The sequence below is a fragment of the Ceratotherium simum genome, chromosome 9, assembly GCF_057802395.1.
Source record: "Ceratotherium simum simum isolate JZ-2026a chromosome 9, ASM5780239v1, whole genome shotgun sequence".
NCBI lineage: Eukaryota > Metazoa > Chordata > Mammalia > Perissodactyla > Rhinocerotidae > Ceratotherium > Ceratotherium simum.
The window spans coordinates 34,826,216-34,970,394 of NC_141908.1; the positions used below are offsets into that span (position 1 = coordinate 34,826,216).

General features: G+C 37.1%; 2 long non-coding RNA genes across 3 annotated transcripts; one reads left to right on the forward strand and one right to left on the reverse strand.

The window, feature by feature from the left end:
* Positions 1 to 10,602: 10,602 nt before the first annotated feature.
* On the forward strand, positions 10,603 to 76,020 carry LOC147916265 (uncharacterized). Of its 2 annotated transcripts, XR_015553198.1 has the most exons (7): positions 10,603 to 10,966; positions 12,213 to 12,399; positions 31,719 to 31,888; positions 38,363 to 38,460; positions 44,492 to 44,563; positions 47,197 to 47,502; positions 75,454 to 76,020. It is a non-coding gene; the product is annotated as an uncharacterized LOC147916265 (long non-coding RNA). The 2 variants fall into 2 exon arrangements; XR_015553199.1 differs by lacking the exon at positions 44,492 to 44,563.
* LOC147916266 (uncharacterized) lies at positions 64,019 to 72,284 on the reverse strand. Its single transcript, XR_015553101.1, has 4 exons — positions 72,183 to 72,284; positions 67,056 to 67,193; positions 65,826 to 65,936; positions 64,019 to 64,378 (listed from the first exon to the last, which is right to left on the reverse strand). It is a non-coding gene; the product is annotated as an uncharacterized LOC147916266 (long non-coding RNA).
* Positions 76,021 to 144,179: the final 68,159 nt, after the last annotated feature.

Consider the following 144,179-nt stretch of genomic DNA (forward strand, 5'->3'; position numbering starts at 1 on the left):
GGAAAAGTGCAGGGTCTGGAGTGGGTGGCAGGAATGTGTGTCTGACTCCGCCTCTGGATAGCTTTGTGACTCTGGGTAATCTAAGCAACATTTCTAAGCCTCGCAGTTTCTCCAAGATATGAAATGGAAGTGAAAGAATTATAGAATCTTCCTTATCAGGTGATTGTAGAGGATTAAATGATGATCTTCGTGAAGCATAGTGTCTGTCATGTGGCTGAGGGTATCCTCAAAGTCTGAATTCCTGGCAGCCGCTGGATCTGCCCCATAAAGACTGTAGTTGCCAGGTACTGGGGAGCAGTTGGCAGGTTGATCATAGCTACCGTGCTTGTAGCCTTTGCCCTGCAGAGATAGCAAATTAGTGGCCATGGTTGCCAAGCAGTATGCAAACTTTTTCCCCAAGACCAGCTTGTCCCCACTTCAGGGAACTGAGTGCCAGAGTTCTGTCTCAGGTAGCCAGGGTGACTAAATGGTTTCTTGTCCACGGTCTCCCCTGGACCTTGCCAGTGGGGAGAATTTGGAGGTGTTCTTAAGAGCTTCTAGGCAGTCCAAGTGTTTCTAGTATAAATAGCCCCAATAACTTATTCAGCCTCTGTGACTAATTGTTCTGGATTATAATTACATTCCTTTCTACATTGCTCTTTCTAATAAATCTCTCTAATCAGGTAATCATTTTTATGCCATAGACCCCTTTGGTAGTCTGGAGAAGGCCAGAGACTTTTCAGAATGGTGCTATAAAATGCATAAAGTAAAATATCTAAGGTTATAAAGGAAACCAATTATATTGAAATACAGTTATCAAAAGATTGCAATTTCTGATTTTCTTTTTTTATTAACACATTGAATAGCAAGATGTAGCAGAAAATGTAATAACTACTCTAATTTTGAAGTAGCAGTAAATATAAACAATGTTCTGGGTATCTGTAATAACTATAATATACTATGAAAATACCCATGATTTCTATTCTTGACAAAGTCACAAGTATTCTTGTGACTTAATTCTAATTCTTAATTCTACTGTGGTTTGTGGCCTACACTCATAATGGAAGTACATGCTAAATAATCAATCAGATATTTGTGCAAATAAAGATGTAATTTTTTCCTTCATCCAAGTACATGGACCTCTGAATTCTTAAGGGGTTAAAGACGTTTACTCTGCTCAAAGTACATATGCAGAGTTCTTTTCTTCTTCTTATGAATACGTGATCAAAACTCAGACAAACTTTAGAAGTCTAGATATTGCCTCAGTTCCAAATGTCTGTCAGGCATTTTAAATAAAAGGAGGTATTTGTACAAGGGCACTGGGTGTTAAAATGGATATTAGATACACAGTGAGTAATTGAGTGTGTCTAAGTATCAGATGTGTCATGGGGAGTGTTCGGTGCCTACAGAAATTTTCTCCTTCCGCTTCCTCCCCCTCCCCCTTCCTTCTTCTAATGGAAATGCCTAAAGTATGAGAAACCAAGTCTTCTAATAATTTGGTCACAGGCTTTCCCTCCACTGTGCCTTGTAAGATATGCAGCCCACAAGCGGCTTCAGTCAGCTTATTGTTGGGTTGTATGTGAGAGTTGTGAAGATGAAACTCAGGCCCTGATATCTGTGCACTGGTAAAGGGGTAAGGTTAGTAGCTTCTCCTAATTGATTGAGAGTAGTGGCTTTCATTTTTTTTTTTTTTACCAAGACCTAGAGTAATAAATACATTTTGCCTCATTACCCAATATACACACACAACTATACTCACAAATTACATACATACATGCGTACTTATAACCGAAACAATGATCCAAGATGATACCTTATTAAAGTGTGATGCATTCTGATATTTTTATTCTATTTTATTCTATCCTGTTCTATTCTATTATTTAATTAAAATATACTAAATTGATTTCATGATCCACTAATAGATTGGCATCTTCAGTTTGAAAAGCATAGATTCTGAAGACCTAAAATTAAATGTATTACATTGCAAAAACACTATAATCCTCTTTCACACAATGAAAATTATTGGTCCTATGTGGGAAAAGGGAGCTGAATGGAGACGCCAGTATTTCGCCTTTCCCATTGAACTGGGGCTGTTTTCTTTACAATCTGTCTGTCTTAACTACGCATTTAGAAGGCTATCATGACTTCCTCCACAAAGAGTCCGTGCTTTTTCTAACACTGCGTTTTGATTGAATAACTAGGTCTTCCATGCGTCTTGGTAGAGAGTGGCTCTTCAGATGTTTGTATTTGTTTTGGCATGACTGTGGACTCCTTAAGCCTTTTGTCCTCTTGCTGTTGTATGCCAGTCTGCCCATCTCACAGCTCCCAGAATGGAAGAACTATTTGTCTTAGGATGCCATGACTTATACCTTGTGGATTGGGGTACTACTCCTTTTCAGTCACTCACTTCCCTAGACGTAGTCATGTCACGTCATCCTCATGGAAATACTCACCTCTCTGCTGCTGCGTGACTGTGTGTTGCAGGAGAGCCGCATTGGGCAGGCAGCTGCTACCATTTGGATTGTGCCTGAAAAGGAGGCTGTCTGTCTTGGAGATGAATGGATAATGGAAGATCTCAAATGAAGGCGCAGTGATGACAATGTCAAGGGCACTGTGCCCATTCATGTCAATGAGTTAATTGCCATTGCAGTGTCCCTAGCTGGGCACCGAGGCTGTCTGCCCCTGCAAGTTGTGGAGAAAAGCTGTTTCCTGTTTCTAACTCATAAAATACTTAACATTGTGGTTAACCTTATGAGGTTCTCCAAAAACGTACCAGTGTCAGCTCAGAGGTTCCTGGACATGCAAAGCTGATATTAGTACCATTCCACAGAGCACAAAACAGGAAAGGGACCTGAGAATGCACAATGGTTTTTTCACAAGTAATTTGGTCTCTTTTTCTTCTCTTTTTATTTCTTCTGTGAGATTCATTTGTTGGGACTCTTGTGATTCATTCAGATTTGTTCTCAACTCAATGACAAGAAAACAGCCATAATATGCCATGTAACCAATTTATCTGTAAAGTCATCACCCATATAATTTGATTTTAATTAAAAAATGCTCGCTGCACTTTCCTTTCCCTATTTAGCTTAACACCCACTGAAACATATTTTAAAATCTAATCGTATCCTTGAATGAAGAAACCTATGTTTTTTATGCTATTTTTATATCTTAGGGGATTCATTAATAGGGCTTCAAGTCTCTTCCTCCTAGGTCATTGGACTGAACCTGGCAGAAATATGTACTGAATGTATATTGCACTCATTCAATGACTGGGCAGTAATTTGCTTCCCAGCCCAGTATAGCTAGCTAGGCATAGGAAAAGTGCAGCCACAGTGTAATAGCCTGGTGCCTACGGCATTATTAATGGGTAGGATCCACTAGAAAGCCAAGGATTAGTTGCTGTAATTATTATTATCAATTCTCTATTGTTTATTTAGAGAGTTTTGAAGCCAGGCTCTCAGCTCTGTTAGCTATAAAGCCATGAGGGCGCCTGTGGGGATTGTAACCTGGAGACGGACATTGTGCATAAAACAAACGTTTTCATTTTGATTGTGGCAGCTGGGAAGGAAGATAAATAGCAGCAAGGCAAAGGTCCCTTATTTCTCTGTCGTAGAAGGAAAGTTTTGATTAGAGTCCCCACATGGCAGGATCCTTGGAGCCTGCTCAGACTTCATCTCTGGAGTCCTTGCTACATTGAATGATTCTTAGGTCCTGTCCACACAGATCTGCGGGAGTGTGTAGATGCTCTGAGAGGTACATGCTGCTTCTGGGCTGGCTGCTAACAACAGGTCACAACTATTCAGAGACTCCTTGAAGAATTTGGGGAGGAAGGAAGCTGAGGAAAGTTGGAATCTTAGTGGTGTTACAGGTTGCATTCTTAGCTAGTGTTGCAAGGTTGGTTCTCCTGAAGCAGATGCTGAGATGGAATTTGGTGAGCAGGGTATTTATTAAGGATTAACACCCGTGGAAGGGAGGGGTGGGGGCAGCAGCATTGGGCAGAGGGGGAAGTTGAAATGTGATACAGACGCGTCCAAGCTGTGGCCAACAACAGGGGGAGCTCTGGAGCACATTCTCCCCGGCAGAGTATCTCATGTTGGGCTGAAATTGCTGCGCTGTTACAGTCAGTCAGTCACAGATGCTGGCTGCCTTTCCGGGGTGTTCTTGAGTAAGACGAGTCCCTGCAGCTGAGGCAAACCCTGAAGGAGCTGACAGCTGGGACAAGACGTCACCCCTTCAAGGGGATCTGAGTGGCGCATCTCATGTCTACCACAGCAAGTAGGTGACAGAGTTGAAATTGAGCTCGGGTTCTACAGATCCCAAAGCTGATGATATTCTTTTCTTCTTTCATTCAATTAATAAATACTTATTGAAGACTTTCTTAGTGCCAGGCACTGTTTTAGGTGTTGAGGATTCAGCATTGAGGGGAAAAGAAAAAGGAAGGAAAAAATCTCTGCCCTCAGGGAATTACTTTGTAGTTGGAGGGATAAGCTGTAAACAAAGAAGTAAAATACATAGTATATCGGATAATGAGAAGCACTATGGTGAAAATAACACATGAAAAGTGGTGAGGACTGTGTGTACATAGGAGGGAGGAACAGGATAGAGGGTACTGCTGTTAAAAACACAAGAGTCAGAGAAGCACTCACAAAGAAGAGGACACTTGAGGAGAGGAGGCGTGTCTTGTGGATGTGTGAGAAATCATTCTAAGCGGAGGAAACAGCCAGTGCAAAGGTCTGAGGTGGGAGCATGCCCAATGTATTCTTGTCATCGCATTCCCCTGCAAGTGTTTGTGCATAATATAAAGTCTAGCACAAGCTTTGCACAGGATACAGTGGTTCAAACTTCACTCACTTGTGTAACACTGTGATGTTTTGTAATATTCATATACCATCTGTACTATTATTTGATTAGGTTTTTATTTAATTAAATTTCCTATTCACATTTAAGTACATTTATTTTAGAAGACTTTTGTTTTGTGGAAATAAATGAAGACCACCCAAATGAGAACAAGCAACGGCGATTTATTCAGAGCTTGTAGCAAGGGAGTCAGCCACCATGACTTGTGTTTGACAGAGACTCAAAGGCAGGCAGGGGAGTGAGAAAGTGGAAAAAAGGAAGGCGTCAGGTATGTCCTGATTGGAGGCTGTTGGCCTGGGGAGGTTAGAGACAAGTTAACTAGAAACAGGGCATCCTGTGTGATTGATTAGAGGTGCATATTTAGCTTTCTCTGGTCGGTCCTAAGTTGGAAGTGGGGGCAAAAATTAGGGAAGCTGTCAGTTATTAATCAAGTCCTGGCCATTTAGGGCCCATTGTTTACAGGGGTTATTGTTTGGCTTCCTGGACTGGGTGATAGAGATAGTGGTCTTACCTGTAGAGAGTAAGTTGGCTTCCTGGACTGGTTACTGTAGATAATGGGTTGGCTTCCTGGGCTGGTTGCTACAGATTGTGGGTCAGAGTTTTATTTTTATATATAGTCCAGCCATTATCCATTTGTGTATTCAGTCTCTCAGTTTTATTTCCCTACAATACAAAGCTAGTATCATTTGGTATTTATTTTCAACATAGTTACAAATAAGTAACTCCGCGAGCACATACACATATACACATACACATAGCTATTAAAATAAAGATGTTTTCCATGTGATACTTGAAATAATTTTATGCACCATCAGGGTACATCAAGAGGGATGTATCACACTTTGGGAAAAACCAAATTGTAGGTATTCAATATATATTTTATATTTAAAATATTAAAACATTTATATTTTATTTTTAAACTATCAGCATGTAGGGTAACCAATATTTCCTAAATCTTGAATGTATTTCCATTGATTTTTAAATTTTTTTCTGCTTAAATACTCCCTCCTCTCCTGGGAAGATTAACATGCCACATCACTAATTTATTCCTGGGTGAGAATTGATCTAAGAAGATTCGTTCTAATTGGTTGATGTTAGTTTCCCTAAATTCATGGGAATTTTGATGCAATAGAGAAATGGAATGGATTAATGCTTTGGGAAGCCAGAGAGATTACCTCAGGACATTGGTATTGGGTGTGAAGGAGAAAAAGGTGACAATGACGATGGATGGGTAACAAAGACAGATTTTTCACAAGTTATGGGAACAAAAAGCCACATTCCTTGGGCTATATTCTTCAAACTAGAGAAGAAATTATCACTTTTTCCAGCCCTATTTTGCCTGATCTTCACAAACACATCCTTTATATTTGTACATCTAATGTGCTTATTCATTTAGTTTAATGCCATTTTGTGTTTATCTTCCCCAATTGACTGTGAAATCATTGAGGGTAGCTAGAATTAGTCTTCCACATGCTTGAGCTCCCACCTATTAGTCCTGAATTTGCCAAATAGCAGCTGCTCAATAAATGTCAATTGAATAAATTAGCAAACATGTCTTCAAGGGCCTATGCATATTGTGATTGTCTTCTTGAGCCTAGTGAAAGCAATGACCAGTAGGGTCAGCGTCATTGCCCCTGTGGAATTTCACAAGCAAATAGGTTCCTATCAAGTGCTTGATGATCAGTTGAAAAGAGAGCACAGAGGAGGACCAGCTGTCTGACTCCTTGGCGACCAAGCTCATGATTTAACATTATGCTTTGTAGACATTTGGCCACATGAAACACATTCTGTGCTCTCTGCCTGATGAATAACCCCAGTCTTCAATTGTGGAGGTTTGCTTTTGTAAAGATAAGAAATGAGGTGTTTGATGGAGAATTTTAGGGAAGACTGCCAGTACCCTCCGTAGGATAGCTTGGCACTTCTTCATCTATCTCATTTTCGAATTCAGGAACAAAAAGGACACTCCCATATCTTCTTCTTTTCTGTAGAAATTCATATTTCGGATGGTTGAGGGTTGTCATACTAACTGTATGTTTTGACTAACCTAAATATATATATTTTCCTAAAAATGTGAAATGGATCTAATATAATAAATAATTTTTCAGTGGTTTATACATTCCCATGTAAAAGTTGTTACTTTAAGGGATTCTCTCAAAGAGTGAAAATTTAAATTTTCACAAACTTTAAAAATGGTGTAAGAAAAATTCCACCAAAATGACAATCTGAACTTGTTCAGAGGGAAAGAATTGTGTTGTTCTTGCTTATCTCAGCATATAAAGATGCGTATAAAGCATATAAAGAAGTAGGAATTTTCTTCTTTTTCAAGAAATAATTAGATGTAGACAGGCTTAACCAAACATGCTGGGTTTCTGGTTAGTAATGGATTTCACAACCTGAAAGACACCAAAAGCTCTGCAGTATCTTAGGGTAAACTTGGTTTCCCTTTTTGATATTTGGTTGCAGTGCTTGCTATGATGTCTACAATTTACTCCAAAATACTTCAGCATAGCAATGTGGTTTTGGGGTCATGTTAGTTTAGGCTATGTTCTGTGGGTAGGCGGTGAGTTAGCATTTAATCAGAACAGCCACTCTCGGGCCGGCCCCGTGGCTTAGCGGTTAAGTGCGTGCGCTCCGCTGCTGGCTGCCCAGGTTCGGATCCCAGGCGCGCACCGATGCACCGCTTCTCCAGCCATGCGGAGGCCGTGTCCCACATACAGCAACTAGAAGGATGTGCAGCTATGACATACAACTATCTACTGGGGCTTTGGGGGAAAAAAATAAATAAATAAAATTATACATAAAAAAAAAAGAATGGCCACTCTCCATGGGTGGCTACTCTCCATAGGTGCAACTACCTCTGGTCAACCCTAGACATTTTACTAAACAGTATTGTAAATGTTAGAAAGCAGTTTTCATAGATGAAATTAGTATTTAGTTAATCAGCATAATGAATTTAACAATTAACCCCTCATTAGTGAAATTAGTGGTATTTACGATTATGTGACTTGGCTAAAATATTTTAGAGACAGTTGCCACTATTGCATGAAGAAGGTATAAGAAAACTACCTGACACTACAACTTTGGGCCTGGTACCTGAGGCTGATCCAAAAGCATAGTACCTGAGGCATGGTACTTGAGGCTGATCCATAAGCAGTCCTGCTCTTATGGCCTTCAACTGATTGGATCAGGCCCATTCAAATTATCTGGGATAATATCCTTTGTTTAAAGTCAACTAATTATGGACCTTAATCACATCTACAAAATACCTTCACAGCCATACCTAGAGTAGTATTTGATTGAAAAACGAGACTGTAGCCTAGCCAAGTTGACACATCACGTCCCTTCTTGGTTTTACATGTAGCCAAAGGCAGGCTTGGTGCCAATCATTCTTATCCAGGCCTCCTGCATGGTCTAATTATAAAAGATCACTCATTGTGCTTAGTATCAAGGGATACTTTCTCTTGTCTGGTCTCTTTCGTCATTCTTTTTTGGGTTTTTTTTTGGTGAGGAAGATTGGCCCTGAGCTAACATCTGTGCCCATCTTCCTCTATTTTGTATATGGGATGCTGCCACAGCATGGCTTGATAAGCAATGCATAGGTCTGCGCCCAGGATCCAAACCTGCAAACCCTGGGCCGCTGAAGTGGAGCGCGCAAACTTAACCACTACACCACCAAGCCAGCCCTCTTTTATCATTCTTTTGTTCATATTCATGATAATAAAAAGTAATGTTTCTAAAGAGATTATGTTAAATAGCTTAGCTTAACTTAGTACTTTTTCCTTCTTGAAAATCTGTTTGGACTTTCAAAATGGGCTTCTCTAGCCCAATTCTCTGATGGAAAGAGGCTTTTCTCTCTAAACACATTTTGCTGGGCAAGTGCTATATTCTTCTGTATTTTATTCAGAGCAGTGGTGGCATCCAGAGTGAAGGGCAGTGGGACAGGTATGGGATTTAGAGTCTCATGGAGTCCTAGAGCATTCCCTGGAGTCCAAGCTCCAAGTCTTTTCTTATGAGCTCTGGAACCACAGACAAATTACTTAATCTATTTGAATCTTTGATTTCCTCATCTATAACGCAGAGGCAATGAAAATACTTCCCTTCCAGAGTTGTTATGAAGATCAGAAACGGCATTGGGAAAGTGACTAGAACGTGATAGACTCTTAATGGATGACTATAATCATCATGTAACCAACAACTGAACCATCTGCTATACTAAATGCTCTAATCAATACCCCAACCCCCCCAAAAAATTCAAACCACGAGAGCACTAAGAGGAAGGAAAGCCTGGTGTTAATACCGGCAAAATAAATGTTATCCATATAAAAATATCAAAGTTATAATATTTTTTTAAAATAATTTTATTTATTTATGTTTTTCCCCCAAAGCCCCAGTAGATAGTTGTATGTCATAGCTGCACATCCCTCTAGTTGCTGTATGTGGGACACGGCCTCAGCATGGCCGGAGAAGCGGTGCATCGGTGAGCTCCCGGGATCCGAACCCGGGCTGCCAGCAGCGGAGCGCGCGCACTTAACCGCTAAGCCATGGGGCCGGCCCTCAAAGTTATAATATTGATGAAGGCCAAAGGATATTTATTATCCAATCGGTAGTAATAAGTCCTTCATGACATTGAATATTCTGTCCACCTTCTTTTGAGTTGAGGAATGTGTACTTGTGACATTTTCTGGCCTTTATTATTGGTCTCAAAAATATCAGAATTAAAAAATGTCTCGGATTTCACTATAGCAAGCTGCTTTTATCACACTGTTATAAGTTTGTTGTCTTTTATTTACTCAGTATAACCAGATTTCTGCTAATATTATCTACATTTTGTCTTAATATTAAACATTACAAATGGGAGAGAGTAAAATAATCCAGGCCTTTCATAATTGGCCCAATATAATTCCTCTTACCTGTTCTGGTTCTACAGAGGGTGTAAGCATTTTTAATTTCTGATTTTCTTTAAATCTAATGTATTTTGTGCTTCAGGTCCTAAGAAATATGTACTGTCATGTATCGCTTAACAACGGGGAATGCATTCTTCTGAGAAATGCATTGTTAGGCAATTTTGTTGTCGTGCGAACGTCATATAGTGTACTTTCACAAACCTAGATGGTACAGCCTCTTACACACCTAGGGGGTATGGTATTAATCCTATGGGACCACCATCGTATACGTGGTCTGTTGTTGACCAAAATGTTGTTATGCGGTGCATGACTGTACTTGAGTTCTTTGGTTAGTAGCAGTAAGATAAAACCAATTTACAAGACAAAATATCACACTCTTCGCAACAGGCATGATTTTATCTCTCAAAATATTTTGACTTCAAAAGAAACACACAAAACAATAAATTTAATGATTTCAGAAATGTTGTCATACTATTTGGTTTGGAGATGCATCTTCTGGACAGGGACAAGGTGAGATAAAGTTGTATATGAGAATTTGCCTTGCTTCCCTTTGCCTTCCCTGATTTTCTGTCTCCCTAATCATTGTTGTTATCACATAGTTCTCAGGTTAGTTATGTCAGATAATGTTCCAGGCCTCCCAACTTTTTTGCCTACCCCTGCCTCAAAGATCAAAATGCATTCACTGCATGAATATTCCTATAGGTTCCTCTTCTCAACCAAATTAAGAGTCATTCCTCCCTTTTTTCCTCCCTCTCCCTCTCCTTCCCTCTCTTCCTTCCTTCTTATTTTGGACAAATATTGATTTCTTTAGGCTCTGAGCACCAGACACTATACTATGTCCTGGGGACATAGAGATGAAAAGGCATAGTCCCTGCCTTTAGCAAGCTCACAAAGCAGTGGGGAAGTAGACAGTGAAAACACAATATAACAGTTTCTATAGTGGACATCACGTAAGGTGCAAAAAGCCCTGAGTTCTCAGGATATTGGTGAATCCCAAGGAGGCATTGCTTAAGCTAATTCTTGAAGGAGGGTGTCAGTTTGGGCTGCTATAACAAAGTACCATAGTACCATAGACTGGGTGCCTTATAAACAACAGACATTTATTTCTCACAGTTCTGGAGGCTGGAAGTCTGAGATCAGGGTGCCAGCATGGTTGACTTCTGGTGAGGGCCCTCTTCTGGGTTGTAGACTGCCAACTTCTGCTTGACAGAGAGCAGAGAGAGGAGGTAAGCTTTCTTGTCACTCTTACAAGGGCACTAATCCCATTCATAAGGGCTCAACTCTCATGACCTCATCTGATCCTAATTATCTCCCAAAGGCCCCACCTCCTAATACCATCACATTGGGGTGGGAGGTAGAGTTTCACCATAAGAATTTTGAGGGGACACAAACATTCAGTTCATAACAGAGGGATAGGAGTTTGCCAGGCAAATAAGGTGAGGGAGGAGTGTGTGTGTGTGTGGAGGGAAACTAGGGTCATCCTAGTGGAGGAAATTGCATACACAAAAGCTCAAAGGTTTGTATTAGAGAAGTTGCCAATAGCTAAAATTTCCATAATTATTCAGCAGAGGAGCGAAGGGTAGATTGTATGGTGTGGGATAGAGAGGGAAGAGATAAAACTCTGAAGATAGATAAAGGACGGGAAACTTTGCACTTTATCCTTTTGATGGAGGGCTATTGAAAATTTCAAAGTAATAGGGTCAAATTAATCATGTTGGCTGTGGAAGCTCAGTTAGAGGTGGTCAAGTATAGAGGTGAAAAGGCCATTTTAGAGGTTTTGGCAGTAATTCAGGTGCAGGATAAAGAAGAGAGGTGGGTGTTAATTAACAAATTCATTCATCTGTCAATAGCAAATACTTATTGAGTATTCACAGTGTGCCAGGCATGGGGGCTACAGAAGTGAATATGAATTATCCTTTCACTCATATTTCTTCCAGGCCAGTGGGAAATTAGACATGTGAACAGACACTTTTAGTGTCATATTGTGTTTCAGATTTTCTCCTTTAGGGATATAATGTGTTGTACATGAAAGATTCTTTGGATCACACTGTCCAGGATTCAAATTCTGCCTCTGCATCTTTCTACTTGAAAGACGTTGGGCAAGTTACTTGTCCTTATCAGTAGTATGGTGAGCTTCTGTGAAGATGAGAGGAGAAAATGTATGCAAGAGACTGAGAACAATGCTGGTACACTTCTCAGCTCCCAGTTCAGAGCTAAAGCAAGAAAGAGAAGACCAGGCAGGTGATATGGGGCATCATGTAGTATACGTAGGATTTACAACTTGCTAGGGACGCCAACGCAAAAACAGTGTTGCATTAAGAAGGATTCTGTCCTTTCCTCTTTATTTCTTTCTAGCTCCCAAAATAGTATCAGTCTGGGAGGAAGGGTCAAGTATGTCCAACACAGAAGTTGCTATAATTTGTCTGCCATGACATTGATTGCTCCCTCTTCTTGATTTCTCCACTCCCATAGTCGGTGACCTTTGACTTCAGCTGTATCCGATCCTCCCTGCTGTATACAGTCGTGCTAATGCAGGAGCCAATGCACTATACTCCAATTCAGGTCAGAGAGTGAGTTCATGGAGAGCAGAGTCGAGTATTAAGAAAACATAAAGTGGAAAAAAGAAAACAGAAAAGACCAACGCAGAGAAGAGGAAATGGTAAGAGAATAATATCCATTTAGGGAGAGGGCTTTGGCTGCTCACTCTTTCTCAGCATTTTACATATTAAAAGCTCAGTAATTGATGATTGTCAAAATTCTTGATTCTGAGGCAGTAGAATGGTCCTGGCATTAGCAGAATGAGAAGAAACTGGGCAAAAAATAGTCTGCAGGTAAATAGTACCCATCTATCTGACAAATGCCTCTGGTCTGGGGACAATCCATAATCGTTGTCCTTCAAATATGGGTCTCACCTTAAGGGAAGAAATTCTATATAAAACAATATCAGGCCTCTCACCTGAGGATGGGTAAGATCTGAAAGAGAGTTTTTTTCGCAGATTGCAGTCCAGGAAGTCAAGAATGGCTCTTCCCGAGTTGCCACGGCAACATCTCCCTCTTATGACACAAAGGAAGATAGGGGTCATGTTGGTGGGCTGTTTAAATGTTGCTCTGATCATGTCTTTTATTTCCGTGGGGGAAAAGAGAAAAAGGCAATAGATAGGAAGTAAAAAATAAGAATAGAAAATAAAATAAAAGAGATAAAGGGATTCCTATGAGCGATTTTCCAAATTGATTTTGTTATTGAAGGATTCATATTAATGCAATTGGATTTAAAGTCTAATAAGAGAATCCAAAATGAAATCTCTGACACTTTGAGGTATAATGTGTTCAAGTACAAGATGATGCAATGGCCTCTTTTGTATTGTGGAGAGGGACTTTAAACTAGATTGTGAGGAAGAGAGGAAGCTGCAAAAGTAATCACTTAAGATTTAGACCAAGTGAAAAAACAGGTTTTCTTTAAGTTAATACAGCTTCCCTTGGTGGTTTCTACTCGTTTTTTAAACCCACACTTTAGAATTATATAAAACCTCTGTTAAATTAGAGAAGGGGGTGATATAATCCAGCCAGGAAAGTAGAAAGACAAAGCTAGTTTAACAGAATTCAATGTAGGGAACTAGTTATAGGGATATTGGAAAAGCTAAAGAATAAAGGAGACATTATGTCTTGTATATCTTACCGCATACACACAAAGTAAAGGGGACAGAGGCAACCCAGAGATTAGCAAAATAAAGGAGCTGCATCCTGGTCACCCTACTGCTGGAGGGACAAAGGGAGAAGGTGGTAGTACAGGACTCTAGGGGGTGGGCAGCTGGTGAGAGCAGTAACTGTAGTAAGGGCAGACTGGCAGGACCCGGGACCACAGAAGAGACAAGTTGCTGCTGGGAATACCATCCAACTCAGGGGGTGGTGGGGGAGAGGGAGATAGAGAGAGAGAGAGAGATAAAGAGAGAAAGGCAGAGAAGGAGAAAGCAAGAGAGAGAGACCTTGTTCTCTCCTTTCCTTCCACCATCCTTTGTTTTCCAACCTCCCACCAGCACTCCCATTGGCCAAATCTAACAAGAAATTGTCAAGGGAGCCTGGGAAGTGCAGTGCATGGATCAGCCTCCAGTGACGCAGAGCAGAGGAAGGGTGCCGAACGGATCTTTGAGACAGGCAAATATATCAGCAAAGGGAGTGTGGGAATGTAAGAGAAGGCTAGCATTATGGACTAGTGAAAAGTCTGAATTATAGAATACTTGAAAAGAAATGCTAATTAATTATTTCAAAATGTATATCATATTAGACATTTTGTTTAGGGGTCTGAGATTGTCCTAAAAAGGCCAGGACCTTGGATTTGAAGTCCAGACACCCTGGGTGCTGCTTTCTGCAGTATGTAATTTGTGGCATCAAAGACAGCATCATTCAAGTTCGGGCAACTCTTTTTAGTATCAGAATGAGATTCATCAGGATAATACGCTTGGAGAATAGAATAAATTTCTTCCATGAATAACTAATTGTACTTTTAAATTATTGCAAGTAAATATACACAATCTCCAATTCAATTTTAAGAACTGATCAGAGAAGTGATTCAAGTGGAGCTACAAGAAAAACTAGCAGAAGGTTGATGTCAGCTCTATGCTGGTATCTCAGAATGTGAGTGTCAGGAGCTCAGCTTCGAGTGTGGAGCAGCATCTTTGGACAACCTGTATGATTATCACTTTTTCCCACCCTCTCCTTGAACTGTTCTAGAGGTGGATGTGTTCCTGAGGCAACTCATGCCATTTGAAGACTGTTCTGTGTCAAAGAAAACACAGCTGGACAGACGTTAAAAGTGGTGAAGGAAAATATTATTCAGGAACTGTTGCAACAGGGGAAGAGAGACCTCCGTATAGAATGGGGCTCCATTCCAAATACAACAAGGAAAAGTGGGTATTATGGCCAAGGGGCAGGGTGAGGGTCAGTGAATGGAAAATTACCAAGAAGAAACATCAAGGATAAGGCAGATTCCAGCTAAACTGACTTGATAGGATGCTTGCTGAAGGCAGGCCAGGGTGATAAGCTATTGAGGGTGACGGATCAGGAATTTGATCAGATATCAAGAGTGGAGGATTTTCACTAAACTGACCCAGTTGCTAAAACTGGACTAAACAAGCCAAGGTTGGGCCTAGTCAAAAAAAGATCTCAGAGGAGCCTGACCAAAGTTTGGTCAAAGAGAAAATCTTGTCATCTGTTAGCAAGAATTTCTTTATGTGGAATCAAATCTGCCTTCTGGAGTTTCTTCCATTGGTCTGAGTTCTGCTATCTAGGGGCACACAGAACAAGATTAATCTTTTTCAGACTAAACATCTCTAGGTTCTTCACAAATTCCTTTGATTAGCATTCCATTGACTATTCTGGTTGGTTTTTCTGCCTTACCTATTAGTGTCTTATACTTAATACAAACCTGAAGCTCACTTATTCTGAGACTTTATCACATTCCCCAAGGATTTAGAGGTTCAATCCCTGATCTCTCAGGGTAATTTGTAACTCTGTTACATCAACCAGCCTGGTTATATGTTTGTTAGTCTTCTCTATTAGACTGTACGTGACCAGCAGGGATCATGTCTTGACCATTTATTTTACCTTACTTCCACAATGCTTAGGATAATGTGCATATATAGCATAGTGGTATGTAGCATACAGAAGGAACACAAAAAGTAACCTACTGGAGATCATGATTCAATGCTCTACCACAACTCTTGTGCCCTTCCACAGCTCTAAGTCTTTTCCTCATGCTGTTCCCCTTTGCTTTGAACGGTCTTTTTCTTTTATCTTTAAGGAGAACTCCTCCTTTAAGATTCAGCTCAAATATCACTTATCCTCCCTAGCTGTCACTGGCCTTCCCTACCCTGGAAGTCTGCCCTCCAAAAGCAGAATATATTTCTCTCTTATTCATATTTCCATGGAATATAATTCATCCTCTGTTACACAGAAAGAAGCTTTGGTGTGGGAGTCAGGCAGATTTATGTTTGAATCCAGTTCAATGATCACTTGTGGTCTTGCAAATCTGCTCAGTCTTTTTAGGGCTCTGTTTCTTTTTTTTCTTAATGTGTAATTTAGGATGGTAATTATTTATTTCATTGAGTTTTGAAGGGTTAAATAAGATAATAAAACTTGAGAACTGTGCCCAAAACCTGGCACAGAGTGGGCACTCAATTTTTGTCTATCATTATGACATTTATATCTTTGTATTTTAGTTTTGTGGGCATCTGTGTACCTGCTAGATTTTAATTGAATCTTACTTTTGTATCCCCAGAATAAAGTAATAAAAAAGGTCTATTGAATTAAGTTGTTTTCTTTTTTATTATACAACTACTTGTATGATGCTGAATACTTTATATATGCACTATCCAATATGGTAGCCACTAGCCACATGTGGCTATTTATAGTTAAACTAATTAAAATTAGATTCAATTAAAATTCAGATCCTTAGTCAAACAGAATCCACATGTTGCTGGTGGTTACTGTATTGGACAGTGAAGATTTAGAACATTTCCATCATCGCAGAAGGTTCTTTTGGACTGTGCTGCTCTAGATTGTAATTGTACTGCTCTGAACTTAATATTACCAGCTTGGTCAGCTATCTCTTCCCTCATTCTGGATCCTATATTTCTAGCAATCCAACTATGGTTCAATTTCACTTTGGGGCAGTCAAATCATACAGCTAATTCATGTAGAATCTATAATCAATTAAATTCCCAAGTGTTTTAATTTTTTTCTCTAGTTGCTTTCATAATATTTTGAAAGTATTGACTATACCAAGGGATGGCAACCTTTTTCTGTAAAGGGCCAGATAGTAAATATTTTAGGCTTTGCAGTCCATACAATCTCTGTTGCAAGTACTCAATGCTGCTATTGTTGCATGAAAGCAGCCACAGACGCCACGTAATGGAATAGACATGGTTGCTTTTATTTACAAACCAAGCTGTAGGCAGTAGTTTCCAACCCCTGGTCTATTTTCACAAACTTCACTCCTTCTGTAGTGACATAGCCAGTTCTAACACTCCTCTCCCCCTTACTTTTATTAGATAAAAATAAGTCTATCTCTAAGAGCTCTCTTTTGCCAGATTGGAGAGAATCCAATCTCAGTTGGCACTAAAGGACCCTGTTCTCAAAGATTTCTTCCGTATTCTGAAGGTTTCCATAGTCCCCAGAAAATAAAGAAATATTAAGAAGTGCTAACACAGTATGCTTATTGTGTGCCAGGTGTTGTTTAAACCTTATACTAATTAACTCATTTAAACCTCACAACAACCTGCTTTACTGATGAGGAAACTGAGATACAGAGAAGTTAAGTAACTTGCCCAAGGTCACACCTCTCCTATGTGGCAGAGTTGTGAATCAGACCTAGACAGTCTCACATTAATAGTCCCCGCACCACAAGCTAGCCTCTGGGCAGCACCTGTGTCCTCACTCCCAACCTTTGGCCTCCAAACTCTTTTTAAATCTGAAACCCTCTCTTCTCTTGTTGCTCCTAAAGGCTCTTACCCACAACCACCCACCAAACCCAGGAAATCAGCATCAACTCTTCAATGATTTACAAAAGACAGAGAGAGCAGTTGTCTTATAGTGGCTTCTTCTATGCTGCAAAAATTCTTTTTGGTAAGCCCGCTGGACACTTCAGTCCTCTTGTCCTTGTCCTTTCAGCAGCATTTGATGTGGTGATCACTCCTTCTCTCTTGAAATCTTTCCTCCTGACCCCTGTGATGCTCACACCTAGCTTTCCTCCCACCTCTCAGGCCAGTCTTTCTCTTTTTTCTCTTTTCGACCTGTAAAGACTGTTCTTCTCCCACACCTACTTTTCTCTTTACTCTGCATGATTTCTCCGGCTGCTCTCATAAGCCCTAGTGCTTTAACTACTCTTTGCATGAAGATGGTTCCTACATCTTTGTCTGCAGAACTTCCCAAGCTTACCAACCGCTTAAGCAACTTGTCCACCTGGGTGTCTAATGAGCACGTACAGCTCAGCATTTCTCAAACAGAGATAATTTTTTTCCCTCTTGAGCCTGCTGTTTCTCTTATATTGCCTTCCTCTTTGAATAGATTTCCAAGTTGGAAATCTGCATGTCATCTCATTCCTCCTCTAACAGCCCTACCAATGACCAAGTTCTAGAAATTTCTAATTACTTTGGGAGTCACTTTTAAATCCACCCACTTCTTGCTCTTGTAACTGCCACTTGCCTGCTCGCCTGTTTTTCCTGCGACTATCTCATTATTGGCCTTCCTTCTATCAGCCTGGAACTCCTTCCAGAGACTAGTCCTCATGATACAGCCTGAGTGATCTCCTAGTATACAAATGGAACCATGTTATTTTCCTGCATGAAATCTTCAGTGGTTCCCTGCTCCTCTTAGAATTGTGTGAATTTTTTTAGTTATCCAACAAGACCCTTTATGATCCTGTCCCCTCTTACCTCTCTAGCACGTCACTGTGTGTTCCTCTCACTCTGTACTCTGGTCAGACTGACCTACCCACCATGGCCCTGGAGTCTTTGCACATGCTTTCCTCAGCTTGGAACACATTTTCCCCACCTTTTGGCCTCCTGGCTAACTCCTGCCCATTCCACAGGTTTCTTTGAAGATTCAGACCTGTGGTTAGATGTTGCTTCCTCTTCAAAGCCTTCTGTGCCTTCTGGGAATCCTTCCATAGTCCCCCAAGCCAGGGTTAGGTGCCTTGTCTACTCTTACAGCATCCTGTACCTAGTCCTATTCAGTATCTATTATACTAGATTGCAACTGCAATAGATTGTATGTCTCTCCCATAGACTAAGCTCTGTGAAGGTGGAGAAGGTTGGTCTTTTCTGCTATTATAGCCCTAGTGCCTTGCACAGTGCCTAGTAGAACCTTTATAAATATTTATTGATTAAAAAGAATGATCAGGAAAAGGAAGTTAGGATTATGGTCTTTGGAGTAAAAAAATCTTGGGTTTAAATCCCACTTTTGCTATTACTAGTATATGACCAATGCCACTTACTAGCTATATGACCTATGTTGACATCTCGAAGACTTAGTTTTCTCATCTGTAATGTGGGAATAATGGTGAACACAAATTCGCTGGGTTGTTTATAGTCTTTGATGTAATAAACAGTACAAAGTAATTAGCCCAGTGATCAAAACATGCTAAATGCTCAATAAGTGTCACTAGTAGTACTGCCCTCGCAAGGCACACTGTTTAGAACCAGACTGCCTGGATTAAAGTCATGGATTTACCTCCTACCAGCCACAGGACCTTGGGAAAATCATTTAACCAATTTGCGTCTCAGTTTTCACATCTTTAAAATGGGAAAGTAATAGAATATGATTTAAGGGATCATTGTGAGGGTTCAGTGAGTTAATGTATATGAAGTGCTTAGAAGAGTGCCTATGACAAAGATTCTCTCCTTGACCAAACTTTGTTCGGACTCTTCTGAGCCCTCTGCTCGACTAAACCTGACCCTTGGGCTTCCGTCTTCATCCTTTTAGAGACTAGTTTTAGCAAGAATCCTGTCAAATCAGTTTAGCCAGAATTCCCCACCCTTGATATATGATCACTCTTGATATCTGTTCAAATTCTGCAGCCCCCACCATCTCCCGGGTAATGTCTGATCACCCTGGCCTGCCTTAAACAAGAATCCTGTTAGTAACCTCTCCACTCTTCTCCTTGGCTATAAATCCCCACTTTTTCCTTGTTGTATTTGAAATGAAGCCCAGTTGTACATTGAGATCTCTTTCCTCCTCTTGCAATATTCCTGAATAAAATCTGTTTTTACTGCTTTACCTACCGTCTGGCTCTGGTTTTTTTTTGACGCGTGGCACACGGTCGAGGTGGTGGGAACAGTAACCATTATTATTGCCTTGTATAAAAAGGAAACTTCCCTTGCCTAAAGGGGAGAGTAAGGCTTGATTTTCATTCTTAGCCTCCTTCTGGAAGGGTAAGAAAGATATCAGGAGGTGACAGTGTTATTTCAGATGAAAAGTACAACACTGGCACTCTTTTAGACATTGGGCCCATTCAGTGCTTGGGAGCAGATGATCATAAAAATCCAGATGTTTTTCACAAAGCAGATTAAATATGGATTTGTGACTAAACCTTCACTTTTTTAGGGATTTTCTGGTTATTATATGGAAAAAAAATGCTGTGCTTTGCAAGCTATGATGTCACACGGGTAAAATTATTTACAGTAAGTTTAGTTTCTGTGGAATTATTTTTAATGTTTTATATGATCAAAGAACATGCTGATAGGTTGCTTTTAATATGTGATTTTCAAATATATAATACTGCTTTCTCTTCTGAATTTTGACCATCTCTAGTCCTTCACTGCAAGAAGAAACACATACAACTCAGTTCTATCCTTTATCTTAACGCTCAGCGAAACAGAATTTCCGTGTCGGTTTTGGAAGTTTCCAAGAAATGTGTTTCTTCTGAGAGGCTCAGTGCAGGTCAAGATAGTTTAATACACAAATGACCAGATAGCAGAAAGGAGTCATATAACAATGCCAGAATTTTGTAAGCAGCAAATAAGTTTTCTACAGTTAGAAGCAGCATGCTTTATGATGATAGTCACTGAATAAATAAACAGGGAGCCTGAGGAATGCTCAGCCTTACAGGTGAGGTTGAGTGTGGGAGCCAAGGAGGAAAAATCTCTGGGAAGCTAGATAAACCCGAAGTGCTAACATACTAGCCTAGAGGAAAAGCAATCCCTAGGAGAAGGAATTGTCACTGAAATGAGGTTAAACTTGTGTAAATATGGTGACTCTATTTTTCTCTCCATGCATTAATTGAAACCCGTTTTTTCTCTGATAATATTTCCTTTCCACCTTTTTTCCGGTGAAAGAAGATACTTGTTAGGAGATAATTCTCCATAGGTCTCTTGCATTTCTGTATATCTTGTGAGCAGAAGCACTGGCTGCCTTTGTTCTAGACTATCTTTTCAAAGATATTTGAATAGCAAACAGCCTTGGAAGCTAGAGAGACTTCCTCCCTTCAGAGCAAAAAGCAGGCATGTTTACTGCCCTTCATAAAAGCTCCAGGTTCCTAAAGCTCAGAGTTCCTCTCCTGTAATTCAATCCACTCCTCGAGCAGGTGTTACCCTTTTCATATTTCCCTGAGGGAACTGGGTCTCCTGCATGATAACACTCTGGCTACTGCTCTATATAGCTCTATATTGCCATAGAGGAGTCTCTTGTCTTCTGCCAGCACCCGTGAAGCTGTGGCAGGCTAACTTTCTACTTGCAAATCGGGTAAAATCTTAGAACCCTTCAAAATTCTTGACAATACTTTTCTCACATTCTATTCCCAAAGACAGAGTTTTATACATTCTGTGTTCTCCACTAGCAATTTCTTATTTTCAAATTCTTTTATACTATTTTTCTCTTGTTCCTTGTCTCAGATCTATAAACAACAGATAGACGTTGTCTGACCATTCTTGATGATTTCATGCATCACCTCTCTGCCTCTTTGTCTTTCCCATTACCCAGTCTGAGGCCCCTCTCTTGGGACTATTTTTATACTCTTTTTCCAGATTCTCAGATGCCTTAGTTCCAGTGGCCTCCAGTTTTAAAAATTACTTAATTACCTGGTTTGACCTTACACTTCATCAGTCAAAATGGCTTTGCCTGCAAGATCTCAAATTCTGAATATTTTTTTTCTGACCACAAACTCTTATGTTTTTCTTCTCCTCCGTCATTAATCCTTAACTAGCTCTTGTCCTCATCTTTTCTTTCAGTCCTTTGATACACTTCTCTCAATTCTCTCGTTACTTAACGTTGGTTGTGTATTGAGGCCTTGGGAATGTGCTAAGTACTGTGCTATGAAAACATTTATTTCTCACAGCTTATGGCGATAGGCACTATTATTATCTTGTTTTTTTTTAATAGATGCTTTTAATTTTGTTGAGGTCATATTGTTTATAACATTGCATAATTTCAGGTGTACATTATTATATATCAGTTCTGTGTAGACTGCATTGTGCTCACCACCAATAGTTTAGTTTTTATCCATCACCATACATATGTGTCCCTTTACCCCTTTTGCCCACCCTCCACCCCCTTCCCTTCTGGTAACCACTAATCTGTTCTCTTTATCCATGTCTTTGTTTATCTTCCATATATGAGTGAAATCATACAGTGTTTGTCTTTCTCTGTCCGGCTCATTTCGCTTAACGTAATAGTATCAAGGTCCATCCATGTTGTTGCAAATGGGATGATTTTGTCTTTTTTTAATGGCTGAAAAAGTATATATATACCACATCTTTATCCATTGTATGTATATACCACATCTTTTTCCATTCATCAGTTGATGAGCACTTGGCTTGCTTCCACATCTTGCCTATTGTGAATAATGCTGCAATGAACATAGGGGTGCATTATTCTCTTTGTATTATTGATTTCATGTTCTTTGGATAAATACCCAGTAGTGGGATAGCTGGATTGTATGGTAATTCTATTTTTATTTTTTTGAGAAATTTCCATAAATTTTTCCATAGTGGCTGCACCAGTTTGCATTCCCACCAGCGGCAAATGAGGGTTCTCTTTTCTCTACATCCTCTCCAACATTTGTTATTTTTTGTCTTGGTAATTATAGTCATTCTGACAGGTGTAAGGTAATATTTCATTGTAGTTTTGATTTGAATTTCCCTAATAATTAGTGATGTTGAACGTCTTTTCATGTGCCTATTGGCTATCTGTATATCTTCTTTGGAAAAGTGTCTGTTCGTATTCTCTGACCATTTTTTGATAGAGTTGTTTTTTTTTTTTTTTGTGGTTGAGTTGTATGACTTCTTTATATATTTTAGAAATTAACCTCTTGTCAGATATATGATTTACAAATATTTTCTCCCAGTTGGTGGATTGTCTTTGTGTTTAGTTCATGGTTTCTTTTGTCTTGCAGAAGTTTTTAGTCTGACGTAGTCCCATTTGTTTATTTTTTCTTTTGTTTCCCTTGCCTGAGCAGACATAGTATTGGAAAAGATGCTGCTAAGACTGATGTCAAGGATTGTACTGCTTATATTTTCTTCTAGGAGGTTTATGGTTTCAGGTCTTACATTCAAGTCATTTTGGGTTAATTTTTGTGTATGGCATAAGATAATGGTCTATTTCGTTCTTTTGCACGTGGCTATCTAGTTTTTCCAACACCATTTGTTGAAGAGACTTTCCTTTCTCCATTGTATGTTCTTGGCTCCTTTGTTGGAAATTAGCTGTCCATAGATGTGTGGTTTTATTTCTGGGCTTTCAATACTGTTCCTTTGATCTGTGTGTCTGTTTTGTGCCAGTGCCATGCTGTTTTGATTACTATAGCTTTGTAGTATATTTTGAAGTCAGGGATTGTGATGCCTCCCGCTTTGTTCTTTTTCCTCAGGATTGCTTTGGCTATTCGGGGTCTTTTGTTGTTCCATGTAAATTTTAGGATTCTTTTTTCTATTTCCATGAAGAATGTCATTGGGCTTCTGATTGGGATTGCATTGAATCTGTAGATTGCTTTAGGTAATATGGCCATTTTGACTATGTTTTTTCTTCCAATCCATGAGCACGGATTATCTTTCCATTTCTTTATGTCTTCTTCAATTTCTTTCAATAATGTCTTATAGTTTTCAGTGTACAGGTCTTTCACCTCCTTGGGTAAGTTTATTCCTACATATTTTATTCTTTTTGTTGTAGTTATAAATGGGATTGTATTCTCAACTTCTCTTTCTGCTAGTTCGTTAGTAGAGTAGAGAAATGCAATTGATTTAGTTGATTTTTGTACCCTGCAACTTTGCTGTAGTTGTTGATTATTTCTATTAGTTTTCTGGTGGATTCTTTGGGGTTTTCTATGTATAGAATCATGTTGTCCACAAACAGCAAGAGTTTTACTTCTTCCTTTCCAATTTGGATACCTTTTATTTCTTTTTCTTGCTTAATTGCTCTGGCCAAAACCTCCAGTACTATGTTGAATAGGAGTGGTGAGAGTGGGCACCCTTGTCTTGTTCCTGTTCTCAGAGGGATGGCTTTCAGTTTTTCACCATAAAGTGTGATGTTGGCTGTAGGTTTGTCATATATAGCCTTTATTATGCTGAGGTACTTTCCTTCTACACCCATTTTATTGAGAGTTTTTATCATAAATGGATGTTGGATCTTGTCAAATGCTTTCTCTGCATCTATTGAGGTGATCATGTGATTTTTATTCCTCATTTTGTTAATGTGGTGTTTCATGTTGATTGATTTGAAGATGTTGAACCATCCTTGTGTCCCTGGTATAAATCCCACTTGATCATGGTATATGATCCTTTCAGTGTATTGCTGTATTCTATTTGCCAATGCTTTGTTGAGGATTTTTGCATCTATGTTCATCAGCAATATTGGCCTGTAATTTTCCTTCTTGGTGTTGTCCTTGTCTGGTTTTGGTATCAGGGTAATGTTGGCCTCATAGAATGAGTTAGGAAGTGTTCTGTCTTCTTCAATTTTTTGGAATAGTTCAGGAAGGATGGATATTGAATCTTCTTTGAATGTTTGGTAGCGTTCTCTAGAGATGCCACCTGTCCTGGACTTTTTTTTTTTTTTTTTTTTTTAAAGATTTTATTTATTTTATTTTTTCCCCCCAAAGCCCCAGTGGATAGTTGTATGTCGTAGCTGCACATCCTTGTAGTTGCTGTATGTGGGACTCGGCCTCAGGATGAACGGAGAAGTGGTGCCTCGATGCGCACCCGGGATCCGAACCCGGGCCACCAGCATCGCAGCGCGCACACTTAACCACCAAGCCACAGGGCCGGCCCATGGACTTTTTTTTTTTTTGGGAGGTTTTGGATTACTGTTTCAATCTCTTTACTTGTGATTGGTCTATTCAGATTCTCCATTTCTTCTTGATTTAGTTTTGGGAGGTTGTGTGAGTCTAAGAAGTTATCCATTTCCTCTAGGTTATCCACTTTGTTGGCATAGTTTTTCATAGTGTTCTCTTATAATCCTTTGTATTTCTGTGGTATCTGTTCTAATTTCTCCTCTTTCATTTCTAATTTTATTTGAGCCTTCTCTCTTTTTTTCTTAGTGAGTCTGGATAAGAGTTTGTCAATTTTGTTTATCTTCTCAAAGAACTAGCTCTTAGTTTCATTGATTCTTTCTATAGCTTTTTTAGTCTGTATTTCATTTATTTCTGCTCTGATTTTTATTATTTCCCTCCTTCTGCTGGCTTTGGGCTTTGTTTGTTCTTCTTTTTCTATTCTGTTAGGTGTAGTTTAAGATTACTTATTTGAGATTTTTCTTGTTTTTTTTTCAGGTAGGCCTGTATTGCTATAAATTTCCCTTTTAGTACTACTTTTGCTGCACCCCATAAGAGTTGGTATGTTGTGTTTTCATTTTCAATTGTCCCCAGATATTTTTTGGTTTCTCCTTTGATTTCTTCAATGGTCCCATGGTTGTTCAGTAGCATGTTGTTTAGTCTCCACATATTTGTGACTTTCTCACCCTTTTTCTGGTAGTTGATTTCTAAATTCATAGCATTGTGGTTGGAAAAGATGCTTGATGTGATTTCAATCTTCTTAAATTTATTGAAGCTTGCCTTGTTTCCCAACATATGGTTTATCTTTGAGACTGTTCCATTTACACTTGAGAAGAATATGTATTCTGCTATTTTTGGATGGAATATTCTATATATATCTATTAAGTCCATCTGGTCTAGTATTTCATTTAAGGCCACTGTTTCCTTGTTGACTTTCTCTCTGGATGATCTATCCATTGATGTAAGTGGGGTGTTAAGGTCCCCTACTATTATTGTGTTGCTGTCAATTTCTCCCTTTAGGTCTGTTAATAGTTCCTTTATATACTTTGGTGCTCCTGTGTTAGGTGCATATATATTCATAAGTGTTATGTTCTCCTGGTGGAATGTCCATTTTATTGTTATATACTGCCCCTCTTTGTCTCTCATTGTCTTTTTTATCTTGAAGTCTGCTTTGTCTGATATAAGCATGGCAATGCTTTCTTTCTTTTGCTTGCTATTTGCTTGGAGTATCATCTTCCATCCCTTCACTCTGAGCTTATGTATGTCTTTAGAGCTGAGATGTGTTTCCTGGAGGCAGCATATTTTTAGGTCTTGTTTTTTAATCCATCCAGCCACTCTGTGTCTTTTGATTGAATAATTCAATCCATTTACATTTAGAGTGATTATTGATATATGAGGGCTTGATACTGCCATTTTATCTCTTGTTTTCCAGTTGTTCTATATTTCCATTGTTTCTTTTCCCTTGTATTTCTGTTATTTCAGTTTTGTGGTTTTCTGTGATGGTTTTCTCATTTTTCTCTTTATTTATGATTTGTGGCTCTGCTCTGATTTTTTATTTAGTGGTTACCATGAGGTTTGTAAAAGATCTCATAGATGAGAAAGTCCATTTTCTGATAGTCTTTCATCCCCGTTAGCCTAAGCAGATTCCATCCCTTTCCTCTTCCCCTTCTGAGTTATTATTGTCACAAATTATTCTTTTTTTTTTTGTGAGGAAGATCAGTCCTGAGCTAACATCCATGCCAATCCTCCTCTTTTTGCTGAGGAAGACCAGCCCTGAGCTAACATCTATTGCCAATCCTCCTCCTTTTTTTTTTTTTTTTCCTTTTTCTCCCTAAAGCCCCAGTAGATAGTTGTATATCATAGTTGCACATCCTTCTAGTTGCTGTATGTGGGATGCTGCCTCAGCATGGCTAGACAAGTGGTGTGTCGGTGCATGCCCGGGATCTGAACACAGGCTGCCAGTAGCGGAGTGTGCTCACTTAACCACTAAACCATGGGGCAGGCCCCACAAATTATTCTTTTTTATGTCGTCAGTTTGTGACTAAATTGAAGTGTTTATAGTTGTTTTTGATGCTTTCCTTCCCTTTATCTTTTATGTTATAATTAAGCATTTACTAATCTTTCTTATATAGAGCTGTGATTTTCTGATTCTATCTGTCTATTTATCTCCTTGCTCAAGGTTTTGTAGACCTTTGTTTTTTAGTTTCAGGTGTGAGGTCTCCTTTCAATGTTTCTTGTAAGGCAGGCCTAGTGGTGATGAACTCCCTCAGCTTTTGTTTATCTGGGAAAGCTTTTATTTTTCTATTGCATCTGAAGGATAGTTTTGCTGGATAATGTATTCTTGGCTGAAAGTTTTTGTCTTTCAGTATTTTGAGTATATTGTTCCATTCTCTCCTAGCCTGTGAAGTTTCTGCTGAGAAATCCACTGAAAGCCTGATAGGGGTTCCTTTGTAGGTTACTTTCTTCTGCCTTGCTGCCCTTAATATTTTTTCTTTCTCATTGACTTTTGCCAGTTTTAATCTTATATCCCTTGGAGGTCTTTTTGCATTGATGTAATTAGGAGTTCTATTGGCTTCATGTACTTGTAAATCCCATTCCTTTTCCAGGTTTGGGAAGTTCTCAGCTATTATTTCTTTGAACAAGCTCTCTGCTCCTTTCTCCCTCTAGCACACCGATAGTCCTTATGTTGCATTTCCTAATTGAGTCAGATATTTCTTGAAGAATTTCTTCATTTTTTAAAAATCTTAGTTCTCTCTCCCCCTCCACTTGAAGTATTTTTATATTTCTATCCTCTAAATCACTAATTCTGTCTTCCATAGTGTAAGCTCTGTTTTTTATGGTTTCTAGATTATTTTTTATCTCCTTAATTGTATTCTTCATCTCCAGAATTTCTGTTTGGGTTTTTTTTTTTAGAGTTTCAATCTCTTTAGCGAAGTATTCCTTCTGCTCATTAATTTTATTCCTGAGCTCATTGAACTGTCTTTATGAGACTTCTTGTAACTCATTGAGTTTCTTTATTACAACTATTTTGAATTCTCTGTCACTTAGATTGTACATTTTTGTGACTTCAGGATTGGTTTCTGGAGACTTGTCATTTTCACTCTGCTCTGAAGTGTTACTGTAGTTCTTCATGGTGTTTGATGAATTGATCCTTTGCTGGTGCATTTGTGGTAGTATCAGGCCGCCGATTCCACCTGCCACTGCTGGGGGGGAGCAGGGGCTGTGTTTCCTGATCCTGCCCCATCTGCTGGAATTTGTGCAGGTAGGGCTTCTCTGTGTTTGTGCAGGCTGGCAGCAGCTGCTCTGCAGGTTGCGCTGATGTGGGCATTGCCTCTGTGCTGGGTGGATGGGGCACTCACTGTAGGTGCAGCCTCTGTGCTCCATGGGCTGGTTGTTCTCACATGGTTGGGGCTGCTGTGCTTGGCAGGGGACAAGATGAGCTGCTGCACTAGGCAGGAAGGGCGCCTATGTGGGGGTTGAGCTACCACTCCATGGGTCCTGTGGGCTGCTGTGCTCTGCAGGCAGGGCACCTTCTGAGGGGGTGAGGTGCCTTCTTGCCTGCACTATGCTCAGTAGGCGGACGCCTTCTTGTGGCCTGAACCACCACTTGGTGGGTCCTGCAGGCTGCTGTGCTCCTCAGGTGGGGCACCTTCCGAGTGGGCAGGACACCTTCCTGCCTGTGTTGGGGTTTGGCAGGCAGGCACCTTCATGGGAGCTAAGCAGCCACTTGGTGGGGAACGTTCCCACATTGAGGCTGCCGTGGCATGGTGAGCTTTCCCATGGGCCAGGCTACCACTCCTAAAGTGTTTGGCAGGCTGGGCTACCCCTGCCTCCTGTTACAGTTGCACCAGATGCTGTGTGAGGATCTGTAACCTGGCTCACTGCCACCAGGGAGGGGGAGGAGTGCACTCACCTAGTTCCACTGTCTCCTGGGGATCCAGTCCACCCACCTTCAGATGCATGGCTGCATGAATCTCTCAGAAGTCCTGTTGTGCTGTGCAGGGAATCCTCTGCTGGTTAACAGATATCCATTTAGTTGTAACTTAGAGGGGAGAGACAAAGGGAACAACTCACTCTGTGGTGATGCTGACATATCACTCCGTTATTTTTATCTTGATTTTACAGATTAAAAATTTGAGGCTTAGAGATAAATAAAATTCCCAAGACTACAGAAGTAGCAGGGACAGAACCAGGGCTTTATTTAAGGCTTGATAAGCTTCATATTCCTACCTGATTTTTGTCTTCACAACCCATTGCTGTAATGATGAACTTTTTAACTCCTATAGGCTACTCTCTATAATATTAGACTATTGCATATTGCCAAATAAAGCTAAAAATCTGGATAAGTGTACCTATAAAATCCACGTTCTTTTCTTAATCAAACTCATTCTACCACTCAGCAACTTTTTCATCACATGTTGTTGACTTTCTATCATATTTCTCACAGTGGTTATTCAAAATCTTCTCTACATTCCTCAACACCTCAACCCTATACTAGCCAGTCTTGGTTCAAACCACTCACTAGAAGCTTTCTCAATTCATTCCACCAATGTTCTCTCTCTCTTTTTCTTTTTACTTCTTTCTCTCAGGATGCAATGTCTTTTAAACCAAGGCCTTCCATGTATGGTCATGGTCCCATCTCTTCCAGGTCATCACTCCATTAATTGTGCCCCCTTTCTTACTTCTTCAATCATAAATAAACCTCTCTTTAATGCCACATTAAAAAAAATTACTCTCACTCCTCTAACTGCCAAGGCTTTATCTGCATTTTAATTCTTACATTTGGCTTTTACTCCCTTCACTCACTGAAATGCTCTTCTAAAAAATCAGTAGATATTTTATAAACACTTGATCTAATCCTCTTCTGTTAGTTATCACCTTCACTACATCATTGTAGCATTTGACACTTTGCTCTTTCTTTCCAAGTAAAAGCAAATGGCCAGAACTCTGAACAAGGTCTCTGAATTCAGAACTGGCTTTGAACTTAGACTTTTCAACTAAACTAGCTATGAAATCTTAAATCTTAACCTCTTTGAGCCTCAGTTTCCGCATCTCCAATGAGGACTTTTGTATATACCTTTAGACTACTTACAAGGATAAAATGAAATTACTACTACAAAAATTTTAGTATGTTTCTGATGTATAATGAATCTTCAGTAAATGGCAACTGTCTCCGTGTCACAATGTCTGACACATAGTAATTTGTTTCTGTCTCCTTCCACGAACTTTTCTTTTATTTTATGTGATGTTGCATATTATTGGTTTTCCATTTACCTTTTGGACAGATATTTTCCTCTTTCCTTGGTCTTGTCTCCTTCCCATTCTCTAAGAATATGTTTTTAGGCTTAATCCTTAGACTATCAATTTTGTCTTTTTATATTTGTGTCTTTGTCCATCTGTATCCTCTTATGCATCTTCTACTATCATTTTTATACCAATCTATGTTTCTAGTGCCCAATATTTGAAATCAAAACTTTTAAAATTACATAATACTTGAGAAGATGATCATTATAAAAATTCTAATAATATAAATATATAAAGAGTAAAACATTCAAGTTCCTCTCCTCACCAACATCTAATCTTACAACATCTGCTATTTCTCTTGGGAATAGGGGTGTGGAGCATGTGTTACTATTATTATTTTTTCCAATCTGCAGGTGTTTTATTGCTTTTCCTTGCCTTATTACATGAACTAGGACTTCCATTACAATTTGAATTGCAGTGATGAGAGTGGACATCCTTGCCTTATTCTTCTTATTTTTTTTTAAATTTTTTGTTTATTTGCAGTAACATTGGTTTATAACATTGTATAAATTTCAGGTGTACATCATTATACTTCTATTTCTGTATAGATTACATCATGTTCACCACCCAAATACTAATTACAACTCATCACCACACACATGTGCCAAATTATCCCTTATTCCCTCCTCCCTACCCCCTTCCCCTCTGGTAACCACCAATCTAATCTCTGTCTCTATGTGTTTGTTTGTTGTTGTTATTATCTACTACTTAGTGAATGAGATCATATGGTATTTGATCTTCTCCCTCTGACTTATTTCACTTGAGCATGTGTTATTATACAACTTTTTTTATGCATTTGTATCCAACCAATAAGCAACAACACATAGGATTTGATTTTTTAAAATAATCTGCATTTCCATTTTCCTGTTATAAACCTTCATCTGGGTATCCCAGTGGAAAGTTAAGGTGTAACTTGTACAAAACAACACTCATGTCCCTTCCCAAATAGCACTACTCTTGACTTCTCTGCCTACCACAGACACTGCCATTATCCCAGTCCTCGTGGAGCCACATTGACTTCTCCCTCTCCTTCATCCCCCACCACATCAAACTGTTTGTCAAGTTGTATAAATTCCAACTCTACAGTGTCTCTTTTGTCCTTTCTCTTAAATTATCTGCCTGAGGTTTTTTGGATAGCACTGATGGTGTGATTCCGACTAGCAATATATATATATGAATTACTTTGTAGTTTAGTGTTTTAGGAAAGATTTTTTTTCCTTCCTAGACTAGTGCCAAGTTTTAGATTCTTGCTTGTTCTTCCATTTTGTGTTTCCCCATCACACTTCATGTTAATTCTTTATCACACTCTGCTTTCACTACTACAGTAGAAGCTCCTCAAGGACAGAGATCATGTTGCCCACTTTCAGTCTCTTAATAGATTCTCCATCTTGGAGATATATTTTTCCTTTCCCATTCTAAATCAAACAATGGTGTTTCTTACCATTGAGTTTTGAACTTGATTTGACCAAGTATGGGAATTTTTCCCACCTCTAGTGTCTTCCTGCCTTAATCTGTTCTACACACCATTGAGGAAAAAAATCTTCCTAAAACTCAGCTCCAATCATGTCACTTTTTTACTCAAACTATTTATTGGCTCCCCATTGACTACTGAATATATATACATTTCTTCCCTTGGTATCAAGGTCCTGCATGGTATGACTCCAAAATATCTTTCTGGCTTATCTACTCCCAGTGTCATTCCCCAAGCTCTAGACAAACTAGACTACTCACATTCCTCACACTCTTTGCTAGTCAAGTTTTCATAGTCCTCATTTTCTAGCTTTGCTGTCTTCCTAAGACTCTGTCTACTTTCAGGACACCTACCTCCATCTCTACTTATTGAAATTGTATGTGTTTTCAAAGCTTCATTTCAAATTACACTACCCCATAATCCTGGTGGAATTAATCATATTTTATTCTTTTTTTTTCAGATAAATTGGGACTTGGTCCCATTGCCTACTGGATCATAAGCTCCTTGACAGCAGGGACTCTATCCTGGTCATCTGTGTGCCTCTTGCAGTGTCTTACACAGGGCATGGATATTTAGAAAATCAAGTATTAGGAATTGCTGATGGAGGCAATCAAATGACTTTTGAGGAAGGTAACCTGCATCTGGAGGGAAAAAATAAGGAGCAATAGCAATTGTCGTAAACATTAATGAGTTTTTAATTCATCCAATACATATTTATTGGATAGGTACTCTGTGTTGTGCACTGTGCTAGGCAATGAAATGTGATGGAAAATGGGCAACATTACCTCTGTCCTCAGGAGTTTAAAATGAAGCAGAGAAAGCAGTATAATGAACAATTAAAGAGTGACAGAGGAAGTACAAGTTGCAGGGAGACACATAGCTGAGTAGTCTGACCTGTCTGCTGGAGACAGAGGAAGAGACAATCTGAAGGACTTGTAGGATCTAGCCAGGAGGCATTGGGGTGGGTGTGGCAAATTGTTTCATCCAGAGAAAAGACCACAAGATGGTCTTGTGATTAGAATGCAAGTAGCACATGAAATAATTTCGAAACACCTGGTCTATAGGGTAAGCAAAGCAGCAAGAGACATACTGAAGAGATCTGATCACAGAAGGTTTGTAAACCATAGTAAGGAGTTTGAACTTTTTCCCTAAGGACAATAAGAAACCATTAAAAAATTTTAAAACAGGGAATGACTTGACCAGATTTATGCTTTGAGAGTTTCCTTTTGGTGTGGAAAACGGAGACAGAATGAATTTAAGAAGATATATTAAAAGTCCGTTTTAGGAATCCAGGTGAAGTGGAGAGACAGAGAGAGAGAGAAAGAATATGAATGAATGATGATAATGACTTAACCTAGGAATGTGGCTCTGCAGATGTGAAAATTGTTTAAGAGCCTATACAACACAATAGTTAAGAACTCTGGCTCTCTGAATCCTGGCTTCACATTTTCTAGCTGAACAACTTGGCAGGTTACCTAACATCTCTAAGCCTTAGGTTCCTCATCTCTAAAAATGAGAATAATAATAAGCCTTACCTTAAAGGATTAAATTAGATAATTCATGTAAAAGCTCTTTGTACAGCACTTCGTACATAGTAAGCACTCAATAAACAATTACTTATTATTTTTAGAATCAACATAATTTGAGTGACTGGGAAGGAGGAGACAATGAGGTTGTCCAAATTATGGTTTACTTACCCAGTGGATAGTGGTGCCATTCATTGAAATTTGGAAGCACATGTTGAGGAGGGAGTGGAAGACAATGACTTTGAGTGAAGATGTAGGAATTTGCTTTATAGGTCTGGAATTAAGGAGAGAGATCTGAAAGTTATCTGCATAAGGGTATTTCTTGAAAAGATTGGCAGGATCCTATTTTCTCACATCCCTATTACCTCGCAATCCATGTTGCATTTGTGTCTACTACTCTATGGAAAGTGGAGTGCTCTAGTTGCTAATTGAGTTCATGTGAGTGGATGAGAATATTTGGGATTAGGTCTGGTGTGAGTACAGAAGAAGGTGCAGGGAACCCTGGGAACACCAACTTCTAAGGGGCAGGCAGAGGAACAGTAGGCTGTAAAGGAGAAAGGAGTGTGTAATCAGAAGGAAAACCAAGAGACAGTGGTGCCACGAAGCCAGATGGACAAAGTACTTCAGGAAGGAGGGAATGGTCAATGGTTCCATTGAGAGTAAAGTAGTGTCAGGTCTAAAAATTGTTAATTGGATTTAGCAACAAGGATGTTAATGGTGAACATTGCTATAGAGTGGAACTTTCCATAGAGTGGTGGGAACAGAAGGAAGGTGTGAGTGGATTGAGTGCTGATTAGGGTGTGAGAAAATAGAATCCTGGCAACTCTTTCAAGAAATTTGGCTGTGGAAGGGTAAGATAGAACAGGGGTTGAAGAGGGAGATGAGTGTAAAGATTTTGTTTTGAAAAATGGGGTTTACATGAGCATATTTATATGAAAAATGGGGTTTATATTAGTATATTTAAATAAATATAAGAAGGTGCTGGTAGAAAGGAGGAAGTGTTAGAGGCCTGGATAACTAGAGAGAAGCATGTGAAAATAGAAGAGACACCCGTGATGGAGTTGAAATTTGAACAATTAGGGATTCCAGCATGATGAGCCAAAATAAGCCCATCATGGCATTTTGGTACACAACATTTAAGAAGATAAAAGGGCTTTGGACTAAAGAAAAACAATTTCTGTGACTACATTTTATAGGAGGTGCTTTCACACAGTTCTTGGGATTAGGCTCACACTTAGGAGAGAAGATGGAAAGAGTAAGCTGTTAGAGAGGCTGCATTTGTACTTATAGAAGCAAAGAGTTTCTTCAGAAATGGCAGTAGAGAATGAAGAGATATCAAAAATCTGAAGAACTATCTTGCTTGATTATCTAGGAGAGTGGTCTTGGACACCTTTTTATGAGAAAAAAAAGTTGCATATGAAAGAACGTCTACATGTAAGCAACACTCAGTCTTTGAGGACGTAGGGTCATAAAGAAACTTCCTGCGAAAAATAATAGGTAGTTGAAGCTGAATAAGATTAATATATATATTTTCTGTATATGACATATGCCAGAAGAAAGCAAATTATTTTGCAAGAATTTTAGAGAAATGCACTGTTTACTCAAATTAAGGTGAGGAGGCATGGATATTTCTGTGTTAATTTCAGGGAATGTTTTATCTGCCACTTCCTCAAAACCTTCTATCTCCTAACCGTGTCCATTATATATTTCTGACAAATAGGCATTTGTGCACAAACTTCGTAACCAAATTAGTTCAAGAATAAATTGCTGAAAGTGGAGCTTTCTTATATTAGCCCTTGTGACAGCTAATGAAGACGGATGGGATAAGGCAGGAACTGCTCTTTGCGAAGGAGGAGCTCTCATTCCCCACTGTGTTGGCAATAAAGGCAAATTTGTTTGCAGAGAAAAAAAATAGAATCACCTAATTGCTTAATTCTTGCTGAAAGCCATTGTCAACCAGCATGCTCAAATATACAGACTTTTGTTGAAGAAGCAAGTGTAAAACGCTTGCACACACAGAAACTTCAATTTTTTTCTCCACTGGACGTTTGCTATTATCAGAAAATACTTATATTTGATCTGAAGGAAAAAAGAATTTTTTTGCATTTCTTTGATGTTCAGATTAACTATCTGAACAAACATTTCTGGTTGCTTTAATTTTGAGAAATAAAGATTGTAACTGGATTTGGGAAATGACTAGATATTTGGAGGTCACAGGAAATTTGAGAAAGTTTCTTGCCCTCAGCTAGTTTTAGAATCAATACACCAGTCAAGTGTGTGAAGCAATTGGAATTCTCATATACTGCTGGTGGGGGTCAAATTGGTACAATTACTTTGGAAAACTGTTTGGCAGTTACTAAACGCAGGTATATACCTACACCATGGCTTAGCAATATCACTCCTGGGCATTACCCAACAGAAATTATTTGTACGAGAATGTTCATATTGCCATCAGTTATAATAGCCCCAAACTAGAAACAACTTAAATATCCGTCTATAGAATAGAATACCTGTATAACAATAAAAAAGAATGAACTATTGATCCAAGCAAGAATATGGATGAGTCTTAAAAATGATGTTGAGTAAAAGAAGCCAGATACAAAAGAATACGTACTGTATCTATATGGTTCCATTTTTTAAAAGTTCAAAGACAGGTAAAATGGATCCATGAAAATACAGGTTAAAATAGTAGTTATCCTTGGTGGGCGTATTGACCTGGAGAGGACACAAGGGAACCTTCTGTGGTGTTGGAAATATCCTAGTCTTCAGCATGATTATATAGGTAGTGATTAAAAGGGGGTTATACATATGTAAAGATTCATTGAGCTGTGTATTTCAGATTTGTACACTTTATGTTATACTTCAATTAAAAAAATAGGCCATTTCCCCACATCAGCAATTTTTTTTAAGGCTTTTTATCTATAGAGAGGGCAGAAGGAGGCAATTTTTAGGACTTGCCTCCTTGACCATGACTTTGCTGGCCCTGCATATTTCCAGGTAGATCAGACTAAATGACAAAACCTCACTAAACTATGTAATTGATTTTCGGTTAGGAGGTAACCACTGTAACAATTGAATATTTATTGGATTTAAAGTAGTTATTAAAGATAAATTTTATTTACAGAGCCACAGAGGCTTTGAGAGAATTCTGTAAATAATTCTTTTTGAATTTATTATATCCATGAATCTGTAGTCACAAGCCTATGACCTTGACTACTTCTGTGTTCCTTGGTTTGCTCTCTTGGAGTTTATGGCCTTATCTAATCCTTATCTAGGCCTTCCTAGAGGTCCTTACATAGTCTCTGTCAATGGCCATATTTCACCTTCCTTACAGTTTGACCCATGAACTTTGGAAATACACAAGGAGACAAGGCTGCACTTTAGAAAGCACGACAAAATTAAAATGTCTAGAATGTTAGAAAATACTGAGGGAGGAACTAATTTTCACCACAGCAGTCCATTATTTCAATAGATGATGAAGCCTGGACGGAGCAGGACAATGGCTCTCTGTTTCTGATGTGGTTGAAGAAATTGGACTTGATTATAGCAAAACAAACTCAGGATGAAAGTCAGGAAGAAGTGAAGAACTGGAAAGGATCTTAGAGATCATCTTAATCTCATGTTTCCAAAAGCATGAATAACATCCAATTGCATAATGATATTGGTTTTAGATCTCTTTATTTTTTGTACCTGTTCATATTTAATCCATTGAGAAGAAGAAAGCACATGTATTGATATCTCTAGAAGGAAACTGATACTTTTCACCCCTATTAGATTTTAAAGTTTATCTGTACCATGCAGTTGTATATTATGATAGTGAGGAAGACAGACTCCGGAGTTGGATCAGGGAGTTCAGGTTTGCTGTTTACTGGTTATATGATCCCTGACAAATTACTTAGCTTCTCTAAGTGCCACCTTCTTTATCTCTAAAGTGGAGCTTAAAGTAATCTTATCCATAAAGTTGACATGGATAGCACTTAGCACTTAGTAGAGCAAAGCCCGATACATCTTAGTAGCTCAATGAGTGTTACCTATCATCATCATCAAATAATACTATTAACTTAATAATAATAGCAACAAGTGTTATTTATTAGCTTATATTTGTGCAGTGGATCTGGAGAAAACTTCTCTATGTGGGACTGTCACTGTGTGTTAATGCCCAGCTCTCCCTATCCTTTTTTATCCCTTAGCCTGCCAACTGTGTTTATCCTTCATGCAGAATTGAAGCAATTTATATAATGGTTTTAGAAGTGAGATAAATAGAATGAGATTCATTAGTGTTGCACTGATTTGTGCCTTGCAACTCCATGGGAAATTTCTTGACAGCTAAGCCACCTAGCCCCCATGGTACCAGTTAATAGAAAATGCTTCATCTTCAGTGAATTCATTTGTTATTGTAGTGGGAACATTCAATTTCCTAGTCTTTTTTATTTGCAGCTGCATTAGGCTCAGAGTTTTCCAATATTTTTGTTTTAAAGGCATTGTTTACATTTGAAATTACTGTTTGGAGAAGCAAAGGCTCTTCCCAGTTGTGAGGCAGTGTACAGGGTAACGACGTAGTAGCCCCATTAGAATGTGACAACGACACAGCTGTGGGAGCTGGTGGGGCTTAAAGATCCTAAGGAGTTAAAACAAGTGCCATGTACCTGAACTTTTGTGTGTTAATTAAATAGAAATATTCATCTGTATTAAATCTGAGCATTGTAATCATGACTCAAATTGTTCAATGATGTTAGGTGATGAACAAAAGTACCAGCTATAACCAGTGCCCATATCTATCACTGTGATTGTAGCTGTATGACACCAACCTAAATATTCGATTTAATTAAAAAATTAAAATATATATTCATATCGTATGGTTTTTTTTTAAATTTTTTGTTTATTTCAGTAACATTGGTTTATAACATTGTATAAATTTCAGGTGTACATCATTATACTTCTATTTCTGCATGGATTACATCATGTTCACCACCCAAATACTGGTTACAACCCATCACCACACACATGTGCCGAATTATCCCTTTTGCCCTCCTCCCTCCCCCCTTCCCCTCTGGTAACCACCAATCCAATCTCTGTCTCTATGTCTTTGTTTATTGTTGTTATTATCTACTACTTAACATATGGTTCTTTATACACTAAAATACCTATTTGTCTGGTTCAAATTTTTATGACTTAATTAGTAATTTTGTTATTATAGAAAAACAATCTAAATGTGAATTCCAACTAAAGCATAGTTTTGATTTTATGGATCTAGGGAAGAGATAATTCTCTCCCCTAGAGAATCATTCTTTGAAATTGCAGCTTAATTAGGAAAAAGGAAAATAATATGAATTTTATGGTATATTTAAAAGAATAATCCTAGAGACTAAAATTAACTTGCACTTATTTCATGCCAATAAAAGACATAAGACTCTACGGGCATGAAACCACTCTGATTATGCATATTAAGATCATTCGATGTTATCTATTATCTAATCTAAAACCAGTGTTTCCACTAGAACATACTCTACTCAAATTGTTTAAGTCATTAAGGCATCCATTGACTCAACTCTACTTGGTTTTATTCCATTGTCTTTAGATGATACAGATTTTTAAAAAACATGAAAGCTACCAGGGAAAACAGCTGAAGAATGCTTCATAAGAAGACACGGGAAACAAAAAGAGCTGGAAACTATGGTAGGTCTGTTCATCTGTCTGCGTTGAGAGCCAATCAAACAGTGAGCGCAAAAGCACAGGAGAAAACAAAACAAATGGGAGTCAACTATTTAAGGGTTAAGTGGCCAGAGAAAAATCTCCAGATTTGTCAATTAGTATTTTTTCTTTTATTATGTCATGCAATCAAGACATATTTTTTGTAGTGCTTCCCAGAAGCCAATGTTTTCTAGACACCGGGGATTTATGAATGAACTAGTAGGCGTAGAGTGTGGGCTGAGACCAAGCTAGGAGACTGGTTGTTCCTCCTAAATTTTCATTAATTGCTTGAGTTGTGATGAGAGGCTGTTAGGGAAAGCAGTGTGAAACGAGACTAGAAACATAGGTATGTGGACTGTGGACCGTAGGTGGTGGGGCATTTTCACCCTGCCCATCCCTCTGGCGGAGGTCTCTGGCCTCATCTCTTTGGTTAAAAAGGCAGATGTGCTGCAGGCTTTCATGGGTCTGACAAACCACAAACAAAAATCAGGAAATGTTAAGTGTTAGCAAGGCAATGAAAGAGAGGAATGTGATAGAGCAGAAGTTTGGGGGAGTACAGCCTTAGGTAAGGTGGTCAGGAAAGACTTCTCTGCGAGGGTGATATTTGAACTGAGACTTGAATCACAAGAGAGAGAATATCGGCAAAGACCCTCAGAGGGGCATGATGTTTCTAAAATTGGGAAAAAAGGCCAGGTAAGCGCAAAGGGAAGGGTTAGGAGGATATTGAAATCGTTCAAGCCACAACACAGCTAACTGATGAACTCCTGACTCATCTCCTCCCCCAACATCCTTGGGGTTACAGAAACAGCCTAACAACAACCTGTACCATCAAAACACTAGTCATTCGTTCTTCTAAGAGAGTAATTTATAACTGCAGGAGTTTTTGATAGAACGTGAAATTTATGTTCCTGGAAATCCTCCTATTCTGAAAAATTGTGTACTAAAAATAACAAGGCTTTTGGGAAAATAGAACTGGGGCAGACTGCTTAAAACCTATGCAACTTTGTAACCAGAGCTTTAACAAAAACAGTAATGGTGTCTGAAGGCAAAACAGCTGGGGGCTGCCTCAAGGGATATTAAAAATGCATGAACAAAATAGAACGGAAATGCTGATTTGCTAACGTGGAGGCAGAGCAACTGCAATTGGAGCTCTGAGCAAAGGAGGGAGAGCATTTCAAGGCTGGAGTGCACCTCTTTGCAGAAGGGATCCTGGGTGCAGGCACTCATTTGAAATAATATAGAACTGACAGGGCTCCTGTCTGCAGCTACCAAGCTGAGACCATTCTCCTTTCCTGCTGAAGGTTATACTTTTCCTCCACTATTCCGGCTCTCCTTGTCTGGAAAAAATTGAGTATCAGTCAACACGACTTTTGCCTTCTACACTGATAGAATTCCTCTATTTACGAATTGCTTAAGAACTCATTGGTTTATAGAGACACATTTTGTTGGCCGAAGACGGTAGCTCATTTGCCTTTAGATTTTGTCCGGATAAGAATACTGTGTTTCATTTCAATTAAATTAAATTCAAGTAGAATTTTTTGAGAGCCTACTTTGTGAGAGTTACTTTAATAAATGTTTTTAATAGAAGACTTAGTCAGGTAATATATTATTTATATCTGAAGTCTTCCTTTTTCATGGTCATATTATGCTTGTATAGGAAGAATTATTATGACATCAAATGGTTTCAAGAAGACCACTTCAATTACTATTTTTCTGAAAGAATTGCATGTAAGTTAACTAATCAAAACAAATTTAAAATTTATTACTTCATCTTAAAGGTATAAGGGAAGCTTTAAAAAGACATAATTCTATAGTGATTGCTCATGAAAATTGAATAATAATTCCATCATTTATCTGTTTTATAAAGTAAGAATTTCTGCTTAAAATGGGAGACACACTTTCAAGAATAGCCTCTATGGTTTTTTCTGGTGCAGCATTTTCTATGATGTGTTCTGAAAAAGAGTCACTCTAATAAGCATTAAGTAAAATGGGTTCTGTAGGGGAGGCAAAAACTTTACTACTACCTTCTTAGGGTCTCCATCTGGGCTTGAGAATTAAATTGATATAAGACAGATTAACAGGAGAAAAGCATAAAAATTTATTTAGTGTAAGTTTTATGTGACAGAGGAGCTTTCATAAGGAAATGAAGACCCAAAGAAGTGGTAAAACCTAGATGTTTTTATACTAGGTTGAACAAAGTGAGGCAATTGTGGAAAACTAACTAAAATAAACGAGACTAAAGGGAGATAAGAATTATTTTAACAAAGCCTGTTTGTATAGAATTCTCTCGGCCTCAACTCCCATCTCTGGTGATAAGAATGTTCTCTTCCTCCTGGCATAAGGAGAAGAGCTCTCATATGGGAGTTTTATCTTCTCTCTTCAGGTAGAAAAGGGAGAAGTTAGAGCACCTGTCTTGTACCTGCTGTTCTTCAAGTGCCTTTAGCTCAAAATAATCCTTCTGCCCAAGTGGCATATTTTGGGACAGCATGTTCTGCCACCCTTCAATTCCATAATCAAGTAAGTTTGGGAATGTTGGCTAAATGGAGTGAAACATATATTTTTACTATTAGATTTCCAAGAGTTTTCCAATATTTTAATGTGCCTTGTGAATCTCCAAGAAGGAGATATGCTGTATGTCATTTACCCAAAAGTTGCTTGTCCATGGAACTCTTCATGGAATATCTCACGAGACTAATATCCTAAAAACATGTTTCGGGAAATCCTAATCTATTTTGCATGACTTGGAAGTAAATAAACCATCCCTATCTTCCTTCTTTCCTTCCTTGACCATAAGAACAAGCAGAAACAAGGCCACATACCGACATCCTAACTTCAACATTGTTGCCATCTAAATAGTCATGAAACCAACCACGTCTGTGGGAAATTTCATGATGTGCACAGCAAGTAGTATCAGCCAATTGCTATTAAAAAAAATAGTGTGGACATGACTAAATTTGGGGTGTGCTGTACAGATATTTAGGGGGCAGTGATGCCACAACATAGGTGAAATGTAGCAGTTTTGTATTCAATATTATAGCGTTTGGGAAATGGTTGCTTGAATGTAATTTTCTACTTTTCCATTTCTGTCAATGGTAAGTTAATATTTGTATTCGTGCCAAACTCCTTTTAACTTACTTACTTACTAGTTTCGATTTTATGTGTAAATGTTTTAACCAGTGGCACACTCAGTGATGAGAATTTTGGGGGCTAAAATGTCACATTTTATTCATTTTCCAGTCAGATTATATGGGATACTTGAATCCCAATCTAAGCATGCAATCACCTATTTTAAAAGATCTAAGAATGAGCTTATCTTAAACTTAAATTAAAACAGTTCTTTTAATCTTGTTAGGTTCTGCTCTACTGTCACATCCTGTGGGAAAATACCTAAAACAAAGTTAGTAGAGGACCAAGAGAACACCATGTGAGGTCAGCAAAGAACTTTCGCTGGTTCTTTTGTGTGGTTAAAAGAACCCTTGAAAATACTATAGCTTCCCTACAAAATACAATATACATAATTTTGTGTCTTCCTATAACAGGGTTATAATAACCCTGTATGCTAATTCTTATATTTCCCAAAGATTGAAAGCCACAGAGCTGTATTAACGGAAAAAGATATCAGGACAATCTAAATGTAGACATGTGGGTATTAAAACCATTTGTTTTCAAGATAATGTCTAGCAGGGGAACAGAAGCTAGGTGGAGAATGCTAAAGCACTGATTTATCTTTAGTTTTTTTCTTTTCATATTACTATTAAGCTTCTGTAAATGTTGTACAAATTATCACATTCATTTGTTGTAGTAATACCTCATCTTCTCAGATGGTAGTTTATGTAGTTCAGTAAATAAATTAAAATTCCTAGTCTGATAACTCCAACATTATTGCCATATCTGATTCTAATTCTGATGCTTGTTCAGTCTCATCAAACTGTGTTTTGCCTTTTAGTATGCCTTGTAATTTTTTTGTTGAAAAGTGGACATGTTGTACCGGGTAAAAGCAATTGTGTTAAGTAGGTCTTTATTAATGTAGTGGGAAAGTGTGGGGAGAGGGGAAGTGTTCTATAGTCCTATTATTAGGTCTCAGTGTTTTGGTGAGCCTTTGCCTCTAGACTGTAAACTTTACTAGTGCTCCTCAGTCCTCCTCCAATCCCTTAATCGGGGCAAGATGGCTAGAGGCGGCTGGAGATGGCTATTTCCATTCCCACATGTGGAAGACTAGAGCCTGCTAAAGTTGGATATTTCCCTTCTTCCAGGTAGATTAGGCTCTGATAAAACCCCAGCAGGTTAAAATTGTAAATTTTTTTCATTTTTTCTGGTAAAATTGTTTCTCCAGAGGACAGACCTTATTAACTAAAACAGAATACTCTGGTATATTTCAAAATGCTTCCTGTTTCCCTCTCCCTGCTGGAAGCATGATAGAATTTTTCTCTGATAGTCACTCTGAGCTCCTGGAGGCAAAACTCACAAAAGTGTTGGGTACCCCCTTGATTGAGTCTCCCTGGGGTTTTAACTCTCTAATTGGTCCACACTGAGCCTCCAGCAATTCGTCAATTACAGTTCAGATTTTCCTATCCTGGCACTGATTGCCATGGCGATTTCTGTTTGTGGATTTCTGCTACAGTAAGTTGTGATTCTCTGTATTCCCCATCAGTCTTTCCAATTTTCAGAGCAGTGGTTTGCCCTGTGACCTCACTTCTCTGAGAGATCTAAGAAGAGTTGTTGATTTTTCAATTTGTTCAGCTTTTTACTTGTTAGGATGGAGTTGTTACTTGTTAGGATAGCAACTTCTAAGTTCCTTACGTGCCAAACCAGAACTGTTTTTGTTGTTATTGTTGTTGTTGTTATTGTTTATTTTTTAAGGCACATGTAATCTCTGGTTTCAACTCCTCTTAAGGTCCTCATTGCTGCCACAGAATAATTGTTAAGCAGTTGTGAATGAATTCATACATGTGTCTTGCAATTCACAGCTTTTCCTGTAGTTTATTTCTGTATTTTTCACAATGTTAAGCCTAACTGATACAATTTTAGGTGACTTGGGATTCCTTTATAATAGATATTATCTGCCTGTGATGAAGAGGAGAGCAGATGGCTCACAAACTTCAAATCTGAACTTTTAAAGCCAAATTCAGAAAATGAACTGACCAGAATATTTTCCATTGCTACTTGTATTTTCCAAAGTCCAAAACTCAGATTTCTTCCTAATGTCTTTTTTTCCAGAAACTCAAGAAATCACATTTTTCTCTAAATTTGAAAGGTAGCTGGATTGCCTCTAATAAAGTCAATCTTTTGACAAAGCACATTTCTTACCTCCTTAAAACAAGGTAACCTTGTAAAGAAAGGAGCGCATATCAAAGGATGTAGAGGTGGTCAGGTTTCTGTGAGCACGTTATGGTTTCTGTCTTAGCTTGGACTAGGAAGTTGAGCACGGAATTATGGACAAAAATTCTCCTCATAAAAGTTCTTTAGGAAAAGAATTCTGCAAAATAACTTTATAGCCATACTGTTATGGAATACTTAGACATTTCTGTTTTCGTGGGCTCTATGACCACATATCCAAGCTTTCTAGAACAGTTCTATTCTTGCATTTTGTCCTTTCTCAATTAAAGTGTTGTATTAAGTGTAAATAAAAATGATCTAATATATATCTTTGCATGTGTTAAATATAAGTGAATTAATGTCAGGATAAAGTATATTGGTAGCCTGATTTTTTCCTTTAGAAAGTAAAAGTGGTAAAGTTTTTACATGGGACTTGAGGAATATTGAGTCTATTATTTTTCCTTTATTTTCCTTCCTTTTGCTTCCTCCTTCTCTTCCTCCCTCTCTCCCTGTTTCCCTCCTTCCCTTCCTCCCTCTCTCCCTGTTTCCCTCCTTCCCTTCCTCCCTCTCTGCCTCCTTTCCTTCTTCCTTCCTTTCATTTTTCCCATCAACAGCTATCTATTAAATACATATGCAAGACACCTACAAAGTGTGGGTCTTGTTCTTTTATTTTTAAGATTGGTTTTTGTTGTATATCAAGGAGAATTGAGGAGGATTAAGATGCAGAGGCAATGAAGAACAAAGAAGGCTGTAAAGTCACTCAGTAAACCTGGTAAGGAGACCATCTCTGATTGCTTTTCTCCACACCTTCCTCAAGGAGTAGAATCTGAACTCTTTGTGACTCCAACACGAATTTCCACCCCCACGCAGGGATCTTTCTGGTGCTCTCTGGGAAGACTTTGAACCATGGGCCATTCTGAAGGCTCTATTAATCTTTAGTGAGTTAAAACCTGGGTTCTATGATTAGCCCTAGCAAACATCTGATCTAGTTCTGGTTAGAATTCCTGTTCTTTAATTTTTCTTTTCATAGAATCTCCATTTCTAATTGCAATAAAATATAGTATATATCAGCCACCAAATATTTGTTGCATGATTCTTGCTTGTTAGGTCTTCCAGGTGAATTCTGACAAGGCACTGTAGATGAGACATTAAATAACTAAGTAACTCCGTAGTGCATTACGTTTTATTAGAACGTTGTCAAGTAGAGAATGAGAGCTCTAGGAAGCTGTTTCTAGCTTACTTTGGTATGTTGGAGGGAGAAGAAAGTAAGTGGGTCTCTGATTTCTGCTCCTTATTTGCCATATTTTCTTCAAAAGGATAACGTGCCGTTTAGGTAAGAGCTTCTTTAGTTTGTTTTTTTGACTTGAATATGCTTGGAGCAGGAGTTGTGCCTCTGTGTTCTGCACAGTGTCTGGCTGCCCAGACTATGCTGAAGTTCCTTTTACCACCGCTCCTTATTTAGTGCTGTGCGGCTGGCTTTTCCACTCAAGCCCTATGACTCATGGGTGAGCTATAGCCCTGTGCTTTCCGTGGTGTATTTGATCCATTTTATTCAAGTTATGTAGGATGTTCTAAAGTCTCCTTGTCCTTTGAGTCTGAGCCTTAATTTTTCTCGCTTGATGAGCCTTTAGACCAAAACGTTCAAAGGCATGTGCTGATTCAGCTGCATTGAGGAAATTAGTGATGTCCACTTTGGTGCTTTGTTCTACATGTAGCTACTTCAAAAGTTGGGCAAAGAGAGTGTGATACAGAGATACAGAGATAAAGTTGATAATCTGGGCTGAGGCTATGAACCCAAATAGAAGAAAAATGTACTGCAGTCTAAAAATAATAAAAAAGTGGGCAAAATAGTGTTAAGAAAAAGGCCTTATCTGGGCAAAATGCAATCTGGCACTTCTGATGGTAAATCAACGATACCTCATATAGTCGATAGATGAGATACCTTAGAAAGCAATCAGAGCTGTTAAGTGTTTTATGGCACGATAAGGGAATAAATCTGGGAAGACATTATATCAAAATATCTTAACTCCAAGGGACACCTTTCATGCATAGCTGGGGAGCTATTTTGCCATATGTCAGTGCTTAGCAGAGATCCTGGCTTGGGTCTAAGTTGGTGGTGAGAAATGTCTGGGAAAGTTTAGTCACCTGGTAAGAGAACTGAGAGTGGATCTGTTTGAATAAACTTGCTTCAAGGGTTTTGCTTGATGAAGGAAGGAGCAAGTTTTCCTTAAGGGCTTAGGGTAGGAGGGGAGGAAAGTGTGGTATTTGCCTCAGCTGTGGTCCTGCTAGCTTTAACGACTTGAGTTTGAACCCTGTGGAGAGAGGGGCTAAAGGTGGAAGCTGGATGGCTGTTTTCCAGAGGGACCTGAGATGCTCCCATCATGCATTAGTGGGGAGAGGGGTGTGCAAGACTCCAGGGACATTCTGGGTCTTTGCTGCAGATTTGGGAAATCCAACAGACAGTTTCCTTGGACCTGACAGTTGGAGTATCACAGCCAATACCCATAGGCCAATGAGATCCGGGAACCTTGCCTTAAACTGTTTGCCTTTCTTGGTGCATAGAAAGACATTAGGGACAGAAGTCAAGATGTGACAAGGATTGTATAGAATGAAAAGGAAGCAAGCCCGTCTAGTGACTTCACTACGAGAACGCAAAGATCCCAGGAATTCACAGTACAGTTGGCTCTCCCTATCCACGGGTTCTGCATCTGCAGATTCAACCAACCTCGGATTGAAATGCATACGATGGTTGAGCCTGTGCTGAACATGTGCAGCTATTTTTTTTTTTGGTCATTATTCCCTAAACAATGCAGTATAACAACTATCTATGTAGCTTTTACATTATATTAGGTATTATAAGTAATCTAGAGATGATCTAAAGTAAACAGTATGATGTGTGTAGGTTATATGCAAATACTAGGCCATTTTATATACAAGACTTGAGAATCCACAGATTTTGGTAGTGGAGGAGGGCCTGGGACCCATCACCCACAGATACTGAGGGATGACTGTAGTCCTGGGGCAGATATTGGGCTTTGTACAATTCGAGGCTTGGAGCTTAGAGTCTACTTTTTTTAGATTTTAAGGCGATACTTTGGTCCCTGCCTTCTGCCCTTCCTCCGTCCATCCCTTTTTCCCTCTCTCCTTTCCCCTTTTTCCTTCCATGCTATTAAAAATAAGGCAGACTATAGTTATTTTCCCTTTAGTACATCTTCAATTTATTTTTTGCTACATTATTGTGTTATTGAATGGGCCTCGGGGATTGACTAGGCATTGCCTGAGAACTCAGTGTTGGCTGCATCCTTAAATCATCTATCCTGGTACTGGGCATATATTGATTTTTTTTGCTTATGTATCCGTTCCCTGATTTTATTTTGTACACTTACACACTTTCATCACTCTCAGCCCAAGTGGTATGCAGGAGGCTGACCATGACCCTGGATCCTCATATGGCTCAGGATTTGGCCATGGGGGACACATTGCCCTGTACTTTTCTTGGCGCTATTGGGAAAGAAGTGTGCACTCTTCTGCTGGGACTCCTAACCTGGCAGTACGGAGCTGGAGCTGCTGGTGGCCAATTTTGCCACCATACTGGAAGGACCTGCCCGAGAATGAAGCCAAGAAGAGGAGAACAGATCTAAGAGGAGCAGAGCCAGATTCCTGACTACACTGTTGAACCTTTGGATATGGTCATGCCAGATGCATTTTCAGGTTTGTGAGTCAAAATGGACTTTTTCTGCCTAAGCAGTTTGGACTGGGTTTCTGCCGCCTGAAGTTACCAGAGTCTGGCCAAACATAGCATGTAAGCCATACCTGCTGGTGCTTTGTTGGGAAGATGATTTGTTGAAAAGAGATGATGCTATGGAACTAATGTCTCTAAAATAGGCATCTTAAAAGGAAGCTGAGGCCTAAAGTAATCTGGCTTTATTAGGGGTTCAGGGGATGCCAGGGAGTTCCAGGGCTCCTCTGGTCATTAGAACCCCGCCACTCTTGCATAAAGTCCTCTCGCTTTCTCTCAAGTCTACATATAGGCTCAGGACAGGATCTGGGAGTTTAACACTTTGAGCTTGGGAGAGGGCCATTTTGAGATGTTTTGGCACACCTTGACTATCTGGTTGCTCGTTAGCAGGCCCTGTGCTAACAAACACCCTTGCCTGAGTTATACTTTGGCTTATCCAGATTGTCATATTGTCTGTATGCTGGCTGACTAGTAGAAGGGGGCGGGACAGTAGCTCTCGTGATTGGAAAATGAAAGCCTTTCCACGTTTTTCTGCCTCTTCCAAGAGACTTATTTTTAGAAGTGTGAAATTGGCAGGTATGTGCTGTCTTCCATTCTGTGTACCTGACTGCTTTAAGGATATGGGCAAAACTGGAAAGTGTTTAGAGAAGAAAAGTGCAAATCTATGCCTCAAAAAATTAATCACACAGAGGAGAGATTTGGAGACTCAGATGTGTGACTCTTGACTCATTAAAGATAAAGTGGCCTCTCAGAGGTTCAGGAAGGAACTCCTGGCCACAGTTGGAGAAAATGAAGTAAGAATTTTGCGTAAGGAGGCTGGCTGATTCTCCACCCAGTAACCACTGCCAAGTATTTGAAATTCACACTTGAAATTTAACCAATTTGAATTCTTGGCCTAATTCAACCTCATTCACTGACTTAGATTTTTCCATGTCTAGGACAACCCCCCTTGCATGGTCACATTGTTTTCTTTAAATATGGTAATAGTATCTTTAAAATTATCAGCATGTTCTTTCTTTAGTGCTTCAGTCTAGGGGACAAAATTTTAAAGGTAATGTTGCAGATATGCAATTGAAGTCATTAAACTATCTTGGAGACTGGGTACGTCTCACTGTGGCTCCTGTGGAACACCTACAGGTAGAATGGCAAGGTGTTAATTCAAAGTGAGTGTGTGTATATATATGTAAACATATATAAAGTGTATGTATATATATAAAGTATATGTGTGTGTGTATATATATATATATATATATATATATATATATATATATATGTATTTCCTTCAAGTGCCTAGAATTGGATTAATTGTAATTCTTGGTTTATGACACATTCTCATTATTAGTCTGTGAATAGACTATTTTTATTCATTTACTTGGCCGTTTGGGCATATGGTTGGACTGAACTTTCCCATACCCTCTGAAATTTGGCATGGTCATGTGACTTGCTTTGGTCAACAAAATGTGTCCGGAAGTGACGTGTATCATTTCTAAGTAGAAGCATTAAAAGCAAGTGTATGAGCCACACACCCTTCCCACTGCTCTGGCGATTGTGGAAACTTCCATAAGCCTGAGTCATTGAGTGGCTCTGATGAATAGAGCTGCCCTGCTGACCTGCACTGGACATGGAGAATGGGAAGGAAATACATCTTTATTGTGTTAGAGATTTTAGGTTGTCGGAACAGCGTAATATAGCCTTCCTATCCGTGCCAGTTAATGACCTATTATTTCTCAGTGCCAAAACCCCTCTTCTCTACTCCGTATTTCTGGGGCTGAGATTTTGCTAACCATATTCTTCTTGACCAGCTGGCTCCTTGTTATGTTTCATCAATAGGCTGCAGAGAGAGACCAGAAGGCAGGAGGAGGGCGAAGGGACTTCTCTTTCCTGTTTTGCTCCTTGTTTCTGTTAGTATCACTTCAACAATGGCCTCTCACTCTGACAACGTCGGTTGATTCCAGTTTCCAGCTGCTTCTAGCATTTTCAGGACTAGCTTTATTGAGCCTCCTCATAGCGACTAGCACAATTTGGGTAGGGCTCCCTCCTCACACTCCACGGGGCCCCTCCTCTGAGCTTCTGGGTTCTGATAATCCTGACCTCTTCTTTTTGTCCTTGCAGCCCTACGGATAGTAGCTCAATCCTGCAGTTACTGTATCTATGCTACTTTCATGTTCTCTTTTTGCTTTTAATTCCTCCAATACTTATTTAATCAATTCTCTATATTATATTGTCTCTGTTAAAATAATTGGTGTGGTTACTGTTTTCCTGAATGAGTCCTGGCTGATAACAGACTGATATAGTTATTTTTAATAATGTAATAAGCACCCATGATTTTGCTACCCAAAGCAAAAGTTAAGTCCTTGATAATAACCTTTATGTCTATAGTCTAATATAACCATGTCTATCTTCTCCATCCCATCTTCCAGCCTCTTCCCACAAATGGTAATCAGTGGCTTTGATCCTGTGGCCATCACTCTCTTTCTGTCCCTTTTATGTAGTTTTATTACATCTGTATGTATACTTAACCCTAAAAATTGTAAATTGTAATTATACTTGTTTAAGCTTTACAAAAAGTGGTAATATGTGGTATGTAATCTTTTGGGATTTACTGTTTAACTTATTATATTGCCAGGATTTACCCATATTGTTGCTTATTGCTTTGTTTGTTTTTTATTCCTGTATAACGTGCATTTGGGTGAATAGCCAGAAGTATATAATTTAAATTAGGAAAAGCAAAGTCTACGTTTTGTGTGATTTGGAAATGAAGATTTAATATTGAAAAATGACCTAACTGGTCTCTTTGATGTAGTTTCTGGTCATGCACTCTGCGCTTATAGATCAGGTAGCGAGTAAAGAAAGACTATAGATCTCACTAAACATTTACGCTGGCTAAACATTCAGAGTTCAGTCTCAGGAGTCTTTGGGTGAAATGTGGAATGGGTCTTTTGTCTTTACACAGTTTAACTTTTTAATTTAATTAACAGCTAATCCCAGGGTGGAAAGAGAGTCAACATAAAAACAAGATTACATGGACCAGATAATCAGATGCCTTACTTTTTAAAGTTGTCTCTGAATAAATGTTCTTAAAAAAGAAAAGCCAGGGCCGGCCCCGTGGCTTAGCGGTTAAGTGCGTGTGCTCCGCTTCTGGTGGCCGGGGTTCGGATCCCAGGAGCGCACCAACGCACCGCTTCTCCGGCCATGCTGAGGCCGCGTCCCACGTACAGCAACTAGAAGGATGTGCAACTATGACGTACAACTATCTACTGGGGCTTTGGGGGAAAAAAAAGGAGGAGGATTGGCAATAGATGTCAGCTCAGAGCTGGTCTTCCTCAGCAAAAAGAGGAGGATTAGCATGGGTGTTAGCTCAGGGCTGATCTTCCTTACAAAAAAAAAAAAAAATAATAATAAAAAAAAGAAAAGCCATTTTCAGTGAATTATGATAGCAGGTATTTCCTATGGGCTATAAATAGGTGGAGATACAAGGAACTGATAAACTGTGAAGTTCTGTAAGAAACTGTAATTATTACTGTAATTACTGTAATTAATTATTGCAATTACAAAAACAATTAACAAAAGAATTGAAAGGTGGTCATTCTCAGAAAAATTCTAAAGGTTTCTCAGTTTGTCTGGAGGCATTTTTGCGACAGAGCTTCCTTGCCCAGTACCAGGCAATGAATTCCAGTGAATTCCAGAATTCCACCCAAGAGATACCTACAAATATTGGGTAATGAAAATAATAGAAGCTAACATTTATTGAAAACCTACTGGGAACTTGGGCCTGCTAAATGATTTGTATGCATCACTTCATTTCATCCACACAAGAAGGAGGTATTATCATTGTCTCTATTTTTACGGATAAGAAAATCAATGTCTGGAGAGAATAAGCCACTTGTTCAACATTACACAGCTGTTAAATGGTGGAACTGGAATCTGAACTCAGGTTTGTCTCTCTCTGCAACCTGAGGTCCTAGCCTCACTGTTCTTCACAACTTCAGCCAAAAGCAGCCTCTCTATTCACGTTGTATTTGATCTTTCTTTTGTAGTCAAGTCAACTTCAAATTGTCTCTCTTAAACACTAGAGAGGCAGGGAGTAGAGCTTATATAGACAGGACTACAAAAAGCAAAGCTGCCTGAATTTTAACCTTATTTCTATATTCAGTCATTTATTCATTCACAAAATTTTCCATTAAACATTTAATGATGTGCCAGAAGATGTAGAGCTCCAACGATAAGAAAGATGCTCTCTGCCCTTAAGGAACAAATAGTGGAGCTATACCTTTTCTCACTCTTAGGATATCTTTCCTCATTTGAACATGTGCTTAACTTCACTTTATTTTGAGTTAATGGAGAGACATTGAAGAAAGCTAATGTTACATTTTTACTCATCTAGAGATAGTTTCTCTAGCAGCTGTCTAGAGGACAAAAAGTTTGTAAAAGTCACCAACTGAAGGCAAGAGATCACTAGAGAGGTATTAAAATTAAAGGGTCCAATAAAAGATGATGAGGGCTCACATTAGGATGGAGCAATGAGGATAGAGTTCAAAAATACTCTTAGGAGGTGGTGGAGACAGCGTAGTCAAGGATGGCTCTCAGGTTCCTGACTTGGGTAAATGGATAAATAGTATTGTGAATTACTGAGACAGAGAATATACAGCAAAAGAGCAGATTATAGGGGGAGAGAGAAGTTAATGAGCTTCTTTTGGGATGCGTTGAGTTTGAGGTGTTTGCAGTCCGTCCAGGTGAATGTGTCCATTAGGCAACTGGCCATATTATCTCATATATCTCTATATTATCTCTCTCTATATTATGAGGTAGAGGTCTTTTCTGGAGATAAAAAACTTGGAACTCATCAGCAGAACTTTAAAAGGTTTTGAAGAAGATGTGGTTGCAAAGGAAAGCATGTGTGAGATAATAGAAAAAAATATATATATATTGATCTCTGCCCCCAGTTCCTGGCACAGAGCTCCTAAAAGCCTTGTAAGTTCCTACGTGATAAGAGCACTGGGAGCATCTTTTGTTCTAATGAGGTGACTCTTGGTGGGCTCCTGGATGGGGACTGGTCACCAGAAAGACCAAATCATGATTAGAAGCTTGGAATTTTCAGCCCCACCCCCCACTCTTCAGAGAGGGGAGAGGGGCTGGAAATGGAGTTAATAATTGATCATGCCTATGTGAGGAAGCCTCCAAAAAATCCCAATAGTGTGGGGTTTGGAGAACTTCCAGGTGGGTGAGCATATTCACATACCAGGAGGGTGACACACCCCAACTCTATGGGGACAGAAGCTTTCAGCCTTCCCAGACCTCACCCTATGTATCTCTTCATCTGACTGTTCATCTGTATCCTTTATCATATCCTCTAATAAACTGGTAAACATAAGTAAATGTTCCCCTGAGTTCTGTGAGCTGTTCTAGCAAATAATTGAATCCAATGGTGAGGAGGTCATGGGAACCTCTGATTTGTAGCCAAGTTGAACAGAAATTGTGGGTAACCTGGGGACCTACTACTTGCAATTGGCATTTGAAGTGGGGGGCAGTCTCGTGGGACTGAGCCCTTAACTTTTGGGGTCTGATGTTATCTCCAAGTAGATTGTATCAGAACTGAGTTAAATTGCAGGACATCCAGCTGGTATCACAGAGTTGCTGGGTGTGGGAAAGACTTCCACACATCTTGTGTCAGAAGTGGTGCGAGTGTGGTAGTCGTGTGAGAGTAGAGGAGAAACACAGGAAGAAAAGACTGAGGTTTTTCCTATACAGCATGTAAAATGAGAAGGCCAGAAGTCTAAGGAAGAAATCTTGGAGAGAACCAAGATTCAAGGGTGAATTCCTCAGTAGTAGTTCAAGAACTAATTCTTTAACTGTATCCAGCCTAAAGTTTTCTAAATTCTTTCCTTGATATTTTTTCATTTCTAGCATTTATAATTGACTTTTTATCACATCAACAATTTGGTTCATATCTACCTGTTTTAGTTCCATAATCTTCTATTTTTTTGTAATTGAAGGATTTTTCTTCTTTTATCAGTTTGAGGATATTAAAATGCTTGTTTAAAAAACCTTTCATATTGCTTTATTGTTTCCATTTCCTTGGGATTCAATTTTTCCTTTTGTTGAATTTGTGAGCTTTCATTTAATGGGTTAGCTTTCTTTGTCAGGTTTTAAATTTTGACTTTCAAGCTCATCTTAAGTGAGAGATTTACTTCTCTTTCCTAACACAACCCTTGTACTCGGTGATTTGGCAGTTGCTTCCTTTCGGATTCTCCGAGTTCTCTGTTCAAAACGATGTCTTATATTGGTTTGCGGATATTGTACATCCAGTCCTGGAAGTCTTTGTTATTTCTTGTGATCCAGGGCTAATGGCTTTTCATTTTAGCCTCTGTTCACAGAGAGGAATAACTTTGCCCCAGCACGTTTTCACCAGTGCACCTGAATGTAGGCTCTGACAAGCACGGAGCGTTGTCGTCCTTTTCTCCTGCAGCAGTGGACCTCTCAGAGACCAACACTTGTTTTTTATCCTGGAGCATAGCATGCTTAGAGCTGCAGCCAGCTTTCATTATTATGGATTTCTTTCCATAGCTGAACTACGAAGATATTTATATTATTTTTTTATTGTAGCTGTCTTTTTTTTTTTTTTTTTTGGTGAGGAAGATCAGCCCTGAGCTAACATCTGTTGCCAATCCTCCTCTTTTTGCTGAGGAAGATTGGCCCTGGGCTGACATCTGTGTCCATCTTCCTCTGCTTTATATGTGGGATGCCTGCTATAGCATGGCTTGATAAGCAGTACAGGGGTCTGTGCCCGGGATCCGAACCTGCGAACCCTGGGCCACAGAAGCAGAGTGGGTGAACTTAAGCACTCCACCACCGGGCTGGCCCCTGTATCTATGTCTTTTAAAGACATTAAAAAAAATTAAGCTAAGATTGTTAACTGTTTGGAGTGAAGGAGGGATGGGGGTTTTCAAGGGAACTCACTCTACAGGCTTAATTAGTTTGTTTTTCAGGGTAGTGTAAGAGAGAATTGAGCATAATTATATGTACACAGTTAATCTGACCAAAGAAAGTCAGGTATGTAAGAGTATAGACACATTTGCTTTCAAGATATGAGGATGAAGTAATTTTAATAGAAAAGAATGTAAACTTTTCTTGCATGTATTTGCTATCTAATCAGTTTTCTAAAAACTTGGTTAATGAAAACCGTCTTGGTAAGAAGGACCATTTTGAGTGGAGGTGACCAAGAAATCTTATGCATTCTTAAAACTTTTGTTTTCCCACTTCTCAAAGAGTGACTATTTTGGGGAAATTGAGGCAACATAACAGTGATGATAATTGCTGACATAGTTGTTGTGGGGAGGGTAGGATTGGAGAGAAAACAGGGAAAAGAGGATTGATCATTGCTATAAATCCATGCCCTTCTTATGTGTAGTGAATTTGTTTTGTTTCTTCTTTGGGCATGATTTTCTCCCAATAGAAAAATTACTTTGATGCTTTTATTTCCAGTATCATAAAGTTATTTCCTCTGAATTTAAAAAAATCTTTCTCTGCACTCCGTTTTGTAGTTTTGTGATATCCTAATCTAAATGCAATCTTCTGTTATACTTCCATTAATCTTTAGAGAAACATCCTAGTCCTCTTGACTGTAACGGAATGCCTTTTCCATGCAGCCTAAAACAGTAGTATTCTTTTTGTGAATGCTAAATTACGTTGTAGGCCTATTCTTAATGTCTTTTGCTAATAAGAGTCAAATTTTCTGTAATGTCAGACTTCATGTAGTCACGTTCATCTTTTATTTATTTATTTTTTGTGAGGAAGATTAGCCCTGAGCTAACATTTGTCCCTAATCCTCCTCTTCTTGCTGAGGAAGACTGGCCCTGGGCTAACATTTGTGCCGATCTTCCTCCATGTTATATGGGATGCTGCCACAGCATGGCTTGACAAGTGGTGCGTAGGTCCTCACCCAGGATCCTAACCCCGGGCCGCCGCAGGGGAGCACATGCATTTAACTGCTACGCTACTGGGCTAGCCCCCTATCTTTTATTTTATAAACTATTTATTGAAGTATAACACACATGTGGAAAAGTGCATAAATCCCAAGCTTGTTAATTTTTCATGAAGTGAACACACTTGTGTAACTACTATTCAGATCAAGAAATAGAAAATTACTAGCACCTCAGAGACCCCTTTTGTGCTGTCTCTCAGTCACTATCCCTCTATCCCAAAGGTGAGTAATATCCTGACTTCCATAACCATCTATAAGTTCTATCTGTTTTGAACTTCTTACAAAAGGAATCATAAAATATGTACTCCCTTTTGTTTGGCTTCTTTCAATCAACATTATGTTTGTAAAACTTCCATGTTGTTGTTGTGGTAGTAATTTATTCCTTTTCATTGCTGTTTAATATTCCGTTGTATGAATATAACACAATTAATTTGTCTTATTTGTTTATTTATTATGGACATATGGGTTGTTTCCAGTTTTTGGCTATAACAAATAGTGTTGTTATGAACATTCATGGATGTTCATATAAGACATTCTAGTATGTCTTTTGTTGAATATATATATACACACACATGTATATACGTAGGGTTGGAATTGCCAAGTTATAGGGAATGCATATGTTCAGTTGTTGTAGATATCACTGAATGGTTTTCCAAAATGGTTGTACCAATTTACTCCATTACCATCAGTGTATGAGAGTTCCGGTTGCTTCCCATCCTTGCCAACACTTGTTATTGTTAGCCATTCTGGGGTCATATAATGAAATCTCATTGAGATTTTAATTTATATTACCCTGAAGACTAATGAAGTCAAACAACTTTTTGTGTGCTTATTGGCCATTTACAGAACCTCTTCTGTGCAGTGTCAATTATCCTAATAGATTGTTTTTCCTTATTCATTTGTAGTTCTTTGTAAATTCTGCATATGTGTTGTTTGATAAATACATAATTGTAAATTTCTCCTCTCATTTGTTGCATGATTTTCTATTCTCATAACAGTATTTTTGGATATGTAGAATTTTACTGTTTTAATGTAGTCTAATTTATTAATCTTTTACTTTATGTTTAGTGATTTTTATGTCCTATTTAAGAAATCTTTGCTTACAACAAGGTCATAAGAATGTTTTATTTATTCATCTTCTGGAAGTTTTATTGATTGATGTTTCACATTTAGATCTACAATCTATCTAGAATTGATATTTGTGTCAATGGATGTAGATGGAGTCAAAAAATTTATGTAATTTTTATGGCAGGTATCTAGTTAACAGAGCACTATTTATTGAAAAAACATTTCTTCTCCCTTACAAAAATGTCTCCTTCATCATAAAGAGTTGATCTCTTTCTGGACTTTCTTCTGTTCTATTGGTCTATCTATGTTCCAAATACAGTATCTTAATTACTGAAGCTTTATATCTCGAGTCTTGATAACAGTGGAGTAAGTTTTTCAGCTCTATTTTTCTTCAATACTCATGAAGAAAGGACTTTACTTGGTCCTTTGAATTTCCATACAAATTTTTATTTTATTTTATTATTTTTTTAATTTATTTTATTTTATTTTATTTTTTTTCCCCCATAGCCCCAGTAGATAGTTGTATGTCATAGTTGCACAGCCTTCTAGTTGCTGTATGTGGGACGTGGCCTCAGCATGACTGGAGAAGTGGTGCGTCGGTGCGCGCCCGGGATCCCAACCGGGGCCGCCAGCAGCAGAGCGTGTGCACTTAACCGCTAAGCCACGGGGCCGGCCCTCCATACAAATTTTTAGAATCAGCTTGATCTCCTCTCCTCCTTAAAACCTTCTGGGATTTTGACTGAGGTTGCATTTAATGTATGTATCAATATTTGGAAAACTGTGATTTTAACAATATTGAGTCTTCAAATGTGAGAGCATGGTATTTATTATGTAGATCTTTTAAAACATCTGTTCATATTTTTTGATTAAGTCTTGAATATATATTATTGGATATATATCTAGGTATTAGATGCTTTAGGAAATGGTGTCTTTAAAAAATTTATTTTTTAATAGCTTGTTGGTAGTATATAGAGGTACATTTGTTTTTGCATACTTATACAGATTCCTTGTTAAATTCTTATATTAATTCTAATAGATGTCCGAACATTCTTTTGAATTTTCTGTATAGTCATCTGTGAATAATTACAATTTTTCTTTCTTTTTCAATATTTATAACTTTTATATATACTATATATTATTATTGAATATATAGGTATGTACATATGTAAATGTGCATATATATACATATATATTCTAATTTTTAAATTGCAAGATTCACAATGTTGAATAGAAGTGGTTATAGAAAGTGTCTTTTTCTTATTCCTGATCGCCAGAGTGGTGATGGGGTGGTGATGGGGGAAACTCCTTCAAATTTCAGCATGATGTTTCCAGTAGGTTTCTTGTAAATATCCTTTATTGGATTAAGGAAGTTCCCATTTACTCCTGGTTTGCCAAGCATATTTTTTTTTAATCAAAATGAGTGTTGAATTTTATCAAATACTTTTTCTTGTATATATTTGTATGGTAATATGGGTTTTTTCCTTTACTTTTTTTGTTTTGTTTGGTGAGGAAGATTGGCCCTGAGCTAACATCTGTTACCAATCTTCCTCTTTTTGCTTGAGGAAGATTATTCCTGAGCTAACATCTGTGTCAATCTTCCTCTACTTTTTGTATGTGGGATGCTGCCACAATATGGCTTGATGAGTGGTGTGTAGGTCTGCGCCCAGGATCCGAACCCACAAACCCCAGGCTGCCAAAGCAGAGAGTGCGAATTTAATCACTATGCCATTGGGCCAGGCCCTTCCTTTACTTTATAAAGGTGGTAAATACTCTGATTAAATTTGGATTGTTAAATCAACCTAGTATTCCTTGAATCCCCAACTTTGTTATGATTTTTTTTTATGTACTACTGGATTTGATTTACTAACATTTTGTTTAGGATTTTTATGTCTATATTCATGAGACAAATTAGCCTATAAATTTCCTTCTTGAATTGCATTTGTCAGTTTTGGAGTAAATATTGTGCTAGCTTTATAAAACGAGTTGAGAAGTGTTTCCTCTTTTTCTATTCTCTGGTAGAGTTGATGGGTATCATATCTATCTTAAGTGTGAGGCATTAACCGCTGAAGCCATGTGGATCTGGAGATTGTTTTGTGGTGATGAGGTTTTTGATTACAGATTCCATTTCTTTTCTAGTATAGTAATATTCTAATTTTCAATTTCTTCCTGTGTTAATTTTTGTAAGTTGTATTTACTTAGGAATTTATTTATTTTACATACATTTCAAATTTATTGGCAAACAGTTATTTATAATATCTTCTAATTTTCTTTTTAATGTCTATAGTATCTGTAGTGATGTCCCCTTTTGTAGCCCTGATATTGGTCATTTGTACCTTCCCTCTTTTTCCTTGATCTCTCTTGGTAGGAGTTTATAATTTTATTAGTTTTTTTAAAGAATCAAATATGGACTTTGTTGATTTTCTATACTGTGCATATTTTCTACTTCATTTATTTATACTCTTTATAATTTTTTTATTCTACTTTTATTTGGATTTAATTTGCTATTATTTTTATAGCTTTCTGAGATAGATATTTAGATCATTACATTTCAGTGTTTCTTCTTTCTTAAAATATTCATCTTAGGCTAAAATTTCCCCTATAATTACAATTTTAGCTGAATTCCACAAGATTGAATATATTGTGTTTTAATTATCATTAATTTAAAAATATTTTCTAATTTCCATTGTAATTATTTCTTTGACTCATAAGTTGCTTAGTTTCCAAATATTTGGAGATTTTCTAATTATCTTTCTGTTACTGGTTTCTAGGTTAATTATCTTGAATGATTTCAGTCCTTTGAAATTAGTTGTGACTTGCTTTATGATGGGTCAATTTTGATAAATGTTTCATTGCACTTGAAAAAAGTTTATTCTGCTGTTCCTGGTTTAAATATTCATGAAAATAAGGTAGACCCAGTTAATTATATTGTTCAGATTTATTATTGCTTAGTCTGTCAACTTCTGGGAGAGATGTCTTAAAATTTTCCACTGTGATGGTGGATATATCCACATTTTCCTTTTTAGTTCTGTTAAATTTTGCTTTATATATTTTAAAGCTATACTATTAGGAGGATACAAGTTTAAAGTTGTTATATCCTCCTTTTTATCCTTATGAGAATCTTTCTTTACCTCTTGTAATGTTTCTTGCCTTAAAGTCTATTTTTACGATATTAATATGACCATATCAGTTTTTAAAAAAATTAGTTCTTTCATATTATATAAATTTTCCATCCTTTTACTTTCCAAGCATTCTGTGTCTTTATATTTAGTTATGCTTCTTATAAATGGCATACAATTTTTCTAAGATTCAGTCTATCAATCTTTGACTTCCAATTGGAATATTTAGTCCATGCATACTCAATGCAATTACTAATATATTTAATAATATATTAAGGTGTTTAAATCTACCATCTTACTATGTGTTTTCTACTTATCCTTTCTGTTCTAAATTCATTTTCCTCTTTTCATCTCTTTTTGATTCATGAAGTATTTACAAAAAATGATTCCATTTTCTCTATCTATGAGCTTATTTGCCATGTATTCTTTTACTGTTCTTTTAAGTGATTATCCTGGAGGCTATGCATCCATGACTTCTGAGATCCTAAAAAATCAGTACTTTGTCACTTCTCAAGTGAGGCCAGGACCTTAGAACACTTTAACTCTTGTTAATTCTCCTCACCTAGTCCTAGCTTTTGTGTTATTGATGTCATGTATTTTTTTTTTTTCCTGAGGAAGATCAGCCCTGAGCTAACATCCATGCTAATCCTCCTCTTTTTGCTGAGGAAGACTGGCTCTGAGCTAACATCTATTCCCGATCCTCCTCCTTTTTTTTTTTTTTCCCCTCAAAGCCCCAGTAGATAGTTGTATGTCGTAGTTGCACATCCTTCTAGTTGCTGTATGTGGGACGTGGCCTCAGCATGGCCGGGGAGAGGTGCGTCGGTGCGCGCCCAGGTTCCGAACCTGGGCTGCCAGTAGCAGAGCGCGCGCACTTAACCGCTAAGCCATGGGGCCGGCCCGTCACGTATATTTATTTCCACATATATTTTAAACCCCAAAAGATGTTATAGTTGTTTCACACAGTCAATGTTCACTTTCATTTACCCACTTATTTACTTTTATCTTTGCTCTTCAATACTTCTTACATTGCCAGGAGTCTATTTGGGATTATTGTTCTTCTGCCTAAAGAACTCCCTTTAGTATTTCTTTTAGTGTGGACCTTTTTTTTTTTTTTTTTAATAATTTTATTTGTTTATTTATTTTTTCCCCCAAGGCCCCAGTAGATAGTTGTATGTCATAGCTGCACATCCTTCTAGTTGCTGTATGTGAGACGCGGCCTCAGCATGGCCAGAGAAGTGGTGTGTTGGTGCACGCCCGGGATCCGAACCCAGGCCGCCAGCACCAGAGCGCGCGCACTTAACCACTAAGCCACGGGGTGGGCCCTAGTGTGGACCTTTTAATGACAAAATTTCTCAGTTTTTGCTTGTCTGAAAAGTTAACTATTTAGCTTTTTTTTTATCTTTTATTTTCTCAAAACTTTTGATTTTGAAATAATTTCACACTAACAAAAAAAGTTGCCATAATAATGTAAAAAGTATCTGTACATCCTTTATTCAGATTCCCTAAATGTTAACATTTTACCACATTTTATCTATACTTCCTCTCTCTCTGATTATGTATAATTCTATTGAACTGTTTCAGAGTTAACAGAAGATGTGATTTTCTTTACCCCTTACTCATTGCATATTTCCTAAAAATTAGGTACTATGCCTTTATCTTTAAAAGTTATTTTCTCTGGATATATAATTCTAGATTGTATTTAAAAAAAAAATCTTCCAGCAGCTATTCTATTGCCTTCTGGCTTCCATCATTTCTATTAAAACTTAGCTATCAATTTGGTAGCTCCTTTGAAGCTAATGTATTCTGTTCCTCTAGCTGATTTTTAAGATTTTTCCCCTTATCATGATTTTTTTCAGGAGATTTGGTTATAATGTGCTTAGATGTGTTTTTCTTTCCATTTAGTCTCTTTGGGCTTCTTAGAACTTTATGACTCTGTAGATTGATGTTTTTCATAAGTGTCAAAACTGTCTCAATCATGTTTCTTCAAATGTAGCTTTGGCCTGGTTCCTTCACCCCTCCCAGCCCAGGCTTCCAATTATATGAATGTTAGACTTTTTCTCCATGTCTGTCTCTTATACTCTTTTTGTATCATTTTTATTCCTGTTCTCAAGTCTGGATATTTTGTAATAGCCTAACTTTTTGTTAATGAATTGTCTATCTGTACCCAATTTGTTGTTGAAACAATGATTGCATTTTAATGTCAATTATTTTACTTTTCAGTTCTACAATTTATAATTGATTATTTTTATATATTTTAATTCTCAGGCGAAATTCTCCATCTTATCTATTTTCTTAAACATCATTTATACATAATTTAAAGTTTGTGTACAATAACTGGGTCATCTGTGAGTCTGTTTCTATTGTCTGCTTTTCACTTGGTCCTGTTTCTTGCATAGTATTGCATAATATAGTTCATAATATTGCAAAATATGCAAAATATTTTTTTAATTGAATAATGACATTATGTATTAAAAAACGGAGAGGCTTGGATGGGGTCGTCTTCCTGCAGACATGATTCACCCTATCTTCTATCATGTAGCTAGAGTAGGGGCAGACTCTTTAATCTAATCAGGGATTGAGGTGACTCTAGGCTTTGTTTTTGACTTTTTAAGTCTAGATCTCAGGTTTGCTGCATCTCAGAAGATAAAACTCAAAAGTTCCCAAGAGACAGCCTAGGGTATTTACCAGGGCTGTTCAACTTGGCAGATCCTGAACTCCAATTTTTGTTTCAGTAGCACTGTGAGACTGTGGAAAACTCTACTGAGGTTTCCCGTAGGTTTTTGCTCAGCTTCTTAGCTACTTTTCTGTGTGCAGTTTAAGAACTGGCAAATGCTATGAGGGGAAAACTTATGTGAGTTTGGGATTACTTCTCTATGCTTTCCTCGGGTCGATGATCACAGCTCCTTTGGCTCCTCTGGCTGCCTTACAAGCCCCAAAGTGCAGTTTTTTCTTCTTAGCTCTATGGGAAAAGTTCCGTTAGTTTCTTTGCCTATTAAAACTTGCTTTCTGCAAAATTATTTAGCCTCTGCCTTCAGCCTCTCCCTCTTGCTTAAGACTCAGCAAATGCCTCAAGGGGGAAAGCTATGTGCAGAATATGGGGCTCACTACAAAGAATTTCTCTTTTTTCTAAGATCTTGGTCTCTCAATACCTGGCTGCTACCAAAGCTCTCCAATGCCTGCAGACATATTTTAAAAAGTATTTTATACAGCTTTTCTAGTTACTTGTGGTGGGAGTGTTGGTCTATGAAAGGTATTCCATTTTTGCTGTAAATAGAATTTCCACATTCATCTTTTATATATCAATCCTTTTGAAAACAAAAGTTAGTTTAATAGACTACTAAGTATATGGAGGTCTTATTAATTCACTTTATTGAAGGTAATTTAAAAAAATTTATTGACAATTTTTTTTCCACAAATGACTCTGTTCCTTCTCACAACATATGCACTCTAATAAACACTTGGTTTCTTTGTCTACCAAGGTGGACAAATAGAAGCTATTTGTGGCAGGAGATCTTTCTTTAGGCATTTGCGTGATTGAAATTTTCATGTAGAATATTGTCCTCTATCCATAAGTCAGACACTTGAGAGTAACACCTTCCACCTCTGCAAGTGCCCTGGATGAAGCAGACTGTCAGGAACATTAATGATAACTGACAACTCAGGGAAAGGAAAGAGGTTTTCAAAAGGACTGGTGCCCTTGTAGAGTACATCCAGTTGGCAGCTACTTCAGGAAGATGTTATATTCGCCTTAATGTTAAAGATAGGCTTGGCCAACGAATAAAGGGTTTTATATTTTGAAAATTGCCATGATTTTTCTTTTCTGTCATCTCAAGTAAATAACAAGTAAGTAGCTTAAAAATGATCCTGCCTGTCTGAAGCCAAAGTAATAGACAGGCTGCCCTTTCAAAATCTCTTTCAATTCAGTTTCTATGTTATTAAAAACGAAAGTTAATATGGTCTTATGTAGAATTAGACAATAGTATATAATTTCTAAGATGAATATAATTAAATGTTTTTTCTTGAAAATTTTCATTTTCAATTCTCTGCTTATGTCTTTACCTGGAATGAAATTTGTTTTCCTCTTTAAATTGTACTTTGGGAGCTGGCTCAGATTTCACCATCTTGAGGAAGCCATCCCTGGTTTCCACACCCAGTTCTACTATGCCTTTACTCATATTTATTAATACTTCTCATGCATCAAGTACTGAATAAGCACTGTAATTGAATCATCACATTTAATAATAAAAAATACAATGAGAGACATACATCATTATATAATGATGTATGCCTGAAATTTATACAATGTTACAAACCAATGTTGCTGCAATAAAAAGAAAATAAAAAAAATACAATGAGAGAGGTCACCATTTTAGAAGTATGGAGAATAAATTTCAGAGAAGTTGAGAAATTTTCTCAGTCATATCATTAGTGAATGGTGTTGCCTTTTTTTAACCTTTACATTTCCAATTTGTACTGTATGTTGATATTAAATCCTATTTTTTTGTTATTACTCACCTATAATTTTTTTATACAGTTTTTTCATTGTCCATTACTTTTCCCTCATTGTGTCTAGTAGAAGACTCTCTAGAGGAAGTGTTCATGTCCCCTGAATTAACTATGTGGAGTATAAAGAATCATCATTGTGCTAGAAAGATCATCAAGAGCTCAGCTTTAGTTCATATCCTGTTGAGTAGAGAGATCAAGATATTTTGTCACACAGAAAACACTAGAGAGTTACAATTTTAAAACATGATTCAACCCTAGACATTGGAGGAGAAATTAGAATTGAGCAGAACTTTGAAAATCATGAGAAATACTTCTGGAGACCTATACAATCCTCTAAATTCATGAATTCCATCAGTTCCTTAGAACCCTCATTTTCCCTTTATTTTTCTTACAAGGAGTAACTGTTTTCTTTTTGAGGACCATAGAAAATAAAACCAAATTTGTAAAAACTACTTCCCGATAATTATTGTTTGTATAGTGTTGAGTTGAGGATGGTAAAAATAAGTTGAGATATTGATGTTTGCCAGACTCCCTCACTAAAATGCGACATATGCTTATACTCCAACCAAGTGTCCAATTCAAATTTGTGTTTCACCCAATTCAGAAATTATTATAGCCTTAGCTCTTGAGAGTTGCTTTCAAAATTGCAGAAAATGCACATGTCAAATCCTGAGAGAAAAGTGAATACTCCTGTATGCAATAATAGTTTTTTGGGAGGGATATTATTTATTGGACTAAGACCCCTTTGTTTTTGAAGACAATTACGTCTTATATCTAAAATTTTTTAAATAAAATAATATATTTTTAATATTAAATTAGTAATCATAAAGAATTAAATTTAAGAAATATTTTATTCATTGTTATAAAATTTCAGAATTTTTTTCAGAGAAATAATTGTTATTAAAAAATGACGTTTTCCAATTAAATTTTTCTTCTTCCTGGATAGAAATGTTTGTTCTTTCTTACCCCTTTGGACATAAATATTTATTCTTTCACTTTGTTTCAATTGACCAAGATTTCATTGAATTTTGATACTGTCCTCACTGCTTTAACACACATACCCTTTATTCCATCCAGGTCATTGTCATTTTTAAATGCCAATTGCTTAGAACTCAGCCAGTTCAATTTATTCTTATTAAAATTAATCTCTGCTATAACCGTTCATGGATTCCAACCTAGCCAACTGTAGATTCTGAGTAGCTTTTGGATCTAGGGCAGAATCAGATAAAGATATGGTGTGGTGCTGCTATTTAATTCTTCTCTCTATAGCAAACATTGCTAATGAGTGATGATACTCTCACCTGCTGGGCCTGGAGGAGATTTCACAATCCTCTCGATATGCCGTTCTAGGCTATCACTACCAATTGATAGACTTTGGCAAATCAGATGGAGCCTCTATGCCAACTTGGGTCTTCTATTTTAGCTGGGGAAATGGTATGTTATGCTAGATGGAATTAAAATTACTGCCAACGCCAAAATTTACTACGGCTAGTACATTTTTTAGGTATGAGAATTTTTAAACGTCCTCACTCCCAGGAAAAAGCTGACATGGTAACCAGTAAACACCAGAACTGGTTTTAAACCTGTCTAATTGATCAATGACAATTTGCTTCTGTGAACTCACCTCTGAAAGCCACCAATCAGGGATAGTCTCATGCTTTGAAAGTCAGCCATTCAGCAGTGGACTCACTCCAATGAACTTGCATCTAAGGCTGAGGTCAACCAACTCCTGTTTCTGTAACCAAACACAAGCATGTTTCTTTATCCAACATAAGTCACCTTTTAAGACTGATGTAAACCCACTATTGCCTCTGTAACTAACACAATCCCCACTTCCCAATCCCTCTTTCTTAAAACCCTATGTAATATCAGCAGTTTGCCTAATTCAATGAGATTTCGCCTAACCAGAATAGCTCTCCCTTACCTAGATGAGCAATAAGTCAAGCTTTGCAGCTTTGGTTTTTGTTTCCAAGTTCAAATGGTGGTCTCATACTTTGACAGATGACAGTATATGTCAGCACTTTTTTTTTTTTCAAGTAAAGATAACACCTTTGCTCAATTTCGCAAATGAATTAATTGTTGGGAATAAAGTCACATACAAAAGTGAGTGTTGGCCACATGATTGAGCTCTCCTTACCAAAAATAGATTTCATTGGGATATCACTTTAATAAGCACTGAGAAATTCAAATCTTCTTTTCCATTTTAACTGCATGGAATGTATTTCATTGATGTATAACATCCATTTTATATAACTTGCATGTGACATCAGCCACTTAAAGTAGAACATTAGTAATTCTGACATGCTTGAAGGGTAAATAGTTGGGGACTTAAGGAGAGAAAACTTTTGGGAAATCTCTAAGAGTAAGCAAAGAGTTGATGAGACATGGCAAATAAGTCTATTTGGAGTTCCCCAATATGAGACTGCGCTAGGCCCCTTCTGCATCTTTCTCTAGATATCCTAATCAGCTTAGAAATAGATTGTAAGGGCGTGAATATGTGGAAAACTAATTTGGAGATAAGCTTGCCAGTAGGTCACAGAGTAGGGCTTTTGATGGTGTTGATGGGGCTGGCAGGGAAGTGACTCAACAGGACTGAGTAGGGATTATATTGCCAGTGGAGAGATCATGACTTGATTATTAAATGTTTTTATAAGAATGAAGTGCAGATGTGTTTGGAGATGGGGAGGAAGACAGATGGCAGGATTATGATCAGGGAGGAAAGAATACTGAGGTGAAGATCTTGGATATATTGCATTCAAATCAAAAAGATTTTCAAACCTCCATGGTGCATTATGTGCTAGATGCTGTGGGAAAAAAATGAGCTAGCTGTAGCTGCTGCTCTCATGCAACTTACAGTTTAGTAGGACTAGAGCTCTGTGATGAGGCTGTTCAGAGAAGGTTGTGGCTAGTTTGGGAAGGAAGCCAAGCCATTGAAGCCAAGGAGAATTACAGGCTGTGAGGTCCACATGTCAGCTGGTCATCAATGTAAGTGCTAAAGGCCAAAGATAAAAGCAAGGAATGGGAACTGAAGAGAAATGAAAATGCCACACATCACCAAGGTACAGGACAGTTACGATTGCTTCTTTCTTTTAATTTCTTCCTTTTGGGTTATTTTCTCAGGAAGCTGAGAACCCCATGGGAATCCATAGCAGATGATATGAAATTTTCAGAGAAGTCAGATATACATTTATGGGAAGAAGTGGGCCTGGTTAATTATGATTCCATTACATTATTACTCAAGATGTTAAATGCTACACAAGTTGCCTGAAAACGTGAATTCACACCTGAAAATTTGAAATTTTCTTTCACAGAGAATGTATGTGTCTGGGAATATTGTTAGTAGCTGCACAATTCCTCCTGATGATTTTTAGTATCTAATGCCAAGACATTAAACACTAAATGTTTGAAGAATAATGCAGCATTAAATGATGATTATTTGATGTTTACATCAATTCTAGGAGAAAAGATAATTTTGGAGAATGGTAAGATAAATCAATAGAATAAAGTCCATAAGCTTAACCACAGACTGAATTTTGGGTAAAGTTGTAAAATACATGATTTCTTGTTCTACTTAAATCTCTTAAGCCAAACGGTTACACTTTGTATCCAGGATCCCCATAATTTTTCTGCAGTGCCCTCATGTTTATAATTTATACTGCAAACCTTGTCTGCACAACTTGGATTTGTTTTCTTAAAAACAGCCTTCTTTGAATGTGCGATAGTTGGGTTTTCTGTGGTTATTAGAGAGAAGCTTGTTAGCGGTAAGAGAGTGCAGAGATGTAAGCGAGTGTCCTCCAATGGGCTGTCTGTACTGAATGCGGTTTGCTGGGAAGTAGCAGTTATCAAAGGAAACGTTGGCTGCTGCTGGTGAGTCTGAGGGGTCTGAGGGATTTTCAGAGCACATGCTGATGGACATGGTGTGAATAATTGCCAGCAGGTTTAATCCTGGCTTGTTGCCAACCCAGTGTCTGGGCAGCTCACAATAGGAAATGACAGGTGTGCTAATGCATGAAGCAAGTGTGTGACATGGTTTTGGACAGAGGCCACAGAGTGCTGGTTACCTTGAATATTGATATGTCCTTTTCCCTAACACTTGCTTTTCTTCACAAGGTGACCAATCTCATGGGGCTCCAGTCTTCAATGAAAAAAAATTTTTAAGGGGCATATTTACAACTTTCCTTTGTACTTATATGAATCACGTGAGGTGGCATCTGAGGGCTGCATTTGAGATAGGGCCAAGTGGGATACAATATACTTGCATTTTCTCATTTAATTATAAGGGGAAGAGCAGGCTGTCCTTGTGTCACTTGCTTTGGTATCATGGCATTTCTAGCATCTGGCACTGCATGTGGTGCAGTTAGACTCACATGGATATGTGGCAGGAGGAAGATGCCCAAGGCAGATAGAAATTGAAAACAAGATTACACGCAGAGCCAAACAAGTGGCACATTGTTTTTGGAAAGACGGAAATATTGAATAGAGCCTTAACTTGGGCAGCAGATTGGCTGCACATGGTCTTTTCTGATGCTGGTGGTTAACGTAGCAATTAGAATAAAAAAGCAGAAGAAAATGTATCGAGGAAGTGCCCTGAAAAGAGGGCAAGAATTAGCTGAAAAAGGAGGTGGCATTGCTCATATATCTGTTTACTTGTGTAAAAGTGTTTGGAAGCACGTCTTGCCTCTTATGGGAATACAGATACCATCATTTAAAGCTTAGATTGCCTATGCCAAATACTAGGTCTGCAAAAGCGTTCTTTTCCTTTTATGTAGGTGAGTATGCAAGAAATGGTAACTGCACCTAGAGGAGGTATAAAACCAAAGAAGCGAAATGACTTAACATATATACAAACAAATATATATTCCATGTTCTTGGAAAAGCACCCAATGCTATCTCAAGGGGAACATCACAGAAAGGAGAAGGGTTTGAAAAAGAGAGTAATTTGCTTTCTCTTAAATGGTACTCTTAAAATCCTACCTGGGCCAGAAAGAAGGCAAGTTCCCTTTGATTTATCTTCCTATAAAGCATTGACAACATGAAGGTACAATTTCTCAATAACTTAGCCTGCTCCCTAATTTTAATCCACTGTCTGTCAACCAGAGAAACATCAGTAGAAAAGCAAATGGTTTTGTATTTTCTCTTTGGAATATTCTGTGTCAACAAGGACCACTTTCTATTTTCTCCCTCTAGTTCTCTTATTTTGTATATGGTCTAGCTAATGCACTATTAAGTTTAGCAAGGAAACATCATTAAGATTTTTTTTCTGCCTTCCTGAGAAATAGAATGAGACATGGCATATTTACTTTTCAAGCCACAAAGGGGTTGAAGAATGGCTACATCTTGGAATTATATCTTTTAGCAAAGAGTAGAGCTTTCATTAAATACTGATATAACACAAATACTGATGTAATACAATATAGTCTATGCTCTCTGAAGTTTTCTATGAGTTTCCAGAATTAGGCTTATAAAGCATGAAAGTGTGTATCTGTCTTCTTGTGTCACGATGAGTTTTTCTTTTAATTCGTGATATTTATTTTGTCTTTATTAAGAGAGAAACTAGAGATGCATGGTGATTTTTCTGCCTGTAAATGACAAGTCAGACATAAAATTAGTAATAAAAAAACTCAATGCAATAACATTTGTTCCTTTAAAAATTTTTCTGTCTCTCTCACACAAAATAGTTTATTATACAGTCTAATAGTGTGTAGTTATATAGTCCATAGTCGAATGTATCCATTTTGGCAGCCTTATAACTCACATAAAGAAATGAGGAGAAAAGAAAGAGAGGGGATGGGAACTCAAATCTGTTGAACACTGTATTAATCAAGACTCTTTTAATTGCAGCTGCTAGAACTCATCTCAAAGTTATATATACAAATTTATTATTATTATATAATAATATAAATTATTATGAATTTATTGACTGACTTAATCAGGATTTTCAGCATTCTAGACATACATTATCCTTACAGCTAGCACCTCTTTCCTTGTAGCTCCAGCCAAAGTCTTGCCAATGAACTTGATTGGCCTGACTTGGATCACATGGCCATTCCTGATCCAATTACTGTGGCCAGGACTAAGTTACATGCTTACTCCTAGAACTATCAGGACCAAGGACAGCAGTGATACTTCCCCAAAGAGCTTGCAAATCCAGTCAGACGAAAAGCACGTGTCCACTACAAGTTCCTATTATGTATCAGGCAGCCTGGAATTATTTTCTAGAAACTATAAACAGAACATAATGCATAACTCTTTTTTTTCAGTCTTACGTATAGATTGAATCATGGAGCTAATGTTTTCAAACTATAATGATTCTAGCAAATCTTTACAAGACTAATGCTTTATTTTGCTGTTCCTTTAGAAGTCTAATATTTCCCAAGGGATTTAAATTCCCAACTTTTAGGTGAGGAGACAGAGAAGAAGACACAAGCAAAATTTATCATTTTTTCTGGGCTCTCTCCCAAAATAATGTTGTGATGTGCTGCTTCAAATAGACATTTGCATGGCCATCTATGACATCAACAACCCTTTAGATTGAGAATAGAAATGGCAAAATAACATAACCTACTTATCTGCCAATTATTGATGGATATTAACTCATTTGTAGAATTTAGCTATGTAAGTGTATGTGGTCATGATTTGGCATTGTGCCAGATTCCAATATGTGGGTTCTGTATAGGAATCCCTCTCTTTTGTTCATCATCAAAGCTCTTGTGTATTTGACTATAAATTGAATCATGTTGGTTCATTAATCATGTTCTGTGCTTTGTTTGTGCTTCTAATGTTGCACTTATCTCACTTATTGTAACTCAGCGACCTAAATTCTTTTTGGGACAAAGTAAGAGTCTAAATGTGTAAAATGTTATGACATTATTATTTGCTTATGGATTTGTCTCAACCATTAAACTTGAGCTTCTGGAGGGCAAATATTGGGATTTTCTCATCTTTTCTGACCTCCTGCTGGTTAGAACAGTTGGCACATAGTATTTTATTTTTATTTTTATTATTTTAAATACTGGGTGACTCAATGACATTAAAACCCTTAGGGCCTTTGCTACTGAAAGAAACTCTGGAGAAATCCTTCAGTGAGTCTTTGAACAACCATTCTTTAAATAATCTGTTTTATAAACTTGGATACTTATTAACCGGGTTCCTTTAAAGTTAGGTTTACCCCCCCCCCCCACAGCCAAAACCCTAGTAGAGCCTCCTTATGGATCACCTATGTGCAGATTGGATGGATTCTAACAAATTTTTGGAAATTACCTATGTATATATGAAGATGTGTTAAGAAAACCTAAAATTTCTGAAGTTTCATTGGAAGTGGACAAGATCAGACATTGTAATAAAAAATTGCATGTGTAAGCTGCTTAGATGGACTTTTCCCCCTTATTTATTGAAACCAAAAGAAGAAAAGAATTCTTTCACTCTTTGATGTAAAAAATATGGTTTCAGAAAGCAATAAACAGACTGCAAGGCATGAGCTTTTTCAAAAAACAGAAATAATTTGGTGAAATTTAAAACAAAGATCTGATGTGTTCCCCTTGGCAGAGTAGGAAACGGATACGCTCATTTCTGTAAAGAAGATTTTGGATGTCTTTAAAACGAAACATTACCACTCAATAGAGGCCATCTAAATGATAGTGGCTAACTTTCAATTTCCAAAATGAGAGAGTCTAAATAATTTCCTATACATAAAAGATACATAATTATACCCAAATAGCCACAGCTACCTCTTGATTGGATATGGATATTTGGAAATAAGGCTCCATTCCCATTTTATATGCTAATTCTGTGATTTTGAAAGTTAAAATTACTGTATTTTGTAGCCATTGGAAGTTGAAATTTTAATTTTCAAAATCACAGAATTAGTATCTAAAATGGGAATGGAGCCTCATTTCCAAATATCCGTATCTAATCAAGAGGTAGTTTTAATTCTCCAAGAAGTGTATGCACTCTAATAAAGTAGATGGAGAATCTCACTTACAGGTGGATCACAGATGCCTCAGAAGCAGACCTTGCATGGCTACATCTGTACAGCACAAAGTGTAGTAAAAATGCCACTTTATATCCTACGTAAAAAGGAAACAGCAAAAGTGCATGGTCATATTAGGTTGGGGATGGAGGAATAGTTAGAAACCATTCAGGAGGAGTAAATTTTTGGTTGTTGCCAACCCTGAAAATTTTTTCATTGTTATTAACACACAGATTCCCCAGATTTTGCCAACCCCACAAAATCTGTTTTGGTCAGTCTTGTCTGAGTTTCATGGAAGCTTATTTTGCCTTTATCTTAGACAATAAAGACAGGTAGGTTATTTCTTTATGTTAATGGCTTTTTAAATGAGTCTACCTTTTCCCTTTGTTTATCGCAATTCCAATAGGGAAGCAGCCTATCCATTTACTTCTAAATGATGATAGATTATTCTGTGTGTTTCATTCATCGGGGTGCGTGCATCTGCATCTTTATACCAAAAAGTGTGGTTTGCTTAGATAGTGTGACTTCTGTGAAGGAGCCAGCCCCAGAGGCTTAGCAGCTTCCTGTCCTCAGATTCTCTAGATGCCAAAGGATTTGTACTTTGACATATGTTAGACTCCTTAGCTTTGATTGGTATTCCTTTAGAAATATTCTGGCTGTATTTTCTTTATAAGAAAAGAGGGGAAATAAATTGCCATGCTTTATGATCCAGAGCTCATAAAATTCCTTTGAAATAAAGGCATTTCCTCTTGATTTGTCATCTCCTAGGAAAGCTTGAAGAAAGGTACCAATTATTTCTGACTGGTGGCAAGAGAATTTTGAACAATTCTCTAGTAACATGTTTTTGGTAATTTGTCAGCTCATCTGTATAATCTGCTAATACTCAGCACTAATTAACAAAACTAAAGAAAGTGAAAAAAGGAATCACCTAAGTTCAATCAAACTATCATGACACTGAAAGCAGCTGAGAAAAACTTTTCTTTTCTAGAGACAGATTCCCGAAAGAAAATCCTAGAGACTGGAGTTATATGCAGAATTACAAAAATGTTGGGGTTCTCTCACTTACTCCATAAGCATTCTGGCCTGAGTATGCTATAGTTGAATGGTAGAATGAATTTGAGATAAAATTGATGAAATGCATTTAATGGGCCTATTTTAGTGCCTGAACTAGGACCCTCCTCACATTCAGCTTCTTATCATCTCATCATGTATTGATTTTTTGCCTGCTTTCTCATATTTTTTTCTTTTGCTAATTTTTTCCCAGTTTTGTTGAGATATAATTGACATACAGCCCTGTACAAGTTTAAGATGTACAGCATAATGATTTGACTTATATATATTGTGAAATTCTTTCACTACTTTTGGACCCAAATTCTTTAGTACCTGTCAAAATCACTTGTATAAGAACTGGCTTTGTTGCAAATTTTGACAGAGCAATCTTGACATGGAGAATACTGTCACACTCTCCACCACCATCCCTAAAATACTCTTTGCAGTGTGTCTGTCTGTATGTGAGAGAACGAGCGAACAAGCGAGAGACAGAGCGAGCGAGTGAGCGAGCGAGTGAGCATTATTTGTCTTCAAGTAGTAGTTAAATAGCCAAATAAAATGTTATTAATGTACAAACTCCTTGGGGTAAGTACTTGGTTAAGATGTATTATACTGAAAGGGAATTTTTGTCACTATCATAACAAGTAGCAGAATTCCAGGAGGTTATAATGAAGCTGACTCCTCAACCTGAGTTACCTCATTGTGGCTCCAGCACTAGGATCCTCTTCTTAGTTGGGATTTGTTCTTTAGCAAAACAAACTGTGATGCTGTCTTAACTGGCTCTGTTCTTGTTCAAAGCAGTGATTCATTTTATTTATTTATTTATTTATTTATTTATTTATTTATTTATTTAGTGAGGAAGATCAACCCTGAGCTAACATCTGTTGCCAATCCTCCTCTTTTTGCTGAGGAAGATTTGCCCTGGGCTAACATCCATGCCCATCTTCCTCTACTTTATATGGGGTGCCACCACAGCGTGGCTTGACAAGCGGTGCGCCAGTCCCCGCCTGGGGTCGGAACCTGTGAACCCCGGGCCGCTGCAGAGGAGCGCGCGAACTTAACTGCTATGCCACGAGGCCTGCCCCTAGCAGTGATTCATTTTAAAGGCTAGTTTAAAGGTATAATGAATGATACAGATTAAACATTAGTGACATTCTGCTTTCAGATCTGTTAAGGGATAAAATATTGATATATTAGGAGAAATTGATTTAGAAAGCAAGTACACTCTTTTTGTGTGGTTCAGGTGGCCAGCCTGGTTCAGTGGATAGGAGAGCACATAGGGGTCTGGGGCCTAAGCCCCTAAGAACAATGAAAACATTATTTCCCAAAGAATGTTCTCGGTGCAGATGATATGCCTTGGAGACCTGCAGGGACAGTAGGGGATTGGTCAAGGATCATGGATTTAGGATCTGTCTTTTCTGTTAGAGGCATGGCTAACACATAGGTCCTCTGGGGCTAGGTATAGCTGATTTCTGATGGTATAAGAAGAGTTTATAAAGACAGTCAGAATGTTTCTAATCAGTATCTCCAAGTAATGTCTACATTTTTTTGGTATATTTCTCCACTTGAATCTCCATAGTTTGTTCAACATCCACTTCTGAACTTCTTTGTAGAATAGCTTGCTTTGACTTTTGATTTGGGGAATAGTATGAGATGTGTATTCTGAAAGTTTTACTGTGCTTCCTGTAACAATGTTGAGAATGTTGTCTTCTATCCATGGTCTCTAGAAATACCTGGGCTTCTTCTGAGAAGCTGTTATAATTTCTTTTTATGCTTACCGTGAATAATGTAAGACATTGTGCCTTTCTCTTTGAATTAACTCCCATAACTCTGAATTTGTGGCCCAGCTACAAAAAGATGGAACCTCATGGGATGTGTTTATGTATGAACTCACTCCAGTTTTATCTTTTTTTTCCTGACTTATATTTATCCTTTGTCCTAAAATGCCACTTATTTATTTTAATTAAATAATGTTAATTTGAATATGGCTCTGAAGACCTCCTTAAATCATTTTTGGAAAAAGATGGTTATAAAAAGTGTTAATTTTAAAGACTGTGTTTATCCTTAATACTCATTGGTAATTTTTCCTTGTTCTCTAAAGTTCTGTTTGTTAAGAGGATAACACAGATTAGCTCCAGTTACACAGTCAACTTTGTGAATAGGTGAGAAGGGGGTGAAAGATTTGGTGATAGGGTAGCAATTCCTAATTTCTCTTCTTTTTGCTCTCTTGTAGACGTCCCAGGTACAACTACATTCATTCTTGTGGAAAGACGGAGGTTCTGAGAGTGGGGAGAAGGAGAGAAAGAGAGAACACTGCAGGGGATGAAGAGTAATACTTAAAAAGGGGAGTCAGAGAGCAGAGAGTGAAGGGTGTAGAGGACCAAGACTGTTGCTGTCCTTCATGGGGCCAGCAGAACATGTCCAGATGCCACTCTGACAGCTACTTTAGGAACAATTGGACAGAAATCAAAGGGTGATGGATTAATATCCCCAAATCGCCTCTGTTTTCTTCACTGTTCACATGATTGCTGAAATCAAACTGAAACAAACAAGCCAACAAGAAAACTTCATTAAACCCAAATTTGGGGCCCACCCCGTGGCTTAGCAGTTAAGTGCGCGTGCTCTGTTACTGGTGGCCCGGGTTCAGAACCCCGGGCTCGCACCAACGCATCGCTTCTCCGGCCGTGCTGAGGCCGCGTCCCACATACAGCAACTAGAAGGATGTGCAACTATGACATACAGCTATCTACTGGGGCTTTGGGGGAAAAATAAATAAATAAAATTATAAAATAACAAACAAACCCAGATTTGTTGCTTAGTGATATCATTTTCTTTATTCTAAATTTCAAAAAACATTGAAGTTTTCATTCCCAAATGAAAATATATTTTTGATTTTCAGAATAATTTGTAATAATAGCCTTGAAAGCTGTTTTTGTAATTCCATTGTTTTCATCCCATGTAATGTTTGCCATAGTTGGAGTGGCGGAGGTGTGTAAGGCATGCCTTTCTTCACGCCGATTGCTTTAGGCTATATCTTTCATTTTTGATTTCCGTGATCACTACTAGCTATCATCATCCCTCTCGCTTATGCTCAAATGGGACATGTATGTGAGGCATGAGAAATAACTTTCACGCATTCTTAAATTGTTTCTACAAAAACACGACTACAAAACAACAAGATTTATGAAGATGAACTACCACTCGTGTTGATAAATAACATTAAGATCAACTTGTAGCCAGATTTAAAAAGTAATAGGCATCTGAACTTGGAAGTATTATTTTAAGTTTTTTTTTTTTTTGAGGAAGATTAGCCCTGAGCCAACATCTGTTGCCAATCTTCCTCTCTTTTGCTGAGGAAGATTGGCCTTCGGCCAACATCCATGCCCATCCTCCTCCACTTTATACGGGACGCCCCCACAGCATGGCTTGCTAAGCAGCACATAAGCCCATGCCCCGGATCTGAAACCAGGAACCGGGGCTACTGAAGTGGAGCGCATGAACTCAACTGCCACACCACCAGTCCGGCCCCTTATTTTAAGTTTTTAAATCAACCTTTAATTTATCTGCAATAGGATGTCCTTCCTGCCTAACAAGCACTTAAAATGAAGCCTCCATCATGTTTCCGCCTTTGTGTAGCCACTGCAAACAGCTCGCCGGGTCCTCCCTGGCCTTAGCTGTCTGAGGCTATAGATGTCAAAACTTACCATGAAACTAGTTACTTCAAGCTCACAAAGTTTTCGTAACCTCTTACCTGAAATTGCTCTCATTCCTGCTCAAGGAGTGTTCCTCCTTGTTCAAGTCCTTGAGCTTTTCTCAATTGCATCAGCAAGAAAATTCCTGCTGTACTTAGCAGATTTTAAGCTGAGCTAAAGGTTTCAGAAAAACACAACCAACCGCTATGTCCTAAGTTGAGTGGCAGCAGCAGCAGGGTAAGGACATGGGCTCTGAGCCCACTGGTTGCATTCAAATACCAGCTTTGCCTCTTATGAGGTATTTCGTATGCCTCACTTGCCTTATACGTAAATGGGGATATAATACTACCAACCTGAAAGGATTTTTAGGATTTAAGTTGTATAAACTGCCAGAACCATCCCTGGTGCCTGTTAAGTGCTATACATGTATTTTTTATTTATTTTATTTTAAAGTCCTATAAATGAATCTAATTACATCGTTTATAGTGAAGGTGAACTTGCCACAAAATTAAAAGGCTATGAGACCATAGTTAGGTTACCTTTTATCGTTAAAGACAAAGCTATCCCTGGTCTTCTTAAAAAATACACATATACATGTGCATTCATATTACAAGAAAAATGATTTAGCTGGGTGACTTGAGTATGCACGTTTTGGACACCAATAACTACACTGTGGTTTTTTTTTTCAGCTTTATTGAGGTATAATTGACAAAAGTGTAAGATATTTAAAGTGTAGATGGTGATGATTTGATATATGTATACACTGTGCAAGGATTCTCCCCATCTAGTTAATTATCACGTCTATCACCTCACATAGTTATTATACATATATTTTTTATATGAATTAGGAAAGGATATTTGGGTGCTGTTTATCCATCCTCTTTCCTCTTATGGTTCTGAAGCTGTTTTTTAGTCTGAAATTCTTGCCATATCTTTTAAGAAATGAATAGAGAATCACTATTTAAAAAATCTCCCAACCTCTAATGAACTACTTTATTATTTTCCTGTTTCAGTAGTGAAATCTTGGAAATAGTACTTTGGCTATAATCAAATGTTTGTTTCAGGATCCTAATATCTCTCATACTTTTGAGCAGGGCAAACTATGGCCTATGGGCCAAACCCAGCCGCCATCCATTTTTATAGATAAAAGATCTATTGGATCACAGCCACGTTCATTCATTTATATCTTATCTATAGCAAGTTGAGTCATTGCTACCGAGACTGTATGTTCTGCAAAGCCTGAAATATTAACTACCAGGCTCTTTACAGAAAAACTTTGCCGACCTCTGGTTTAGACTATTAGGATTACAGTCTTTTCGAAACTAAATCTTTCATGTACACTTGATTTTTGCCACATCTGCTTATCACCTGTTATTTACTTAATATTTTCTTTAAATATATCCATCATTTTTAAGTTAAATTTACTTTGTAAAAAAACCTTTATTGCAATGAAAACAGTAAAACAATGGAAACAGAAGATATTTATGAAAGCAAATATGCTTCAAATTAATTTATTAAATTCTAGCTGAATACTATTCCCCACCAGTCTGACACCTGCTCTCTTAGGAAATAAAGGAGATTTTCAGTTGTTGGAGAGATGATAAAGACATTCTTGGCACCAAAATTGAAACTTTAATCTTGTTTTAATCAGAAGGATTAAGTGAGAATTGAAAAAGGCAGACATAATTTTCTCATTACATGTGATTCATGCCATTGAATGACACCTCTGAGTACCCCCTACAATAACTTTGAGTATCATCCCTAATCTTGTATGTATCTGCAGTGACACACATTGTGCCCTTTCAGAAACTCTGGATAAACAACAATGATGATAATGGAAACCAATGCTAGCTAAGGTGTATTTAGAGCTTCTGGTTTGCCAAGCACTCTTGGAAGAGCTCTGCAGGTCCAAACTTACTCAGTTCTCACAAGAACCTCAGAAATATTTCTCTTCTTTTTCCCATTGTACAGATGTGACGGCTAAGACAGAGAGAGGCTGGTAACTTGCTCAAGGTCCATTTGACTAATAAAAGGCAAAGCTGACAATGAGGCAGTGATTGAGGGTTAGGAATGCAGGCTGGGCCACCAATTGTGCTTCTAGAAAACCTGAGATCAAACATGAGTTTTCATCTTTTTCTCTGTATTATAGACATTTTAGTAGGAATTTTGGAGAAGTTTTTGTTAGAAACTGCTATCTTACTAAGGAAACACTATTTTATGTATTTTTCTAAAATTGTGGTATCTCCTTTCTAGTTTGAGGTTGCTGAGTATGGATATTAATTAATAAAATGAATAATAATAAGATGTCTTTTTTCTGCTGTATTAGTGAAATATTTTTAAAGTTGTAAAATGTCCAGTTCTGTAAAGATGCAATAAAATTCTTGAGATTATATATTACATTTATAAATTTGTGGTGGCGGTGCAATTTGGTAGAGCTGTTTTGGTAAATGAATTTAAGGACCATAATAAAGTTTATTTCCTTAAACCTAAAATTCAATTTTGGGAAATCTATTGTGAGGAAGTAATGTTAATAATATTAACAATAAAGATAATTTAGAAACAAACAAAACCCAATAAACACCTATGAAATCAAACAGACTCCAGAATGTCAGTCTGTTGCCTGGTCCAGAGTGAGATGGTGATGGGGTTCAGGACATGCTACCCCAAAATATGGCACCTTGGCATATTGAATACTTTAAGCTGAAGGAGTTTGATAAAACAGCAGAAGCGGGAATGTCGCTCTGACCTCTTCCCCTCCTCACACTGCTCCTTTGAAACAGGTCATAAAACCCTCCTGTGAGAGGTGCCCTCTCTATACCTGGAGGAAAGGAGCATCCTTATTTCTGAAGACAAAGGGATGCCGAGACGAATCCTAACAAACAGGCCTTGCTGAGTCTCCCCCAGTTTACTGCACTTACCTCATACTCCTTGACCCATCATATTCCTCCACTACTGCCCACTCTTCATCAAACCTAGCATAAAAATAGTCAGATTTAACTGTTGCTTCTGGTCTTTGTTTCCTTATGAAGGTTCCTATGTCACCTAAAACTTATATTAAATAAATTTGTATGTTTTTCTCCTGTTAATCTGTCTCTGTAGGTATAATTTTCAGACCCAGCCAGGGACACAGGGAGAGTTGAGGAACTTTTCTTCCCTTCAGTGGCAACAGACTGAGGACATAATTAATATAGAATCTGAATCAAAGAGTAGAGGAAATGGTGTTTTAATTAGAGGGAGCTAATTATATGTGTCAGGTGAGGGTTCCCACTTCAGTTTGGGCTTTTGAGTTTCCAGTGGTACCAAATTTGGTAAAAACCATGGCCATGTATGGCAGAAAGAGCCAGGCTACATTTGTTTCCTGGCTCTGCCTCTGAGTGGTTTTAGGTTGCTTACCCTCTCTGAGTCTCAGTTCCTAATCGTTAAGCAGAGATAAAAATGCCTCTTCTGTTATAAGTAATAAATGAGACCATGTGTATAAAGAGTCTCAAGAACGTGGTTCTTTCAAGAAATGTTAGCTATTTTCCTTCTCCTCTTTGGCTTTCTTTAACATGTAGTGAAGTAAGAAGACTAAATCAATTGGGACTGAATAACACAGGTGGGGGCGGGGGGTGGTGGTGTTTGCCTTGCCTCAGGTGTGACAATTCTCTTTGTGATGTGGAAGCAGTATTTTTGACTTTTTGCCACCAAACATTAAATTTGATTCAAATTTCAAGTTCAATGTCAAATAATCTTCAGTCATATGCAAACATCAAGTAACTCAGTAACTGATGACCCAAACTACCAGGAGTTGAAAACAGCCTCTGACATTTACTAGTCCTGTGACATTGAGCAAGTTAAACATTCTATGCCTCAGTTTCATCTGTAAAATGGGGATAATAAGAGTATATCACTCAGAAGGCTAGGAAAATTTAGATTTTAATTTTATAGCACTGCCTGACACATATAAACACTGTATATGTATTTGTAAATAAAATACTTTGACATTTCTGAAAAACTTCAATGAAGCAATAATTTTAATTCCTCTTAAAGCTGTGAATAAATATTATTTTACCATTATGCCACAATTCCTCCATATATGTGCTCTAAAATGATGAGAAGGGCTAGATTAAACTCTGCTGTCTTTAGTCTTCATGAAGTACATAATATGTTACCTTGTTGTCAAGGTAACAAGATTCAAGAAGGTTTTGTAAAATGAGAGTCGCAGTCATTAAAAAAAAAGCACCAGGAAATACTTTAGAAAGGGAGATGGCTTAATAACAGACTTTTATTGAAGTGAAAGTGTCTAAATCTCATTGAAGGCAGAGAATCGATTGCTCTGCAGTTCAGTTGCCTTATTGAAAGTAGCCTGTATTTTCAAACAAGAGCTTGGCTTTTAATATCCCCACAATAATGGGGCAGAACTTTTGAGACTGAGAATATGAAGAGCTGGTAAAGATTTTTTCCTTTGAAAAAAGACATAAAACAGCAGTAGATTTCACAGACTTATGTTTGGGGGGAAAGTGATGTGTGAAAGGATTTGACAGAATGAGTCTTAGCAGTATGAAGGATATATCAATCTAGCCGTTTCACCTAGCTTCTCTAACTGAATTCTGGAACCAAATCACTCATGTGTTAAGCCACAAGTTAATAATCATAAAATAAATCTAGGAAAATGTAATTTGGGAACACATAGCCTCATTTACATCACCTAATTAAATAGTTCAGAAGAAGGATTTATGTTATTTTGGTTTTCTACCATACGTCTATTAGTTATAAGAACAAAAAAAAATATATATTTTTTTCTCAGGTAGATTCACCCTAAGCTAACATCTGTTGCCAATCTTCCTCTTTTTGCTTGAGGAAGATTCACCCTGAGCTAACATCTGTTGCCAATCTTCCTCTTTTTTTTTTTTTTTTGCTTGAGGAAGATTAGCCTTGAACTAACATCTGTGCCAATCTTCCTCTATTTTGTATGTGGGTCGCTGCCACAGCATGGCTGTTGACAAGTGATGTAGGTCCGTGCCCGGGGAACTGAACCTGAGCTGCCATAGTGGAGCACGCTGAACTTAACCACTAGGTCATGAGGCTGGCCCCAAAAATATGTTTATTTTCTTTTGAGGATGCCAAGAAAAGAGGAGGGTATTAGAGAAAAAAGCAAGGTATATGAGATGTTTTACAGCTTTATTGCTAATTGTGTTTTGATCTTAATTTGATACATACTATTTAGTTAATCTGATAACTATATATTAAAAATAAAAAATGTTGGCATTTCTAATTGTGTGTGGAGCAGTCAGGGTCTTGATTGCAATTAATATAAATTGACTCTAGTTTTTTTAATCATAAAAAAGTCAGCCTTACTTGAGATCAGCATTGGACTCCATGCTGATGGCTGAAGCCACCGCAAATGATTCTAGCCATTCTCTTTTCTTTACATTACTTTCTCCAGATTCAAAGTCCTGGGCAGAGAGCCAGCTGGCTGAGCCTGGGCCACATGCTCGTGCCCTGGCTGCAGGGGTGGGGAGCTGAACCATCTGCTTCCCCTTGGATGCTATAGTGGGTGGGTGAGAGCTTGCTTCCCACCAGGTCTCACACAATGGGGTCTTCTCTAAAGTTAAGAAGGAAGTTTAGATACTAGGTAGATATTAACAACAAACACCCTAGAATGTAATTAAAAAAAAAACCTGGAAAAAAATAATGGAATAGAATCAAGCCATTTTATATATGTGCCATGTATATGGCGGGCTATACCTGGATGAGAACTCAAGAACTTGGATTGCAATTAATATCTTATTAGACATATGCACCCTCCTGGATGTCCTAGAAGTACAGCTCCATCCCACTCAAGGTGACTTAAAGGCTTCTGGCAGGCAAAGTAACTCTCTTCCCTGACCCATGGGGAGGAGAGGGAGTGGAAATAGCTTTTCTTCCTGAACACCAGACTCTCCTAAAGGTAATGTCTTCTCTCCCTAGTCTGGCTCTTAGGCTGACCAGGTACTGGTAGTAGAGCTGGTCCTGCTGAACAGTCCTCTCAAAAAGCTGCCCAGGGAGATGCCTTGTACCAACCCCTGCTGGTTAGTAGAACTTGGAATGTGGGATGTGCAACGTCTTTTATTCTCAGCTTGGGGTGTTAGTCCTAATTCCCAGACAACAGGAAAAATTCTTATTGTTACCCAATAACCTACCGTCAGTGTTCTTGAAGAGAACAGAATAAATGAATCAGATAAACAGCACTCAAAGACAGAATAGAAGAAATCTATCTTGAAATAAAAGAATCTGCAGATGGAAGGGCACAGTATATGCTAAGGAAAGATGGCAGAACCATCATCAAGGACCAACATCAAGCTATATCCTAGAGAAGTTACTGAGTTTCAAGGATCTAGAAGCTGTTCTTAGGGCAGAAGAAAAAAATGAACACATTTAGGCTACATCAGACACAGCGACTTTCAACGATAGAGTATCATGGAGCAACATCAGATATCTAGGAGGAAAAAGTATGACTCAATGATTTTTTATTCTGTCAAAGATAAGCATCAAAAACAGATATTGTCAAATATGCAAAAAGAATATAGCACAAATTAGTCCTTGAAAAAAAATTACCTGATGAAAATCAGGGATTAAAGAAGCAATTCACAATAAGGATCTCAGAACTGGGAAGCTGGAATTAGAAGACTGGCCATGAATATTATTAATATGTTTATTAGAACTAGGGACCCCAACAATTATGGGAATTATGGTTATAGGGCAACATCTAAGTGTTATAAATGGAGACAATGTAAAAATGATCATCTAGAAAGCAAAATAGTGGGATATGGGGAGAACAAGTGTGAGGTAGAAGGAAATGTGAGTGCACTTTTTCAGCAGGGAGTCAGAAAATACATTCTAAAGTGGATACTTCAAGAAAAATAGTTTAAGTATATTATTTAAACTTTTTTTTTTTAAGAGCACAAGTTTTTTGTTTTTTTTGTTTTCTTTTTTGGTGAAGAAGATCAGCCCTGAGCTAACTCTCTTGCCAATCTTCTTCTTTTTTCTTGAGGAAGATTGTCCCTGAGCTAACACCTGTGCCAATCTTTCTCCATTTTGTACATGGGATGCCGCCACAGCATGGTTTGATGAGCGGTGCATAGATCCGCACCTGGGATCTGAACCTGTGAACCCTGGGCCACTGAAGTGGAGTGTGTGAACTTAACCACTATGCCACGAGGTTGGCCCTATTTAAACTTTTCTTAAAAAAAATTAAAAGACCTCAGAGACAACTTTGTAAAAAATAGAAAATAAGAAAGTACTAAAATCAGAAAATATAAATAAAATATCAGGAATAAAAACAAAGCACATCTGTTTTAAAAAAATGAATGTAAATGAGATAAATTACCTGTAACAAGAGACAGATTCTCAGATTAATTTCCATGAGAACAGAGATTTTTGTTTGTTTTTTTTTTCACTGTTGTATCTTTAGTGCTTTAGAGACAAAGTCAAACTGGCTTGAAAATGAAGGGACTATTTGTCTTACGTGTTAAAAAACAAAATTCAACTGAGTAAATTTTTAAGATCTTGGCTTTATTCAATGATTTATGAATGGGGCAGCATCCAATCTAGCAGACAGAAAGGAGCTCTGAGGAGCTGTATGAAGTGAAAGACTTCTGTAGGCAGAAGGGAGCAGGAACAAGAAAGTTAGTAATATTAGACACAAAATCAGATTGGTTATTGCAAGGTTACTTTCCTTTAGGGGATGACAGGGATCTATCAAGCAAATTATCCAGCAAATGCTGATCAGTAGATTCCTGATTGACTGGTTTAAGATTCCATTTCTGGGAGAGCCAAACTGTAATTAAGTTAAATCTTGGTTTGATGATGTGAGGCTTAGCATAAGTGACTCCATTTTGGGCGTGTTGTCTTGTTTTTAACATATGTAACCAAAAACTTCAGTGGACTAGTGGGTGCCATGGGGTCTCTGGCCTTGTTTTTCTGTGAAGTTCCCTTGGATGAACCCCACTTTGTGTGGCTATTTCTCAGGTACTTGAAGTACAATGAGTGCTTCTGGTTGTCTCTAGGAAAGCATTTGAGATTAGGTTGCAACTGAGCTAGCTGCTGTTTTTCAGGTAATACCATTTTATTTCAAGGAACCACTGACAGACAAACTATTGTTATTCGGACTTGGGTGTTTGACAGGCATTTTCTTGAAAACAAATGAAGTGTATTTGTCACTTGAAGAAAACCACTGATAGTATTTTTTGCCAAAGATAAAATTCAAGCTTTCAGGCAAAAATTTGACATTTGGGAAACTTGTGTCTGCCACCATGAGCTCAACAGCTTCCCAATATGAAAAGACTTTTCTGGTTATATTGACGGTGATATTACCAAATGTGATTTTTTTTGATATTATATAATGAAATATGTCAGCATTTAGAAGATTCACATAACTTAGGGAACCAATATTTTCCAAATGACCAAAGTATGAGGTTACAAAATCATGCTTGGTAAAAGATCCATTCACGCTACAAAATAGACCAATAAGTTTTAATATAACAAAATGTTTTTTTACATGGTTTCAGATTCTATATTGCAACTAACATTTAAGATACTTAACCAGTTGTTGATGTAGTGCAGTATCAAAAAAGAGTATCTATAATTATCTGAAAAAAACATTGAAATATTCTTCCCTTTTCCAACTATGTATCTGGGTATGTCTGGATTTTCTTCATATAAACAAACAATATATAACAAATTGAACGCAAAAGCAAATATTAGATTCTAACTATCTTCTATTAAGATGTTAAAGAGATTTGCAAAAGTGAAAAACAATGCCTCTCTTCTCACCACATTTGTTTTAGTTTGGTAAATATCGTTATTTTCCATAAAAAGATGATAGTTGTGGTAAGATATAATAGGTTTATTATACTGTTATTTTTTAAATGAATTAATAAATAAATATTTAAAATTTTTCTCAGTTTCTAATATAGTAAACATTGATAGATATAACCCACATAAAAGATTTTTGGACTCCTTGATAATTTAATTTTAAGAGTTTAAAGGGGACCTGAGGCCATAAATTTTGAGAATAACTGATTTAGATTAATCAGGTAACATCCATGAAGGTGGATGGTGACTCAAGTCAACTTAAATTATATAGATTCTATATATGGGGGAGGGATTGAATAATGTTAGAGAGGCAAATGCAGTTTTCAGTTCAATGATGGAGGGTAAAATCCACAATAAATATATAGCTATCACAAAACTGTGTACCAAATAACATACTGTATAGTAATAATGGTTGGCAATTCAATTTAGTGAAAGATTTTAGGTCACATCTTTCAACCCATGACAGATCAAGCAGATGAAAAGAGAAGTAATTTTATAAATTCAGAGTGGCACGATTAATATGGATATTCTTATAGTTATATACTGACTCTATATCATAACTTTTTACAAAAATTTACCATTATATTGTAATGCCTGAGGAACCCTTAATATATTAAAAATCAGAAACTCTAGAGACTACATTCTCTGACCATAATGCAGTTAAACTATGAATTGACAGCAAAAACTAGAACTTTCACACCTAAGAACCTAAAATAAAAACAAACATCTCAGGCCACCGTTATGCAGTGCTGGTGGCACCACGCACATTGGTCCCAAGTTGTGCTAAAGAGAGTGACATTCAAATAGGATACAATTAAATGGTAGTTTATACTCAGGCAACGTGGTGATCCTCGACTTCATTCTTACATAACTCTATGGAAGAGGAAATTTAAAATAAAATTTTAGAATATCTAGAAATATTTAGCCATATCCCCATATGGGCTAAAGTGGTACTAGGAAGAATATTTATAATTTAAACAATTACAGTATAAAACAAAAATAAATATATTAAGAATTCAAGATTTCCTAGCCCAAGAAGATAGGAAAAGATGAACAAAATAAACCCAAGAAAATCAAATTAAAGAACTGAACCTGAGAGTATAAAGTAATGATTTGGAAAACAGAACTATAATGGATAAATAAATCACAAGTTAGTTATATGGGAAACCAACTAGCTAGCCTAAACAAGCAAAAGGAACAAGGAACAACAAATACACAAAATTAAAAATCAAAATATAAATGGGAAAAATAATAGGCAAAGAGAAAAGTAAAATAATTATTAGACTATGTCATAGAACGTTATGGAAATATAATGGGAAATCAGAAAGAAATAAGTGATTTTCTGCAAAAAGTGAAAATCATCAAAACTGATTCAGAAGCAGTAGGAAATTTATATGAAGAAGGCCTGTTAAGCAATGATCCAATTCCCAGAAACCGTAGAATAAAAGAATGATGTTTGATTATTATAATATTAAAAACATATATACAAAACCAACAACACCATAACAAAGTAAAAGTTCACACTAAACACCGGCAAAATAGATTTCCATCTCTATCTATCATCTATCTACCTATCTACCTATCTATCTATCTATCTATGAATCATCTATCTATATCTATGTCTATTTCAGATATATATTTAAGATGTATAAAGACTAATTTTCTTAATATATATAAGATATAAAAACAAACAAGGAAAAGAAAACTCAATAGAAAATAGAAAAGGATATGTGCTGAGAGCTCATAGAAAAATAAATATAGATCATTGATATAGAAATGCGAATCAACAAAAGATAGATGCTACATGTTCCACCTGTCAGAATGGCAAAGATTCGAATTTGGGTGAGGAGAAATGTTATCTTTGATATATTCTTGGAGTGAAAATTTGTTTATTTTGGAGTATTATTTACTAATATCTGTCCAAATTAAAAATGTATATAATAGGATATTACATAGGGCATTTCCTTATCTGGGTTAATGTCCTAAAACTAATAACAATAAGTGAGAATTTCCTTTTATTCCAAAGAGAGGTTCTAGGTAATCTATGAAAGAATTGTGAAAAGTGTAGACCCAAACTGATTCTATAATCTTTAGTTTGTCACCCAAATGGCAAGAGTTATCAGGAAAAGAGCCTGAGATAGATTTTCCTCCCTTCCCTTAACTCAAGCCAAGTAAAGAAAGCTTCAAGAGAAGCTTCAGGCGGGAGGGAGAAATATTGAAAGAACTGTCGCTGTTTCCCTTCCTTACTGGAGAATCTTGAAACAGGGTCAGGTCTGAGCTGGGAGAAGGGGAGATTTAAACTGGATGTGAGCACGAAGTTTTCTTTTTAGATTAGCTTGGATTTTGTAATATCTGAAAGCAAAAGTGACTCGAAAGTTATGCAGTCTGCTTGAAGGGCAGGGAAGGAAGACTAGCATTGAGACAAGATGATGTTCTTTTGTTTATCTTCGTTGAGTTCAGGTTATTTAACAAACTGTTACATGCCCTTTGACTCAGCAACTCTACTTCTAGGAATTTATCTTACAAATACACACACAAAAATGGCGGATTTTTGTACAATGAAATTCACTGAAGTATTTGTTGTAGTAGAAAACGGAAAACAACTGATATGTTTCAAAATGTAATAGTCAAATAAGTTATTGTACAGTTATATCCTGACATATTTTGCAGCTATTAAGAATTGTGGGACATACTCATATGTACGTGGGCATAGAAAAATGATTGGAGTATTTTAAATGAAAAAAATCGTTTCAGAACAGAATGATCACATTTTTGTGGAAAAAAAGTTAATATTCATATCTATCTTCATGATAGAGGTGAAGGTCATCTATTTTTTTGAATAAAGGCTACCAATAAATTTCTTTAAAAATTAAAAGTGCAATACATACCTGCTATAAAATATTTTGTCAGTACAGAAGAGTAAAAAGTAAAATAATAAAATACTTCCATGACTATCCTTACTCCTTTTCTTGCTCCTCGGAGGAAATTTTAACATTTTCTTTTCTAGCTCTGTGGATACAATTATACAATACCTGTATATGGATTTCTTCTAAAAAGATCGTGTATTGCTTTACAATTTAAGTATGCAAAGAGAAAAGTGAGAGAAAAATAATTAAATACCTCTCTTTTAGGAAACCCTATGAATCCACAACTATCTTGAAAATGTAAGGCTTATCTAACTGGAGAAAAGCTACCTTGTAATTTCATGTGTTGTTGTCCTCTTTTGACTCACTTTCATTTTTCGATTCATGTATTTCCAAGTGCTGATCACTTTCTTTCACTTTTTGCCAGAGATGAAGTCATCTGAAACAGGAACAGGTATGATGAATCAGAGGCTGTGTTTGGCGAACACGCTGTTGCGGGAAAAGTTTGCTTATTAGAAGCCCAAATGGGCTTCCTGTCCCCAAATCTGAGGCTGTGAAACATTTGACAGTGCCTCTCTCACAGTGATTCCTAAGTATGCTGTTTGGTTTCTTACACAGTAGAATTCAGTGGGATGTATATTTATCACTTATATTTCTACTTTTAAACAAATGAATGTATCCTGGTAGTCTTGCCACTTTTCATCATTTAAGGCTTTTTCAGAAGTACCAGATCATGTTGTCCAGCCTAATCAGGAACACTAATCCCACAATATGCACCGTGAGAGAAAAGTTCTGTGGATAAAAGTTTTGGAAAATGTTGCATACAATATCTCTGCTTTGGATGGTCTCTCCATATTAACATATTAAAGTTTTGACTTGGCACTTCTTTAAAAACCTGAACATAGGACTCTCCCCCACTCTCAAATTCCTATTACCATCTTTTTTTTTTCTTTTTGTGAGGAAGATTCACCCCGAGCCAACATCTGTGCCAATCTTCCTCTACTTTGCATGTGGGATGCCTCCACAGCATGGCTGATGAGTGGAGTATGTCCGCACCCGGGATCTGAATCCACGAACACCCAGGCCGCTGAAGCGGAGAGCTCGGAACTTGAACCACTTGGCCATGGGGCCAGCCTCTCCAATGACATCTTTTTTTTTTTTTTGTGAGGAAGATCAGCGCTGAGCTAACATGCATGCCAATCCTCTTCTTTTTGCTGAGGAAGATTGGCCCTGAGCTAACATCCATTGCCAATCTTCCTCCTTTTTTTTTTTTTTCCCTTTTTCTCCCCAAAGCCCCAGTAGATAGTTGTATGTCATAGTTGCACATCCTGCTAGTTGCTGTATGTGGGACGCAGCCTCAGCATGGCCGGACAAGCGGTGTGTCAGTGCGCACCCCGGATCCGAACCTGGGCCGCCAGTAGCGGAGCACGCCCACTTAACCGCCAAGCTACGGACTGGCCCCCACCATTGACATCTTAAAGGTTCACATTCATCAAAGTTCACAAGAAGGAGACTGTTAGCAGGAAAGGAAACTACTTCTTTCATGGAGCGTTTCCTGGAGGACTTAGGCTGAAGAGGCAGTATTCAATAGCAGGAGTTCCACAGGTGGTTCTGGGTTTGGATTTCAACGCCCTTTCCCTTGTATTTAATAACCATAATTCTGGATACATTTTTCAATATTTCATAGTCCTTAGTTTGAAAACTATAAAATGTGAGAACTAGTTTCTTGAGTTGTAGGGAAGATGAAATGAGATGAGGTATCTAAAGTAGATGCTCAGTAAGTATTAATTTCCTTTCTGTTCTCTTTTAGAGAAACTTTCAATTTATCATGCTTTCTTTTCCCATAATTCTATTTTATTAACTTTAAGGCAACTGCTCTCTCTCTCCAAAAAACCTGGACATTTTTTCCTTCTTTTTCCCTGAAATGTTACATTTGTACCTAGGCTGTTAGTGGCTCTTGTTTGGTATGATTAACCAAGAAGGTATGGTCAAACCAAATAAATACAAACAGTTCTTTAAGGGTGAACAAAATAACCTATTTTAATTTAGCATTTAGCTGCACTGAAAAATTTACCCTTAAAAAAAGTTTTTTATTCACTTCTTTTTAATGGTCATAACAGTCCTAATGGTTCACAGTGTTACAGAATCTCTTTTGGGGGACTTGATTTTGCCGCCTTCTCATTTGCATTTCATATTTATCCTAATCATTTTGCTGACCCTATCTCCTATTACAGAAGCTTCCTAATTGGTCTTCCTGCCTCCAGTATCTCTCTAGTATCCAGATGATCATGAATACACCTGTCAGCCCATCTTCCTAAAAATTCCACTTTGATTATCTTACTCTCCTAGTCATTAATTTCAACAACTTTCCTTGCCCATAGAATTGTATCTAACAAGGGTTTCATTATTAGGTTCTTCCATCCTAGTTAGTCTCTTGTTCTTCTGTTCTTTAACATTTACTGTCTGTTTCACCAAAATCAGCATCTTTTCTGTTTCATGTATATACTAGGCTCACGCCAGTGCTATGAGTGTGCTTTCCTCCAAACCTCTCTTCTCCTCTCCCTCTTCTCTGCTGGTCCTAAGCTGACCAGTCTTCAAGGACCAACAAGGTCTTTCCTTCTACTTGAAGCCTTCCCTTTTACACCAGCCAGTGAACACTACTTCTTTTTTAAATGTTTAACTGTATTTGATTAAATTTGAACCACCTACTATGGTATTTAATCAAATGCTTACCTGAAACAGTTAAGACCGTCTCTCTTCTCATCCCAAAGGGCCAGAAAGTTCCTGGAAGGCAGGAATTGTCTTTCAAACTTCTCTTATATTGTTTATGAGGTCTAGTATAGGATGCACTGGTTGATTAATTGATTGAATCAGGTATAGTTTGAATTCCATCTAAATCATTGCTCTTATCATCTGAATATTGCCATCCCACTGGTCCTATGACTTTGTCCCATGACTTATCCTGGTGGTTTTAAAACAGTATTTGAAGTCCTACTTAGGGGAAATCTAGTGTAGAGTTATGACTGGGGAGCTCTGGAAGTTTTTATATGTTGCATGCAACTGTGTGCCACTATAATCAGATGAGAGTTCTTGCAATCAAGCAGTAATAAATGCAATGCAAAACAAGGGCATAAAGATTGAGAAAAGACTGTGAAGTTCCAGCTCAAGAGGTTTAGGATGAAATGGAGCACAAAATTTTCTATGAAAATCAACAAATAAGATTATGTTCTATTCAGTAGCTTTCTGATGTAATCAGTTTTAGGAAGCCCTTCAGTTTTCTCCAAATTTTGTGTTTTCTTGAGAGAAGGCAGGGCATGAATAGTAGAATTTTGAAATGACAGTTGAGGGAAGAATCATGCAATTTGCCATTATATTACTTTAAAAGAAAAAATGCCACAGGGAGTGCCTGAACATTTTATTTCGCCCCTGGCAATCAGTGTCTAGGTTTGAAACTCTTGACTATTTACTCTCGCACACCTCCAATATCCAATCCATGTTCAAGGTCTGTTGGTTTCCACCTCACAGTGCATCATGAATTTCCACTTTATTTCTGCTTTCATCCACAACTATAGGTGAAACTTCGTCAGCCCTGGTCTGGACCATTGTAAAGGTCTTCTACCTCTTCTTGCTGCCATGAGTCTCTTTCTCCTAAAATCTATCCTCCATGCTGCATCCTGAGTCATATTCCTTAGACACTGTTACATCATGTGCTTTTCTGTTCATAGAAATGATAAAGTTCAAATTTTCATGTCCCATCTCCTCTGGGCCTATTCTTTCTTTAAAATGTCTTTCCGATGCACAGCCTTGGAGAATAGTCTAGCCATGTAGAATTTCTTACTGTTCTTTTGGCACAATCTACAATTTTTCGCTTCCATTTTTATTGTCATCCTATTTTCTCTACTTGGAATGCCCTATCTTTCATCTTTACCTACTGAAATAATTTCCACCCTCCAAAACCAGCACCTCCATTAACTATTTTAAAGATTTTATTTATTTATTTTTTCCCCCCAAAGCCCCAGTAGATAGTTGCGTGTCATAGCTGCACATCCTTCCAGCTGCCGCATGTGGGACTTGGCCTCAGCATGGCCAGAGAAGCAGCGCGTCGGTGCGAGCCCGGGATCCGAACCCGGGTCGCCAGCAGCGGAGCGCGCTCACCCAACCACCAAGCCACGGGGCCGGCCCTCCATTAACTATTTTAAAAAACCATCGGTGACTCTCTGAATGGATGTGAATTGTTCTTGTTCTAGTACATTTGTGTTCAGCAAACATTAGTTGCTTGTCATAATCCCATTCTCCCAAATTAGCAGCAGAAACTTGTCTTATTCATTTTTGTTTATCCCACAGCATCTAGAACAGAGAGTACTTCTATTTACTTCTATTGCTGTTATAAGGATTACTTACAAGAATGACAAGAGCTACTTTGAATTATTGTTAAACTCTTCCTTTTAGCTCAGTTTTAAAAAGCATTAATCATGTAATCTGTTGTGAACAGGTCTCCCATGATTAATCAAAAATGTTTTTTTTAGAGTTAGCAAGTTTTCTGTGAGTTCTCAATTCATTATTGTTAAGGTAATATTAAGTAAACTGTCAAGTTGGGGAACCGTTATTAAGTTTCTTTCATATGAGTGTGATATTTCAGGGCATTTAAAGATTTAGGGCAGTGACTAATTGTAAATACTTCCTGAATTGATGACACCCATTAAGCAGGTTTGTCATCAACGTCCTTGTAATGGTGGTGTATTGTTTTATGTCATCTTGGTCAATGTCAGTATTTCGTGTTAAATCAGCAAGAAATTTATTTTTCTAATGTATTCATGTGATCCATTCTTCTTTAAATGATTTATCAATTACTCCATGAATCCATTTTAAATTCAATTTAGAATTTATCTCTTCTTTTTAAAGAATTATTGCTTTTGGTAGAACCTAAAAAATTTTTGTTACAATTTCCTTCTTAATTTCCAAATAATTTCTATTATTTTAATCACTCATTTGTATCACTTTTATTTTCTATTTTAATTTATAATTTAAATTTTATTTCATTTATTTAATAAATAAATCTAAATATGACAAGAGAAGGCATGCTTCATACCCATCCACATTAGGAGTGGTGCATTCCTAACGCATTAGTCTCTTAGCCAGATCCCCCAAATGCCCACTGCTGCTCCAAAGCCACCTGACACAAACATGACATAGAGAAGTTAGCAGAGAAAGAGACAGTGGGCTTAACTGGTTTCAGCTAAATTAATTTATTTCTAAAAAGTTCACAGGAACATGTGGTAATATAAACATTGCTAGGAGTTGTCCCTGGGTCTTGGAATTAGCCCACGCAGATGAAGTGGAAGCTTGAGCTTCCTTAACTTCGTAATAAATCTCCTGGTCTTAGGTGAGCCACTGACCTTAGTTACAATCATGTGATCTCTTTGCAGTTTCCTCATCTGGAAAATAAAGGGGTTGAACTAGATAACCTCTAAAGTGCCGTTCAGATTTAAGTTCTAGGATAATAGTTGTGTTTTGAGGAGGGGGTGCTAGTGGCAGTCACGTTGCCATACTAAACAAGATGAGAGTGTTCACAGGGCTGAGAGACGTAGTAGGAATGTTAGATATGTCAAGTGTTATGGTTGGTTACCTGAGAAAAGTTTAGTTAACTGTTGAGTTGGAGCGGGCATTGGAGACAAATTAGCAACGAGAAGGAAAAGCAAACCTAATTCTATTCATTGCAGCATTTTTAAGACTGGAAACAACCCAATATTTGTGGTATATCCCACAATAGAGTACGGCCAAGCTCTAAAAAGAATGAGTTGTATATCTATATCTACATGTAATGAACATGATACGAACTGTTAAATAAACAAAAGTAATGATTAGAACAGTGTTTAGCAAAATATCTTTTACCTGAAACAGAGAAAATGTGAACATATATGTATGTGTGTGTGTGCATGTGGCTGTTGCTTGTGTTAAAAAAAAAATACCAAAAAATGAATTAAAAATTTACCTATGTGGGGAGGCTGGAGAGATCTGGCAAAGAGAATGTTGGGCTGGGAATGCGCTGGTCCTGGTGTGAATGTATATGAAGGATGCCTTCTCTTGTCATCCTTAAATTTATTTATTAAATAAATAGGAGAAAATTTAAATCTAAAATTAAAGGAATATGAATCTAACCAGAGAAACAGGTTAGATTATAGTATGAGGGTACAACCAGAAAAACCCAGAAAGTGGGAAAATATACAGATCAAATGATCTGGTGTCCTCAACAAATAAATTATAAATACTAAAAGAAACTTAAGAAGCATATCAGCTAAATGCATTATGGGGAACTTTTTTTTTCATTTTTCTTTAAAAATATTTACTGTTTCATGCAAACTTCTTCTAAAAACACTATGATGTCTTTCATTGAATTTGGAGAAAAGAATAAAATGAGTACTATGGTCTATAAGATGCTTCATGGTCTGAGCTCTGCCTACCTCTCCTGTTTTTTGTTTTTTAAATTGTGGTAGCATTGGTTTATAACATTGTATACATTTCAGGTGTACACCATTATATTTCAATTTCTGTGTAGATTAGATCATGTTCACCATCCAAAGACTAATTACAATCTATCACTACACACATGTGGCTAATCACCCCTTTCACCCTCCTCCCTCCCCACTTCCCTTCTGGTAACCACCAATTCAATCTTTGTCTCTATGTGTTTGTTTGTTGTTGTTTTTATCTTCTATTTATGAGTGAGATCATATGGTATTTGACTTTCTCCCTTTGACTTATTTCGCTTAGCATAATACCCTCAAAGTTTATCCATGTTGTCACAAATGGCAAGATTTCATTGTTGTTTATGGCAGAGTAGTATTCCATTGTGTATATATACCACATCTTCTTTATCTATTCTTTCCTTGATAGGCACCTAGGTTGCTTCCAAGTCTTGGCTATTGTGAATAATGCTGCAGTGAACACAGGGGTACATATAGCTTTATGCATGCATGTTTCCATGTTCTTTGGATAAATACCCAGCAGTGGAATAGCTGGATCATATGGTAGTTCTATTCTTAATTTTTTGAGGAATCTCCATACTGTTTTTCATGGTGGCTGCACCAGTTTGCATTCCCACCAGCAGTGTGTGTGAGTTCCCTTTTCTCCACATCCTCTCCAACACTTGTTGTTTCCTGTCTTGGTAATTATAGCTATTCCGACAGGCGTGAGGTGATATCTCATTGTAGTTTTAATTTGCATTTCCCTAATAATTAGTGACGTTGAACATCTTTTCATGTGCCTGTTGGCCATCTGTATATCTTCTTTGGAAAAATATCTCTTCAGATCTTTTGCCCATTTTTTAATTGGGTTGTTAGTTTTTTTGTTGTTGAGATGTCTGAGTTCTTTATATATTTTGGAGATTAACCCCTTATCAGATATATGGTTTGCAAATATCTTCTCCCAATTGTTAGGTTGTCTTTTCATTTTGTTGACGGTTTCCTTTGCTGTGCAGAAACTTTTTAGTTTGATGTAGTCTATGGGGAACTTATTTGAACAAAGTAGTCATAAAAATAAACACATGCCAACCATAACAAGAGAAAACCATAACATTGTGTGGGGGATGTTTGACTAAAGTCTAGATATTTGATAACATTAAGGTATCCTTAAATATTGTCTTTTTTTATGGGAAAATGTTATTGTTGTTATATTATTAAAGAGAGAACTTACACTTTAGAGACTTAAACTGAAGTAATTACAGAAGAAATGATATGATGGGATTTGTTTAAAAATAATTAAATTGTGGGGATGATTTGAGTGGATGGGTATGTGTGAAAAACCTATAATATGACATTTAAAAAAATACGCTGAAGAAAAACAATTGGGTCATGAATGAATTCCAAGGAACTGAGCTTGTATTGATCTGTAAGATACTAGACTTGAGTTGGAAATCAGTAATGCATACGTCTGTACAAAAGATCATTTTGTACTAGGGGTCATTTTCAGAGAACTGAAAAGGGAAAGAGTGATGAAGAGGGCTATGTAAGCAGAAGACGGCCTTTAAAATTCTCTTCTCCATTTGGCAATCTCCCTCTTTTACTTCCATGTCTTTGCACAGCTCCACCTTCAGATTCTCCTCTCAGTTCCTCACCTGCCCTTACTTTCTCTTCTCCTTCTTTTACACTTCTGTTTAAGTCACTTTTTTCACTCTTAGATTACCTTCCATTTGCTAGGCAGATTATACAATCAAGCTGTATTCAATATATTTTGGAAAAATTTGTTTTTTCTCTTTTTGATTGCAGTAGTGGATTAATTAGTTTATATGTAGGTGATCATATAGCCAGATTTGCCTGGAACAGTTATGATTTGTGACTAATGTCCCAGAGAAATGATTAATAGCACCTCTTTCCCTCTTAAAAGTGTCCTGGATTGTATGATAAATTGTATTTATACATTTCTAAAATTTTGCAATTGTTAGCTGTCATTCATATTCTTTAGAAAGTAGTTACTTAATGCTATCATGTGTCAGAGCCTGTTCCAAGGCTTGGATTTTCCCTGTGATTTACTCTGGTGGACTGGCTTATGTGGGTCAGTGGTTCTCAACACAAATGAAGTTTCTACTCTTCTCTTAAAACATTTTGCCAAGTAGACATGTGTTCTAATGAAAACCCCTTACTCTTGAGAGATAGAACATTAATGTATTGGCAGCCACACACCCCTTTCAATAGGTTCATTTGGCAGAATTAAAATATTTAGAAGCAGAGTGTAGGATCCCCAGGGAGCAGAGGAGGAGTATATTTTGATAGGGAAGGAAGGTAGCCAAGTAAAGGCACTTGTAAGGAGAGAAAGCCAGCTGTGGGGGCAGGAATGGGACCTCAAAGCTGAAATGCATCAGTGAGAATTGATGGAGTCAGACAGGAAAATTGAGATCAGGAAGAGTCCAAAACTAAGTAAGGTGGTAGCAGTTTGTTTAAGCAGAAGATACCATTATTTCTATTGTAAATAAAAACAACAACAACAACAACAACAATAATAATAGTATGATGAAACACAAATTGGCAAGAAATGTCTTTTTTTCCCTATAACTTCTTCTTGATTATGACTTAAAAACTTAATCCTGATCAATTCATTGTTCTCACAAATCAGTTCCTTACCTTCCTCAGAATTCTTTTCACAGGATAGTTAGATACCAAGATATGTGTGGAGGTGGCTAGTGAACCTGGTTCACAGTATCATCATCTGGCCACAGGGGCATTCTCTTAGGTACACTGGTTCTTGTTCTTTCTTTGGTCCTAAAGCTTCTTCAGTGCCTGCTCTCATATCGATATTGAAATCCCTCCTCCAACCTTTCGCCACAGAAAATCCTCTGGCTGCCTCTTGGCTCTGGGATTTGTGGGGAAAGCTCAGTGAGCCTATCTCAGGCTCTCTGCCTGGATACCCCAGGTAGCTATCTCCACCCTCCTGCGTCTATGTCAGGCGCCATGCCAGGAAGCTCTTCAAGACTTGCTACTTTTTCTGGCATTATCTGAAGAGAGAAGCACAGTTGATCTCTGCTCCTAGATCCCCAAATTCATCTGGGGGTTTGTGCCAGTCTCGGGCATGTTTGCCCTCAGATCCTTGCTCTTATTTTGCTCTGCTCTTTATGATAAGTCTTTGACTATCGATTGCATTTTCCTCTTGGTTATGGGTCACACTTTTCTGTTTCTTCACATATCTTGTAATTTTTTATTATAATTTTTTTTTTTTTGGTGAGGAAGACTAGCCCTGAGCTAACATCCGTTGCCAATCTTCCTCTTTTTGCTGAGAAAGATTGGCCCTGGGCTAACACCTGTGCCCATATTCCTCTATTTTTATGTGGGACGCCTGCCACAGCATGGTTGATGAGCGGTACGTAGGTCCGTGCCCGGGATGCAAATCTGAGAACCCCAGGCCGCCAAATTTAACCACCTGTCACCGAGCCAGCCCCTCTTGTAATTTTTTATTATATGCTGGACAGTATAAATATTATATGGTTGAAGATCTGGATTTTGTTTGCTTTTTTAAAAAGTTGTGACCTCTGTTTTAGCAGGTAGTTAAGTAACTTGAAAGTCAGCTTGATTATTTTGAAGCTTGTTTTTAAGTTTAATAATGCATATCTGGAGTAGCTTTTACCCTAGGTTAGTTTAGCTCTGACATTAATGGGTGAGTCTCTGAGGTCTCTACTCTCTTCATCAAGGTCTCTCTACTCTGGCTAGTTATATTTCTAACACCTCCCAGCCCTGTATGAGCTCTGGGAATTGTTCAGCTTACAGCTCCTTAGTTGTTCTTTGCCTAGCCTGATGGAGTTTTCACCCTATGCATGTGCCCTTTAGCATTTAGCAAAAGATTCAAGGGGGATCCCATGTAGATTTTTGGGTTCTTTTTATCTCTCCTCTCTGATTTCTGCCTCACAAATTTCAGCCATCTTAGCCTCCCTGAACTCTGATCTCTGTTTCCTAATTTAGTTATACTCTCGTCCTACACTTGGGTTTCCCCTCTCTGTCTGATAGTCCTTAATGTGTATCCGGTCAGAGAGTGGGGTGATCATAGGGCCCACCTTGTTTGCATCCTTTCCCTTGGGAACCATAGTCCTCCTTTGCCCACTGTCCAGTGCTAGAAAATAGTTATTTCATATATTTTGTCCAGAAGTTACTGCTGGAGGATAAGTCTGCTACCAGTTATTCCATCAAGGCCAGAAATGGAACTCTATGATTGTCCCTTTTAAGTTACACTTTTAAGTGTAAATTCCTCTGGCAGATAAGTAATACATTCCAGTCTACATCGTGGCCCTCCCTACTGGTTAGCCTTATTAAAAACTACCACCAGTCTACATGTGGTCGCAAAAACTCGATTACTTGCTGTTTCCTGAATCTACCTTCCTTTGCCACTTCTCTATCTTTGAACATGGGTTTTCTCTACTGTTGGGGATACTCAGAAGATGACACAATTTTTGTCTTTAAGCATCTAATCAACTGTACCTTACAAAGTAGTGCAATACAAAGTCAAATAAGGAGAGTGTGGAGAGAAGCGTGGAGCTAAAGGTGTTTTAAATGCATCTGAAAAACAGGAGTAGCGTAATTAGATGTGGCTCTTGGTAGCCAAAACACTCTCTTATTATGTGTCCCAATTATATGTCTCACCCAATTTCAAGGATAAAACAAGGTAATTAAAAGTGATCTATTAAAAATAAGCCTTCTTAATGAATATCCTTTTTTTAATGGTACAAATCAAGGGTTGACAAATTATGGACTATGGGGCCAAATCCTGTCTACTGCCTGTTTTTATGAGAGTGGTTTTTACTTTTTACAATGCTCACATATTAAATGGTTATGTAAGTACTCGTATAAAAATATTCTCAATTTTGTCTCTTGGCCTATAAAGGCTAAAATATTTACTGTCTGGCTCTTTAAGAAAAAGTTTGCAACCCTTAGTCTTGAACATTTTCTCCATCCGTTCCTCTATACCATCCATTTAACAAGTATTTATTCAATGCCTTATATTGTGCAAGGTATTTGGCTAAGATAAAGTTGAATCAGGCAGGGAATGTTCTTTAAAAGAGTTTATAATTTATTAGGGAGGATAGGACGTGTACATAAATAGCAATAAGACAGAGTTAAGTAAAAGAAGAATTATGGGAGAGAGGCAACAGGTTAAGGACTGTTATGTTTCAGAGAAGAATAGTTGACATGGAATTTGGGAAATTAGAGAAATCTCGGTGGAGGAGGTGGGATTGGAGCTGGACTAGGAAAGATGGGAAGGATTTGAATATACACAGCCAAGTACATTCTAGGAAGGAAATTTGGCTAAACTCAGCCATAGTTGCAATTCATGAAGTGTGCTACAAATTCCCTCTTCGAGTCTGAGTCCTGCACTCAGAAGGGCAATTAATATGGTGTTCTAGGGTTCGGAGAAAAACATTCTTTCCCTTTGACACCAATTTTCCTCCTGCCTTCCCACCTCTTTTCTTCCCTCTATCAATATTTAGCCTGAGTTTCCTTGCTGAAATTCTAAGTGATTAAGCAACTAGATTTGAGGAGCTAGTTTCCTAGCCAATTTTTCAGATTTGGGATTTCAGTGTGTTTAGGAGGGAGCCATATTCTGTGCTCTTATCGCAGATTAGAAGAGTTTTGGCCAAATGACTCCTCATATCACTCCGTGTATATCTCTGTTCAGCAGGGAGAAATTTGCCAAGATTTCCTTCTATAACTGCACTCTTTCTCTTCATGGAGATCCATGGCCAGCAGCATTGCTCTTTCTGTAGCTTTGCCAGCCTAGTATCTCTGCTAATGGGGGAGAGAGGAAAGTCAGATTCAATATTTGTAATGCTTAGAAATTGCTTTCTCTCATGTAAATAAGCCTCTTAACGGTAGGACCAAAGAAATTGATCTGAGCGAAAAGAGAATCTTTATTTCCTGTTTAATAGAGATCTGAATACACAATGAGGAACTGAAATAAATACTGTCATTCATCCTAAATGAAACGAACATAACCTGAAGATAATTTTCTTCCAAATCAAAGTTTTTAAAGTAGAGTTGGAGTATAAAAAGATTATTCAGAGGACTGAAATTCATGATATTGAGCTTTCCCATGAAAATAATCTTTTAATACAATTTGGGATGATGGCATGGTTCTTGATTGATGAGTTAAAGGTGAAAGAATAGTTTTTGGGGGGTTATGAATACCTTCATTTTCAGAAAAAGACCTATTAGATAATACTACCTATTCTTTGAGGTAAAAGTATTTTTTATTATTAAAGACTAGTCATCCTTGAATTTGTATGCTGATTAACACAAAGTCCCTGAAATCAAACTCTATTCATGGATAGACACAGCAGTACTTATTAGTCACAACAACTGAATAACTTGCATAATGAATTTAATGCATTTCCATTTGGCGGTCAGAATAGTGTTTCTTCACGTCACACATACACTGCTTTCATAACACATTTTCATTTCTTCCAAGGCCTTTGCAGTTAAGTTTGGATAATTCTAAGTTGTTTTCATTTAAATTTTATTTCAATCTCATATAATGGTCATATTGGCTTATCCAAAATAAAGTTAGTCAGAATTGAGTTGAAAGTTGTGTTAAAGAATCATAGAGGCACTGGACATGAATCAGACCAAATAGAATATTTGGTGGAAAGTTCTTGCATTTATTTGGCTGTAATAAAATTCCTCACATTTGTAGAGTACTTTAAAATTTTCTCAGACTAATATTTTAGTCTACTCTTCGTTGCAAGTGGCAAAACCTTAACTCAAATGAGCTTAATCTCAAAGAGAGTGTATTGCCTCACATTGCTCAAAAGTTCAGAGGCATCGGTCTTCAGGAATAGCTTGTTAAGTGTTTTAAACTATATCATTAGGGTTTTGTGTCTGTCCTTACCTTGGTTCTGATTTCCTCTGTGTTGACTTCATTCTCAGAGAATCTTTTTCTACAAGGTAGCAAGGTGGCCACTGACAATTCTAGGCTTACATGGTCTTTATAGCTTAATATACAAAAGAAAGAGGGAGCATCTTTACCCTCAGCTCTAACAATCTTCCCAGAGTGGACTCTGGTATGGGTGATTTATCTTAAGTATGGCTATGGAATAGGATACTGATTGACCAAGCCTATGGATTGACCATTACATTGTGTGCGTGTAAATGCACACATCTGAGGACGGGTGCATTACTGTGGTTGGGGAGCAGGAGCTTCTAGATCAATTAATTAAAAGTCAATTAGCCAAAAGACTAATGAGAAATTTACTGAATTCATTTTCTTTTAAAATTTATTTTATTTTATTTATTTATTTTTTGGCAAGGAAGATTAGCCCTGAGCTAACATCTGTTAGCATCCTTCTCTTTTTGCTGAGGAAGATTGGCCCTGGGCTAACGTCCATGCCCATCTTCCTCTACTTTATATGAAGGATGCCTGCCACAGCATGGCTGGATAAGCGGTGTGTAGGTCCACGTCCGTGATCCAAACCTGTGAACCCTGGGCTGCTGAAGTGAAGCATGCGAACTTAACCACTATGCCACCGGGCTGGACCCAAGAATTTATTTCCTAACCAGATTTCATTTTGCATTTGTAATGACACTTTAAGGGATATCCACTATATCTTTGCCTTTGTTCCCTACTTCCGTAGCTAGAGATGGAGGGCCAGAAAGGTGGGGAATGAGGAGCAGAGAAAGGAGAGACACCTGGGTCTATTCTGCCATCACATTATCAGTAGTCACTTTCATTGAGGCTTTTATTTAATAGATCTAAGATCTGAGTCCTAAATGACTTCATTTGTTAGCATTGAGGGAGTCTCTGTAAGTGAAGCCTGACTCAAAATGGACAAATCCCATTGACAGCCTTTTTGGAACTGAAGCGCCTAGTCACAGGATCACAAAGCACTCAGAGGGGCAAGCGGGGACTTGGCCACCAACATAGCATGAGTGCACTGTTCACCTGTCACAGATTGTATGACATGGACTTTTGTGATACACCACTAAACAATTTATATGAAATAAGAACAAAGTATTTTCTCAAGCATTTTCTAAAGGTCTTAAAGATAGGGGTCAAAAAAGGAATCATAATGATTCCCTCTCCCCTCAGCCATGAGCTCTGTCCATATACACCACCCTTCAAAGGTTTCAGGCTTTGAGAACAAAGAGAAAGGCACAGGTTTGAGAGAGAAGGATGACATTATAGGGTACTTTGTACTCACAGTAAAGAGTCTGCTGGAGTGTAATGTAAAGAGCATTTAATTAGGGGTCAAAACATCAGGATTTAAGTCCTGTTTTTGCCCTGTTCTACCCTTTTGACTTTGCTTAAATAATAACTTTCTAACCTGTGTTTTCCCCAGTGAAAGAGCAGATTAATAAGGATCATTTTAAAATAGGCACCCATAGTAGCATTGTGAGCATCACAATGACAGAAAAAGATAAGATGAAGCAATTGATTTACTATTCAGAAGAGATGAGTACAATTTTCTCGATAGTTCCAGTCTTCTTGTCAACTGCTTGAAATAAAAGGACCTGCTTTTTGCTTTCCTACAAGGACATTTCAAATAAAACACATTTTAGGAGGATAGGTGAAGATCTCTCTCTTGGTCATTGGTTATTTAGTAGTGATATTGGAACATACAGCTGACTGTTTCCAAAAGCTATTCCTTTATATTATGGAGTACTTTAAGTTTGCATTATACCAAATAACCATCACTATCTTCCGGAGAAATAGCAGTGCCTTGCACAGCCGCAGTTTGAAATATCAGTGGCTATCAGTTAAAACACCTGGCATGTCTTGAAACATTATTGCTGTGTGGGGACAAAAACCTGTTTTGATCAGGAAATTATACCTTGAGGAGCTATTTTTTATTATAGACATTTCTTAAAACTAAATTACACTTTGTGGTGCAGACTGGGTTAAAAAAATTTCAACTACCAATATGATTCTAATACGTGATGCTCTAGGGTTTATTTTTCCTGAGTTTTCAAAATTATTATTTCTGTGGTTGTCATCCATTCTTTATTCTGTGCTCTAGGATGTCACATGATATCTATGTATTTCACAAATCCTCCTTGTGGAAGTGCAGTGATTAATGAGAACAATAATCAATTAAGAACTCATTTATTATACTTCATTAAACCAGTGATCTATTGACACTCACAAGATACGAACATCAAGTACGATTTAATGATTAAAATAGTACAGTGAATTAAATTTATCATGGAATGTTAGCTCATTGGAAGAGTTGACAAAGATGATTGCTTTTGTGCAACACAAAAGGAGTGTCTTTATATGAACTTCAGCTAAAGGAGAAATATAAATTTAAAAAAGTGAATGCCAACAACTTAGTAAAGGAAGCTACATTATAGAACGATTATTCTGCCTAGCAAAACTGAAAAACAGGAGAGAAAGAAAACCTATTACGGTGTGTGTGTGTTGGTGGAAGATAGTGACATCATTCAATTAGTATCTGTGACACACCTACTATGTGCACTGTGCCAAGTGCTAAAGATCCAAGATGATCAAGACACTGAAGAGATTAAAAAAAACATCTCGATGGTGACGGACGGCAACCAGACTTTTGGTGGTGAACACGATACAGTCTATACAAATTTGAATACAATGATGTACACCTGAAATTTATATATTGTTATAAACCAATGTTACCTCAATAAAAAAATCTCCATTTTCTCTTTTGATTACTGAAGTGTATTCTGCTTTTATATTATTATAACAAAGCACACACGTTTAGCTAAATCAGACCCAGTGCTCTTAGCACAAATATTACCTTCCCCCTTCCTTTTCTAAAAAGCATCTATTTAATGCCATTGTTATGTGTGGGAATTTTGTTTTGTAAATAGTGGACGAGGGAGGTTTGGGTTGGGATTGGTGAGGAGAGTCCAGAGGATAAGGAAAATGGTGATATTGATCAGTGATTCCTATAGGATGTGGTATCACACCTAAAGGAGTGTTTAGAAATTTATGAGGGCATTTTGGATATTTGTGAGGCATTTTTATGTTCTTACAATGATAGAGGAGGGGGAATACTACTGGTAGCTATCAAGGATGCTAGATTATCTGCAATGCATGAGACATTCTTACACAATGTAAGATGTGTCATGCGAGTCCTATGAATATTAATTGTCCAACACGACATTCATGTATATAAAAAAACCTGTTTATAACTATCTAAGTTGAGATGCAAAAAACATTTTTACATATAAGCACAATATTTTTATGGTGTTATATATACTGAATTTTCCCAGAATAGAATTACTGAGTAAATCAAGGGAAGATTACATTTTGTTTGATTCACCACCTCACCAAGAATTGTCCATTCTATTGGAAGATCACATCACTGAAGAAAATTCTAATGCAAAATACCAGTATCAGATTTTCTTTGGAGTAGTCTCATTCATTGTGATTGTATACATAAAGAAAAGGATCAGATTACTTCATCAGATCTTTTAACGTAGTTTTGTCCAAGCATTTTCACATTGAAATACATGATATTTTTGTGTGTGTGTATGTGAGGAAGTTTAGCCCTGAGCTAACATCTGTTGCCAATCCTCCTCTTTTTGCTGAGGAAGATTGGCCCTGGGCTAACATCCATGCCCATCTTCCTCTACTTTATATGGAACTCCGTCACAGCATGGCTTGACAAGCGGTGCCTCGGTCTGCGCCTGGGATCCAAACCTGCGAACCCTGGGCCACTGAAGCGGAGCACACAAACTTAACTGCCACGCCACGGGGCTGGCCCCCATAATATTTTTTTATAAATGGATTTCCATTTATTTTTCTTTTTAAATGTAGTTAAAGCTTTACAATATATTGTAACTAGAATTTGCAATATATACTTTGAAATTATATATTTAGGTAGGTTATCTTATCAATGAATTTTATTTTATATATAAAAAGAGGACATCGAGAACTACAGATGGCAATGGTATGGTATCTGTCACTCTTGTGGAAAAATCTAATTTGAATACTTATGCATGGAGAAATAAAGGACAGAATTTACAGAACTGTATCTATGAGGACCCTGTGAGATTATCTGCTGACAAGAACGACTTTGAAAGACTGAGTAACAAGCAGATTTGATCCAGTGTCCAAATGACAAAATCTGGCACAGAAGTTGGGGAAGGAGGCATTTTTTTCTGTGTCTGTACTAATCTCAGCATTGTCCAAACTTGGGATAATCTGGAGAGAAGACACTTAACATTCCTTTTTGTTTTGTTTTCTTTTTATATTTATTTTTTGTTGAGCTATAATTGATATATAACATTACATTAATTTCAAGTGTACAACATAATGATTTGATATTTGTGTATGTTGTGAAATGATCACCACAACAAGTCTAGTTAACACCTGTCACCATACAGAGTTATAAATTTTTTTTCTTGTGATGGGAACTTTCTTAGCCACTTTCAAATGTGCTATACACTCTTGTTAACTATGATCACTATGCTGGATATTAGATCTCCATGCCTTATTTATTTTATAACTGAAATTTTGTGCATTTTGACGCCCTTCACCCATTTTGCCCACCCCCACCCCCCACCTCTGGCAACCACCAATCTGTTTTCTGTACCTATGAGATGGTTTTTTTTTTTTTTTCAGATTCCACATACAAGTGAGATATTGTCTTAATACTCCTATGATGTAACATGCAATGATAAGATTTTACAAAGTGGCCTTGAGGGGTGTCAGCCTGGGCACATGAATGGAAGTGCAGGAGAGGAAAACCATGTGCTCTTGAGGTACCTCACATGTCTGTGAGGTAACTGCAGCAAATTGATTGGGTTGTAGGGATAATTCTGGGGACTTCCAAAAATAATAAGGGACACATTGAAGGGGTCAGATTTCTATCAGTCATGCTGGGTGGGGCTATCATAATTTGGTCATTGAAACTAAATATAAGTATTCATTTGGAAGAAAACAAAGTTAGATTCAGCCACATACCATTTACTAAAATACAAGTTAGATGGGTTAAACATTTAAATGTTTAAAAAAACTATAAAAATATTAGGAGAAAATTCAGGAGAATATTTGTACTATTTTAATGTGAGAAATGTCTTCAATTCCACTAATAAAATATGCAATTTAAAACAATTATTAAATACAAATTTTTCACAAATATGATTGTCAAAATTTAAAGATTCATAACATCCAATTTTGGTACATGTGGGGAAAAGTCACTTTTAGATACTGTTGAGGTACAGGTGTTTGTAAGGGTAATTTGTCAGTATTTTTAAAATCCACATATTCTATATTTACAAATCCTACTTTTAGGAATTGAATCCAGAAACAACAGCCCAAATGAATAAATAATAAATACATATACACACCTACATACACACATACACATGTGTCCACCAATGGGGGATGATTAAACAAATTATGGTACTATGATACAATAGAATACTATGCAGCCATTAGACTGAAGATAATCACTTACTTTGAATATATATATGCATGTGTATATATATATATTTATTTTCCTGGGAAGATATGCATAATCTATTAAATGATAACAAATTTCAGAATACTGTTTATCATCATCCCAATTTAGTTAAACAAAAGTATCTATTATGGGACTGGATTGGCTAGTAATGGTATGTGGTGTCATTGTGACCAGGGACTCAGAAACACACTAATAGTGCTCTGCTCTGCCAATCAACTGTCCTCCCAGGACTGCCACACTGCACACCTCCAGGGGGCACTATAAACATTTGAGTTCTTCAGTGCATGGTACAGCCTTTTTCTTCCATGGAGTTCTGGATGCTACTGAATATTAAAGGAACAATTGCAGTCAACAACCTTCAATGCAGAATTCTCATAAGTCTGGGTTGGCTCTTGTAGCTTAGCCAGAAGCCCAAATGATATTTGTATCTCATTTAAAACCCTAAATCTAAACCTTGGAGTTTTATCATCCTCTGGCCTGCAGCATAGACTAATAAAGTCTAAGAGTGCTAATGGGGAAGAGGTTAAAGAGTGAGAAAGAGAGGGAGCATGAATGCGAACTAGACAAAAGGAAATGAGAAGAAGAAAACGATTTAGAAGCTTGACTACTTAGAGAGCTAGGCCTGGTTGTTCTTGGTTGAATGGAAGAAAAGATGTGGAAGGGAGAACAGAGTATTCAGGGATGTGTATGAGCCTTTAAAATACAGTAGCCCAGCCCACTGATGAATGTGGCTCAACCAATATCTGAGGACCTCGTCATTCATATTCGCATTCATTGCTTTTAGGCGGGACGGGAAGGGGATTCATGGAGAGGTAAACAGAGGAAAGGTGTACATATTAATCTAGAAGGATATACACCAACTATTAACACTGCTTACCTCACAGTGGTGGTGGATAATGGAAGTGGGGAGAAGACGACTGAGAGCTTTTGTTTCTTAAGGGGAAAAAAAGTAAATGAGATTTTATTTTGTTGTCACATGTGGTAAGGTCTGGAAAATTTGTTGAGATAGAAACTGGCTAGATGCTCACCCATTCTAGTTCTTCTTCCAGGGTGTACATTTACCAACCTTCTCTGCAGTTAGGCTCTGGCCAATGAAATGTTTCCAAAAGTGACACTTCTAGGTCTGTCCCCTGCAATCTCCTTTGAGATTTCTTGGTTCACTTTTTCTTCCTAATCTGGGCAACTGAAACTGATACTCTGACCTGGCAGTGTCATAAAGTGCAAGGAACCTGGATGCCTGAATCACTGGCTAGAGAATAGTCCAGGAGAACTGCCCCATTCCATCAAACTATGATGCGGGATGCACAAACTTTTGTTGCGTTAAGCCGCTGAGATTTCAGGGTCTATCTGATAACAAAAGCATAACTTGGCCTATCCTGACAAATACAGAATTTGTACTAGAAATGGGGTACTGTGCTGTAACAAAAATAGAAAATACATTGCTTTGGCTTAGTAATTGGCCTGAGAATGGCAAAGAAAGATACAGCAGGCTGGACAGCTAGAGGTCCGTTTTACGCACTAGCAAAATATTTGATTAAGCTGTTAGCAGCTATTCCTTGGAAGGTAGACCCCATGACAAAGAAGCTGGCAGCTATAGGGAAGAGGTTGGAAAATTGAACTTGAATAGTTTGTATTGGTTACTAATAACCACATTTGGTAAGATATTGTAAGAAACAGGTAACAGAGAGTATTATTTGTTATTTCTTATCTTTTTGATAACAGCCATTCAAACAGATGTTAGAATGTTAGGTGATACCTCATTGTGGTTTTGATTTGCATTTCCCTGATTAAGTAAAGTTTTGACTGTGCTAGAGTTATACTTAATAAAGAAAAAGCTGAATGTCAAAAAATGTAAAGTGTATGCAAGTTTGAGTGACAGGAAAACGAACTGGTTTTTTAAATTACAATATCCTGTTGCTATTTTAGTTTGATTTACTATGGTTTTATTATTACAAATGCTTTATCAGTGGTAACCATTGCTTAGGAGAAAGCTGTGAGTTAATAAAGAAAGAATCATGGAGAATTCTTCAAGTCTTTAATTTGAAGAAGAGGAAAGAAACAAAAGAATTCTATGTAAAAGTTCATATGTAATCTAGAGCCAATTAATAATTTCGTAGATGACATAAAGACTGTAAAATCATGAGAAGAAAGATTTAAAAGTTTAAAACATACTGGGTACTATAGACTTAGAAATAACAAGCAAAAGTGAGCATTATGGTTATCTCAGAAAAAGAGAATCTTTCTTCTTTTCATTCAAGGTCGTTGACTCTCTGATATCTGAAGCATGAAAAACAGAAGTTCTTTGTGAAAACTCTGATGGCATTTTTTAAACTATAAACATCGAATATGTGATTCTGGACCCAACTATAAATAAATTCCTTGGGGAATTCAGGATCACTTGTGGGGAATTTTTTGTTCAATTGTCTTTTCTTTATTTTTCCTAAAAGTGAAACTACACTTGAAAAAATTCTGAGTTTTTCTTTTTCTTCTTCTTTTTTTTTTTTCTATTTGGCATTGTGATGTTAAACTCAGAAGTGTGTTCAGATGTGAGAAATAGAAAATATTTAGTGAGTTCAAAAATAGGCCCTGATTGCTTCTCCATTCCTCTTTTTATAATGGCATGCCTCAATTCTCTGGTGCTCAATGAAATTAAAGGATGTGGTACTCTTATTCTCCATTATCTACCTTTCCTTGTAATCGTGTGCTGGGATAAAGGTCCAAGTTGTGTATGAATGATGAGGAGGGATGAGAATATCATAAATGTTACACTAACTTCTCAAATTTCTTGCTTACCTTTGTATTTTCCACTTGATTTGAGTTAGCAGTTTATCCAGAAAAGTGGCGGTAAATACCAAAATTTATTACAAAGTTACGTTGGAGATCTTGTAGGCAAAATAAGAGTTTAATGGCAGGGTAACTATGAGACTGTAACGTAGTTCCATCAACTTTGCAATGCTTCCCGTACTTTAAAATGTAATTAAAACGACAACTATTTCCATTCCTAGATCACTCAGTCTAGTTCAGGTGAGAGGGTGTTGTTTTAAAGATATCTGTAACAAGAATGGAGGCTCAGTACAATTTTGGTCAAGACTTTGTCTGTCCCTACTGCTCTTTCCACTAAAACCTGCTGCCTTTACTGTGTTTCTTCTTGATATCCTCCACCCACTCCTGTTTCCTTCCTCATAACTTAATCTGGTCTCTCGTGTCCTCTCCTTTACCTCCTGGCTTCTATTTGAGCGTTCTTTTACTTTCGGGTCTCACTGCTGACACCGATTCTCACTTTATTTCCAGGTTTCCAGAGCGAGATTTTAATGAACTCAGTCAAGCTTTTCACAACAAGCCCAATTATGGGCCACTAGACAGCTGAAAGATGGTCTCACCTTGGGTCAGATACCCACCCATTTTCCAATCACTTATGGCCCAAGGAAGATAGAGGAGGTGGGTTATGTGATTCAGAATACGGCTCTCCCCGTGGAAGAAAAAGCTGTGGCTCATTTCTTCAGCAGGAACTGTGCAAAGGCAGTTTCCTTGGAAGGGGTGGTTGGCACGATGATTGATTGACGTGTCTGGTGCAGCAGCAAACCAGACTTTCATGGTTTGTGAGGAAGAGCTGAACCGTCACTCTGTGTGTTATGAGAGGCAGTGGTCTCAGGAGACTCACACGCTAATATTAACATCCCCAAGAGGTTTGCTGCTGGAATGTGATACCCAAAGAATACAAAAGCTTTCATGCAAATTGTAGCTGTTAACAATTGGTGGAGGTTCTTCTATAGTGATCCACACCGAAGGGACGGTTTTATTGTATCATGAGTTTATCTATTTTGGGAGACTGCATGCAAAAATTGATTAGTTTTACCACAGAAGCAAAGGAGATGCCTTGTAACTTTTTCTGTGCTCCTTGCTTACCATATGCTGTGTGATTTTCTTTCTCATCAGTAAGCATTTGAAGGCTGATCTATGATAATTAAATGTAGATTAAAATGTGACAAGATTTAATATAGACCTCGGTGCTTCCAAGGAAACTACAGCTAGTGAAGCTTACATTCCAGGCTCTTTTAAAAAAGCTACGGACAGCCATTTTTTTCACCAATTAGTTCTCAGCTTTGGATTTACTCTTGGTTTTGGAAGGAAAGAGAATTTTTCTCAGTTCAGTGAAAATATTGGCATATTTGTGCATGAATAAATAATAAAAATTGTTAAAGGATATCTGCTTTAATCGAAGCTATGATATTACAATGTTAAAATTGTAAATAATTCATTTTCTTTCATATATTTGACTTGGAGTGATGCAAAATATAGATATCATTAGATGAATCAGCAACCTTACTTCAATTTGAGATGTAAATATTTGGAAGATTTTCAAAATTATTTAGGATGAAGGTAAGTAATAATCAATATCAAACATTTGGTTCACTAAACTCTCATCATCTTTAAAAATAATGTGCTTTTTAATGATTCATTTGCTTAAACTTGCTTAGTAGTAAGAATTTGATGTGAAATCTTCTGAAGTGTTTTCTTTTCTTTCTTTTTTTTGTGAGGAAGTTTGGCCCTGAGCTAACATCTGCCAATCCTCCTCTTTTTGCTGAGGAAGACTGGCCCTGGGCTAACATCCATGCCCATCTTCCTCCACTTTATATGGGACGCCGCCACAGCATGGCCTGACAAGTGGTGTGTCGGTGCGCGCCCAGGATCCGAACCAGCGAACCCCGGGCCTCAGCAGCGGAGCGCGCGCCCTTAGCCGCTTGTGCCACTGGGCCAGCCCCTGAAGTGTTTTCTTTTTAAATAAACTTTCTTTAGTCTCCATGAAATAGAAATAAAATAAAAATCAGTAATAAATCCAAAATCCTCTTTACTCTCCATGAAATGGAAATTACATTTACCAAAAATAAATCAGTAATAAAATGGAAAGCTAGCTTTTTTAGCTTGCCTATTGGCAACATTATCATAAATTTGCATATAGATTATGCCATTTAATGTTTAAAGATTTTAAACTTTACCTAGACAGTGTGGTAATATATTTAATATTCTCTAACTTGCTTCTTTCACTCAACATTCATTTTTTGAGATGTATCTAGATGATATGGGTAGCTATAATTCATTCATTTTTACTGTTATAGTAGTATTATATTACATAAAATCCCACAATTTATCTAATGTTAGATTGCTTTCAGTCTTTTGCTACTATAAACATTTTTGTATAGGTTTTCTTGGGCATATGTAAGAGAGTTTCTCTAGGAATTCTCTAGTTTCCTGTACATTTTTGTATATTTTAAAGTCTCTTAGATATTGATAAATTTCACTCCAAAGGGACTGTACCAGTTTGTACTCCCACAGGTACTGTGATGAGAATTCCTATTTTCCTGTGTATATGAAAAACTTGAACTCAATTTAAGTTTTGTGAATTTGATTGATATGAAAGTTCAGTTTCTTTTAATTTTTATTTCCCTAATTACTAGTTAGAACAGGGAGCATTTCATATGTTCATTAACTGTTTTGATATCTAGGTCTGTAAATTGTTCATATCCTTTGCCATTTTAATATTTTATTGTCTTGTTTAATTTTTTTTTTGTGAGGATGATCATCCCTGAGCTAACATCCGATGCCAATCCTCCTCTTTTTGCTGAGGAAGACTGGCCCTGGGCTAACGTTGGTGCCCATCTTCCCCTACTTTACATGTGGGACGCCTGCCACAGCATGGCTTGATAAGCGGTGCGCAGGTCCACGCCCGGGATCCAAACCTGCGAACCCCAGGCTGCCAAAGCAGAGTGCGCGCACTGAACTGCTGTGCCACAGGGCTGGCCCCTAGCTTGTTTAATTTTTAATTATCTATAAAAATTCTTTCTGGATTCTGATAGTATTCTTTATATATATATAAAAATATGTATAATATAAATTATATATAATATAATTATATTTAATATAATATATTAAATATTAAATAACTAATATGAAATAAATATTACATATTTAATATAATATATTGTAATTTAATATACTATACAATAATATAATTATGTTATAATTATACTTATATAATTATTAAATATACTATAAATTATATATAACTATATATAATAAATATATAGATATTTCACATAAATATATGAAATATCTTTTCCCAGACTGGCTTGTATTATAACTTAAAAGACAAGTCTTTTATTTGGCAGAAATATTTAACTTTAAATTAGTCAAATGTATCTATCTTTTTTTATAGTTTGTGCTTATGCATCTTGTTTAGGAAATTATGCCTTACACTGAATTCATTAAAAAGATCTCCTATATTTATTTCAAAAAAGTTTAAAGTTTGCTTTTCACATTTAGGTCTTTAGTCCTTTGGGGAATTTTTTAAATGTGGTGTAAGTAAGAATCTAATTTTATTTTTATTCATATAGAGAGCGTATTTCCCAGTATCATTTACTGAATACTCCATCATGTACCTACTGACTTGAAATGTTGCCTCTGTCATATACCAAATGCCTCAAAGTATAGATGGGCCTGTTTCTGAGTTCTCTATTTTGTCCATTGGTCTGTTTGTCTTTCTCTGCATGAATACCACACGGTTTCAATTATTCTAGCTTTATAATGTCTTGATATCTTGTACGACTAGGGACTCATCCTGATCTTCAAAACTATTTTGGCTATTCTTGGCCCTTTGTTTTTCCATTGAACTTTTAGTGTTCACTTGTCAAGGTCCATGAAAACCTGTGTTGGGACTGGATATAATATGTCTGTGCATTTACTTAGGTGTGTTTTATTTCTTTCACAAAGTTTTAGAATTGCCTTTATGGGTCTTGAACATCTTTTGTTAAATTTATTACAAAATGCCTTATAATTTTTATAGCTAATCAAAATGGAAACTTTTGAAAACCACAGTTTCTAATAGTTTGTTGCTTATATGGAAACACTGATTTTCACATATTGATCTCATTTTTAATAAGTTTCTAAACCCTCTTATAGGTTTATATGTATATATTTTATATATAGTTTATAGACTTTCTATTTGAGTAATTATATAATAATTTTATTTGTTCTTTTTTGTCTTTATACTTTTTCATCTTTCTTTCTAATTATTCTGGCTGAATTTCTGGTACAATGTCGAATATAAGAGAATTCTTCTCTTAATCTTTCCTTTAGAGACTATAGCCTAGATTGTTTTCATAAACATTACCATCATTCCCAGGTTGCTGGACCTGCTCAAAGAATCAAGTAAAACTGGGAACAAATATTGATGACCCCTTCACCATTGCCTACTCAGGACAATCTCAGTCTTAGTAAAATATAGGAGAAGCATTAATACAAGAGACTGGCACAAGTGTTACAATTTCAATTCAGCTTATAAATGCCTCTAAGAGAATTTAAGAGGATTAAGAGAGTGCCTGGCTTTTCCTTTTTCAGGAGACAATGATGAAATAACGTGAAAAATAGAGAAGCTGACGTTATTTGAATCAGCTTACATTTCTGTTTACAGTTTCTCTTGCAGTTGCTATGCAAGTGAGAGAAATGACAAGCTTGCCCAGGATTCAAGAAGTTCTCAAGCATGGATCATTATTATTTTGTTACTGTCTTTATATTTCAATACTTATTTAAATTTACCAAAATATTTCCAATATTTTTGGTACTTATTGCTTCTTGCACCTTACTCTTTCTTCTGTGGTTAATTTTCTCCTTCCTGACACATATCCTTTAATAGTTTTTTCAATAAGAATATCTGGATGGTAAACTATCTCATTGTTTGTTCTTCTGAAGATTATTCATTTTACATTAGTCTTGAATGTTATTTTAGCCAGGTTTCTAATTTTGATTGACTATTTTCCTTCAACACTTTGAAGGGGTAATTCTACTTGGCTTTGACAGGGCTTAGAACAGGCTGCCCCAAAATATGCCAAGGCAGCTTATTGATTATTTTGAATTAAAGTTACTTGAGAAACAGCCAGCGCAAGAAGAACACTCTGACCCTCCTTTCTTCCCCTGAAAGCAAGAAACAAAGTTCCCATTGGAAGGTATCTTCCCTATGCTGGGAGGATGGAGGGCATTTTTATCACTGGAGATAGGGAATTTGGGGCAGAGGAAGCTATATAAACCAACTTTATTACTTCTTCATTAATTTGCTTCTGCTTTCCCCAAGCAGAAGCCCCTTTGTTTTGTCAAATCTTCACAAATAATTGTTTCTTTGTTTAAAAATGTATATAAATAGCCTGCTTTGGTCACTTTTTTGAGCATGATATTTTTATGATCTCCTGTACATACACATTAAATTGGTTTTTCTCCTGTTACTCAGTCTCATGTTAATTTTATTGTTAGTCCAGCTACAAGAACTTGAGGGGGTTAAGGAGGAAATTTCTTCCTTCTCAGCAGTTTTGGAGAGAAAGCCAGGAGAATAAGTGGCTGGAAAACTGCTTTCTTTCTGGGATTGCTGCAGATGAAGAGATCCTGGGGCATCTGACAGAAGCTGGCAGAAGGTAAACATTTCTTACAACATCAGCCTCCCAGATCTTTGTCTGTGGGATCCAGTGGGAACAAAAGTGGTGAGAGCCTTTTTTTTTTTTTTGTTCTCTCTCTCTCTCTAAATTTAGATTAGTGGGAGAAAATATTTATGAAGCAAGTTTCTTGGGCATAGTGACTCTGGTAAAAATTTGTTATGAGTACTCTTGTTTACTATTGATCCTTTTCCTCCCAGAGATGGTCATTGTTTTCTTTTGTCTACTTTATAAGCAGTAAGAATACTTTCTCTGGTCTCCGCTAGCTGGAGGATGCATATGCATTTGGTGGATAGCCAAATAGGCTAAGGACCTGAGCTTAGGGAATCTAAAAAATGAGTGAGCTTTTGGCTTGGTAAGTCACCCTATTCTGTTCAACAGAGAGGAAATGTGATTCCTTGTATTTTGGAATAGATGTTTAAAAACAGGGCCCCTCGTAGTTATTGCCTGTGCTTCCTTAGGCTAACACTGGGAGTGAACTGTCTGGATCTTGTGATGGCTGCTCCTTTGCAGTCTCCCATGGGGATATCTCTTGCATCCATGGTTAAGCCATAAAAAGGCTCATTGGTTTGAGTTACTGTTAAGAAAATCCTGCCCATCAATGGCCAGTTGATGGATCCTTTGAATTGGAAAAACTTCTAAATGGAAAGATTTTTAGACAGCTCTCATCTTAAATAATTGTTGTATTAGTACCTATGGAAAGGCACAATTATTAGTGAGTTTTTTAGTGTATGTGATTCATGGCTAAAGTTTTAAAATGAAAGCTATAAGATCTTTTTTTTTTTTTTTTTTTTTTTGTGAGGAAGATCAGCCCTGAGCTAACATCCATGCTAATCCTCCTCTTTTTGCTGAGGAAGACCGGCTCTGAGCTAACATCTATTGCCAATCCTCCTCCTTTTTTTTTTTTTTTCCCAAAGCCCCAGGAGATGGTTGTATGTCATAGTTGCACATCCTTCTAGTTGCCGTATGTGGGACGCGGCCTCAGCATGGCCAGACAAGCGGTGCTTCAGTGCGCGCCCAGGATCCGAACCCAGGCCGCCAGTAGCAGAGCGTGCTCACTTAACCGCTAAGCCACAGGGCCGGCCCGAAAGCTATAAGATCTTCGTCTGTGTCTGTGTTGTGTATGTCTATGTATATATGTTATAGATATGTGACATTTTTCTACCTCTGGATGGTATTACCAAAATTAATTTGTACAGAGCTCTATTTAATTAAAGAAAAATTAAGTGTTTATATAAATCAAGTATACTCTCAGAAATATAGAAACTAATCTAAATGTTATTCAAGCTCACATAACCTAAGACAATTTTTGGTAGATAAAAACCAGTTTAAGTTTGTTGGTTTAATTAATACAGATATGTCTTTAGAGTTATCATCATTAAGTATAATACTATCATTCTACTTGGGTTTACTAATCAATTAAGCTTATGTTTTCTCATAAAAATTTGTCAGCCAGAAAGAAGAAATAACTTAGGGTGATGTCTGACTTTGTCTAATGTCTAATGAAGGTTTTGTAGGTAATCTAAACATGATTTATTTATTTATTTATTTATTTTGTGAGGAGACCAGCCCTGTGCTAACATCTGCCAATCCTCTTCTTTTTCTGCTGAGGAAGACTGGCCCTGGGCTAACATCCATGCCCATCTTCCTCCACTTTATATGGGACGCCGCCACAGCATGGCTTGCCAAGCAGTGCGTCGGTGCGCGCCCGGGATCCGAACCGGCGAACTCCAGGCTGCCGCAGTGGAGCGTGCGCACTTAACCGCTTGCACCACCGGGCCGGCCCGGTAAACATGATTGTTAAGAACAAATGATTTAAGCAGATGTAAATGGAAAAAAGAAGTGTTTCTAGGTGAACTTTTCAGCAAATAGTTTCCAAAATCTTTTGGTTACTCAAAACCTTAGAGTTTTGCTAAGTTACATTAAATAATGAGAAAAATCAAATTCATTGGATATTTAGATCATTTCCAAATAAAATAAAATACTGAAACATTACTAAATATAGGTTTATCCATTTTTGACTTCCTTTACAGAGGAACTAAAGATGTTTGGGTCTATTGATAAACATATTTTGTGCCACATTGGAAAATTTATTATGAGGAATAATATACTTCTAAAAATTTTGAAACGTATTTATAAGTTTGCTAATCTACTACAGAATGCTAATATGTGATGAACAGTTCACAATTGCCTGCTTCCTAGTTTTCACTGAAAAGCAAAGATTACAAATAGTTAAAAAGGTTGGAAGAAGAGCTGAGAATACAAAATGAATCAAAGAGAAAATGTCAGTGATAAGTATAAATTAACTCTGCACAAACTGTGTGCATTGGTGCTGAAAGAATTTAGGAAAATGGCAGGCATTCCTTTGAAAGATGAGAAGCAATGGAGCTCCTATAAGAGTTTTCTTCTACTATGGAAGGATTTACTGTAACTTCTTGTTTTTCAAACTGTTGTCACAGACCTTTGGTGAATTACGACTAATATTTATTTGAATTAAAAATGTACACATTATCCATATTTATCTATGTGGATGGATGATATATACAATTCTGTCAGTAATTTATAGGTAGATTTATTAAATACTTCTTTATTATCTATATATTCATAAAAGAGAATAATTTCATAAAGTGCAAAATAGAGAACATGCATGGCATATACCAAAAATAGGAAATACATGCCAGTTTGTTAAACTTTTATTTCAATTACTTACATGGTTTTATATGTGTAGATACGTACTGGGCCATAACATGCACTATATTTCTTACTGTGGAGCAATCCAACACGTTTGGGAACCACTGCTCTTATACCACAGTAAATTAAACAACAAAAAAAATCTGTATGCTCGCTGAAAAGACCAGTATAGGAACAACCACCCATTCTGTCCTGTACCCACACAGTGATAACTCCCCAAGGCAAGGCTGTAATCACTTCTTGATAGGCTCATACCTTGTTGCCTTGTCTTTTCAGGTTTGTAGCCAGGCACCAATCTTTGTTTAAAAGAACTTTCCCTATTTCTTACAACTACTTGCAAGGCTGGGAATTCTACTGGTGGCTTCTGAGATATTTATAGCTTGGCCATCAGTTTAGAAGTTGTTGTACCATCTTTCAAATTTTTATTCTGCCTACTCAACTTAGAGCAACTTTCTACAGCAATAGTGTGGGGATCCTGTTGCCCCTGCCTGTTCTATCACTCCCAGTCTCCAGAGCAATGTCAAGATGAGCCTGTAGACATGAGTGAATCTCATACTGTGATTTCCAAAAGGTGTATGGTTTATTTTAACTATATTATGTAGAATGAATTTATATTCATTTAATGTAATGTATGCAAAGACAGTTATGCTATCCTCTAAGAGTAAATCTTCAATTATTCTGTAACAACTGCCTTCTTTCTTTCCTAGATAAGCTTTGTCAGTTTTTGAAATTGAGAAAATAGCATTTGAACTAATAAAGTTGAAATTGTTACCTTTTGAGTAATCTGCCTAAAAAGCAAAGATTTTGTGTTTTATCAAAATAATTTCCTGTGCTTTATCATGTCTTTGATCGGTTTTTCTCACAACTATGTAACCTTCTGTATTTGCCTTTGAAAATTTTTTATTGTCACTTTAGTCAAATAGATAATTAAGTATTGTTTCACAATCATCTGGGATCCTTTTCAGTCAAACGTTTCAGTCCAAACATTTTTGATGTTTTTGACAAACTTCTCATAATTCAAAATGAGGTCTTTTTGATCTCAAACTAACTTTGGGATTTTCAAGAGGGTCCCTGGAACAACTCAAAAGATTTCTCTCCTTATAGAAGGAGAGATACTACACTAATTAGGCTTATTTGATATGTTAAATTACATGTGAAGTATTGTCAAATAAGTGATGCTAAACCTTCTTAAATTATATTTGTGTGGATATATGTTATTCATATAAACATTCCAGAAATTATATGAAATTCCTAAAAATCTGGTATGTCCTAGTATGTTATCATTTGTAATTCTGGTTATTATCTTGAAGAGTGGTGTCACACAGAAATAACCAAATTTTATTGTCAATTCTAAATCTCATTGGATCTTTAACTGTAGCCACTTTTAAGTCTTTTGTCATTTACAGTTATTGTTTTACTCTGATGCTTTACAAAAGTGCTCCTGAAAAAGTGCTTCATCTTGAGAGAGACTCATGGGAAGGACTCTGACAAATACTCTAGGCTACAGGTTTCTGGTAACTTTCAGTTCATACCATTGAACTGGGTAAGAATTTATAGAACTCTAATGGAGAAACTGATGGCTTCATAAAACTTCTAACAAAAGATCAGGATCAACAAGAATTTATTACATGAGACTGAATGAACTGATGAGGATGATTATAATTTATATGACTTTTTATTTGAAAGATTGCTGGTTCTTAAGTGTTTTGTTTATCCAGATTTAAAGAAATTTGTTTTTCTCTTAAGCTGCCTATGATGTAGAGCAAGTTGGTAAAGTATGCCTTTGTGAACAAAGATGAAACAATTACTTTATCTTTTTGCCTGATTTCTCCAGAATTTGGAAACTCTCAGTGACTATTCTTATTTTCATGCCAATAAAGTTATTTGCATGAGTTCAATAAGAATTCATTCTCCTTGTAACAGGACACAATTGGAAACACTGGTTATGTTACCAGGGCTTTGACTGGAATGTCATATTTGATAAAGATATGCATAGACTCAGATATGACCAGACAGCTTTAAGAAACTAAGTTTGACTTTATGGAGCCAATAAAGCCCCTTGGAAATATTGGCCTGGTACGTTGCTCATAAGTTTCCTGACAGCCTAACCAGGTGAGCAAGGAAGATCACCTCCTAGCAGGTGCAGGAACTTGAGGATATTTTGGGGACCTTGAGAGGAGAGGAATTCACCCAAATCTATAGGTATTACAAGTGAAGTCTGATGGTAAGTCCTTGGCTTGGCTTCTTAGCCTCGAGGCTTTTAAAGGTCCAATCTGAGATTCCTTATGAAAAGCTCCAGTGGATTTAAAAGAGCCTATATGATCAATTGCTATTCTTGCTGCACTTACGTAAATAATCAGGCCAAGTTTATGAAATTAGACCTATTTTGCAAAGAAGTTAATCTTAAATTGGCTATCTTTGATAGAAACGAGGGTGATTTTAGAGAGAAAAATTATATTTCTGTAGAAACTACAATGCATACTTGTGGATATTAGATTCTAGTGCTGTTTATTGTCTTTGAAGTTTTGGACTGGATCCTGAATTCTAGTTTCCCCATATCTGGCTACAACTCTCCAAACTAACATTTCCAATTTTCTCCCGCCTTTTGGACTTGTAGTCAGTAAGAACAAAAGCTGCCCTTTTCCCCCAAAGCCCTGCAAACTGAATATGAATGGCTTGATATAAACTTCAGAGAAATCATCACAATAGCTCATGCTTAGATCGTCTTCTTTGTGCCTGTTGCTATATGGACCACTCAAAAATTTACCGCTATGCCAATGACATCAGAGACATTCACACTGCAAACCAGGAAAATCTGTCAGATTGCCACTGCCTGCCTGCCTGCCTTCACTCCCTCTGAAGATGCTTTGTGCCTGACATCTAGAAATCTTCTTGACTGGCTACCCTCAGAACTGAGAAACTGGAATTGTAGTCTACTCCAATTATTAACCATTGTTTTTCTTTTGTTTCCATAGAAATGCCTTATTAAATATCTGATTTCTCATACAATAATAGACCTAACTTTGGGAACCCAACTGGGATCACTGCCAATTCTGGACTTTAGATTTCAACACTATGTGAGTGGTGTAAATTTGGACTCCTTATTCATGTACAGGTATAACCTTGGTGTTTCGTTTTTCATGGGATCCTTTTATTTCCACTGAGTTCTAGGCACAAGATAAGTTTCCTTGCTGCTTCCTGAGTTGGTTGGTGAAACTATTCTCTTCTTATTTTCACAGAGTGGTGTCAATTCAAAGCTTCCTATTTTGCCTTATACAGGCTCAAAGCACATCTCTTGACCTTGTTTGGTATTTGAAGCCCCAGCCCTGATTCTTTAGGGCTTATCCAGGAATTCCAGGAATTATAGCCCTTGGGCACCTGATACATTGGCTCTTACATTTACTAATATGATCATCAATTTCTTCGCCTTTTTTTCTGATGCCTGGGAATTTTCCCTTTTTTTGAGTTCATCTTTATATATAAAAAATAGGAGTTACACTTCATCAACTTTTTCTGTTTTGTAGTGAGCTGGGGGTTTATATCAGGTCAGTCTTCTATGTCGTTGGAAAAGTACTATTTTCTCCTGAATTTTCCAGATATTAAAATGGAAAAAGCACAACTTTGTTTATGCAGTATTGATTAAACTTAAGGGTGGCTATTCTCTTGCTAAGTACTGTACTTTCAAAAGAAAAAGCAACCAAGTTCCTATTGCTTATCAAACATTTTACTTTCTTTTAAAAATGGAATATTATACTTGATATTGGGGAATTGAAGGAGGCATGGACAGGGCTACCAGCAATGGGAGTGAGAATACTTTAAAAAATGCACATATTACTTAAATTAAGCATTAAATGGGCTCTTAAAAAGGTGAGTTAATTGAATATTTTGACATAAATTATTATTTTCTAAGGAATTTGTCTTCTAAAAGAGATGTATTTCTACGAGGACAAAACATGACTTTAAGAAGTAGCGCAATAACATCGAATAGTATCTGGAACTAGTCATATATGTACAGTCTATATGTTTATACCTGGGGTATTAGTTGAAGAGAACCATCCCAAATATATTTGCTATTGGTACTCTTCTCTTCTCCTAACTGACCTATAATTAATACAGGCTGGGAAGATTATTTCAAGGAAACCAGCATGAAAATGAAAATCATGGCCTATCTTACCTGGGTTCTTTTAGAGAGCAGAGCCTAAGTTGAAAACTTATGTATAATTACTTTTTTGGGTAATAATCCCGGGGATCAGGAGAGAAGAAAAGAGAATGAATACAAGAATATGAGTTGATTACTGCCATGTAAAATGTATCCCAGGACCAGTCCTTTGTGGGTGGGAGGAGAAAGGGAGAAGCGTTGATTCCTTGGATTCTGTTCCCCACTAACCAACTTTTCCTCATGGAGAATTACCTTCAAGGTTGTATGTGTGAAGTATGAGTGTCAATATATCCAGTATGTAGAGGAGCTTGGGACTGGAAGGAAGAGGCATGTGGAGTGTGATGGAGGTACTCTGTGAGGCTGGTCACTCAGACCCTATGATGAACTTGCTGCAGTGGTGACTGGAAGAAGAGACAGGTGAAGCCAAGAGGATCTGTAGGAATCTTAAGAGCAAGTAAAAACAAAAACAAAAACCCGAGTTTTTGTGAAGTTAGTAAATTTTCTTAATAATGTATTATATCAATTGATGATCAAATAACTACTTTTTACTTTGGACACTTCAGACGAGATTCTGAAAGAAAAATATATACAGTGGATCATTTTTGCATTGGGAAACATGACAAAGACAAATCGTTTGAAAGTGTGTGATAGAATGAGAGCACCAGGCTAAGTAAACATATTAAGTGTTTGGAGAATCTCATCCTTTTGTTCCAAAATCATATTAGAGAATGCAAAGTTGGAGGTAAGTACGTATAGGAGTGTGGATTCTGCTGATAAGCAGAGGAGGAACTCCAAATGCCCATCAATCATGCATGGACGTGTAATATTGGAATATATCAATATAGAGGGGATAAATATTCCCCTTACAAGAGTGTAGCTCAACAACTGGTAGAGTGGCCAATACTTCATCTTTTCCCTCTGTCAAAACCTTACCTCTACAAAAATTCCGATTTTCTGGTAAGCATAGATAGTGATTATTCATTTTGTAATTTATCTCTTGCCTGTTATTCTCTCCCACCTGAATAAGGTGTTGGGGAGTGCCCCCATTAATGTGAATGCTTTCCTCTCCTCTAACAATATGTATGTAATTTCTAATGGAATATAAATACATGCCAATAGCATCTACAGGTTATAGATTTGTGAATATCATTGGCCTCGTTTATATCAACATGTTAAATGTGCAGAGGCTGCAAATGAAGCAAGTATTCAAGGATTCTTGAGCTGAACATTTTAAGTTCCCATCAATATTTATATTGTGATTTGGGGATAGAGATGGGTGGATATTGAAATGGGAAGGGATAGTGCAGGCAAACAATTAAAATTCACAATTTCGCATAGTGTTTACCTCATTGGAAAAAATCTGATATTGATTTTATGTATCTAAGATGCCCCAGTGATTGACTAAATTTCCCAGTTTTTGTTTGGAGGTTTTGGCAGTGATGTGTCTTTTACATAGTGTTGGAGGAGATAATCGAGAAGATGTGACTGCCAGTTGACCCATGAGCTGGACCCAGACCCCTCAATCTCCTCCCCTGTGCTTTTAAGGTACACTCTCCCCACCATTCCTACAGTCAGAGCTGTTTTCAAGGACACAGCCTTGAGAGAGCAATATGTTGTTGAGACCATCTGGATGATATACATGATTGAACACTGTTAAGGCCTCTATATAAACTTTTAAGCTTCTAACAGGCGAGTGTGGAGATCTACTTGTCTTGTGGCTGCCCAAGACAAACTTCATAAGTAAGTTCCCTTGCTTATTAAAACTGCGACCTACCAATCTGGTGGAGTCTGCCTCTTTCTTCAGTCTTTCCTTGCCCTCCATGTATGGAGGCTAGTTTGCAAACCAACACATAATGGGGTCTTAATCAACATTTTTGGATTGAATAAAAGAAAGAATGAAATAGATTCAACCTGTGCATTGGTCATTGAACAGGTAAATGAGGGATTTACAAAATTTCTTCCTCTGCAGGCATTTAAACTGAGATAGATTATTTACTAATCTTAGGTAACTTAGTGGTAGGATTCAACTGAAGGCAGGAAAATGACCAGATGAGTGTCCGTGGTCCCATCTGGTTTCGTGATTCTGAACAGCATCTACTAAACTGTAATATTCAATTATAGTTCAGAACTAACTTAGTTTCACTTGAATATTTTCCTTAAGGAAATCGAACACTTTATTCTACTGTCTTCCCTAAATTTAATAAATGTGCGATGTGATTGCTTTTTTTAAAAAAACATTCTTTTTATACGACTGGGTTGTTCAACCTGCTCCCACGATGACATTTCTGGGATATTTTCCAATCTCTTCTTCCTTTTAAAATAGACTGAGACCTTATGTTCCATCTTTGAAAGCATTGCATTTATCTGCTATTTGGTATCTAAACTATGCATTTTCAATGCTGCTGAAAGGCAATTCTCTGAAAGACATATAGTTTTCCAAGTTTTATCTGGCTTGAATTCTACATAAGCTTGCAAGTTTATGTTTGTAAAGTTGTCTGTTACTATGCATAAAGAAATATGACTTTTTATAGGAGCAATGGAAAGGATCAGACAAGACATAGGTAGTAAATATCTTTGGGGGAAATTCCCAAGGAAATTTCAGGAAATTCTTCCTGTTTCACAAAGATCCTAAAGATAGGAAAGGTTTGGTAATTCTTGGGGCTTCAAAGTAAATATTTTCATAGACAAAGGAAAATATAAAAGTGTTGCTATTTTACTATCAGGTGATAATTTAAACAGCTATCAAAGCCTCTAATGAGACAAATATATGAATCATATGGACCTTTAGCATGAAAAATATCATAGAACTAACATTTCGAACTCTGTGTAAAATATATATATTCATAAGGTGTAACACTCAAAGTGAACAAAAATTCAAACTAAGGGAGGGTTTTTTCTTTTTTTTAGAAGTGAATTGAGTGTGATCTATATATGAAAATAAATATGAGTTTCTTTAGATTCTCCACATGATAAAAACAAATAATTTTCCCAAAGGGAGTGTGCATTTTTTCTAGACTGCAAATGTTCCTCAAATGAGGGTTAAGGAGCCCCTGCATTAATATTACCTGGGATATTGGTGAAAAATGCATATTCCTTGGCTTCAGTAAGACCTCAAGAATCAGATGCTCTGGAGTTAAGTCCTTGGAACTTGAATTATTAAAATGTATCCAAGAGATGGTGACCATGATGCAGTCTACACAGAAATCGAAATATATTGATGTACACTTGAAATTTATATAATGCTATACACCAATGTTACCTAGAAAATAAAGAGAAAAAAATAAAATGCGTCTGAGGTGATTCTGACGTCCATTAAAGTATAAGAACCTGGTGCAGCTTAGTAGAATTTCAAATAACCCACAAAACAAATAAATACAAAACCCCTCTGCAAATCCAATAACGCATTTTTTTTTGTTTCAAATAAAAGCAGTTGCATCAAATTGCATTCTCATAATTAGTTTAGCAAGGACATATTAAAAACATAACGATAACATGTAAATGGGGATGTTTTAAAAGGCATTTATTTTTTCATTCTGGAAAGACTGGCTTCTAGGTGGAAATAAATCTCGGTGAAATTAGTCTGATACTTTATATTTTTAGATGTCCTAAGATTGACTTGAATACAAATATAATCTGGATATAGTGGTTAGCCCACTAACTCAAGAATTATATATATCCTGAACAATTTTTAATGCTCAAAGTGCCTGAAATGGTTTAGGAAGTAATATTCCTAATGTCAACTTTTTTTTCTCATTCTGATTTTTCTTTCAGTTTTACTGAGATATAATTGACATACAGCACTGTGTAAGTTTAAGGTGTACAGCATAATGGCTTGACTTACATATATCATGAAATGATTACCACGATAAGTTTAATTAACATCCATCATTTCATATAGGTACAAAAAAAATGTTTCTTTCCTTATGATGAGAACTTTTAGGATTTACTCTCTTAGCAACTTTCAAATATATCATAGAGCCATGTTAACTATAGTCATCAGTTTGTACATACATCCCTAGTACTTATTTATCTTATAGCTGGAAGTTTGCATCCAATTCCTCACCCCCTTGGTTTGTATCCAAGCCCCCACTTCTGGTAACCACAAATCTGATCTCTTTTTCTATGAGTTTGATTTTTCTTTTTAGACTCCACGTATAAGTGGGATCATATTGTATTTGTCTTTCTCTGACTTACTCCACTTAGCTTAATGCCCTCATTGTCCATGCACCTTGTCACAAATAGCAGGATTTTCTTCTTTTTATGGCTGAATAGTAATCCATTGTATATATATGCCACCTTTCTTTATCCACTCATTTGTTGATGGACACTTAGCTTGTTTCTATGTCTTGATTATTGTAAATAATGCTGCTATGAACATGCGGGTACAGATATCTCTACAATGTAGTGATTTTGTTTCCTTTGGAAATATACCCAGAAGTGGAATTGCTGGATCATATGGTAGTTCTATTTTTAATTTTTTGAGAAACCTCCATACTCTTTTCCATAGTGGTTATATCAATTTACAATCCCAATACAGTACACAAGATTATGTTTTCTTCATATCCTCACCAGCATTTGGTATCTCTTGTCTTTTAGAAGATAGCCAATCTAACAGGCATGAGGTGATATCTGATTATTATTTAGATTTGCATTTCCCTAATGATTAGTAATATTGAGCACCTTTTCATGCATTTGTTGGCCATTTGTACATCTTCTTTGGAAAAATGTCTATTCAGTTCCTCTGCTCAGTTTTTTTGGTGAGGAAGATTGGCCCTGAGCCAACATCTGTGCCAATCCTCCTCCACTTTGTACGTGGGGCGCCACCACAGCATGGCCTAACAAGCGGAGTGCAAGTCTGTGCCCAGGATCTGAACCCACAAACTCCGGGCCACCAGAAGTGGAACGCGTGAACTAAACCACTACGCCAGTGGGCTGGCCCCCCTTTGCCCATTTTTAAGTTGGATTATTTGCTTTTTTGCTATTGAGTTGTATGAGTCTTTACATATTTTGAATATTAATCTCTTATCAGATATATGATTTGCAAATATTTTCTACATTCCATAGATTGCCTTTCATTTTGCCCTATCATTTCTTTTGCTGTGTAGAAGCTTTTTAGTTTGATGTACTCCCATTTGTTTATTTTTGATTTTGTTGCCTGTGCTTTGGATATCATACCAAAAAGTCATCGCCAAGATCCATGTCAAGAAGCTTTTTTCCTATATTTTCCTCTAAGAGTTTTACGGTTTCGAGTCTTACATTTAAGTCTTTAATCTATTTTGAGTTAATTTTTGTGAGTGGTGTAAGTCAGGGGTCTAGTTTCATTCTACTACATGTGACCATCCAGTGTCTCCAGCATCATTTATTAAAGAGACTGTATTTTCTCTATTGAATTTTCTTAGCTCTCTTGTCAAATATTAGTTGACCATATATGCATGGGTTTTCTTATAGGCCCTCAATTCTGTTCCATTGGTTTATGTGTGTTTTTATGCCAGTACTGTACAGTTTTGATTACTAGAGCTATGTAATATAGTTTGAAATCAGGAAGTATGATGCCTCCAACTTTGCTCTTCTTTTTCAAGATTGCTTTTGCAATTAGGGGTCTTTTCTGGTTCCACATGAATTTTAGGATTTTAAAAAATATTTCTGTAGAAAATGTCATTGGAAACTTGATAGGGTTTGCAGTGAATCTACAGACTACTTTGGGTACTACAGACATTTTAACAATATTAATTCTTCCAATCCATCGACATGGATACCTTTCCATTTATTTGTGTCTTTGATTTCTTTTATCAATGTTTTGTAGTTTTCAGTGTAGAGATGTTTCACTTCCTCCGTTAAATTTATTCCTAAGTATTTTAGGATGCTATTGTAAATGGGATCATTTTCTTTATTTATTTTTCAGATAATTTGTAGTTAATGTATAGAAACGCTACTGATTTTTGTATACTAATTTTGTATCCTGCCTAGTGTTAACACTTTACCCAGGAAAAAACTCTCAGGTGAGTATTGAGCTAAAAATAAAGGACACTACAGTTTAGTGAAGCTTATGAATCCTGAAAGCTATGAAAGCAGAAAACAAATAGATATTTTTAAAGAATCTAATATGTATAAAGAGCTTTACATACGCAGTTCTCATTTAATCCTTTCTACAGCCTTATACTATAGGTGTTACCATACCCGTTTTACCATCAAGGGAACTCAGGCTCAAAGGGCTTAAGTATATTGTAAAAAAATTAGATAGCTAATAAATGGCAAAGGCCAGACTCAAACACAAAACTTTCTGTCTTAAATGGGTTCTTAATTCTTCCCAGCAACCTATGTTGTACTGGAGTACCATTCTCCCAGTTATCATAAAACTATTTTATATTTTCTCTCTTTAAAACTCTCACTGAAGATCTTGCCTCATATTTGTGTGACCCAGTTGTGACAAGCTTTCTCTCAGGCATCCTCTTTTTGACCCCAGGACCTGTCGTTCTCTCCCTCCAGTCCCAGTAACCCAAGGTCTTCTTGCCTACAGTAATCCACTAGGGTGAGCCACTGTTAGTCACTCCCCTAAATGCTTCCTTCCTCTCCTGTTTCTCCAGAAAAAATACACATTGGAAGGATATCAGAAAAGCCATATCATGTTGGAGGAACAGAAATCATTTTATGTCAGTTAGTGAAGGGCCTTGCACCCTCAGACCTTCCAAGAGAAGCTGTCTCAAGTGGATGTTCTCTCTCTCCAGATCTCTCTATCTTCTCAGTTCCCATTACTCCCCATTTCCCTATTTTTTAGAGCTCTCTCTCTCAAATCCTACTCAAGTCCACATATTCTGCTCCAGAAAACTACACTTCCCACCATGAGAGGAAGCCATGTCACCCCACCTCTTTCCTTCCCCTTTGCCTTATAAGTTAAGAATGTTTCAGGCTTTGGTGGGATACTAATGACTTCCTGATCTGCTCAGTTGTGTTGACTCAGGCTATAGAGGGTGTCCCTTGAGTGCACACCAGTGTGGGTACTCCAGTTCCAGGTTAGTCTCCCCACTAGCCACAGTGGCTGATTTTCTCATTGTTTACTTAAGAAACAAGCGTATCTTACCAAGGCAAGCTTTTAAGTAGCTCAGAGAAAATACAGTCTAATTCATATCAACGGAGACATTTTTCTTGTTAGCATGTCTTTAACCTTGATCTCTGCAAACCATAAACTCTGACATAATTGTGCTCTGGACCTGGTTAACATAGAAAGGGCCACCACAGCAAAAGCCATTTTCTTTGCCAACTGGAAAAGGTGCTTCCAATTTTTATTAGATTTCATAAAAAATTATTTCAGCTTTTTCTACCTCTGCCATCCACCACACACACCCCCAAAGGAGATTTCTGTTCACCTGTTGGGAAGGCCTGTACCTTCCCACTAGTATGCCTGCAAATATTCTTCTCTTTATAGTCCTCTTCTCTTGCTAAAATGGAGCAATTTCCTGCCTATCAAAGAGCATGCAGGCCTTCTACATGTAATCTGTATTCCATCCCTTCACACCAACTTGGAGTTCTTGCTTCAGAATTTACTACCTCCCTCTCCTGCATTTTAGACTTCTTTTTCTCTATTGCACCAGTCTCACCAATATTCAAATATTATCTAGTGCTCTCATGTTGTAAACATGCTTCTTTGACCCTACGTCTCTCTATATCTACTGACCTATCTTTCTTCTCCCCTTTCATGATAAAATTATCCTCACTATCATTTTCTCTTGGACCTCTGTATATTTCCTTTATAGCACTTATCGTAATCTATAATTATATATTTGTTTATTGTCCTATTCCTCTCTCTGTTAGACTGTAAGCTGCATGCAGGAATTGCATGTATATTTCTATTTTATTTCCAAGACACCTAGTACAGTACTAGACATACAGTAGGTTTTCAATAAATATTTGTTATGTGAATAGAAGGCCCTAGATCCAGTGTTCTTCCCTTTAAAGAGTCACAGGGATGGAAAATTGTGATGTGTGCCATTTGTTGACTCTTGGTCATCATCTGTGTCATTGCTTTTACTTAAAAAAAATTAATATACTTTATTTTTTAGAGCAGTTTTAGCTTCACAGCAACATTGAGCAGAAAGTACAGAGAGTTCCCACATACCCCCCCTCTGCACACGCACAGCCTCCCCCATCATCAGCATCCCACACGAGTCCACCAGCGTGCCACATTTGTTACAATTAAGGAACCAACAGTGACTCATCATTACCAACCAAAGTCTGTAGTTAACATTAGGCTCCACTCTTTGTGTCATATATTGTATGAGTTTTGACAATTGTATGATGACATATACCCACCATTATAATACATTACAGGGTAGTTTCACTGTGCTAAATATCCTTTGTGCCACCTATGTAGCCCTTCCTCCCTGCAAACTCTTGTCAACCACTGATATTTTTACTGTCTCCATAGTTTCGCCTTTTCCAGTATGTCATATAATTGGAATTATACAGTCTGTAAACTCTTCAGACTGGCTTCTTTCACTTAACAATATACATTTACGGTTCCTTCATGTCTTTTCATGGCTTGATAGCTCATTTCTTATTAGCACTGAAAAATATTGCATTGTATGGATGTACTGCAGTTTGTTTATCCATTCATCTGTTGAAAGACATCTTGGTTGCTTCCAAGTTTTGACAATTATGAATAAGGCTATTATAAACTTTCATGTGTAGGTTTTTGTGTGGACATAAGTTTTCAACTCATTTGGGTGACTATCAAGGAGTGCAATTGCTGGATTGTTTGGTAAGAGTATGTTTAATTTTGTAAGAAACAGCCAAACTGTCTTTCAAAGTGGCTGTGCCATTTTGATGTTCCACCAGCGGTGTATGAGTGTTCCTGTTGCTCCATGTCCTTGCCAGCATTTGATGTTGTCAGAGTTTTGGATTTTGGCCATTCTAATAGACGTATAGTGTTATCTCATTTTATTTTGCAATTCTGTAATGACATATGATGTTGAACATCTTTTCATATGCTTATTTGCCATCTGTATATCTATCTTCTTTGGTGGGTCTGTTCATATCTTTTGCCCATATTTTAATCAGATTGTTTATGTTTTTATTGTTAAATTTTAAGAGTTCTTTGTATATTTTGGATAATAGTCCTTCATCAGATATGTCCTTTGCAAATATTTTCTCTCAGTCTGTGGCTTTTCTTCTCATTCTCTTGATCCTTTTACTTTTTACCTGCTCTCTGAAACTTTTTGGCACCTACTCTTTTTCTGTCATAGAGAAAAGTTGTCTGAGTAATTAAGTTTCCCAGGTTCTTAAATATAACTGTATTCATGAGGGAATTAAGTAATTCCATGGGTGAGAGAATCGTATCTGTCAAATTTCTTGTTTGCAATTGAAACTCAGATCAAATTAGTTTAGTCGAAAAGGAAATATGTTGGCTCATGTAACTGTCAAGGCCAAGGGAAGAGCTGCCTCCAAATGATGCTGTTCCATCGCTCAGCTCTGCTTCTTCTGTTTATGGATTTTATTCTCAGACAAGCTCTCCCCAAATGGTGGGAAATATAGCTGCTGGTAACCACAAGCTTATATCCTTATGGATCACAATCCAGAAGAGATACCCCAAAGCTCTTTCTTACTGTGTATATAGTAAGCTTCAAGGGAAAGTATGATTAGACTTCTTGGATAATGTGCCCAATTGCTGTGGCCAAGGAGATGGAGAACTTTGTTCAATTAGGGGTCCTGTGTCTACCTCTGTGGCCTGGGATTTATTAAGCTCATCTCTGCTTGAACTACAAAGAATAGGTTCATCCAGGTAAGAGGGGTTTTGTTACTAGAAAAAAGGTGTGAGGAGCTTTAGACAGCAAAAACAACGTATGTTCGCTTTATACATTCCTTGTTTTGACTATATGTTACTCATTTCTTATCTCCATAGTGCTTATCAAAAAACAGGTCGTTGCTGTCAGCAACAGAACACTTTGGATGACTTGCTGGTCAGATGCTAAAAGGTATTATTCTTGCTGAAACTAAAGATACATTTATCAGTTATATACCTAGGAAGTTAAAAGACTCGACAAAGAATGAAGACAGCATTAGTTTATATATTAAACAGCTATTATTAGGCATATAATATAACTTTATTTGCTCCATTTTGTAATCCAGTATTTAAGAGTAGAACAGGGAGATAAGAAATGTTCATTATTTTTATTATAGTTGTGATAATTCTTATGTAGCTGGTTTTCTCTGACTCATGGTAACCAGGCAACAGGAATTGCCACAGAATGAACTGTGAAGACTAAATTTTTATTAAATCCTTAAAAATTACTTTCCCATAATTAACTTTTTCTATCTCATCCAGATTATTTTTTATCTAAATCCTCAAACATGAACCAAACATCAAGATAAAAATAATGAAATATATTTCAGTCAGTTATTTTACTTAGCTGTTATTTAGAAATTTTCAGACAATTTTTTTTTCCTTTACCTTTCCTGTCTTTGCACTGGTTTTCTGAAAAGTTGGGGAAATAATTTCGTATAATATTGATTCATTGTAGCACTAAAACTAGTGGATTTTGGAGCCCAAAATTCTGGGTTTGGATCTATTTTGCCAATTCCTAATTTTGTGACCTTAGGTACATTCTTAACCTGTGTGATCCCAAGCTTCACTTAAAATGGAAATGATAAGAGTACCAACCTCATAAGACTATCGGGAGGATTCAGTGATATAATGTGTGCAAACCACTTGGAATACGCCTTAGTACTCAATGAGTGTTTAGTCAATGTTAGTTTTTATTAGTTTGGTTAATACCTATCTGTTAAGAGATGCAGAAAATTTCTAATTTCAATAGTCATCAGCGTTATCTCTCTGCTTAAAGGGATCACTACCTGGAGTCTGGAGCTGTTCTTCAGGACATCCGATTCCAGAGTGAAGGTGAATATTTGACATTCATCTCTTCTGCAGGAATGAGAGGTAAGAAATAAACGAATAATCTTAATCAGATGCTCCAAAAGCCTTTGGTGGATATAACTCAGAATGATTCCATACTTTGAAGTATATATTTGACTTGGTTAAATGTATGTTTTAGAATAAAATTATGTGAAGCCTTTTGTAAGTTGCTGTGGAATCCATTATAGTTTTATCTTTTCTCAATAGTTTTTATTTATTCTATTTTTCTTTTTTATATGTGAGTTAATTTATACTTTACACAACTGACCATGAAAAGAGTACAGCAGTTCTTGTTTTAGTTTATAATTGATAGCTCAAAGGAGAAAATCTATCCATTAGTTTATTGGTGCATATGCAATCAACATGGACGGGAAACATACAAATTTAGAAAGTTTTGTAATCCACTTGAGGTTTTGTTGACATTTAACTTTGTATTACATTCAACTAAGAAAATTAGCAGTGTAAACAAGATTTCAACATGTATACTTAGCACAAGAGAATATATTTTCAAATATTTCAGAGTGTATATATTTTATGCAAATTAGTATATAATTTACGAGTGTAATTTTATATTGTCATAATAAATGCAAACACTTATTAAATGCCTTCTGTGTGCAATAAAATTGGGCAAGACCTTGTGATACTAAGAACTAAAAAACAAGACAAAACTGTTGATGTTGAGTAATGTAATGGGTAATGGCCTCAATAACATTTTTACACTGAATTCAAAGGCAGGTTGTACATCTGTATATTTTAATAATCCTTGATAAAAGCAAAAATCATAATGTTAAGGGACAATATTAAGGACAGTGATAGTGAGGCTATGAGGGACCAAACTTCTGGTTTCAAGAAGATGATGTTCCAGAGGTCTTACTCAATTCTAAACTTCTTTTAAACAGTCTTCCCACCAATATTATTTCTTTTGTCTGAGATTTATTTTCCAATTGAGCTTTGTTGGAAACAAACTGAATTTATAATCTAACAAGTTCAAGAACACTGACGTTTTATATTTTGAATTTCTTTCAAATTTGAATATATTGTAAATTTAATCTTCTGATTTTTAGCTCGTTTGGATCAGTCTTATGCATGATTAGTCTGAATTTGTGAAGGTTTATGATACAGCTTAAATTTTTTCATGTAGCTTTGTGGAAAGTAATTGTCTTCTGTTTGAAAACACGAGCTGTGATAACCAGACATATGACATTTACCAGTAACTGCTTCTGATGTGGTTTTCATCATTGATTTTCCTTCCTCTCTTCCCCTTGCTCTAGTTGTACTTTCTTCATTACAGATGCACAGAAGATAAATATTCTGTTTATCTTTTATGACACATTGTGAACAATGGTGCTGCCAAGAGTGAACTTAGAATGTAGCTGGAAATATGCTTCAGATGACAACCAATTCTTGATTTGGAACTAGGAATCCTACCTCAAACAAAGCAAGGGTGGAGATTTCAATTTGATATTATGGAGGGCAGTTCTCTTCTTTCTTTTTGTTCTGAGAAAATTTTTTTTGTTATTCATTTATTTATTATTATTTTTATCAAGATACAATTGGGCATAATGTTGTGCAAGTTTAAGGTACACGATGTGTTGATTTGATACATTTCTCTATGGCAATTTGATTATCACTGTAGCGTTAGCTAACACCTCTATCATGTCACATGATTACAATTTCTTTTTCTGTGGTGGGAAAAATTAAGATCTAGTCACTTAGCAACTTGCAAGTTTATAATACGGTATTGTTGACTATAATCACTATGCTGTGCATTAGATCTCCAGGACTTATTCATCGACTAGTTGCAAGTTAGTACCCTTAAACAACATCTCCCCAATTCCCCCATCCCCCAGCCCCTAGGATGTGGTATATAAAAAATGGAATATTACTCAGCCATAAGAAAGAAGGAAATCTTGCCATTTGCAACAACATGGATGGACCCTGAGGGCATTATGCTGAGTGAGTTAAGTTCACGCAGAGAAACACAAATACAGTATAACGTCACTTATATGTGGAATCTAAAAAAGCCGAACTCATAAAAACAGAGACTACAATGGTGGTAATTCTCTTCTTTCCATTCCCCCTACAAAAGGTCTCTTGATGTTACAGAACGCTGACAAGGAAGGGCTATGGACGAGTTTGGCATTTCTGTGTACTAGGATTCTTCAGGGGATAGAATTCTTGCCACACCACAAACAAACAAACAAACAAATATACAAACATTATTCAACCATCGTGGGTATAATCAGTTAAATTATTGTAGAATTTGTTAATTTCTTCTCTTTGGCCAAATACCCTCACAAATTTTACTTACTCATGTGATTTAGACATGCTGTCATATGATTTGAAGGCCTGTTGAAAGATTCTTAATGATTTGTTTTCCCTCTGCGATCATTTTTGCTTCTTTAAAAAGTTTTAAAATTATCATGTTAATACTTTTTCTTTGTAAAAAATTTGAAGAGCCTAAAATTGTATGAAGTAAAAAGTAAAAGTTTCCCCTCTCTCTCTCAATCCTAGTTTCTAAGTTTAGTTGGATAGTCTGCTTTATATCATTTTAGCCTTATCTATCAGTCTCTTTTTATGTATACACACACAAACACATACTCAGTTTTAGGAACATAATCACATCTTTTTGCCACTATACCTCTTCTTAATATATAAATAAATAATAATATATTATGAAAACATTTTATTTCACTCCATATATATTTGCTCATTCTTTTTAAGAGTTGTGCAGAATTATATTGAATATATATACCATAATTTATTACAATTATCAATTTCCTGTTGTTGGCTTTTTCCAAGTTTTCTGATGCCATATTTTATATATATATATATATATATATATATATATATATATATATATATATGTATTGTGTGTGTGTGTGTAAACATAGAGTAACTGATAAGGAATTTACATCTTAAGTTTGGATGGTTATTGCCTACAAAGTTTTATCAGTTTGGACTCTCCTCTAACACCATAGAGAGTCCCCATTTTTTCATGATCTTACTAATAATTGCATGTTATCAATATTTTTCATATCTGCCTATCTGATGAGATGAGAAATGGTATCTCCTTGTTGTTCTAGTTTGACTCTCCTAGTGATGAGTGAAGTTCAGCATCTTTTCATATGTTGATTGGCCACTTGAATTTCTTTTTCTCATTTCAGCTTTTTGATAGTGGTCCTTTTCAATTCCCACTGCAACTGCCCTTTCCTAATTTAGACCTTTAAAGCCATTTACTATAGTATTGCTTCTTTTCTCAAATCCTCCCCAACCTTTCCTAAGGTAAAGATCTTACATTACTCTGCTCAAAACCTATCCCTGGCTCCCTATTCAGCTGACAAAAATGTACACGACTTAACGTGATATTCAAATTCCTTCGTGATCTGGTCCTGATATAGCTCTCCAGGCTTATTTTCCACTACCTCCTTTCTCTTCCTCTACACCTTCACCGCCTATCAAGTAGAAGAAATCACCTTTCCCTAATGTGTCCTGTACCTCCCTGCCTTTCTGCCATTCTTCAAGCTGTCCCCTCAGCCTGGTATGGCCTTTGCCTCTTTTCTGTATAGAGTCTACCAATCCTTCCAAATCTGACTCAAAGGGCAGCTTCTCTGGGGCATTTTCCCTGACTTACTCCTTTTTTCCCACTTGCCAAATGGAATTAATTTGTCCTTCTCTTATGTCTCCTTTGCTTACTGATGTCATCGACCTGTAGTTCCACATCTCTCCTCTATACGAGGTTTTGAATTTATTGAAAGGTTGACCTTGGCTGGTTTTTGTTTATATTCTATCCCTCAATGCTCTTAGTATAGTGTCTTCAACGTAATAGCGCTCAAAGTCATTTCCAAGTAGACAGATATGGAATCACTATTATAAACTACTAACTAGTTATTTTGACTACCAGACAACAAAAAGAGGATATTCGGGAATATTTTTGACTGTTCTTACCATATGGCAAAGGAAAACATTCTATGGGCATGAGGAGAGTAGAAACTATATATAAACTTGACACCTGTATGTCCAAGTACTATATGATTGCTACTGTGTGAAATTTCTAAGATAGTCATAAGACCGTAGTTATGACAGAATTTTATTTCTGCCAAAGTTTTGAAATAAGATAGAGTTTGTTTTAAGCAGTTGCCTATATGTTTAACGGAGGAGAGTATGTGTGCATATAGTTTATAAAAGACAAATTGAGTCCTGTGTTTCCATTGGGATAAATTTCACAGATTAATGCTAAACTGTCAGTGTATTCTTTAGTACTGATGGGCATTTTCAATGAAAAGCATTCAGTTCCTTGTGTTTTGAAGTTCACTTAAGAATTCATTTTCTTCAGGCTTGCTTTCTTAGTGAATCTCTATTAGTTTTTGTTAGCAAAAATTTTATTTCCTGTGCAATGTTTCTCTTAGTTATATTTGCATTACACACTTACCTGTTTGGATGTTGTTATTCTCACTACTTAGAAGGGTATACATATTCTTGAGGGAAATTAAGATGTTTTCCATTAAAATTGGAAGTACTTCTGCATACAGAAAAGTAGTTATGTTCTCAGGGTACAGGTTTAAGGTTTTCATACAAATCTCCAAATCCGTCCAGAACTAAGAGTGACGTACGCAGTAGGGATGTATGTGTAGGGGAATATCTGCTACATTTCTGGATAGATTGCCATGTAAGGGCCATGTGGTCATAACATGTCTTGTGAGTGGTTGTTTTTCTAGAAACACATTAAACATTTTAATCATCTTATAGTGGAAAGAGAGCAGATTTTGGACTTAGGAAAGAGAGGCCCACCTCTCAAAACTGAACTGTCGAGGTGATCTTTTATAATTGTATTTAGTTTTCCACTAAATCCTTGTAAATGTAATATTATGGTATTGTGAACCTTTTAAATATGATGCTATGTTATTATTGAAATACAAAGTTCTTGCACAGATTTAAGTTTTTTTCCTCAAGATCTTTTTTTTAAAAAAAAAATAGTATCCTCAATCTTTCAACATTTTGCTAACCATCGCCTAACTATCAAAGTTAAAAAAAAAGAGATACACAGTAATTACTCATCCAGAGTTCAGCCCCCTGGGCTACCTGATTCCTCTCCTTTCTTTAAGGAACTTTTCTCTTTTGCTTAAAAAATTTAAAAATATATATGAACACACAATTTTTGCCGCTAACCCAGAAACTTTCACTAAGTTAGTTTTTCTACAATGAACTAAAGATATCCTAGGGAAGCTGAAATATCCCATTATTTAGTCGATATATTAGAATGTTCCAGAGAAACAGTTGCTTCAGCCCTCTTCTCTCTCCAAGAGTCTGGGAAACTCAGTCAATTGTGTAGCCAACTGCAAAGAAGTCACACTACACTGACCTCTGTGAACTGGGGATACCAGTTAAGAAGAGTCACTCCCAGGCCCACCCCACCATCTGTTTAGTGTCTTGGGCTATGATCAAGATGGAGCCCAGGAATTACGCGGTCAGGAGGAGAAGCCAGCCCTGAAACAATGCTCTGTGAGTATGTATCTGTGCATGTCTTTGTGTGTTTAGAGAGATGTTTCAGGAGATTGAATCTTGAATTGTGGAAGTTAGAAAAGTGCCATTTTGGAGGGTTATAAGCAGTTTCTCTATCTGTGATAGAAATTGTGCTTTGTGTCTATGGAAAACTCTCTTTTTATGAGTTGGGTCTATTTTATACATGTAGATATTAGATAAATTCTCAGATAAGCTAGAGAAGTGGCCCAAATGTTGATGCTTGAATCTGAGATGTTAAATATTCTATTTAGTAATATTAATTCAGATTATCATTAGCAGAATTGGGGTGCTATAGAATTAGATAATTTGTTTTCCCTACATCTGGATTTAGGCTGCCTATGGCTGAAAATACTGTTTGTTCTCAGGAGATCTTTTTGAAGGAGATCATAGGCTTTACCAATTCTGGAGGGAAGATTATGCATTGAATTGGGTCTGGACAAGTGGTATGTCATCTAGAATAATGTTTAGGACTGGACAATCTATGCTTTGAGAAAGTCCTCAAAATATTGTGATGGCTTCTCTGGACCTTGGAGTTCAGGCCACACCTTGTGACTAGAGGTAAGATTTTCTTCAAATAATTGGACATCTCCACCAAGCAGGCCTCATCTAGGGGAGGGGGAAACCTTTTCTTTTCTCAGGGATGAAAGGAGAATTAGGGTCCTGGGCTCAAGATGTGGGGATGGGTGGGGATTCTCAATTGTGGGGGCCATTCTGACCACCCACCTTCACCGGGAGGAAGCCTGAAATAGACTGGTTAGTCATTCAAAAAATATATACCAGGCGCTGTGCTAGGTGTAAATGAAGTGTTGAAGAAGAAGAAGAAGAGGGAGAAGGAGAAAGAGAAAGAGAAAATAGACGTAGCTCCTCTTTATTAATCAAGTCACATGATTAAAATGTAAATTTGCAATTGTGATCAAGTGCTATATCAGAAAGGTACATGATGCTATGTGAATGTATAATATGGATAATTTACCAAGGCTGGTAGCCTGGAGGATCCTTCTCTGAGAACATGACAATTAAACTAAGAGCTAATGCATGAGAAAGAATTAACTAGATGAAACAGTGGGGCAAGAACATTGTAGGAAGAGAATTAAATAGTAAGTTCAAAGGCCCTGTGGCAAGATGGAATGTGAAAGACTAAAAGAAGACCCATGTGGCTGGGATGGAAAGAGAGATTGGTATGTGTTGAGGCTGGGGAGGCATGTAGGAGCTATACTAGGCAAGATTATAGGACTTTGTAGGCTTCTTCAAGAATTTTATCTTTACCCTTAGAGTGATGGCAAGCCATAGTTTTAAGAAGGGGAAGAGAGGTGGGGTGGTCAGGTTTAGGTTTCAAAAAGATCACTCTTCAGGTTTCTATACATCTTGTATTTGGAGCTAATTGTATTGGAAGAGGAGGAGCCTGTAAGTCAGTTATATTGGGGCATAGACCCACCTTCAGCACTCTGGACCAGCAGTGGATTTGTGGAGGAAGTAATGGTTCCTTCGAGCATCCTAGACATTCCTGAATGGGAAACCTGATAGAAGCATGGACTTCTGCAGAATGGGGGCTCACATGTGTTGTCAACTGACTGTTAAAGACAGTGTGACTTTATTTAATAGTTACAGGCAGATCAGATTTGTGGAAATATGTGTGTGTATATATATATATATATATATACACACACACACAAAACTAAATTGACATCATACTGGATGACAATGAAATGTTAAGTAAATCACTTTCATTTATACATTAATACAGAGAAATTTTCAATTTTATTAAATGTCTCTACATTTTAAGTTGGTTTATGCTGTACTATTGCATGATTTTACTATAATTTCTTTAATCAATGGCTTGTTAGTGGATATTTGTATTATTTCCAAGTTTTTATTGTTATAAGCAATGTTTTGACATGTATCAATATAGTTATATCATTGCATATATGCAGGCTACGTCCCTGAAATCAATTATTCTGGGAGTGAGGGAAGGAGATTCCTGAGAGTAGGTGCATTTTAAAAGTTTTTCTATATAATGGCAAATGTTCACCTTTCTTTTCTTACTAATTTGATCTCTCATCAGCAGTGTAAGAGGGCTTACCAAGAATGAATATTAGTATTCTTTTTATTTTTGCTGATTTGATAAGTATAATTTAGATTTCATTTTAATTAGCATGTCTTGAAATAAAAAAAAAATTAAATCTGGAAGAAACTCTAGACAGTATCTAATTTAACCAACTCATTTTACAAAGCTCACAGAGGCTATATCTTGGGTTGTACCCAAGATCTCCCAGCTAGTGAGCTGCAGAACAGAGATTGTGATCCAGTCCTCTTGGATCTCAGCCTGGGGATCTTCCCACTAAAACAAGCTTAGCAGGGGTCCTTGCTGCAGTTCTCTTTCTGGAGGCACTGGAGCACGAGGCTGTGGGAGAGAGTGGGTTTTCATCCAGTGAAAGACTATTAGTTGCTGATTGCAGTCTACGGGAGCAATTAGTGGACGGAGGTTCCTGGAGATACTTCTGCCCAGGGAGGAGGCTGTGAGGAAGCCATTAACTACAGAAGGAGCTGGCTGTCCTAGTAGCAGAAGCCCCTCAGGAGAGGATATTGATCTAAGGAAAACTTACTCGGGTGCCATTGTGCTCTGGCCAACCCCAGCATGAGTCTTCCTGGGGTCAGCCCTTCTTGTAATGGGCCTTAAGGTAGGGATGAAAGGTATTTAACTGTCTTCTGGGTAGAAAAGGTAACAATGGCTTATCAGGATGTTGGACAAACTGGAGTCCTATAAAGTATGGGAAGAAACTTGAGTCATAGCCAGAGACTCCAAACTGTAGTCTAACCTCCAGTTTTAGTTTGTGATGAATGCTGCTAGGAGAGAAGGTTATATTGTCAATTTTCTTTTGCCCCTTCCAGTCCCTTTTGTAGAGTTCCTGTCAGTGGAGTCATCATCTTAAAGTCCTGTTTGTATCCTGTACCCCAGTTGCCTTACCCCAAGTCCAAAACCAATTTCTTTTTCTGTGCAATATAAAGTTTCATTACAATCAACAGATGATGGTAGTACAAGGATAGAGGATCGTTTTACAGAGTAGAATAGAGAAAAATAAAGATGGAAACTAGGCAAAAAGAATAAATCAGAACTAATAGCAGTGAATCAGATAAATCCTGAGGATTTCTTCTCTGCCTGCAGAGTAAAGCCAGAAACAGGCTTGGTATCGGACACTGAGGTCTGGCTACGGCCTTCCTTTCCAGATTCATTCACCCAATCCTCACTTCACAGACCCTTTGCTCTGGTTGGATTGATCTGCCATTGTCTAGATCGCCAATGTCTGGTTGTTCCTGACTTTGGGACTTTGCCATTTTCCCTCACTGGAACGTTACTTCTTCATCATCTACTTGAAATCCATCCGTGGTCCAAATTCTATTAACCACTGCCTGCACTTCTCTCTACATTCTCTGAAACTACTCTTTCAATATTATTATTTATTGGATTTCTGATACTTATCTTTTAACGAACATATATTTTGTCTGTAACTGTAATGTAAGCTACTTTGGTAGAGGAACTAGGTGCTATGCTTGTGGTGACTTTGTAATGTACCCACTTGGCTAGGTTGAACTACATTTCCCAGAATCCCCTTTCCTGTATGTTTCCGGTTAGAATGGGCCACAAAAGAGATGCATGTGTGAGATTTGGAGGGCAGAAGTGAAGCAGCAGCTATTTCAAAGCTCCCAAAGGCTGTTGCTGATCTGCTCCACCATCTCCTGATCCTCTCCAGGTGTGCGCATGTGTGTTTAACTCCATGATGAAGGGACCCAGCTTTTGCAGGACACCCATATCACTAAGGTCAGAGGCAAGAGAATGGACACAGGTTTAAGTCCACCTTGTGCTGTGAGTTCCAGCTTTATATTGCTCTCCCCCACCATACATCCATCTTCCCTTCCTGACTGCCTGCCTGTGAACTTCAAACTCCAGCATCAGATGCAAAGATGACAGCCTTACAGAGACCACCCAACGAGCCACCACAACTGCGTGAGGTCAAATCACTGTAACCCCTTCCTTTTAGAAGAAGGCTGAGCCACATGATTCGTTTTTCACACATACTCACAAACTAAACCTATAAAGCAGATATTTGTGTGTGTGCACAGAGAGCTTCACAAAGCCGGTTTTCTCTTCTTTGCAATGTAATATTTCAGTGAAACAAGTAGATAATAGTAATAGGGAGATTTATAAATCATTACAGAGAAGAAGAGAGAGAAATTATGATAGAAATCAGGCAAAAAGAATTAGAACCAATGATGGTAAATAGATATATCTTGATTAGCGAAAAGAACAAAGTAGAAGAAATCACAATAAGCAACAACTGGAGTGGGAATATAAACAAAAATAAAACAGGAAGGCAGGGAAGTCCACATAAAGGAAAATTAACAATTGGCAAGGACAGAGGTTCCCAAACTTTGTCAGTTCCTGTAGTGTCTCAGTAATTTTTTCCTTATGTCTGTAGGCCCAAGGAAATACTTAACAGTTTTGCTTATTAAGTAATTAGGTCCAACCAACTTAAAGAGCATTTATGTCCTAGCAATTTAGTGCTGTTTGGCCACTTGCACACCTTCTCAAACTTTGAGTCAAATTGGACACCTCTACCCTAATTTGTGTACCACGTAGTACTTCCTTTTTATCACAGCTACTGTGAAAACCCAGCTTCACAAAGACAAGACATTTTTGAAAGAAATATAGTTATCTAATGTTGAAACTCTGAACTCCCTCGAGCTAGTAGTAGTTTGTGTGGTTTCTGATAGATGTTGCTATGCTTTTCTTGACAATTGAAAATGTCTCATGGTGTCCTGTGAGTTTGCTAAGGCATTCTGGGGCACCTTGACACATAGATTGGGAACTGCAGAGCTAGGACTTTAGTTTAAAAGAGT